This window comes from Neomonachus schauinslandi, chromosome X (genome assembly GCF_002201575.2).
Source record: "Neomonachus schauinslandi chromosome X, ASM220157v2, whole genome shotgun sequence".
In the NCBI taxonomy this organism is placed as follows: Eukaryota; Metazoa; Chordata; class Mammalia; order Carnivora; family Phocidae; genus Neomonachus; species Neomonachus schauinslandi.
Window position 1 is genome coordinate 115270119 of NC_058419.1, and position 126361 is coordinate 115396479.

Below are 126361 nucleotides of genomic sequence, written 5' to 3' on the forward strand. Positions count from 1 at the left end.
CATGATCCCAGGGTCCTGGGATCGAGTCCCACATCAGGCTCCCTGCTCTGCGGGAAGCCTGCTTCTCCCTCTCCCACTCCCCCTGCTTGTGTTCCTGCTCTCGCTCTCTCTCTGTCAAATAAATAAATAAAATCTTTAAAAAAAATAAAAAAATAAATGTGAACTCTAAGGTCTTTTCTTGAGCATCTCAATAAGATGAAAAAAGAATGACAGAAGTATGTGTTTTTATAACAACACTGTCCAACGGTGCTGTTATATATAATATGTATGTTAGTATATATTAATACACATATATAATTTAAAATTTTTTACCAGTCACATCAATTTCACCTATTTTTTATTTTTTTAATTTTAAGAATATATTTAACTTGGGGTGCCTGGGCGGCTCAGTCAGTTAAGCGTCCAACTCTTGGTTTCAGCTCAGGTCATGATCTCGCAGCTGTGAGATCGAGCGCCACATCGGGCTCTGTGCTCAGTGCGGACTCTGCTTCAGGTTCTTTCTCCCTCTCACTTACTCTGTCTCAAATAAATAAAATCTTTTTAAAAAAATTTTTATTTATTTGAGAGAGAGCACAAACAGGGGGCATGGCAGAGGGAGAGGGAGAAGCAGGCTCCCCGCTGAGCAGGGAGCCTTACTCGGGGCTTGATCCCAAGACCCTGGGATCATGACCTGAGCCAAAGGCAGATGCTTAACCAACTGAGCCACCTAGGCACCCCAATAAATAAAATCTTTAAAAAAAAAAAAACCAATGTATTTAACCCAATATAGCCAAAAATTATCTCAACTCATAATCAAAACAAATTATTGTAAACAAATTATTAATGAGACCTTTTGCTTTTTTCTGGAATAAGTCTTAGAAATCCTTTGTGTATTTTACATTTATAGCGCACCTCAATTGGACTCCTCACATTTCAGGTACTCAAGAGCCACATGTGATAAGTGCCTACCAAATTAGAAAATATAATTTTAGACATGAACAGTCTTATTCCCCACCCCTGTTCTTTCTATGTTTGCTGACTGAATATTTCTGTACAGTTTCTACCTGGTACAAATGTAGGACTACTCCTTTCAAACAATACAGGCAGCATTTAGAAAACTTGGCTTCTGCTTACAGGGGGATGAAACGAGTCTATCCTAGACAAATGTGCTCATAGCACAGTGTGCTGTCATAAATATTTACATTGGACTGACAGTGATGGGCCCAGAGCCTTGGAGCTATGATGTCCTCCCCACTATGCTTTGATTTTTGATCTTATTTTCCCACAAGGAAAGTTATTAAATTTGCATGAGTTTGCATGGTGTTCAAAATTCACGAGGGCTTTGTTTATAGATGGAGCTGTGCAGCAGTGAAGGTGGGACAAGGTAAATTTTACGTGTTATCATTTAAACTGTCTAAGGAACAAAGCTTGAGTAGGACTGATTTCCATTCCACAAATGAAAGCACACCAGTTGAAATAAATGTACCCTTAGCCGTATGGCATGGACTAGAACAGAGTTTCTCATCCTCATCACTGTTGACATTTTGGATTGGACCATTCTTTGTCATGGGGGGCAGTCCTGCACACTGTAAGATGTTTGGCATCATCTCTGGTCTCTAGTGTCCACCTATTTCACAGGTGTGACAACCCCAGATGTCCCCAGACATTGCCAAATGTCCCCTGGGGGTCAAAATCATTCCCACTTGAATCACTGGGTTAGAATGAAATAAATTTGATTCGTATGGTTTTTTTTCCTTTTTTTTTTTTTTTGGCCTAATTTGAAGATTTATATGACTAATTGCATTCAGATGGTTAAAAGATAAACTGAGGCATATTAAAAATTTTAAGGTTTTTTTTTAGGAAAAAGCGATTTCAACCAGGCAGAATCCAGTTTGGCAGCTGGAAAGGAGCTCTGCGGAGCTGTACAAAATGAAAGACTTTTATAGGCAGGAGGGATCAGGAACAAGAACATTACACTGGCAAAAAAGCAGGTTAGTTATTGCAAGGTTACTTTCCCTTAGGGGATGGCAGGGGTCAATCAGGCATATTACCTAACGCATGCTGACCAGATGATTCCTGATTGATTTGTTACAGAATGATCTATCATAGCTGTGAACTCAGGAAACAAAGGGGCGAGCCCCAGCACTGCCTTAGCCAACTGCTCTGCCATGCGGAATTCTGAGAGGGCTGGTCAGATAGAAAGCACAGCTCGTGTCTGGGTTTGCCAACGCTGTTCCCGAACAAACTCAGATAAACTCGTCTCAAGAGAAGCCCATAACTCAAGAGACAAGGGTTTGGAAAAGAGAAAGGGAGAGATTTATTTCGGGTTCTGGCAGTCGGGGGAGATGGCAGGCTCAAGCCTTAACAGCCGACCTCTCCTGGCAAGATGGGCACCTAGAGTTTTATAGAGAGAGGTTCACGGGGTAATGTGCAAGAGAGCAGGCAGGGAGCATGTGATCATGGCTGGGGGTATGTATGTGCTCAGCATGTGATCTTGGGCAGGGAAGGGAACGGAATGTGGTCTTCTAGGCATTCTGTTGCTTGCAGGGCTTTTCTGGCCTGGTGGTTAGAATGGTCTAGTCATTGTAAAATATCTTGGTCAATGCCTCAAGAAAGTGCAGTAACAAATAAGAACATTTGGGTTTTAGAGCATGAATTAAGTGGTCTTGTCTTTTTCTGGTTTTAACCATTGGGATCTATAGTTGAGCAAGAGGGCTCGCTGACAGATTGACTAGTTTAAGATTCTGTTTCTGGGAGAGCTGAATCTTTTTAATTAAGTCTCAGTTTGGTGATGTAGGGCTTAGCGTAAGTTACTCCTTTTTGGGCCTGTTGTCTTGTTTTTTCAACACTTTGATATTATGAAATATTCTACTTCAGTTTGTTTTCTTCTTTGGAGGAGAAAATTATATTTGTAAAAGTGCATGTGATGGTAGGGGGAGGACATCTCTTTTAATCATTGAGAAAATGGCACTCTCACTTTCAGGTCATGGTACTGTGAACTCCTTGAGACACAGAAATAGGAAAGATTCCCATCTAATCTTTGATAGTAGATTTACCATCGAAATAGACTTCTGTTCTCTGCTTGATGAATTCCTGTTCCGCCTGTGAGGCCAGCTCAAATGCCTCCTTGCTTGTGAAGACTTTGCTAATGCAGAAGAGGAAAAAATTTCTCTTTCCCTTCTAGGTTCTTTGGCTGGTCTAATCATTGACAGAAGGCTGATTAACAGGAGAAAAACAAATTTTATATCTAGGAGAGCCCCATTAGAAATAGGAGACCCAAAGGCAGTCAGGTAATTGAAGCTTATATAACATCCTGAGCTAAAGAAAAGGGTAGTGGTCTGGGGATGCAAAGGGGGAGAAGGGCCATTCCCAGGAACAGAGAGATGTTTGGAAAATAAAGGCTGCCCTGTAATGCAAGTGTGCTTCTTAGGTAAAAAATTATCTTTTATAATAGCTCTCTTCCTGGTACAGGCCCCCCCTTTTTTTTTTTTAAAGATTTTATTTATTTATTTATTTGAGAGCGAGCAAGAGAGAAACAGCATGAGAGAGGAGAGGGTCAGAGGGAGAAGCAGGCTCCCCGCCGAGCAGGGAGCCCAATGCGGGACTCGATCCCGGGACTCCAGGATCATGACCTGAGCCGAAGGCAGTCGCTTAACCGACTGAGCCACCCAGGCGCCCCAGGCCCCCTTTCTGATAAAAATTTTAGCGGTTGAGAGGAAGGTGTAAAGAGCTTTTCCTGACTCTGTTGGGTTTGGATTGCCTTTAGCTCCAAATGATCCTTATGCCAAAGAAACATATTTTGGAGTGGCAAAATCTGTTCCTTTCACTAATGTCCCAAGGCAGAAAAATGACACCTTTATCAGTGGTGGTCTTGGTTTTTGCCAGAGTTCTGCTAAAAGCATCTATTCATGATTACAGTCATCTCTGCATCGTGAGTGAATGAATGAATGGTTACAGGTGACATTACAGGTAGAAGCCTCAGGTGGAGGCAGAGCCAACTCTGGTTAAACCAAGAAGCATGTTTCATGTGCACACAGACAGTAGACAAACCAAAAGTAACTAGTAAGTAGTTGCCTGCTTGGAACATTGCTAAGAAGCTCAACAAAAAAATTGTAAATATTAACAGAGGATTAACAGTATCATAAAGGGAACTCCAAAGACCAAAGTAGTTAGGAAAACAGTCATCAGTGCTGCTCATACCCTTACATAAACTGGGGAATCAATATCGTAAACTCCTATGATCAGTGACTTTCAAGATGTATAAATTGACATTGACAGTGAGTGTCCTTTACAGTCAAGAATCTTTGAATAAAAAGTTACTGTGCTGATGCTGAAATACTCATTCACACAAAACATGACAATACTGTCACCGCATTGAAATTTTATAGTTTTACTTGATCCCACTGCACACCCCGGAGAAGTCTAAATTCTCCAAGTGGGTCTGCTTGGCTAAATTGAAATCTTTGGAAGAACCATATATCAGTTCACTTCTACCTGTGATAAAGAACAGGATCCCAAACAGGCCAAATTTTGCTTTACTAAGTACCAAAGACAAATTCAATTTACCTTTAAGAAGAAATACTCAATTCAGTGGATCTCCAACTTTAAGGCACTTAAGAATTTCAGACACTAACAAGTGTCCTGATTTCCTGAAGGATTTGGATCTGGGGGCTTGAGTGGGGCTTAATAATCTGCTTTTTAAATAAGCCCTATAGATACTATGACAATTAATAGCTCAGAAAATTGCAGATGCTACATTTCAAACACCAAGCTCTTTGCAAAGGAAATGCACAAACCAAAGTGCATTGTTGCTTCAGATCTGGAGGAGCCTGCTTTATTTTAAAGATTACTTCCTTAGCATGCATGCCTTTCCGTATCTTCTTTGCTTGCTTCAGTGAACTGATTTGCATCAAGAAAAAAACCCCACAAAACACAAGTGAATGAATGAATGAATGAATGAATAAGCCTTGTAGATGTTTCTGATCTGGGTTGGCCTATAATCATTGTTGGAGAGATAATGATGAACTCTAACCCAGTGTTTTTCTTTTTTTTTTAAGATTTTATTTATTTACTTGAGAGAGAGAGAGAGAGTGAGAGCGAGAGTGAGAACACAAGCAGGGGGAGCTAGAGAGGGAGAAACAGATCCCCACTGAGCAGGGAGCCCGACGTGGGGCTCAATCCCAGGACTCTGGGATCATGACCTGAGTGAGCCAAAGGCAGATGCTTAACTGACTAAGCCACCCAGGTGCCCTAACCCAGTGGTTTTCAACTGGGGGTGATTTTTAACCCCAGAGACATTGGCACTGTCAGGAGACAGTTTTGGTTGTGACATCTTTGGGAGGGGGTATCACTGGCTTCTAGTGAATAGGGGCCAGATGCGCTAAGCATCCTACAATGCAAAGAATAGCCTCCCACAATGAAGAATGATACAGCCCAAAATGTCAATGTTGCCATGGTTGAGGAACCTTGGCTGTGTAGTGGAATTACCTGGGAAGCTTTAAAAAAAATCTTCTCCCTATGTCTCACCCCCAGAAAGTCTAATTATTCTGGCCTATAGCTTGAACTTTTGGACTTTTACAACTCCTAAGGTGATTTTTATTTATTTTTTTATTATGTTAAGTTAGCCACCATATAGTACATCATTAGTTTTTGATGAAGTGTTCATGATTCATTAGTTGCATATAACACCCAGAATCATGAATATGGGGCAGTGGTTCTCAAACATGACCATGTATCAGAATCACCAGGAGGATTTTTAGAAACACAGATTGCAGGACTCCACCTTTAGAATGTCTGACTCAGCAGGTCTGGGGTGGGATAGGAGAATCTGCATTTCTACAAGTTCCTAGGTGCTGCGGCTACTGGTTTAGAGACCACCATTTGAGGATATCTTGTGAGTCACGGAAAAGTCACTCTTACTCTTTGGTCTCATTCTGACCTGCCGTTTTACAGATTCTGCAAATGGCAGATTTTGTCTTATAGTCTGCCTTGAACTTCAGCTCCCACTATCCCTGCCAAGGACAAACAGGCAATTAGTAATAATTAGAGAGACCATAGTTCAGATGTGTGGCTGGCTCAAGGGATGTCCTCAGGGGCTTCCCAGGGAGAGAATGCATGGGTTTGCAGTTACTGGTTTCAGACCAAACTTAGAAATCACAAAGGGTAGAATATGGGGTGAGTGGAGAAGAAAAAATATGTAGATGACCAGCTTCCAGTGTGGGGCAAATCTACAAATACCAACTGACCACTTAATCTGTGGGAGAAACAAGGATAGGTAAGATGCATTGTCTAAAAGATATGCAACTTCATTACCTTAGTTTCCATGTGGTGCTTCTCATGAAAACCCTGAGAGCACACAAAGGATGGCTTTTGATTTCCTACTCCACTTGAATTTCTTGTTTACATGAATTTTAACTTGTAAGAGAGGAAGGATGGGTAGGATCACAGCTTCTGGATCCAGTGTGCTTGAGTTTGAATCTTAGCCCTGCTACTTACTACTTTTATAACCTTGACCAAGTTCCATCACCTCTATGTGCCTACATTTCCTCATGTGTAAAGAGGCAACAATGATAATGCCTATAGTGTAGGTTCATCATCATGATTAAATGATATTAATATATCATTGTATTATTAAAGTGCTTAGAACAGTACCTGGCACATAGTAAACACTCAAAGTGTTAGCTCTTATATCAATCAGAACTTTAATTGTAGAATATAAGCTTTATAACCAGCATTTTAGTAAAGCACCAAAATAAAACAATCATCTCCTTTATAAAAAATAATACCAGGCAACAGCAGAAGGAAGATTATTTTTAAGATGGCTTCAATAAAGATAGCAAAGACCTCTTTTATATAAAAGGACATCAGGAAATATGTTGAGTTCAATTTAATTATTCACATACAGTTATTAGCCTAGTTGCCAATGACCATGTTTATCTATAAATAGCCAGTTGATGCTGCCAAAATGAAAAAGGATCAAGTCATTGAATGAGAACTGAAATTAAATGATTTCTAGTAGCAATGCAAATAAGCATAAATAATAGCAGATACACTGCTTCACATTTTTTTTCAACAAAACTTGTGAGAGCCTGTTTCCACGTGTTTGAAAAGTTATTTTCCAAAAAGCTTGAACAGCAACTTCAAGTCCAACAAGAAGAGTTTTAATTTAATCCTATAAGAGATGGTGGCCAGAAGGGTCAGCAGAGAAGTTTTTGTAATGTGAACATCTCAGCATTGCTTTCGAATTAGTACTAACACACATTCTGAATGCAAGACTGAGAGACCAAAGAGCTAACTGTCAGAAAACCTGATGATAGGGGAAAAGAGGCATGAGACCCTCTTGCAGCAGAATAATTCTATTGTGCTTCTCTTTTTGTTCTGCCATTAAGGAATCAAGGGTGTCAGGAGGAAGAGGGAAGCATCTTTGACCCTAAGAAGGGCAGAAAGTTCTTATCAAATCTAACTATGTTAGCATGTGAGCACATGACTTTTCTGTTTGTGATTCTGGTAGGAAGAAGCAACTCATCAGCTGAGAAGAGACAAAAGAAAAAAAAATCTTTGGCCATAAACTGGTTTCGGATTCTGAGTTTAGATCTTTAGATCAGCATTTCTCAGCCTCAGCACTATTGCCATTTGGGGCCAGATCATTCTTTGTTGTGGGGGTTGTCCTATGCATTGTGCAATGTTGAGTAGCATCCCTGGTCTCTACCCACTGGATGCCAGGAGAACCTGTCCCAACTCTTTGCAGTTGTGAGGATCAAAACTGTCTCTAGATATTGACAAATATCCCCTGGGAGGCAACATTACTCCCAGTTGAGAACCACTGCTTTAGATGGTCTGACCCAGATTCGAAGATTTGGAGCAGGGCTTCTTGAATTATCTGTAGGGAAAAGCAGTGTTGAAAAATATTTCTAATCTATTGTGAACCGATACATTTTTGAAGCATGATAAAAAGGAATTCTTTTTAAAAAGTAAAGTAACAAAAGGGCATAAAATACAAACAACTGTTTTTTTGGTTAGAGTCAAATGAAATAAAACCGTTCTGTAAAGTTAGCAAAAAGGTTTCCAAATGCTTAGTCTCCATTTCTGTACTTCTCTCATGTGGACCGGTAATGAACAGTAAATGGGCCCAGTCCTGAGTAACACTAATTTGGAGGACATTAGACTTAGAGAAAGAGAAAATGCATTAAATCAAGTAATCCTTGCAGCATAGTAAGAAATAGTCCTTGAGTTTTTCTATTTCTTATGTTCAACTCTTGTTAGTTTTAAATTACATGATTTAGATTTAGTGATTTTTCTTGGCGACTTCTATTTAATTTTTAAAAGGAGTAAATACCTCTGGAAAAGCATGATAATTTATAGCTCTTATCCATGGGAAAGCTGGCTATGAAGGCTCCAGCTAAGATAGAGCATTTGGCTTGTAAATATTTTATCATTTCTTTGATTCATTCATCGATTCATTTAACATGTGTTTCTTCAACAAACCACTGTGTCCCAGGCCCTGGGGATCCAAAGATGAGTGAGGGAGAAATTCCACCTAGGAGGGAGGGTAGTGGCATCCAGAAAATCTTCCTGGAGGAAGTGATACCCAGTGGGACCCAAGGCATGAATAACAGCCTCTGGGGTGAAGCAGGGGAGGCTGAGAGCATGTTTCAGACAGAGGGTACTTCATGGGAGACTGTCAGCAGCTAGTCATGACCCTTCCAGGGAACCGGAAGTAAAACATGGCTGGAGCTGAGTGGAGAGGAAGAGGCAAAAGATGATGCTGTAAAAATAACACAGGGGTCAAATCATGACGCCCTTGTCAATTCTTGCCAGGCCAGGTATGGTGCCAAGGACCGGTAGCAATAGCATCACCTGGGAGCTTTCTGGAAATGCAGGCTCTCAGGCCTACCCCAGATCTGTTAAATCAGAGTCTGCACTTCAGCACGAACCTCAGGGGATCCATAAGCTCAGTAGAGCCTGAGAAGCACTGCTCTGAGACCTATGAAGGTTACGTTTTTTATGGGCACCTTTATCCTGAAAGATATGGTTAATTATTACATATTAAAAGGTTTTTAGGCACTGAAGGTTGGCTAAACCAATATCCCCTGGCACTCTTGCTGCCTTTGCTATAGGTACCAGATAGATGAGCATGTAGCTCAACATTGGCTTTATTAGACTCCCTTGCAGCTGGAGAAAGGGCAGGGCACCTCAGTGACAATCTACTATGGTGATTTTTGAGAAAGCTACTGCTTTCCTGATTAAAATAATAGGCATGGCCAGCAGATCCTTTTGCCAGTTCTTTCTGCCTTTAATGGGGATGTGATTCCAGGAGCTGTGGCAGCCGTCTTGATTACAGGAGAAAGGCCAGTGCTAGCCCTGACTTGTTGGACTGCAGAACCTAAGCCAGGAGACCGTTCCTCTAGATATTATTATTATTATTATTATTTTGTTACTTGCAACTGAAAGCACTCCTATGACTAGCCCAGAATGACAAATCGTTAATATATCTGTTAGCATTATGTTTGGACATATACAAAATTCAAAACAATATTTGCTTAAACAATATACATGTTTACTGCTGTCTCCCCTATAGAAAAATTCAGCAATTTGCAGCCTAGACTATCTATAATGGCAGTTACCACAAAACACCAGGAACTCTGTTTGCTATCTTTGCCATTCTTTTTTTTTTTAAGATTTTAGTTACTTATTTTAGAGAGCACAGGCAGGGTAAGGAGCAGAGGGAGAGGGAGCTGAGCACAGAGCCTGATGTGGGGCTCGATCCCATGACCCTGAGATCATGACCTGAGCCGAAATCAAGAACTGGATGCTTAACCGACTGCATCACCTAGGCGCGCCTACCTTTGTCATTCCTACTGCAGGACTTCCATCCTCATGATAGTTGCTGAAATTCCACCCAGCACATCTGTGCTCCAGGTCAATAGGCCACTTCCTCCTAATTGTTAAGAAACCTTCCTTGAAGTTCCACACCACATTTCTACGTATAGCTCATTGGCCAGGACTTGTTACATGTTTACACATTGCTGCAAAGGAGGCTGTAGTTTTGTTTTGTTTTCTGGTTTGCCACATACTGAGTTAAAAATCAGGACTCTATGACAAAGTAAGTGGGAGAGAATCCATATTTGATATCCATATTTTTCTGGAAGATGCCACCACAATCAGGTTTGCACTGCAGGAAGATCTTTCGGATAGTAGCGTGGAGAGCAGGTTGTAGGGAAAGAAGACTGGAGGTAGGCAGACTAACGATGAGGCAGAAGAATACTGTAGGAGTTGGCAAACTACAGACCCTAAGCTGGTCTGACCAAATATGGCCCGCTAATTATTTTTGTAAATAAAGTTATATTACGACATAGGAAGACCATAAACTTAAATATTGTTTATATCTGTGTAGAGACGGAAAATCATCTTCCCTTTATCCTCTGAGTTCTTGGCTGAGAACCCTATAATCAAACACAAACTAATAGGAGAAAAACAGTACTTTAGTAGCATGTACACTTTCTGTACACGTGGGAGAGACCCAGGAAAACTGAGTAAAACTCCCTGAAATGGCCCAAGCCACTACTTTATTTTTTTAAAAGATTTATTTATTTATTTGAGAGAGAGCGAGAGCGTGCATGCGCAAGCACACACACATGTGAACATGAGGAGGGGCAGAGGCAGAGGGAGAGAGAGAATCTCAAGCAGACTCTGCGCTAAGTGTGGAGCCTGCCTTGGAGCTTGAGCTCATGACCCATGAGATCACGACCCATGAGATCATGACCTGAGTGGAAACCAAGAGTCAGACGCTTAACCTACTGGGCCACCCAGGTGCCCCCCAAGGCACTACTTTAAATACCAACTTCAGCTAAAGACGAAAGATTGGAGTTTGGGAAGGAAGCCAGTCATGGAAGGTTAGCAGGAAAAGCACAGTAAACAATGGTCAGATTTGTTACACAGCTCTAAGTCAGTGCCTTCTCCATTGATAAGAGTCTCTGGAGATTTAGAGTTACTCCATCTCTTCCTAGTACAGGGAGGGAGAACTTACAAATGGTAATTTCCTTTATAAATGTAAATGTCCCTTAGAAAAATGTGAACATCTGTGTTTCCAGAGATTCTCCTGTGTCTACTGTTGCTAAAAATAGCAATATTTGTTCTTCTAATCCATGAGCATGGAATGCTTTTCATCTCTTTGTATCTTCTTCAATTTCTTTCATCAGTGTTCTATAGTTTTCAGTGTACAGATCTTTTACCTCTTTGGTTAGGTTTATTCCTAGGCATCTTATTGTTTTTGGTACAACTATAAATGGGATCGATTCCTTGATTTCTCTTTCTGTTGCTTCATTATTGTTGTATAGAAATGCAAGATTTCTGTACATGAATTTTGTATTCTGTGACTTTACTGAATTCATGCATCCGTTCTAGCAATTTTTTTGGTGAAGTATTTGGATTTTCTATATAGAGTATCATGTCATCTGCAAAAAGTGAAAGTTTGACTTCTTCCTTGCCAGTTTGGATGCCTTTTATTTCTTTTTGTTGTCTGATTCCTGAGGTTAGGACTTCCAGTACTATATTAAATAACAATGGTGAGAGTAGACATCCCTGTCTTGTTCCTGACCACAGAGGAAAAGCTCTCAGTTCTTCCACATTGAGGGTGATATTAGCTGTGGGTCTTTTGTATGTGGCCTTTATGATGTTTAGGTATGTTCCCTCTATGCCTACTTCGTTGAGGGTTTTTTATCAAGAATGGATCCTGTACTTTGTCAAATGCTTTTTCTGCATCTATTGAGAGGATCATGTGGTTCTTATCCTTTCTTTTATTAACCTGGTGTGTCACGTTGATTGATTTGCAAATCTTGAACCACCCCTGCAGCCCAGGAATAAATCCCACTTGATCATGGTGAATAATTCTTTTAATGTAGTGTTGGATTTGATTTGCTAGTATCTTGTTGAGAAGTTTTGCATCCAAGTTTATCAGGGATATTGGCCTGTAATTCTCCTTTGTAGTGGGGTCTTTGGTTTTGGAATCAAGGTTATACTGGCCTTGTAGAATGAGTTTGGAAGTTTTCCTTCCATGTCTATTTTTTTGAATAGTTGGAGATGAATAGGTATTAACTCTTTAAGTGTTTGATAGAATTCCCCTGGGAATCCATCTGGCCCTAGATTTTTGTTGGGAAATTTTTGATTACTGATTACCACTGATTACCACAAATTTTGATTTTGATTACCACTGGTCTGTTCAAATTTTCTATTTCTTCCTATTTCAGTTTTGGTAGGTTATATGTTTCTAGGAATTAATCCATTTCTTCCAGGTTGTCCAATTTGTGGGCATATAATTTTTCATAATACTCTCTTATAATTGTATTTCTGTGGTGTCGGTTGTTATTTCTTCTCTCTCATTTGTGATTTTGTTTATTTGGGTCTTCTCTCTCTCTCTCATGACTCTGGCTTGAGGTTTATCAGTTTTGTTGATCTTTTTAAAGAACCAGCTTCTGGTTTCATTGATCTGTTCTATTGTTTTTTTAGTTTATATCATTTATTTCTGCTCTAATCTTTACTATTTTCTTCCTTCTGCTGGTTTTGGGTTTTGTTTGTTCTTCTTCTAGCTCTTCTGGTGTAAGGTTAGGTTGTGTATTTGAGATTTTTCTTGCTTCTTGATGTAGGCTTGTATTGCTATAAACTTCCCTCTTAGAACTGTCAAAAGACTTCATTTAGAATTCAAATCTTGGGAAGTTTGTTAAAAACCTCAGAAGGTTTTAAAGGGCATGCCTAAATAGGATTACAGGGTATCATAAATTTTATATTTAATCAAGATGGCAATAAGAGATATCACAGAAGTTTAGCAAAACCGCTCCTTTGATATTAAGAAGTTTCAGTGCTCTAAGTAATCAAAGATCTGATAAAGATAAAGTATAGAACCTTTGGCTTTCCGGGCAGATCATGAATAGGAAAAAGAAAAACTTTCTTTACAATTTCTCATCAAGAGCACACCAGTAATACAAGAAAAGTTTGTTTTTTTAATAGAGAGAAGAGCCAAATTTCAATCTTATAGCAGTGTACTTTTAAGATCCATTCACTTCAGTCTTAGTCCTGACCACACATAAAATTCTTTTCTAAAGTTTTTTGTTCACAAACCTACAACTTTCTTTTTAGATTCAGATTTTGTCCTAAGCCTCCTTTGTCTAAGTAATCAGTTTCATTGTAGGACAAAATTATGTTCTTTTCCCTCAACAAAAATGTATTCCCATTCCTTATATCTTATCAAAAACACATCTTACTTCTCTTACATACAGAGTTATTTCCCTTATTTCTAGCAGTCTCAAGTACATTTATCGGAATATTTACTTTTAGAAACCTTAGTCTCAAGTGAAAACTAAGTAGTAACCAATTGTGAACTGCCTGTTGCTGCAGAATTCTTTAGACTGACAAATTTATGAATCTATTTTACAATTTCTGGAAACCTGTTTTTTTTCATAGTGCAACGTTCAATAAAACATAAAATATGTTCACTAAGAGAATCAAGTATCCTCAGTTTCCCTGCAATAAGAAGCCAAAAGCAGACAAACCTACATTCAGTAATCAATGCTATCTTATTTTGAAAAGACTTAAGTATCCAATGAAATCAAACCAATATATCATTTTACTTAGCAAAACTTCAAAGTTTCAGATTACCAAAGATTTTGAAAGCTCTTTAGAAGTTTACCTATAAACCTTTTTATCTATTCAGCCTACTTGCTCTTAACAATTACCCATGAAAACTTCACAAGACAGACAGAAGCAACCATCCTTTTGAGTCACTTTTGCTGACAAATTGCAATAGATACAATATGAATGTAACTAATAAATCCAGGTAGAATAAAAGTTTACTAGTACATTTGATGTTGATAACTCCAAAAGACATGTCTCTTTTAATTTACCAAAGATTATCCCAGATAATGTGAACTTGAAAAACATTTGGGTTCATTTTTATCTTTCTCCATTTTAGAATGACCAATTTTTATAAGCCCTTGTCTTTTAAGCAATTAAGTAGAACTCTTGTCTGTGCCCAGTGCATGCTTCCAGCGACCCAAATTGCTGCTGCCTCCTTTGTCCAGGGTTGTAAGGGACGGAGGAGGTGCACAAGGGCTAAGCAGCCAGGGTGGAGATTTAAACAGGGAACAACAACAAACAGACCAAACAACCAGGTGGGACGGAGATTTCTTTCAATCTCCCACACCCTAGACTAGTCTCTGTTAGCTCACACCCGTTTTGCCAGGTTGGAGCATCCAAGCCTCTGAATAGCTGGATCCTGTGATCTTTCATCACCCGGGGATGTCTAGATTTGACTCCAATTGATTGTTCTGTCCCCCAGAGTGTTTACCAGAGACCCTGTCAATTCTCCAGAGTATTCTGCCTGTTAACGCCTGCTTGCCTAGACTTTATGAGACAACTCTAGTTTTCCCTCTTAAAGCTGTGCCACGGACCTGGTGTAACTTATCCCAACAGAAATCCTTCTGAGTAAAAGTAATCAGAGTGGCCATTGGATTTCAGGTGAGGACAGAATGCCAGGCTGGCAGTCAGAAGTACCAAGAAGGGAGAGTTCCCTCCAAAGAATCTACCCCCAGCCCCATTAGCTTGAATGGGTTAGCCTGGCTGAGCTGCCACTGCCCATTGCTCCAGCCATTGAAAACCAGGGGGCAGAACCTCAGAATGACAACAGTCTCATCTGGGTCACTGAATTTGTTACTGAACCAACACAAGTGGGTTCCATGGTGAGTCACAGATATACCAGAGTTGTGGCACAAAGTAAATTGTATTTGCAACAAAGAAGGAAATCACTGGCAATAACTTCCAAAGCAGTGACTCCTTGAGCAGCAATGGATGGGTTCCTTTTATTTAGGGTCAGGATGAATGTTTAAATGGGGTTTCTTGTCATCATATATAGAGGCAGGCATAAGGTTGCACATTCCTGATTGCCTGGTTTAAGATTCCATTTCTGGGAGAACCACAGTTGTAATTAAGTCTTGGTTTGGTTATGTAGGGCTTAGCATAAGCATCTCCATTTTGGTTCTGTTGTCTTATTTTTAACAGTTCAAAACCATTCTGAGTATTTTGGGGAGGTGCCTGGATTTGCAGGCATGTGTGAATTTCAAAGGTCCCATATTTCCTCATCTGAACAGATGAATTTCTGACATAATATTCTGAACATCCCACTGTTGACTCAAAGGGCTTTTTGAGCCAAGAGGCCTTTCCAGTACAACCCAGCACTTTTGTCATTTGAGAAGAGGGAATCTAATCTTTGTGTTGGCAGCAGAGCCTGAGAGTTGCTGCTTTTGTTCAGTGACTATTTGTAGAACCTATCTGTAGATGCAAACTTGCCCTTTTATTCTCACTCTACGAGTGGCAGGCAAAGTTGTTATACTAAACTAAACAACTCTTCTTCCCCTATCTGCTTTCCAGTGACATTTCTTTGGGCCTAATCACAATCTATAAGCCCTGCCCTTTCTCCCATCCTGAGTACATCTTACTCCTCTTTGTAACACAGTGCCCAGCACAGTATATAGCATCTAGAGAACACTCAATACATGTTTAATTCATGTTAAAGAATACACAAATGGCCACAAACCAGTTATCTAGCAAAATTCACAAAAGATCATACAGCTCCTAATCACAGCTGTTGGAGCCAAGGGGATGATGAATAGTCAAAAAAAATGGGGAGGCCCTTAGGAAAAAGGACTTGAGAATAAAAGATAGGAGTCCTTTAGATCAGTGCTTTTCAAACTTTAATGTGTATATGAACCACCTGGGGACCTGGGATCTTGTCTACATGCAACTTCTGATGCAGCAAATCTAGGATGGGACTTGAGATGGTCTTTTCTAACATTTCTAAAGCCTTGTTAGCCAAAGTATGGTCTGGGCATTGCAGGATCAGCATGACCTAGGCTGTTTGAAATGCAGAATCTTCAGCCCTGCCCCAGCCTTTCCTAACCAAATTTTGGCTCCTTTTTCATCAGATTCCTGATTCCTTCGAACATACTCTTTGAAAAGGTCCAAGGACTCCTTATTGATTTCTCCCTAAGGTTGCCAGAAGTGGTTTTTTTTTTTTTTGGTGCCTCTATGTCTCCATCATAATCAATTGGCTTTTCTAAGCTCATTGCTAAGGGGCAACTGAGCAGATTTCTATCCCTTGTACCTTTCTGAAACCATCAAACTTTGAACTTTCAATCGATTTGATTCAAGCCATGTTTGTTTAGGGACTGCCTGATAAATAGTCTAATACTATTATGCATGCTGTTTACTGGAGGGTGGGAAAATACAATACTGAATAACGAATCCTGTGGACAAGAAAAGGAATGTGGAAATTTCGCCTATAATGAAGTCAAAATATTAGATTCAGTAGGTATAGAAAGATGTGCCGGGGCTAAATAAAATGCATTTACATATAGGTAACTCACAGAGTCACCTCTTTTTCTCTCCTCTGAGAATCTTTAACAAAAATGTGTATTGATTTTAAGCCATGAAATGGAAGGGTTAATAGGTACAGGTAGCCAAAGACCAGTACCAGCACCACTGAAATTCAAAGATGTAAGTGAAGAAGAAAACATTACTGGCATGAAGTGAGGTACTCAGCAGAATTTCTGTCTTCAGAGAAACATCAAGATGGAAAAGAAGACTCAAAAAGGCAACGCATTAACACAGACAAAGAAACAGGCTGAGATGAAAAGGATTATATGCAGTTATATCCAAGTCTGCCAGCACTTGGGAAATGCCATTAATTTTAAACATACTTACATTTAATGTCTATAATAGTCTTCCCTAAATTAGGATTCTTGTAATGCTCTTGAGGTCTTCTTCGATTTACCCTTAGTGAGGGGAAGCCAACAAAGGCAGATGTGTTTCCTGGAGGTGGTAGGTGCCGATGGGTCATGAGCTAGGCTCAAAGCTGTCTGTGGGTTGGCTAAAATCCTACTGAGCAGAGAGCTGGCAGGCTCTCATGAGCTTCCATCTGAGTGAGTTGCAAACACGTTTCACATCTTTAACTGATCTACAGAAAGGTAACAGGCAAATATTGGTGCAGATAGGGATAAGAAGGAAGGGAGAGTCAGGCATATGCAATCTGGCCATGAGTAAAATATAAACTAGCTGTAAGGAGTAAAATGGAATGTGGAAATATAAATCCACAGAAAGGTCTCTGAGATTGAAGGCAGCTTTTAGTTAAAATGCACACTCTGCCATATTTAATTAACTTTACAAATGGAAGTTAGAAAGTGAGAATATGAGGAGCTATACTGGAGCTTTATCAATAAATATCCCCTCCTTTATTTACAAGTGTCATGGCATTTTAACTTTGAAACATTACCTTTGGCTCCAACTTAAATTTCAGTTGCAGGCTGCACTTACAAGCATACAGGATCCCTTCAATGTCCGTAAAAACTCCCAACACAGCCAAAGTGTGTTCTTAGGATACTCAGTCTCAATATATATTGCTTGAAAAGAGGATTCCATGGTTTAAAAAAGTGTGGAAATACACACAATTGTGGAAATACTCTTCATGTCTAAAACAAAAGGTGTGTTTCAGACCCCAGCTTCAAGTCATTTCATCATTATTGTATTTTCAGAGCAATTAATATAGGTCTGAGCAATTGCTTAATATAGCTAATGAAGTCATGCAACTCTTAAGTGACAGAGCTGGGGTACTTGAGTTAAAATTCTGTCTCCATCACCATATGGACTTCCTACTATTAATTCATTGTGCCCAATCACCTTCGTCAGCTGCTGGGTCTCCTGGCACCACAGTCCTTCAGCCAGTAAGCTGGAACTTCCACTGATTCCTGATCATTCGTGATCAAGCACATATTAACTTCTCTAGAGCTTATTCCAGAAGTGGGCATAGCAATAATAATGTCAAACAGTAGCAGTTGTTGGGAAGATGATGCATGAGTCATTGGGCTAATGGTCAGAATACTTTTCAAAATTTAACAGGCTATCCACATATTTGGGTAAAAGATTTTGTGAAGTTGGGTATGTTGGGGGCATCTGAAACACATGGATACAAAATGGAATATTATTTAGTCATAAAAAAGAAGACAACCCTGACATGTGTGGCAACATGGTTGGACCTTACCTTGAGGACATGATGCTAAGTCAGAGAATGGCAAATACTGTATGAACTCATTTATTGGTGGAATCTAAAAATAAATAAGTAAATAAATAACTCATAGATACAGAGAACAGATGGGTGGTTTGCCAGGTGGGGGTGGGGAAAGGGCAAAATGGGTGAAAATGCTCCAAAGGTACAAACTTCCAGTTATAAGATAAATAAATCCTAAAAAATAAAATAAATATATAGAATAACAAAAGCCATAAATATCAGTGAAGTCTCCAGAGGAGAAAATTTAGAGTGGAAATACAAATATAGAGGAAAAAATAAAGAAGCAAGGAAGTCACCTGCAGTTAGGCAGTAGGAAAACCTACAGCATATATTGTCATAGACTCCAATGGTAGCAAAGTCCCAAGAGACTGTGAAAAGTCAATGTTGCTAAATGGCCCAGAAAGTTCAATGAAACTAAAGTAACTGAAAGTGACTAGAAGGAGACCATTGGTCATCTTGATGAGAGAATTATTGGGGAAGTTATTGTCAAGGACCTCACACTGCATGAGTCAAGGTTGGCTTGAGCCTATGGTGTGTGTGATCCAAAGCTTGAGGCAGAGAACACACTATCTGCTTTAGGATCTGGGCAGTAAAAGGAAGAAAGAGCAGTAGCTAAGGGGAGTAGCAGTTTTCTTTATAGCTGATGAGATCTGTGCAGAAAGAGTGGAGATGTGATAGAGCACAGTTCCCAGATGCTGAGTGTGAATGGGATCAGGTGTGTTTCAGACCCCAGCTTCAAGTCATTTCATCATTATTGTATTTTCAGAGCAATTAATATAGGTCAGAGCAATTGCTTAATATAGCCAATGGAGCATGGCTACAGGGATGAGACATTCACCTTGACCCAGAGACATGTGAAGATGCAGAATGGGATGGATGGAGTTACAGGGATGGTTTCTCTTGTTAGATGAAACTTCAAGTCAGATTTTTCCATTGTGTGCATATTTCAGGAGTAAGCTGTATTCCAGAGATCTCAAACCCAAATACCTATCAGGGCCAGGAAAGTAATAGCATATGCAATTATTCAAGATATGCCATTATATAAAATCTTGGACTTCCACAAAGCAGGAAGCATGATTCTTAAAGCATGAGATGCTCTTAGTGCATCCCTCACTTTCTCAATTTTGATAGAGACATGGTCAGAAAGAAGAGCTTCCCATTAGCGAGAAAAGCAACACTCCATGCGTGCTAACCAATGCAGTTGATGGCTTGGTCTCTGGATCAAGGAGACAATATGGAGTGGTAAAGTCTGAGTGGACCTAGAGAGTATGTGGTAAAGGGACCAGTCACTGCTCAGTTCCTACTCACTGCTGTCATGTGTCCAGGGGTGGGGGGTGTAGTCAGGAACTGTCATATCTCCCGACATTTTAGGAAAAGCCAGAACACTAGATGTTTATGTGAAATATCCTGATTATTGTATCTTGGCCTGGTTGGAAAACAAAACAAGACTGAGTAGGCCATCTGGGCACCAGACCTGCCCACTCATCAATCTGCATCCTCTGTTGTACACATTCAGTTCAACCTGTCACAAACCTGGGAGACAGCTTTTGATACCCAAGAGTCAAAGTTACTTGTGGTTTCCTGTCGTTGCACTGATTAAAGGGAAGGGAAAACGAAATCCTTCAAAGCCAAGTGAGCGATCGGGATTAACGGTTTACCAGGACAATTGATAATGAGAAAACAGAGCAAGAGGCTTAGAGTAAATAGGTTCTACAGCAGTTGAACAGTTGTTGGTCTGATTTGATAGCAGGAGGCGTTCTTAAGTCACGTCGAGCTAGGGTTCACTTTACTTACCATCATGAATCTACACGTATTAGTAATCCAACAAGGGGGTATGAATTCCAGTGAAATGCTATACAGACATTAGAGACATTAAGGATTTAGAAAAATACTTATTTATTTTGGGAACTTCTCACTTTGTATTGGTGATGGTTCCAAACAATATTATCAGATTTTCAACCTTTAAAACACATTAAAAGTATTATATGCCACACGATTCCATGGCTTCATAAATGATTTTTATTACATATTTTTCATTTTCTAAACAGAAGCTCTTTTACATAAAGCTGTGTTGTAAAAAAAAAATTGTGGAAATACATAATATTCTCAGAGATTTGTTATGCACATTATTAGCACACTAAAGATTCTGAGAAATTCTATGGCGGAAAACTTTGATTTTGTTTAATGCAGTGTGTCTCAAAATTATAAGATGATGGAGACCTTTTGGCCCAGAGTAAATGATGGAATGAGCAGTCTAAGGGATCTCCTTGGGAAAATGCAGGCCTGTAGACCTAGAGAACAGCACCTGAGAACCACTGTGGTATGGTATTAATGGAACTGTAGCCCTCTCGGCTGTGTTCTAAGTCAGGTAAGTAAAGCTGGGGGAAGCTCCCCGCATAGTCAACATTTGAGTGAGCCCAAACATTATCCTGCTCCAGTGAGTCCATGACAAATGACAGAAGGAATGTCTTTGCGAGGCTTGAAGAAAAAATGGCCCTTCTGACATCCAGTTCCCACCAGGGCTGCAGACCAGGTATTCTGGGTTCTTTGCAAACCGTCACTGTCTCTTTCACTTGATATTTTCCCAATAGCATCAGGTTATTTGCTTTGCCTAAACTGTGTTTGGTAAATGTTAATTCATTGATGTATATGGGGGGGGGGGGGAAATTCTAGAAACGAGGGAGGGGAAGACTAGCCTAGAACTTGAGAATATTTTTTTTAATATTTTAAAGATTTTATTTATTGAGAAAGAGCAAGCAAGCAAGTGGCGGGGGCCGGGGACAGGCAGAGGGAGAGAGAGAATCTCAAACAGACTGCATGCTGCACGTGGAGCCTGATGAGAGTCTTGAACCCACAACCCTGAGATCATGACCTGAGCCGAAATCAAGAGTCAGACGTGTAACCGACTGAGCCACCCAGGCGCCCCCAGAATAGTCTGTTTTTTAAACCCCAGGAAGGAATTTCCTTCTCATGAGGTAGGCTCCAGCCATGTGGCAGGTATGTGCTAGGTGCTGGAAAAGCAATGGTGAATACCATCCCTTCGCTTGTGAAGTTTATAGTCCAATGGGGAGAAAGGCATTAATAAGAATCACACAAGTATCTGAATATAAGCTGTAATAAGTGCTATGAAGAAAATGTGCTGGTGTCATGGGAATATCTAATGGAACCTGACCACATCCTTCAAATGAAAGATACCTTTTCTTTTTTATTGAGGTATAATTGACATAAAACATTAGTTTCAGGTGTACAACATAGTGATTTCATATTTGTGTATATAGCAAAATGATCACCACAGTAAGTCTGGTTAACATTCATTATCACACAGTTATAATTTTTTTTCTTGTGATAAGTACTTTTAAGATTTACTCTTAGAGGGCACCTGGGTGGCTCAGTTGGTTGAGCGACTGCCTTCAGCTCAGGTCATGATCCCGGAGTCCCGGGATCGAGTCCCGCATCGGGCTCCCTGCTCAGCAGGGAGTCTGCTTCTCCCTCTGACCCTCCTCCCTCTCCTGCTCTCTGTCTCTCATTCTCTCTCTCTCAAATAAATAAATAAAATCTTTAAAAAAAAAAGATTTACTCTTAGTAACTTTCAAATCTGCAGTATAGTGTTATCAACTATAGTCACTATGCTATATTATATCCCCATGATGTTTGTTTTATAACTGGAAATCTGTACCTTTTAACCCCCTTCACTCATTTTGCCTACCCCCATCCCATCCGCCTCTGGCAACCACCAGTTTGTGCTCTGTATCTATGAGGTCAGTTTTTCTTTGTTGTTTTTTCCTTCTGTGTTGTTTTTAGATTCCACATGTAAGTGAGATCATACGGTATTTGTCTTTGTCTGACTTACTTCACTTAGCATAAGGCTCTCAAGGTCCATCCATGTTGTCACAAATGGCAAGATTTCATTTTTGGTTTTTTTTACAGATGAATAATATTCCATTATGTACACACCACATCTTCTTGATCCATTCATCTGTTGATGGACATTTAGGTTGTTTCCATGCCTTGGCTATTGTAAATAGTGCTGCAATGAACATAGGGGTGCAGATATCTTTCCAAATTAGTGTTTTTGTTTTCTTCAGATAAATACTTAGAGGTGGAATTGCTGGATCAAACAGTAGTTCTATTTTTGATTTTTTGAGGAATCTCCCTAGTGTTTTCCACAGTGGCTGCGCCACTTTACATTTCTACCAAGAGTGCACAAGGGTTCCCTTATTTCTACATCCTCACCAGTGCTTGTTATCTCTTGTCTTTTTGATACTAGCTATTCTGACAGGTATCAGATGATATCTCATTATGGTTTTGATTTGCATTTCCCTGATGACAAGTGTTGTTGAACATCTTTTCATGTACCTGTTGGGCATCTGTATATCTTTTTTGAAAAAAAAAGTCTATTCGGATCATCTGTTCATTTTTTAAATCTGATGGTTCAGGGGTTTTGTGTGTGTGTGTGTGTGTGTGTGTGTGTGTGTGTGTGTGTTTGGGTTTTTTTTTTTTGCTATTGAGTTGTATGAGTTCTTCATATATTTTGGATATTTGCCCCTTATCTGATACACGATTTGCAAATATTTTCTCCCTTTCTGTAGGTTGCCTTTTCATTTTGTTGGTGGTTTCTTTTGCTGTGCAGAAGCTTCTAAGTTTGATGTAGTCCCACTTATGTATTTTTACCTTTGGTGTCAAATCCAAAAGAAAAATCATTGTCAAGACCAATGTCCAGAAACTTACTGCCTTTGTTTTCTTCTAGGAGTTTTATGGTTTCAAGTCTTATATTCCAGTCATTAATCCATGTTTAGTTAATTTTTATATATGGTATAAGATAGTTATCCAGTTTCATTCTTTTGTATGTGGCTGCCCAGTATTCCCAGCACCATTTATCGAAGAGACTGTTCTTTCCTCATTTTTTATTCTTGGCTCCTTTGTTGTAAATTAATTGATGATCTATGTGTGTGTTTATTTCTGGGCTATCTATTCTGTGTCATTGATTTATGTGTCTTGTTTTTATACCAATACCATACAGATTTGATTGCTATAGCTTTGTAATATAGTTGGAAATCAAGAAGCCTGGTGCCTCCAGCTTTGTTCTTCTTTCTCTGGATTGGTTTGGCTATTCAGGGTCTTTTGTGGTTCCGCACAAATTTTAGGATTGTTTGTTCTATGAAAAATGCCATTGGGATTTTGATAGGAATGGCATTGAATCTGTAGATTGCTTTGGATAGTATCAGCATCTAAACAAAATTAATTCTTCCAAATGATGAGTACAACATACTTTCCATTTACTTGCGTCTTTGACTTTTTTCATTAATGTCTTACAGTTATTAGTGTGTGGGGTTTTTCTCTTCCTTAGTTATGTTTATTCCTAGGTATTTTTTTGATGCAGTTGTAAGTGTAATTGTTCTCATTTCTCTTTCTGATAGTTCATTATTAGTGTATAAAAACTCAACAGAGTTTGGTATATTGATTTTGTATCCTGCAACTTCATTAAATGTGTTGATTAGTTCTAGCAGTTTTTTGGTGAAGTCTTTCAGGCTTTCTGTATATAATGTCATATCATGATATGCAGACATAATGTCATGTCTACAAATAGTAACAGTTTTACTTCTTCCTTTCCAATTTGGATACCCTTTACTTTTTTCCTTGCTTTTATTTCTTTCTTGCTCTGGCTAGGACTTAAAATGCTATGTTGAATGAAAGTGACAAGAATGGGCAGAGAGATACTTTTTGTTTTTTTTTTAAAGAGAGAGAGTGTGTGTGTGTGCGTGTGTGGGCAGGTGGGGAGGGTAGAGGGAGAGAGAGAGAATCTTAAGCAGCCTCCATGCCCAGCACCAGCCAATCTCAAGACCCTGAGACCATGACCTGAGCAAAATCAAGAGTCAGATGCTTAACTGACTGAGCTACCCAGGCACCCCTGAGAGATAACTTTTTGGAGCAAATGATGAGCTGAGAGTCACTGTGAGGAGGTGAGGTGGGAAGGTTGGGATAGAGAATTCCAGGCAGAGATGGGACCTGTTCCATGAAAGGGAGGTATATGCAAAATGACCTCCAAAGGCTGAAGGAGCAATAAGACTGAAGAAAAAGGCCGACAAGTCTAGCTTGACAAGAAATGATTTACTAAGGGGATTTATAGATAGAAGCATGTCTTGGGTGGCAGCAAGACAAGTAGATCTCCAAGGCCTCACCTCCCATAAGACCTGCTTTTATAGCCCTAGAGGCTGTGGAGTAGGGGCTAGGAGACCACACAGGAGGAGAGTGTTTGAGAATATGTGAATTTCATAGTCATATCTCTAAGGCAGATCAAGGACATTATGCCCCCAGGGTATACTTGAGGATGTGGATAAATAAGGGGAAGAATGTGGGAGTGGGGCTGTGCTCTAGAAGGCTTGGGTCAGAGTGGTCATCATGGAGGATTTGATCAAGATGGCATTAGTCTGGTTCATACAGGACCAAACCACAAAGAGGGAGAATGAGGGGGAGGGGAACTGAGGTTGTGAAGTTAGGCAAGAGCCAGATCTTCCAGGAGCTGGTAGGCCAAATTAGGAAGTGTAATCATGGGCTGAGCCATGGAAGCCATTTGAGGGTTTTAATCTGGGGAGTGGTATGATAGGATATGCATTTTCAGTGAGTCCTGAATATCCCCAAATGCCATATGGAGAAAGGACTATAGAGAGTCAAAGCAGATGTCCAGATATTGCCTGAGATTGTTGCAGAAGTCAAGGGAGCGATGCTATGGATTAAAGAAGAGGGGTGGGAGTGGAGAGGGAGAGAAGTGGAGAATGGAGGGGCCCTGCGGGGTCAAGGGTGAAGGTCAGGTTTCTAGCTGGTATAAATGAATGGAGGGTGGTGCCATTCATTGAGAAGGGGACTGGAAGACCAGGTCTGGGGGAAGATCAGGAGTTGTTTTTGACATTTTGTGATGGACATCTGGAACTGCTAAGTTGACGGTTGATACATGTCTAGCCTTAGATCAGGAGGTCTAGTTAGAATGTCCAAGGGTTAATGGCTTACCAGTGCTAATTGCAGCCCTGGGTATTGAGTAGATCACCTATGAGGAGAAAAGAAAAGGAGCCCAGTTCTAGTATTAACATCTTAAAGACTTGGTGGAGGAAGATAAGCCAGTAAAGGACACTAAAGAGTGTTAGTGTGAGAAGAAAAAGCAGAGACCTGGTAGTTGGTATAGCCAAATGCTGCTGTAAGAACTCACTTCCAATTCCAACTGAAGCAGGTCCATTGGATGAAGTGATAAGGACGTCACCGTTGGACCTTAGCAAGTACTGTTTTTCTGGAGTGATGGGAATAGGCACTAAAACGGAGTCATCACAGGGAAAAAGATGAAAGTGGAGATGTGGTGAGGACCCTTCCTAAAGAGGTTTGTCGAAGAGGGAGACCAGATTTCAGTTCTGATTTTGGCCTTACCTGTGTGATCAACCTCACTTATATCTGGCCCTCAACTTGTAGAATCCAGAGGGTCTATTCCACTCAATGTAGAATGGTAGATGTGAATGTTTTTTTCCCCCTCGTTCATTCTCATTTCTCTTGTGCCTCTTAAGAGAATCTTGCTGATGGTGATTCTAGTTTTGAAGACACAATATGTATATTTATTATACTATATCCCCTTCCCAAATAAAGCCAATTAAATACTTTATCTGGTATTAGAATGTTTGGACTCACCAAGGTAAGGGTTACTATGTCCATCTCTCTTGTGGCAACTTCCTAATGAATTCTCAGGGGACATACTGAGTATACTCAATTTTACTCTAAGCTTACTGACTTTAGATATGACTCCTCTATAAGATGTATCTCCACCTTTAATGACTAAGCTCTTAATTAGTTTAAGTGATCCCAGAGTAGTAAATACTGAATTTGAAAGGAAGCTTTGCTTTTTATATCCATTTCTTTTACCTTACCTTTTTAGCAACTTATTAGTTCAGCCACATTAAAAAACAGTTAAAGTTTGCTCAACTGTCATACTATTGTTATTGCTCCCAATAATAACCTCATCCCTCTTCACACCCTTAAAAGGCAGTAGCTTGAAGGAGGGGGAAAGATGGTGGAGGAGTAGGGGACCCTATTTCAACTGGTTCCCGGAATTGAGCTGGATATCTCCCAGACCAGTCTGAGCACCCACGAAACCAGCCTGAGATGTAAGAAGATCTGGATCTCTACAAACAGAATATCGTAGGCGGTTGGTTTTGAGGTACGAAGCGGGGAGCCGTGATTCCACGGGCAGATATCAGAGGATAAACGACAGTGGGAGGGAGCCTGGCCGTGGGGATCCTACACCGCCGGTGAGCGACAGCCTCGTGCGCTCCGGACAGGCACAGACTCGCAGACCGGTAGCGGCGGGGAAAGGACTCTAGGGCAGCCCCCCGACCCCCGGGCGGAAACCCGGAGTGGCGGGGTTGCGCCTGCAAACAGCAGCCCCCCGGACGGAAACCCGGAGCGGCGGGGTCATGCCGGCTAACTGCAGCCTCCCTGACGGAAACCCAGAGCGGCGGGGTTGTGCGCGCGAACTGGGAGCGGCTGGCGGTTTTAGAAGCACAAAGGGCAGAGACGAGCCCCGACCTGGAGGCAGGACTGGGAGCGCTGCGGAGGGGCGCACAACCCAGGCCGCTGCAGTTTATAGCAGCACGGACAGAAACGGAGACAGTGTGGCCTGGAGAGCTCACTGAAGAACAGACTAAGGTGTCTCTGCTCTGAGGCAGAGGGTTGGAAACGGTCTCTTCTGCTCTGACTCGCGGAACAGACGCGGAAAGCCGCCAGAGAAAGGCGCCAGAGAACAAAAGCCCCCAAAACTGATTCCCACTGAGCCCATCCCCCCACCACAGGGGCGCAGGGCAACTCTGCCCAAACAGGGTTGCCTGAGTAACAGCGTGGCAGGCCCCTCCCCCAGAAGACAGGCTGGGAAAACAAGAGGCCGGCAACCCTAAGGTCCCAAGAAAACAGGTGCATCTTGCTTGGGTTCTGGTCAATAATTTGGACTCTGTACATTCCCTCAAACACCCATCAACAGAATGACTAGGAGGAGGAGCCCCCCAAATAGAAAAGACTCAGAGATTATGACTTATGCTGCAGATTTACAAATGGATGCAGATATAACCAAGATGTCGGAGATGGAATTCGGGCTACAATTGTGAAGACAATGGCTAGAATGGAGAAATCAATTAATGGCAACATAGAGTCTCTAAGGGCAGAAATAAAAGGTGAATTGGCAGAACTTAAAAATGCTATCAATGAGATCCAATCCAATCTAGATAATCTAACAGCTAGGGTAACTGAGGCAGAAGAGAGAATAAGTGACCTGGAAGACAATATAATAGATAAAAAGGGAAAAGAGGAGGCCAGGGAAAAACAACTCAGAATCCATGAAAATAGAATCAGAGAAATAAGTGACACCATGAGGCGTTCCAATGTCAGAATAATAGGAATCCCGGAGGGAGTGGAGAGAGAGAGAGGGCTAGAAGATGTATTTGAGCAAATCGTAGCTGAGAACTTCCCTAATCCGGGGAATGAAACAAACATTCGAGTCCTAGAGGCAGAGAGGACCCCTCCTAAGATCAAGGAAAACAGGCCAACACCCCGGCATGTAATAGTAAAACTTGCAAATCTTAGAACCAAGGAAACCATCTTAAGGGCAGTTAGGGGGAAGAGATTCCTTACGTTCAGAGGGAGGAACATCAGAATAACGTCAGACCTATCCACAGAGACCTGGCAAGCCAGAAAGGCCTGGCAAGACATATTCAGGGTACTAAATGAGAAGAACATGCAGCCAAGAATACTTTATCCGGCAAGGCTTTCATTTAGAATGGATGGAGAGATGCAGAGCTTCCACGACCGGCAGAAACTGAAAGAATATGTGACCACTAAGCCGGCCCTGCAAGAAATATTAAGGGGGGTTCTATAAAAGGAGAAAGACCCCAAGAGTGATCTACAACAGAAATTTACAGGGACAATCTATAAAAACAACGTCTTCACAGGCAACATGATGACAATTAATTCATATCTTTCAATAATCACTCTCAACGTGAATGGCCTAAACGCTCCCATAAAACGGCACAGGGTTGCAGATTGGATAAAAAGACAGGACCCATCCATATGCTGTCTACAAGAGACTCATTTTGAACCTAAAGATACATCCAGACTGAAAGTGAAGGGATGGAGATCCATCTTCCATGCCAGTGGACCTCAAAAGAAAGCTGGGGTAGCAATTCTTATATCAGACAAATTAGATTTTAAACTAAAGTCTGTAATAAGAGACACAGAAGGACACTATATCATTCTTAACAGGTCTATCCAACAAGAAGATCTAACAATTGTAAATATCTACACCCCCAACATGGGAGCAGCCATCTACATAAGCCAACTGTTAACCAAAATAAAGAGTCATATTGATAACAATACGTTAATTGTAGGAGACCTCAATACTCCACTCTCAGCAATGGACAGATCATCTAAGCAGAAAATCAACAAGGAAACAAGAGCTTTGAATGACACATTGAACCAGATGGACCTCATAGATATTTACAGAACATTCCACCCTAAAACAACAGAATACTCATTCTTCTCGAGCGCACATGGAACTTTCTGCAGAATAGACCATATACTGGGTCACAAATCAGGTCTCAACCGATACCAAAAGATTGAGATTATTCCCTGCATATTCTCAGACCACAATGCTCTAAAACTGGAACTCAATCACAAGAAAAAAATTGGCAGAAATTCAAACACTTGGAAGCTAAAGACCACTCTGCTCAAGAATGTTTGGGTCAACCAAGAAATCAAAGAAGTTAAACAATTCATGGAAATCAATGAGAACGAAAACACATCAGTCCAAAACCTATGGGATACTGCAAAGGCGGTCCTAAGGGGGAAATACATAGCCATCCAAGCCTCACTCAAAAAAATAGAAAAAATCCCGAATTCACCAACTAACTCTGCACCTTAAAGAACTAGAGAAAAAGCAACAAACGACGCCTAGGCCATGCATTAGAAGAGAAATAATTAAAATTAGAGCAGAAATCAATGAATTAGAAACCAGAAACACAGTAGATCAGATCAACGAAACTAGAAGTTGGTTCTTTGAAAGAATTAATAAGATTGATAAACCACTGGCCAGACTTATCCAAAAGAAAAGAGAAAGGACCCAAATTAATAAAATTATGAATGAAAGGGGAGAGATCACGACTAACACCAAGGAAATAGAAACAATTATTAGAAATTATTATCAACAACTATATGCCAATAAACTGAGCAATCTGGGTGAAATGGAGGCCTTTCTGGAAACCTATAAGCTGCCAAGACTGAAACAGGAAGAAATTGACAACCTGAATAGGCCAATAACCAGTAACGAGATTGAAGCAGTGATCCAAAACCTCCCAAAAAACAAGAGTCCAGGGCCTGATGGATTCCCTGGGGAATTCTACCAAACATTCAAAGAAGAAATAATACCTATTCTACTGAAGCTGTTTCAAAAAATAGAAACAGAAGGAAAACTTCCAAACTCATTCTATGAGGCCAGCATTACCTTAGTCCCCAAACCAGGCAAAGACCCCATCAAAAAGGAGAATTTCAGACCGATATCCCTGATGAATATGGATTCCAAAATCCTCAACAAAATCCTAGCTAATAGGATCCAACAATACATTAAAAGGATCATCCACCACGACCAAGTGGGATTTATCCCCGGGATGCAAGAAGGGTGGTTCAACATTCACAAATCAATCAATGTGATAGAACACATTAATAAGAGGAGAGAGAAGAACCATATGGTCCTCTCAATTGATGCAGAAAAAGCATTTGACAAAATACAACATCCTTTCCTGATTAAAACTCTCCAGAGTATAGGGATAGAAGGAACATTCCTCAAGTTCATAAAATCCATCTATGAAAAACCCACAGCGAATATCATCCTCAATGGGGAAAAGCTGAGAGCCTTTCCCTTAAGATCAGGAACACGTCAAGGATGCCCACTCTTGCCACTATTGTTCAACATAGTACTAGAAGTCCTAGAAACAGCAATCAGACAACAAAAAGAAATAAAAGGTATTCAAATTGGCAAAGAAGTCAAACTCTCTCTTTTCGCAGACGACATGATACTTTATGTGGAGAACCCAAAAGACTCCACCCCCAAATTACTAGAACTCATCCAGCAATTCAGTAATGTGGCAGGATACAAAATCAATGCGCAGAAATCAGTTGCTTTCTTATATACTAACAACGCAACTGTAGAAAGAGAAATTAGAGAAATGATTCCATTTACAATAGCACCAAAAACCATAAGATAGCTCGGAATAAACCTAACCAAAGAGGTAAAGGATCTATACTCTGGGAACTACAAAACACTCATGAAAGAAATTGAAGAAGACACAAAAAGATGGAAAAATATTCCATGCTCATGGATCAGAAGAATAAACATTGTTAAAATGTCTATGCTACCCAGAGCAATCTATACCTTCAATGGCATCCTGATCAAAATTCCAATGACATTTTTCAAAGTGCTGGAACAAACAATCCTAAAAGTTGTATGGAATCAGAAAAGACCCCGAATCGCCAAGGAAATGTTGAAAAACAAAGCTGGGGACATCACGTTGCCTGATTTCAAGCTATGTTACAAAGCTGTGATCACCAAGACAGCATGGTACTGGCACAAAAACAGACATACAGACCAATGGAACAGAATAGAGAACCCAGATATGGACCGTCAACTCTATGGTCAAATAATCTTTGAGAAAGCAGGAAAAAACATGCAATGGAAAAAAGACAGTCTCTTCAATAAATGGTGCTGGGAAAATTGGACAGCCACATGCAGAAGAATGAAACTCGACCATTCTCTAACACCATTCACAAAGATAAACCCAAAGTGGATGAAAGACCTCAATGTGAGACAGGAATCCATCAAAATCCTAGAGGAGAACATAGGCAGTAACCTCTTGGACATCGGCCACAGCAACTTCTTTTAAGATACTTCTCCAAAAGCTAGTGAAACAAAAGCAAAAATGAACTTTCGGGACTTCATCAAGATAAAAAGCTTCTGCACAGCAAAGGAAACAGTCAACAAAACAAAGAGGCAACCCACAGAATGGGAGAAGATATTTGCAAATGACACTACAGATAAAGGGCTGGTATCCAAGATCTATAAAGAACTTCTCAAACTCAACACCCAAAAAACAAATGATCAAGTCAAAAAGTGGGCAGAAGATATGAAAAGACACTTCTCTGAAGAAGACATACAAATGGCTAACAGACACATGAAAAAATGTTCATCATCGTTAGCCATCAGGGAAATCCAAATCAAAACCACACTGAGATACCACCTTACACCAGTTCGAATGGCAAAAATGGACAGGGCAAGAAACAACAAATGTTGGAGAGGTTGTGGAGAAAGGGGAACCCTCTTACACTGTTGGTGGGAATGCAAGTTGGTACAGCCACTTTGGAAAACAAGTGTGGAGGTGCCTCAAAAATTTAAAAATAGAGCTACCCTATGACCCAGCAACTGCACTACTGGGTATTTACCCCAAAGACACAGATGTAGTGAAAAGAAGGGCCATATGCACCCCAATGTTCATAGCAGCAATGTCCGCAATAGCCAAACTGTGGAAAGAGCAGAGATGCCCTTCAACAGATGAATGGATCAAGAAGATGTGGTCCATATATACAATGGAATATTACTCAGCCATCAGAAAAGATGAATACCCAACTTTTACATCAACATGGATGGGACTGGAGGAGATTATGCTAAGTGAAATAAGTCAAGCAGAGAAAGTCAATTATCATATGGTTTCACTTATTTGTGGAACATAAGGAATAACATGGAGGACATTAGGAGAAGGAAGGGAAAAACGGGGAGGGGGATTGGAGGGAGAGATGAACCATGAGAGACTATGGACCTGAGAAACAACCAGGGTTTTAGAGGGGAGGGGGGAGGGGGGATTGGTTAGCCCGGTGATGGGTATTAAGGAGGGCACGTACTACATGGAGCACTGGGTGTTATACGAAAACAATGGATCGTGGATCACCACATCAAAAACCAATCATGTATGGTGACTAACATAACATAATAAAGTAAAAAAAAAAAGGCAGTAGCTTGAGTCATAGAGTTAGAATATTGGAAAAGTGCCCAAAACACATTTTTGACATTTATTTTATGGCAGAGAACAGTGATTTGGTATTTGACTCAAGTTGCTCAAGCACATTTGCCTATTAGCGGGCAAAAGCAATTCAGGGCAAATCTAACTGCAAATAGTAATTGTACTGAATGAATCTGTATGCTAGTATTAGAGCGAGGGCTTGGTGCAGAAAAGGTAGAGGAGTACTGGAGTGGGAAAGACAAATGATTCACTTCTTTATTATTGTCCCAGATCCAGCAACAGGGGACAGGCATAATATTAGGAGTTTGGAGGTTTCTTGCAGTCAGAAACAAGAAGACCTACATAGAGAGAAGGGGAAATCAAGTCTGAATTTGTGAGGCAATAGCAAATCCATGCAGGGCAGTTTTAGAGGACTTCCAAAAACTAGTGAGATTTTTCAAAACACACACACACACACACACACACACACACACACACACACACGAACCCACAGAGCTCTAGTATTACCTGAAAATTTGCAGGGAACTTTCTAGAATAATAGAATTCAGTGTGCTGGAATTTGATCCAAAGTAAATTGGACAGTACAAATGCTGGGAATCATGATGTGAGTTTCTGTAAGAAAAGGATTTTCCCCCTTTCTTAGAGTTTTTAACCTTCCCATGTAGCTAGATTCACAGAGCATATTTATGTCCAAGAAAACTAATTTAATTAAACTAATTGAAGTGAATGGGTTATTCTGAAAGAGAAGAGAAAGTTGAAAAACTGTCTTCCACTAGAGCTTTGTTTACAAAAGCACATAATTACTGGAAGTCCCCTTTGCCCTAGCACAGTTAATCCATTGTAAGAATGTATCTGGGGTGTATAATGAACAAATGTTGAAAATACTGGCCACACACTTTCCCTTAAGTTTATTTATAAAAGTCTGAATACATGTGTGCACTGAAGCTATGAGACTGGAGAAAGCCAACTGGGATAGAGACCTACTGTCCCCATGCCTGTCATTTAGTGCCTAACATAATTCTAGGCTATTTTCTTGTGCAGGACATCTGTGAATTCAAAGCAGTTAGACTGGGTAAGGTTGGTTTAGCTTTCTGACCCTCTATTTCCCGATCTGCAAAATGGGGGGACTAGATTGGATGAGCTTGCAGATTCCCACCCAACACACCCTGTGTAACCCTCTCCCCTTGAGTGGGGGCCAGAGCTAGTGGATGTGATGGGATAGCACTTTCATAATCCAAGTTAGCTTATACAGAAGAAGGGATTTTGCAGATATAATTAAGGTTCTTCATCAGTTACCTCTGAGTTCATCAGTAGGGAGATTGTCCTGGGTGCGCCTGACCTAATCAGGTGATCCCTTAACGGGGCCCTCCCTGAAAGAAGAGATTTGAAGTGAGAACAGCCATGTTGTGTACTGCCTATCCAGGAGGCCATTTAGCAAAGGCCTGGGAGTGGCCTCTAGGAGTTGAAGAGCAGTCCCCGGCTGATAGCCAGCAAGAACTTGAAGACCTTAGTCCTACAGCCCCAAGAAAAAGGATTCTGCCAACAACCTGAAGGCACTTGGAAGTGGATCTTGATCCCGTTGAGCCTCCAGGGAGGATGCAGTTGGCTGACAGCATAGCTGTAGTGTTGTAAGACCTTGAGCCAAGAACCCAGCTCCGTTGTGCCAGGCTCGACACATGCAAACTGTGAGATAATTTGTGTGGTTTTCAGATGGTAGATTTGTGGTCATTTGTTACATGGAAACAGAAAACTTAAATGTTCTAATTTTATTGAACACAAGACTCCTTGAGGTCACTAGACTGTGGCTGAGACAACTTTGAGCCACACAGCTAGTAGATGCCCTTCTCTGGAGTGCTGGATAAACCTCTGACAAGGCTGAGGATGCAAGCCAAAACCCTCCATCCAAGTAAATAGTACATTAACCCATAGGTTTCACATCTTTGTCAAAGTACGGTCTGTAGCTTAGAAAACCAAGAAACTTACTTTTCCAGCCAAGGGTCTTGAGCGGCAATTGTGTCTTGTCACCTCTGCTTCTCTTTAAGTAGTTGATCTTCTCTTTTCCTCTCCTGCTATTTGGTGACGGTAAAGTTCTCAGACCTGTCCTTTGAACATTTTAAACTATCACTCAGATTGGCTCTGGGTGGTTGTAAGACAGATAAGCATTAGACTTGGGAGACTAGTTCAACTCTTGGCTCTGAAAGCAACTAGCCACATGACCTTGGGACGAGAATTATTTCTCTGGCCTTGGGTTTCCTTCTGGGTAAAACACAAGACCTTATTATGTATTCCCAGACGGTTGAGGACAAAGGAGCATGGGCCAACTGGTAGAGTTTCAAGAACCACTCAAATTCCCCCTTTAGAAAGACTTGGAAGTGTGCACCTATTTTGCCCCTCTGGGTCAAGGAGATGTTCCTCTATATTCTTGCCCATTGAACCAGTTGTCTCAAATACTTTAACATGTGTAGATTAGTTTTATTTTGCATGGCAGGGGACAGCAGTGGGTAGGATAGGAAGAGAATCTTTAGACAATTCAGGGAGTTAATTTTATTCCATGGAAGGACAAAATTACAAGATGTAAAAGAGCCTATGTGATATTTTTATTGAATTGTTACAAATTTAAGGGAAACTTATGGGTGGAATATTGCGAGATCAATCCCGTGTGTTTGTTCTGAAGGGGTGTGGGTGCAATGGTAGAAGGAAACATCTGACCAAAGTGTTTTTTTGGAAGGGATATTCCTTCAGAGGATTCAAGGCAGCCAGTCATCAGTACCCTTCTAAAGTATATCCCTTGACCTGAGCACTAGACTTAAGAGTGGGGTAGCAGGAAGGCAAGGGTGGGAGTACAAAGCAGGGAAAAGTTTGGAGAACTGATGATTGGCTTTGAATGAGGTGGTATATTCAGTAAGATCAACCCAAATGTGGAAAGTTCTAGGAAGCTGGGATGGAAGGTGGTGGGGGCAACAGCAGCAAAGCAAGGCCAGCCTCTTCAGGGCTGCTTCAAGTGCCTTCTTTCCCCTCACTGTCACACTCGTCCTGCGCAGCAGCACTACGATTATCAGCCTCAGAGATGGGGAAACTGAGGCCCAAGGAGGTCAATTAACATTGCCGTCACACAGGCAGCGGGTGGTGCGGAGGGCAGCTGCATGCACCCAGCTAGCCTGACTACAGAGCCCTCACTCCTAACCGCCTTTGTCTCCAATGGAACAGACGGGACAACTTCCATTCTGTCTTCCTGGGGCAGGGAGAGAAGGGGAGCCCTGTGCTTCTGGGGGCTGATGTTGTTCGGACATCAGGGAACTTCAAGTTGTTGAAAACTTTGGGGAGAAAGCAGAAGATGGGTGTAAAGGAACCAATCCTTCCCTAGCTGGAACTTTCCCCCCAGGAGCTTTTGTTTCCTAGAAAATTATATCTTTTAGGAAGAGAGGGCACGGCCTCACAGCCCTGGGCAGATGTGCTGCTTCTTGGAAGGTTACCATTTTGTCTTTGTAGCTCTGTTCTGAATTTCTCTTATCGTTTTGTATTTCCACCTCTTTTTCAGTTTAGAAGATGGATCTGTTATTCTATTTTTATGGAGCGGTAGCTATCACGTGGGGGTTATCTTCCAGTGGTGAGGGGACCACACCAATCATTCTCAGGCCCCTCCCAACCACACCCACACCCTGTGGATGCCTCAGCACAGGGACTGCCTTCCAGGGACCCAGGAGCCAGGTGGGGCTGTCTCTCCACAGCCTGCTTCCTGTCAGGTGGGAAGGTGTACTAGGATTGAGGGGACGTTGGGCAGTTCTGGCTCATGTGGGGCAGCTCTACAGAAGATTCCATGATGGAGCCCCCAGTCATGACAGTGAGTCCAGTGTTAAGTTTGGGGATAATGGAGAGCTCCACTGAAGAGTAACCAGACCCTGACCCGGGTTGAGGAGAAACGGGACACACAAAGGACAGGTTCACCTGATAACACAATTGTAACTCTGGAAGCTTACAGCACTGTCCTTATAAAAATGCAAAGCAGGTCCAAAAGAAATTAATGGGATCTTTGAAAGGTCAGAGTATGCCTGAGCATTGATTTTAAGATGCTTTATCAATTAGAGACCAGAGGTTTTTCCTGATGATATTTATTTCATAAATGTAATTTTTCTAAAACATATTAAAATAGAAAACATGTTCTTTTGATCAATTATACAAAGAAAATACCAATATAGTAATAAAAATACTGAAAATATATGAAAAGCACCAGAATATTAGAGAAATTACACTGGCAACAATTCTAGGAATATATATATTTTTTTGCAATTGTACAATAAAGTGCTATTAAATCCAGTCAAAATTAGTGGCAAGATATAAAAACAGTTATGGTATTACTATGAAATTTGAGGCTAGGTTTAACCGCAATTGCATTTTTAGGCTAGTTTCAGATCAAGCTAATGATAGTTTATTTTCATGGAAAAGTCTATTAATTTCCATTCTCAGGTGAAAACAATCTAAATCTCAATGTTGATCCCTGGTAATCTGGTCATGAACAGCTAATGACAAGCTAAAAAATAAAATTATTATCAGAGTCCTCAGAGTAATAATCATACAAAGTATGATGAAATAAAATCAAAAGAAGACAGAAGAAAATCAAATGTAAATAGGTGATTAGTTAAGACGAGAACAAAAGTTCAGATGCCTTTGATTTTATAGTTAATTTTCAGTAATCTTGCATAGTCACATTGAATAGACACACAAACATTAACAAGATAGGTTATTCAATGAACTGGCCAGACATTAGGGAAGAACAACTCAGCGAGTCAATGTCATTTTCATCAGAAACATTAAAGGGACACTGTTAGTTAGGACAGCACGCTTCCAATTCTGACCAATGATTTCCTCATTTCTCTGCTGAGGAACAAAAAACATACACAAATACTTTGGGGTTAGAGGATAGTCAAGCCGGGGATGTGACACACACACAGGGAGATACTACGGCCAGTACTTAGGGTGTACTGAAGTCACTTTCACGTCTGGAGTTGGCAAACTGCAACAGAAAAACCCAAATTAAGACAAAGTTACCAGACCAGTGTCCTTTTAAGGTTTTATTTCTAGGCCAATTTTGAAGGGACTCTATTATATCATTCTTCACAACTCAGTGTTGGAATCATCAGCTTCTCCAGATGAAAGCCGCCAACACCACACTTCAGAAGAAAACATTCTCCAAGCATGGCTCAATCAAAACTCAACATTTATTTAACAGGCAGACTCTTTTTCTTTCATATCAAGTAGATTTACACGTGACCCAACACGGACTGAAACTGGCTGTATAAATGAGAAAACAAACTCTTTTCATCCACCTCTGCCCCTGCGAGTCGTATCACCTTAGGCACTCAGGAACCACCCTTGGGATTACTGTGACAAGGACAGAGGATCCAGCAAGTCCATCAGCCCCAGTCTGAAGGTGGTACAAGTGGATCATGAGTTCTACTTTTCACTCAGAAATGGACACTTGAGTTTTGATTTTTTTTTTTTTTCATGCTTCTAGATCCTCTAGTCTTTTTGTCAAGTTTCCTTCTGGTGGCTGATTTTAACAAGGACCTGAAATGTAAATGAATTCTACGACTATGCCTCTCAAAAACTAACTTTTCAAAGAAATTTTAACTCGTTTAGAAAAGAGGGTGAAGATGGTACAACATTGGAGTAGGCCTTTCTAATACTGAAGCATATGGGTCAGTGTCCAGCCACTGTGAGCAATGTGACACCGCATAAAAAAGACTGGAAAGTGGGACCGAAAGGATTTTTCTTCTCCGTGCCACTGACAGAATTCAAGGAAAACCCAACCAAACTTAGTTCCCCCAGTTCTACCTAAATGTGAGTATTCATTAAAAAGTCCAAGATTAATAAAAGGCAGACTTTAAGGAAGACAGATAAGAAACAAAGGCTAAAGGTGGTTTGGCATTAAATAGTTTTACATACTCAAAGAATATTGACTAGCATCTGGAAGTAATTCTCAAAATTACAAAGTCATGTTTAAAGAAATTACTCTGTATAAGTATGGTTTTTTCAATATACATGTTCTATATACATAGTATAGAAAAGCTAGTAAGTTGGCTCAGCTATAATGATTTTGTCATTAAAAAAGCAGATGACATTTTTGGCTGCAACAAAGCTTGTTACTTACACTTTTCAGTTCAGCTAATGTATATATATAATACAACTTAAACTTCAGAAGTCTTCAAATCGAAAGGAAAAAATAAATTATATCTAAAGTATTAATTTACACACGGCTATGCCTTGACTTGGCTAACTACAGCTATAGTCTCTTATAATCAATTTCTCCAGTGTTTCCTTATTCTAACAGACTTTATTTTCAAGACATGTTCCCCTCTAAGTGTGGCAAATTTCCTTTCAGGAAGCACAGATGTGCGGCACTTTTAGTAGCATGAAGTTCTGGGTCTTTTTCCAACTAATGAACGAAAGAGCCTTGTTTCCTACCGAGTGCCACTTCTTTAACTGTACAACAAATAGAAGAAAGAGATGACAAAAGCAAGCAAGAGCATTGTTAAGGAAAGCAGTAGCTGCTGGAACCAGATACAATGCTGAACTTGGTCTTCAAGCTTCCTATTGCTTTCTAGTAAACGATTGAGCTAAAGAGGGAAAAAAGGATGAAAGATTTATATCAGTAAAACAGTACATGAATCATGTAAACGACAAATAGGAATATTAGAAACCCAACCATTTACAGGATGGGGTCTATCCACTCTGAGCAGCTAGGAGCTGGCAATGCCATGAGGGATTACATTTGTTTGGTGAATAGCCGTGCACCCTCTTACTTCTGTTTTGGAAAGGTCTAATTTTCTAGTGGAGAAGGAGCAAAGCAAGTACCTTCCTGGAGGTACCTAAACCAGCTACTCAGAAAGAGAGCCCCTCCATCTTTTTCAAGTTGAAATGGTACTCCTCTCATGAGATCAGATTCTTTGGTACTCCCCCAGGCACCATACAACTTGTCCAAATTAAAATGGCCAGAGCTTTTCAAAAGTTAATAGATCTCCAAAAGTAACTCACCGCTTACGATTTCAGATTTGGCTTCCCTTCACAAAGAAAAGAGCATTTCTGTCATGTCTATGCCAAAGGTCTTCCTTACATCAGTGGGGAAAAAGTGGATTTCTAATATTAGTTAGCATTAACACCTCTGTTTTAGTTAGGGAGAAAGAACACTTACTTGCAGATAAAGATCTTCACTGGTTTTATCAGACATGTTAAAAGCACTGTCTTTTAATGTCAGAGTGGTTGGTTTACTGCTCTCAACAATATGGCATCTTAACCTATGAAAGTCCAAAGGAAACATAACTTCTTAAAATTTTTAATGAAATTTTTTTTATAAAAGTATAATGTGAGAAAAGTCAAACACAGAAGTTCATGTAACCGGGATGAAAGTCCTCCTCCTCCCCAGATACACGTGTACGGTGGCAGCTCACTGTGGATCTATCTTGGAAGGGGAGCACAACTGGCCACCCCCAAATGCGCCTCTCTGGCATAAGGATTATCTGGAGCTGGTTATTTTTTAAGAAACAGCAGACCTAAGAAAAGCTTTGAAAACCTTTTGTCAGGGACACGGACATCAATAAGGGAAGGAAAGGTCCATCTATAAGGGTGTCTTCCTCTCCCTGCCAGGACGAGGGGATGACAGAAATCTCTAAGAACTCTTTTTTTAATTTTTTATTTTTAGTACAAGTGAGTTGTTAAAGGGCAGATTTTTTTTTAAATTAACATTTAATGGAAAAGGGACCAATCGACATCTGCTGAACCACTTTACCCTTGTTCACTGTGATTTTCCTGACAGCCCCCCATAATGGACTCCCTTACCCCCCAACATCTTGTCTTGAGCTGGAGATGGTATTTAAGGTGGTGTCTTGGGCCACTTTGGGGAGTTTAACTGTTTTCCTGGGTATCTCCCATATATACAGGAGGTATACATGGTATTAAACTTTTGCTTTTCTCCTATTAATTAGTCTTTTATTTCAGGGGGTGGGGGTCTCAGCCAAGAACCTAGCATGGTAGATGATAAATAATTTTTCCTCTCCTACATTTTGGCAACCTACGCTGGGGCCTGCTGAGACACCGTACTCGCCTGGGAGCCTACAGATGGGAGTGTGGAAAACCGGCAAAAGCCGGCAAAGGTAAGAATTCTTACCAAAGCCCGCTTTCCTGGATCTCACTCTGGTGCCAGGTCGAGAGAGAAAGGTCAAAATTTGACCTTGTCCCTTCCTTTCCAAATTTAGATTAGCAGAAGAAAATAGGTCAAATGAGGTCTTCGTTTCATCTTGTTCTAGGTCTCGAGAGCTTGGTGTTGTGACCAGCAAGAATATTCTTTTTGGTCCCTGTCAGCTGGAGGATGCATGTGTCCACAGGTGTCTGGCAGCTAGTGGAATAGGCTGGGGATCTGAGGCACAAAGTGACAGGCAGCATCCTCTGTCCAGCTGTGCCAGCTCTCAGGGCAGTTTGTCATTAGGGGCCCCAATCCATGAGGGGCCTTTGTCCTCTCAGCTTTTGTGGTCATTAGTGCTGGAAAAGTCCAATCCAGTAAACCCTTTCCTGATGTCACAGATTAGAGGGTCTTAGACTGGAGGCCTCTCACATTCTTGTGGGAAAGGAGAGATAGCACCTTCACTACACCATTCTTACCACTTGGGGCAATGGAAGTCTTTGCTTTCTTATGCTAACTCTCGGGATCCTGTGAGGACTGCATTTTTTTGCACGTCTCTGGGGATGCCTCTTTATGTCCATGGTTAAACCAAAAGAAGGCCTATTGGCTTGAGTCGAGTCGCTATTGAGATTAATATAAGATCCTACTTTTCAATGCCAGATGATGGATCTTTTGAATTGGAAAAGCTTCTATGTTTAAAAAACTTTGAGAGAGCTCTCATCCTAAGCAATTGTCTTACTCGTACCTCTGGAAAGACCAAACTGAAAGGAGAATATGAAGGAGAATGGCCACCAGCCTGAGAGACTTCCTAAGCAAGATGAAATTATGAAGTTCTTCTTACCTCCACGTTCAGAAGATACGTGCCAAATATAGAGAAGAGGTAAAAGATTAGTGGCCACTCATTCACCACTCACAGGGACTGTGACTGGCTAAGGGTTGTTCTTCCCACCCACGATTATACTGTAGTTATCAGACAAGCCACCTGGCTCCCCCATAGAAAACTCTCCTCACTAGAAACATGACCAGAATTTCTCCCAGGCCCTCCCACAAATGTTCAGGAAATGGGTCAGCTGAAGGCTGATGTTTGGGGGCTGCTAGAAGCAATAGTACAGGGTTTTTTTTTCCCCTTTAAGGCCTTTGTGGAATACTTTATATAAACTTTTTAAAGGCATAGTGCATTAAACCCTGAAGCTCCAAAACATAGAAATCACTTCCTTTCCATCTTAGTTGGAAATTTCTCCCAGATATAGAGCAAATTGAAGAAAATGTAGTTGCATGGGTGGTATCAGTCCCTTGATTATTTGAGTAATTAAAAGCAACTGTCTTTGACTTGCAAATCTTTACAAAACCAGAAATGCAATACTGGAAGCAATTCGAAGTCCACCTAACCTTACCAATCCTAAAACCTCCCCTAGTCATCTCAAAATACATGTAGGTACTGTAAAAGATCAGGATGTTGGAAAACAGAACTGTCCTGTGCTTTTTTTTTTTTTTTTGGGTCCTGTGCTTAAGAAAAAGAACACAGAAATAGAAATTACTTTAGACATCAGATAATAGGCAAATATATCCCAAAACTCCTTGATACTTTCTCTGTGCCTTTGAGGTACAGATTTTCTGCCCGATCTTCTCTAGGACCTGACAGCTACCTCTTTGAAATACAAACTTTAGGGAAGTGATTCTCATCAGAAGGAAAAAGGGGTTATTTGGGATTTTGGCAAATGAAAAAAAAAAAAAACAGTAAAAAGCTTTTAGCCATCTGAGCAGGCAAATTGATTCCAACTGTCAGAAACACAATTTGAACGTAAATGTTCTTTTATATAAACTAGTGAGTTTTGTGTTACTGTACCTGATCCATGGCTAAAATTTTAGAGCTATAGCTAAAAGGTCTCTCTGTCTGTATGTTTATGTGTGTCTCTACGTTTATGTGTGTCTCTATATATATGTTACAGATGTGTAATACTTTTCCACCTCAGGATGGTATTGTGAAAATTAATTTGTAAAAGCTCTCTTTGATTGGTTTAAAGAAAAATAAGTACTTACCAAGTTAAGTATTCCTAAACCTCTTAGAAATACAGAAACTAACCCGTGTCTTTCAAGTTCATGTGATATATATTAATTCTAGGTAAAATAAAAGCTAAATTTGCTGGTTTAAAGTTGTCAATATTAGATACAATGCAGACATGCAACTTTTTTTTCTTCTGGAGTTTACTATTCAGATAGGTTCATGTTATCTTGGGTACATAATTTGTCAGCACGAAAAATAGCTTGGGATGATGGTTGACTCTGATGTTTCATGAAGCTGTCATGAGTAGTCAAGCATAATTGTTGGAAGCAAGTGATTTAGAAGTAAGTTGGATAAGAGTTTTTAGGTGAAGTCTACTTAAAAACAGGTTTTCAAATCTCTGACAACTTGAAACTTTAGTTTTGCTAAGTTAGACGGGAAATTCACTGTAAGATAAAATACTGAAACATTAATTACTAAACATCGGTTTAAATATCTACTTTTGGCTTCTTACTACAGAGGGACTAAAAATATTTAGTCTGTTAGTAAACATATCTATCTTGTGCCACACTGAAAAACTGTACTATGAGAAAGCATATGCTTCTAGAAATGATGTACTCATAAATTTGCCAATCTACAGAATGCTGGTGTTAACACAGTTGCTTACCACTTAGTTTTCACTAGAAATCATGGTTTCTAAGGGTTAAGAATTCTAATTCATATATGTAATTGCTAGAAATAACAGAAGCAACTAACTCCATGTGCAAGGAAAATAGGATGTGTTTTGGCTGAGAAAATGTATGAAGTATGGACATGTATTTTTGTTAAGGGGAATGAAAGTAATTTTCTCTTATAATAAAGCTGGTTATTTCAGAATAGGGAAGATAATAAAGGACAAACTAAATGGATATAGACCGTTGGAAAGAGAAAATTTCACTTTGTGTAGTCAAGCTGGCTAAAATTGAATGTATTAGTTATAAGGGCTATATACAAATAAGCTTCAACATCAACAGTGTACTTATGTAAAACTAAAAATTTCATCTGCTAAAAGGACAACCTTTTCTTGGACTATCAGTCAGCTACTGAGAAGAGACTGCAAAAGGCTTTTCTTTAGCTTTTAAGTAATCTGCCTAGAAAGCAAAGATGGTGCGTTTTATCAAAATAATTTCCTGTGCTCCATGTTATCTTTATCAACAGCTCTTTGATTGTTTAGCTCTTTTAATCTTTCGAAGACTATTTTCCTAAGTTTTACTCACAACTATGTAACTGTATGTGCCTTTGATATTTTATTGTCACTATGGTTAAATGGATAATTATTATTTCATGATGACTTATGATCCCATTTAGTCTAAAGTGTCTAAAACCTTCTGACGTTTTTGACAGACCCCAACTCAAATTCTAAATGAAGTCTTTTTGATCTTGAACATCTCTGAAATTTTTCAGAGGGCCCTGGGATCGAGCCCCGCATCGGGCTCCCTGCTCGGCAGGAGGCCTGCTTCTCCCTTTCCTACTCCCCCTGCCTGTGTTCCCTCTCTAGCTGTCTCTGTCAAATAAATAAATAAAATCTTAAAAAAAGATGTAAAACTAATTAGGCTTATTTGCTATGTTAAATTACATGGGAAGCATTGTCAAATAAGTAATACTAAACCTTCTTTAGATTTATATTAATAACATACCTATACAAATATAAAGTGTTCCAGAAATTGTATAAAATTCCTAGAATGTCGTGGTATAATGTTATGGTTTGTAATTCTAGTTATTATCTTACAATGCTGTATATGTCACAGAAATAACCAAATTTCCTTGTCAGAAGCTGTATTACCATAAACGCTCATCAGATTTGTAACCATGGCCATTTTTAAGTCTTTTTGTCACTTAAAGAAGCTATTGTTTTACTCTGATCCTTTTGCAAATGGGCTTCATCTTCAGAGATTCATGGAAAGGACTCTGACAAGTACTCCCAAAAACAGGTTTCTAATAACTTTCAGATCATAAGACTGAACTGGGTAAGAACTTCCAGAACTAAAAAAACAGGATTCAAGCAGACCAAGAATTAATAACATGGGATTGAATGAACTGATGACTATACTTTTTATTGCTGGTTCTTTAATGTTTGGTTTTCCCAGATTTAAGGTAATCTTTTACTCTTTTCTCATAAGCTATCTATGATTGGCAGTAAATTGGTAAACTACCTTTGTGATCAGGACTGAAACAATTTTTCTCCCTACCTGATTCCTCCAGAATTCAGAAACTCTTAGTATTCTTTCATGGTAATAGTTTTTTTTTTTCCGCATAATAATCTGTTCTCCTTGTAATTAATAGGACACAACTGGAAGCATGGTTATATTACCAAGGCTTTGACTGGAATGTCGTATTTGAAAATAATATGCATAAAATCAGGTATGACCAGACAACTTTAAGGAACTAAGATTGACTTTATGGAACCAATAAAGCCCCTTGGAAAAAATGGACCTGTAACCTTGCTTACAGAATTCTGGACAGCCTCACCAGGTGAGTAAGGAAGGTCCCTTACCTTGGCAGGCTCAGGGGCTTCAAGGAGAGGAATTAATCTAAATCTGTAAAATAACCTTACCCTTGTTGACTGTGCTTTTCCTGATAACCTCTCATTAACTGGCTCCCCGCTCCCCACTTTTCTTTTGTCTTTCGCTGGAGATGGTATTTAAGGTGGGTAGAGGCAATGTATAATAACACAAGCAATCACACATACCGCTCAAGAACCTAGGAAAAGTTTTTTTTATATGGTGTTCAGTAGAATTCACCCCATCTTACTACTTGAAGGAAACCACCCTTTCTAGATAGGGGTCGTTGCTTTACCTGGGACTTCAGTATCAAACCACCAAGTCTCCCTCTTTCTGTGAGGTAAGTGAGCCTCTCTTGACTTACAGAAAACCAAACCATAAGGAACTGATTTAAAAAGAAAAAAATAACCTGCTTTTGAGGGACTGTTTGATAAGAACTTCAGATTAATCTCCATCTTTTATACCAGTGTTACTTAATCTTTCAGTTTGTTTTCATAGCCATGCCTTTGACAAAAGTAAGCTCTTGATGAGGAGAAAGTAGACCCTGTTACAATATGGAAATTTAAATATGTAACTACTCCATCTAAAAACAAGTCAAGCCCACCATGAGCCTTAATGTGTATCTGCGTTCCTTCCTTCTTCCTGACTAAAGCTGACCCATACCTTGGCTTTAGTGCAATTCCTGAGAAAGCTGAAGGGACAGGACCTATCAATCAATGATTTACCTTCTAGAGTCGGCTTCTCCCACTGAAAAACCCACACCAAACAAGCCCTTTGTCAACACCACATTCTTCCTTCCTCCAACAAACCAAACCTGTAGAACAGTGCTATTACCTTCATTTCTTTAGAACCTGGTTCCTGCCCACTGAAAATGCTCTCTATGAGGTCAGTGATGGCCTCTGTGATGTCACCAATAGCCACCGCTCACACTTCATCCTTCCTGATTGGCATGGCAGCACTTAGTAGCACTGGTCCCTTCCTCTTTTGTCAAACACACTTTCCTAGACTTGGATGACAGAGCTCACCTACTGGTTTCCCTCCTGAGTCCCTGATGGACGGTTGTCCTCCGGCCACTAAATCCTCCTCTAGGCTGGGACAACTGAAATAAAGCTTATCTTCCCAGGCCCACTCCTGTCCTCCTCCCTTCTGTGAACAAGCCTGCAGTGATCTTGTCAAAGGTGACTCAGGTCAGGTTGACGCTCTCCCATGGGTCTCACCAGGGTGACCAAGCTCCTCCTCTGGGCCCTGTCCGCCCCTCCAGCTTTCTTCTTACCCTGGATCCTTTCACCTCTGTGTTCCAGCCACATCTGTATTCTTTCAATTCCTTTTGAAGATTTAACCCAGCCATGGCAGTTAAGAGGTTTCCCAGCTTCTCATTTATCAAGGGGGACAAAGAATTACCTACCTCCTAGGGTCATTTTAATGACGAAGTGAATAAATCAGAGTAAAGCACTTAGAATGGTGCAGGCTTGCAGCACACGCTATTTGTGTTAACTCAGTATCACTTTCACCTGTGTCTGCCTAGAGTTTGTTTTCCACATAGCCCCCAGAATAAGCCTTAAAAAAAAAATTAATTAAAAAAGGCCAAATCACTTCCTGGCTCTGCTTAGCACCAGACTAATAGTTTTTCTTCTCAAAATCAGAAGTCCTCACTATGGTAATCATCTGCCTTCCTACTACCTCTTTGACCTCATCTTCCACATTGTCTCCCCCACCCTCCTGAACTGAGTTCAAGCTACATTTCCCTCCTTGCTGTTCCTTACACAGGCCAAGCACACTTTTTCAGTTGTGGTTCCTTCCACCTAGAAAGCACTTTTTCCAGTTATCTAAGTGGCTTACTCTCTTTTCCTTCAGGTCCTACATTTTTGTCATCAGAGTGGCCCTCCTTAACTACCCACCATGGAGAATCCTCAATCTAGGCACTACTGACATTTTGAGCCAGATCATTCTGTCTTGAGGCGGGGGGGGGGCTCTGTTCTTTGCATTGTGGGATGTTTAGCAGCATCCCTGGTCTCAAAGTACTGGATGCCACAGTACCCCAAAGCCCAGTTGTGATAATGGACAGCGTTCTCCAACACTGACAAGTGTCCCCTGGGAGACAGAACTGGCACACTCCAAAATAAAATCATTACACAGGTTTCTCCTCTTTTCTCCTTTTCTATAGATCTTTACATGCACATACATGCTTGTATATGCCAATGTAGGCAAAGGATTTTCCTCCTAATATATCATAGGTATTTTTCCATATCAGAACATAAAGATTTACCACACTGTTTCAAATAGTTGCAGAATACTCCCGCACATACTCAAGTGCATTTGACTATTGCTATACTGAGGATCATTTAGGTTCTTTCTTTCCCATTTTTTCATTAGCACAAACAATGTTGAAAGACACACATTCTAGTACACAGGGTGAGTGTTCCTACAAAGGGAACTGCTGGTACAGAGAGATCTACGTTTGTAATTTTGACACCTCCAGATTCTTGCACTGACCTGTAAACAAGTCTGCTATTAGCAACCTCCTTGAGAAACTGCAGATCGCCTTCACCTGGGCACCCCAGGGCCCTGGAGAGCTTGAGGTCACACTAGAAGCCTAAATGTCTGCCAAATGCAAGAAGGAAGAGACCCCTGCCTAGTCCATGCAGGCACTTCTCTCCTTCTGCTTCTTACCATCACATTTGAGAGTCCTTGAGTAAAAAAGCATACCTATGCTCCATCACTTTGTTTCTGGGAACTTCTTTCCAGAACTGAGTCAATTCTGCTGGGCCCGTGCCAGATGACTGTTCCATTTCTGCAGCCATTATCAGGAAACGGTCTTGGGCAGAGACTGTTAAACCTGCATTCCAAAAGGGTAACTTACTATATAAACAAGAACCTTTACAAAGGGCTGGACACGTGGTTTAAGGCATTACTGTAGAAAACAATGGAAAAAGAATAATACGGAAGTACCTTAAAGAAAAAATTTTCTAAAAAGGATTTTTTAAAAAATCCCATTTCAACTGGCATCCGTTTAAACAATTTTATGTGCTAAAAAACCATTTTAGGGGCGCCTGGGTGGCTCAGTCAGTTAAGCGTCTGCCTTAGGCTCAGGTCATGTTCCTGGGCTCATGCCCCACGCTGGGCTCTCTGCTCAGCGGGGAGCCTGCTTCTCCCTCTCTCTGCCTGCCACTCCCCTTGCTTATGCTTGCTCTCTCTCTCAGATAAATAAAATCTTAAAAAAAAAACACATTGTAATGAGAAACATTGACCCATCTCATTTTACACATGAGAAAAGAGATGCCTACAGTGCAGTGAGGTGACTTGTTGACACTGAGCTAGTTTCTAGATTCTAGTCTGGCTCTATGGACTCCTCACCCGGCCCCAGGTACCCCAGCACACCCTCTGAGGCCATCAGGCCACAACTCACCCCCGTGGGGAGACACAACTATATCAACTGATGCACCAGGGTCACAACTGCTGTTGCTTGGCTTGACTCTGTATTTTTCTGGAGCAGTTGTTCTCACCTGTTTATAAATACAGTGGTCATATAATAACTAATAACATAAGAAAAATGTTTCTTTTGGGGTAAATGGCTTAAAAATGAGTTTTAAAAAATTAACAGTTAATAATAAAGTCTACAAAACAACCATGGTGGTTAGGCATAGAATGTATTTTTCCCCATCAACAGGAAAACGGTATCTTAATCTATTTTAAAAAATATTCACTCATAAGTCCAATTGTCACTTAGCCTTAAGAAAAAAAATCTGAAATATCCTGTCTGGTAATTTCCTAAATTTAATAATACAAATTAAAAAAAAACCTGTGTATTAGGACACGTTATAATAGCGTTCACAAATTAAAACACACTATATTCAAAGAACATCCAGAACATCTTAATACTTACAATATGGGGTAGTGGTAAACTCAGTCATTAGGTCAGTATCCAGTATAAACTACATTCCAAACTATATCACACTCGGGGGGAAATGCACTTTTGATTTTATAGTTTTATTTTCACTGTCATTATGAATTATTTATATAATGAAGAGTGATTTTCCTTGGGTTTTTATTTACCACAAACATTGAAGCCTGGGATTAATTTGGACGTTAGCCTATTATGGCTCATTAAAGATTGAGATACAGATCCTGGGGAAAATTGTAGATAAGCTATGCCACGTGGTTAAAACTAGAAGGCAGTATTACATGCCTAAAAATATCAAATAAAAACACCGTGCAAGTTAAAAATTCTCAATCTTTCAATTAAAATATGTCTGAAATCACTTCCCCTATCAGATTTCCACATAGAATTTATTATATCTTTCTGATATTTACCTTAAATGCTACGATGTTTTTTGTTACATTTGTCAACACTATTAAAGTTTTCTTCTCTCCAGATTCTGTACTTCCAAAATACAGTTCTTCTGCTGGGCTAGGTGGTGACAAAAATATAAGGCATTTGTATTATTCGGAATAAATGACAATCTAATCATTAGCTGGAAGAAAAGTATTTGTTTAATATTTTCTGCTCATTTGTATAAAGAGATTTCATCAAAAAAGAAAAGCTTATAAGGCAACTACCTAATATAGTTTGTGTTTTAATCTTACTAATTCATTGCATGCTATTTAAAAGTCCTATGGTTTTCCCCAAGAATCAAAAGCAAAATAGGAAAAGGACAGGGCGCCTGGGTGGCTCAGTTGGTTAAGCGACTGCCTTCGGCTCAGGTCATGATCCTGGAGTCCCAGGATCGAGTCCCGCATCGGGCTCCTTGCTCAGCAGGGAGTCTGCTTCTCCCTCTGACCCTCCCCCCTCTCATGCTCTCTCTCTCGCTATCTCATTCTCTCTCAAATAAATAAATAAAATCTTTAAAAAAAAAATAGGAAAAGGACAGGAGAGAGAGTTAGGAAGATTCTGAATTAGCCTATAATCAGCACCATCTTAAGGTGCATTTAAACTCTTTGGAAGGTTATAGATAATCAAGACAAAGAAGAAACTGCTGCTTCAACTTTAATTACAAAGAGATTAGAATGGGACATAATTCTATACACCAACAGAGAAAAGCATAACTTAAAATGAAAGATCATTAGAGATGTACTTAAGTCACAGAATAATTCCTTAGGTAATTCCTTAATAATAAAGGCTTTTTCTGAGTAATATGGAATACAAAAAACAAAAATAAAATTTGGGGTGGGAAATATTGGTTAAACAGTAAAATCAGTGAACCTCAAAGTGCAAATTTTACTATTGCTGGCCTCTGTAGTACTCATGACCTAAAATCAAAACTAAAAGACTGAAGCAAAGTTTGTGTAGTTTAATTACATTAGTCAAATTGTATCAGGTGCCTCCAAACAATGGGCAGAACAGTGTTTTTATTTTAGATAAAAAGGTGAGGGGCGCCTGGGTGGCTCAGTCGTTAAGCGTCTGCCTTCGGCTCAGGTCATGATCCCAGGGTCCTGGGATCGAGCCCTGCGTCGGGGCTCCCTGCTCCGCAGGGAGCCTGCTTCTCCCTCCTCCACTCCCCCTGCTTGTGTTCCCTCTCTCGCTGTCTCTCTCTCTCTGTCAAATAAATAAATAAAATCTTTAAAAAAAAAAAAGGTGAATTATTCAGGCTGTCCTTCACTTTGAGCTATATATGTAAGTAGATTCATTTTATATCAGGAATGCCTACATATCAGAGACAATCATTTGGAGGACACACTTTTTTTTTTTTTTTTAAAGATTTTATTTATTTATTTGAGACAGAGAGAATGAGAGAGAGAGAGCACATGAGCACTCCCTGCCGAGCAGGGAGCCCGATGCGGGACTCGATCCAGGGACTCCAGGATCATGACCTGAGCCGAAAGCAGTCGCTTAACCAACTGAGCCACCCAGGCGCCCTGGAGGACACACATTTTTTAAGGACGTGCTTTCCGAGGAGGGCTTTGCCCAACTCTGGACAAGACAAATTAGCATGGTTGCTGGCTTCCTTTTAGAACCCAATCTGAAATCGACCACAGAGAAGAGAAGGGTCATGAATCTCAGAACCGCTCACAGTAACCAGCACAAAACCCGTGAGACATTGTGGGGAGACAGACGCTGGTGGGTCCCCATGCCTGGGCAGGAGCAGTGCTGTGACCTACCCAGGGGCAGAGGCAGGGAGCCGAAGAGCCCAAACTGCAGCCCTAGATGCTGCCTTGTTCTCCTCCGGCTTTCTCCCCAGGCAGCTCTTCCAGCCAACTCCCGACATTTCTAAGTCAAGACCTATGGTTTTGACAGGCTTCCAATGAAAACACAGTGTGTAACTTCTAAACCAGTGAAGGGAAAAATGGAAAACAAACTCCACAGGGGGGGAAATGGCAAAGAAAAACCACGACGAACAGAATATGCATGTGTTGTCCCCCACCTCTGTCCCCCCATAAACACACACAGATGGTAGATAAATCCAGATATAACAGTAATCAAAAATATGCAAACAAACTAGTCTTATCAATTCAAATATCAGATTTTTAAAAAGTCTGGCTGTATTGTTCGTAAGAGTCATACCTAAAACAGTTACACAGAAAGATTTAAAGTATGGGAGGGGAAATGATACATTAGGTCATCACTAAGTAAAGTCGGTACAGCAACATTAACATAAGGCCATATAGATTTACCAACGAAAAGCATCATTAGTGAGAAAGAGATCTTTACATAATGATAATTACAAACAACCCTAAATCTTAAGATTGAGTAACCCAGAAACAAAAATAGAGATGTACTGAATTCTGGCTTTGGTAAAAAAAACAACCACCCTATTTTTCCAGTTCAGCTTTAGCTTTTAGAAAGTCAAACTGATAAATGCTTGGTTCAATGTCATTTCTGCCATCCTTGAACTTATGCAAGCCAAACAGTACCAGTAAAATGAGAAAAAATGTATGTCATTCAGATTAACTGTGAATATATGAATATTCACTTTTATTTACTGATATGAAATGAGGGCCCTTTAAACACATTTAATGGAATAAATAACAAAAAGGTAGCTAAAATATCTACTATGACTGGAAACCAAGGTGAGTCTTTGGATAACCTTTAATTTTATATTTCCACAGTTTGAAAAATAATACAGGAGTTTTCTTAATTTTGCAATTCCTTCAAGATAATCAAGACAGGTTATAAAAGCATAGCTAAAAAATCAACTATGATTACCTGATGTGTAATAAGGGCCCTTTAAACACACTCAGTGGTTTTTTGAAAGCTTTCATTTTGGAATCAACCTTTTCAGTTTCTTCTGCTTTGGAAGTATGTTCGGTTAGGTTAATCTAAAGACAAAAAAAAAATATGAAGAAAGAAAAGATAAAGAAATTTAGTTTCATGCTGATAGCTGGGCAGTTCATCAGGTCAAAAAGTAAACATAGTGATTCAATCCAAATTACAATCTTTAACCTAAGTTTAGCACACCTAAATTATGTATTTAACATATATTAACATGACCATGAACATATATTTGAGAGCATACTTCAATAAGTCGCTACAGAAAATATAACATGGTCTTTCCCTTAGAGTCTTTAAATTTGTTCTAAGTTATAACATATTTATCCCTCTATCAAGCCCCTGATGACTCATAAAAAGATAACTGAGTGCTCTTTCAAAACTGAAATAGAGGAAGTAGAAGGTTGTAAACTAACTACTTTTCTCTCAGGTAAATCAAAAATATTTTCAATAAAACAATTCCTTCAAAATGCATTTTGCCAATTTTTATACAAATGCATGAAATCAGCCTTTTTAAACACCACAGTGATACTACTGGTTAGCTAGTACCATCCTTCCTCTTATTTACAGACAAAGATGGGGAAGGGCGGCAAGTTAAGTGAACTACAATCACATACATAGCTAGTTGCAGAATGGTGGACAGGCCACAGGTTTTGACGCCATTTTGTTGTTAAAATTACCTTTTTTAGAAGAGTTGTTTGTTCTTCACTAGAAACTGTTTCCAGGGTTTCTTTGCCATCACTTTCTATATCTTCTTTACTTGAAGCTTCATCCTCACTGGCAATAGGCCCATTTTCACACAATGGTGTCTGGAAGTCATCATCTACTAGTGGTGGATAGCTATACTTGAAAGGATCCTAAAAGAAAGGAATTTTATAACAGCCTGCTAAGAGGTGGGTAGAGAAATAATTCTCTAAGTAAAATTAAAATCCACTCTCCTGGCCAAAAAAAAAAGGAAAAAAACCAGACTTAATTAGTGAAATTTTTAAAAAAGGAAGCATTTCAAAACACAAAGGGAAAGAGCAGAAAGTGGTGTGGACAACTGGCTAGCCATCTGTGAAAGCACCGAGTTGGATCTTTAGCTCATTCTTTGCACCAAAAAGAATTTCAGATGGATAAAAACTTTGAAGTATGTATTTTTTTTAAAAGTTTATTTATTTTTTTAGTAATCTCTACCCTCAATGTGGGGCTCAAGCCCACGACCTCGAGATCAAGAGTTAGCACACTCTTCCGATGGAATCAGCCAGGCACTCCAAAAGTGTGTATTTTTTTAAAACCCATGTAAGCTTAAAAAAAAAAAAAAAAAGCTCCAGAACAACACACAGGATTAAAAAACAGAAAACACAAAACCTAAGTATCAAAGACCTTTCTAATCATAGCACAAAACCTAGCAGGCATAAAAATATTGATAAAAATGGAGCACGCTAAAATGAAACATCTCTGAATTGCAAAAAAACAAAACCCAACAATCAACCAACCAACCACACGCCCCCGCCAAGAAAACCCCCTAAAAAACCAAGTTTTTTTTTTCTTTAAAGCCACAACTGGGAAAATTATGTACCACATGTATCAGAAACAAGATAGCTTTTGTTAATATATACAAATCAACAAGAAAAGAGTAATAACAGAACAAAAGATAAAGGAATGATACAGAGTTCATACAAAAAGAAGACTACCTTTTAAATAATAAAAAATGCTCATCATCACTTACAATAACAGAAATGCAAAACCACAATATTTTTCACCCAAGACTGGCAATGATTACAAAAATGAGAGATGTGGTTCAAGCATGCCACACATAATTGGGAAATGAGCACAATCTCTTTAGAGGGAAACTGGCAACAGGTAACAAAATTTAAACTACAAATACCCATTGACCTGATGATTTTACCTCTAGGAGTTCATCTTCTACTTACACTGCTGTACCCATGTACCAAGAGTTATTTACAAGGATATTCACTGCAGCACTATTAATAATGGCAAGATTAGGAAACAACTACTAGTCCTTCAAAAGAGAACTGATTAAATACATTATGTTACATCTATACAATGGAATATTCTGAAATGGTTTAAAAAATCAGGTAGACCTCTAAGAATCAATATGGCATAACCTAACAAGAAATGATGTGGAAAAACTAGTACAACATACATGAAAAAATAAAATGGACAGAATATCTCTAGGAGAGAAAACTTGGAAACAGTGACTGACTGCCTGTGGAGAGCGGCAGTGGGCAGTAATGTGGGGAGGGAGACATACTTTTCACTAAGCTGTTGTACTTTTCAGTCTTCTGGTACTGTTTGCTTTAAAAAAGAAAGGTCTATGTATTACTTTTGGGGAAAATTATGTTAAAGAATAGTAGTCCTACTACAATTCTGAGTACAGTCCTGAAAAAAATACATCATTAATGACAGAGAAGGGAGACACTCTTTTCTACCCCTAAAAACAATTTTTGCTAGATACCATTAATTTTAAGATATAACGGGCGCCTGGGTGGCTCAGATGGTTAAGCGTCTGCCTTCGGCTCAGGTCATGATCCCAGGGTCCTGGGATCGAGTCCCGCATCGGGCTCTCTGCTCCTTGGGAGCCTGCTTCTCCCTCTGCCTCTCATGAATAAATAAATAAAATCTTTAAAAAAAAAAAAAAATTTTAAGATATAACAATTCTATGGGCAAATTATTAAAAAGAAATCAAATAGCTCGTTTAACTAAAGGCAGAACCTGAAATGAACCGTACTGTGTTCTTGTTAAAATGTAAAATATAAAGCCTTAAAATAGGAAAGTTGCAAATTTCAAATTAAAAATACTGTATGGTGACTAACATAACATAATGAAATAAAATTAAAAAAAATAAAAATATTGGTTCAAGTTTTTTCTTATTAAAGAAAACAAAAGGACATACCAAAACTTTTTATCTTGCTAGTCACTTGATTCTGGTTGAATACAATTTTGCCAGGTAGACAGTATATGAAATAGATTATAAAAATCAAACAACTGAAATATTATCAATCAAGTTAACCCAAAGCATACCAAATCCATAGGTTTTCATAGTTTAGAGGAAAAATCATTATCACAGTATGTTTCACTGTTATGTAGTATTAAAAATTTAACACGTACCTACTTATTCCTGGTCTCTTATTTGTAAGTAGTATAACCATTTCAAAAAAACTTGATTATCTTTTAAATTAAAAAGACTGTTCAACAGTAAACAAATGGAAGCAAACTAAGGCACATGAAAAAAATTCAATAACTCATGGCTACTAATTAAATAATTTATGGTTCATCTCTAGATACAGGAATACTATGTCACCATAAACAAGAGTAAAACAGTTTGTCATATTGATTTGGAATGATCTCTAAGACACGTTGTAAAGAAAAAAGGACGCATAATGGTGTAAAAACACACTACTTGTTTAAAAGAGATGGGAGGGAGAAAGAATTACATATTTGCTTATATGTATTACAAATATACTGTACTGCTTACATAGGCAATACAGATTCGTGGAAATAAATATAAGAAATGGAACTGGGGAGAGGAAGAGAGTGACTAGGATAGCAGTAGAAAGACTTTTTACTGAATACTGTTTCTGAATATTTGTACTGAATACTGAATACTTTTCAGTTTAGAATCATGTGATTCTAAAAATTCTCAAAATGAAAATTTAACACCTTGAAAACTTATATAAAAAATGTCTGTTAATGGTGTTATTTTGGAGTATCTATGATCTTTCTCTGGATATTAAGAAATTGCTTTTTCTTCTTCCTTAAAGAAATACAGCCTAATGTGCCATGATGCAGTCTTATTTTAGAAACACATTCCGAGGACGATACTTACAGTCCCACCCATGTGGGGAGGCAGATACTCGACACTGACATAGTCCTGGACTTCATTTTTGCTGGTAAACTTCAACAAACTCACTGCTTCCGGACCAAGCCAGGATTTCACAATTTTGAAAGCAGCTGAAGAAGAAACAGTCACTTCATTAAATTCATTCTCTTTCTCAATTAATTTACTGTATGTGGTAATGTAGGTTTTCTGAAATTTGTTTGGGCAAAACTCTGTTAATATGTATCTTTCTGTGGTATGATAATTAACATTCACTAATTCCTGTAGGCATTTACACTGTGACGATCTGTTAATGGGTTTCAAATGTTCCATGAAGATTCAGGAAGATGAAATTACCCTGATGTGCGTCAATAAACTTATCAAGGTTCTGGCCTCTGTACAAATCTGTCAATGATCCCCACTACTAAGATTCCCAGACACGGAACCAAATAGCACTGTAGTTTGAGGAATAACTGCACAATAGTATGGAAAGAGTCATTTTTCCTTACACTCCTGATCAATCCCCAACCTGAAAAACCTTCTCAAATGGGAAGTCAACAAGAGAAGGAAGTAGCTCTCCTCATGGGTTTGAGCTAGACTCAGACTTCATCCTAACCCTAAACTTTTGCCTTTCTTGCAAGCCCTGCAGCTTATATAATTGTGAGGACCTTATTTATGGAACCTACAAGAATACATTGTTATCAAACACAGCTCTTTAGTAATTACAATCTTGTTCTTTCATGCTATTCTAATTTATACTTAATTTTTTTAAACCTTGTTTCCATTCTGACATTCTAAACACATTTTAAAGAAATTAAAAGAGGAATCCTGCATTAAATTTGTAAAAGCATCAATGAAAAAAAATCAGGAAATAAAACAGTATGATAAAAATTAAATAGTGGTTCAGAAAACTGCATTTTTACTCTGGCTAATTATGCTTAAATTTTACATGAGGTTTACATTTTCATTAATTTCAATTTAAAAAGTCTGTGAGTTGACATGTTTGAAGCTATGCTACTTGAATTAACCAAAGTGCTAAATCTAATTTTTTATAACAGCTTTGTTGAAATATAATATGTACATATCATAAAATTCACCCTTTAAAGTATGCACATCAAAGGTTTTAAGTGTATTCAGACAACTGTATAACCATCACCACTATTTAATTTTAGAACATGTTCATAACACCAAAAAGAAACCCCTGCCCATAAGCAATTCTCCTTAACCTCCCTACCTTATTCCCTGGCAACCACTAATCTACTTTCTGGATTTGCCTATTTTGGATATTAATATAAATGCCATCATACAACATGGGGTTTTCTTTTTTTTATTGGCTTTGTTCACTCAGGATGCTTTCACAGGTCATCTATGATGTAAGCATGTATCGGTATTTAATTCCTTTTCATGGCCGAATAATTTTCCATTTTATGGATCTACAACATTTGTTTATCCATTCGCCAACTGATAAACATTTGAGTAGTTTCCACTTTTTATTATTATGAATAATACTGCTATGAACATCTGTGTACAAGTTTTTATGTAGACATATGCTTTCAATTCTCTTGGGAATATACTTAGGAATGGAATTGAATTATACGGTAATTCGATGTTCAACTTTTTGAGGAACTGCCAAACTGCTTTCCAGAGTGGCTGCACCATTTTACATTCTCACCAGTAATGTATGAGGATTCTAATTTCTCCATATCCTCAACACTTGTTACTGTCTTTTTGACTATAGCCATCCTAGTTGGTGTGAAGTAGTATCTCATTTGGTTTTGACTTGTAGCTCTCTAATGACTAATGATGTTGTGCATCTTTTTATATGTTTATTGCCCATTTGCATAACTTCTTTGGAAAAATGTCTATTCAAATCTTTCGCCCTTTTTAATTGGGCCATTTGTCTTTTTATTGTGTGCTGTAAAAGCCACTTATATATTCTAGATCTAAGTCCCTTATCAGATGTATGATTTGTAAATATTTTATTCCATTCTGAGAGTTGTCTTTTCACCTTCTGGATGGTGTCCTTCGAAGTACAAAATTTTGAATTTTAATGAAGTCCAATGTATCTGTTTTTTTGTTGCTTGTGCTTTTCTGGTGTCATATCAAGAAACCACTGCCTAATCCATGGTCACAAAGATTTACTCCCATGGTTTTTTCTTTTATAGTTCTAACCCTTACAATCAGGTCTCTGATCCACTTTGAGCTTATTTTTGTATATGGAGGGAGGTAGAGGTCCAACTTCACTGTTCAATTATTCCAGTATCATTTATTAAAGAGACTATTCTTTCTCAAGAGAGATCTTGGAAGACAGTGGCAGAGTAGAAGGACCCTAAGGCATGCCTCGTCCCACAAATACAACTAGATAACTATCAAATCATCCTAAATGCCCCAGAAATTCATCTGAAGATTGGCAGAACAAAGTCACGAGGTAGAGACAAGGCCACATCAAAGAAGGTAGGAAGTACAGAGACCTGGCTTAGGAGAGAAATGGATTATGGCTGCTGCAATGGGGAGGGAGCCTTGGTCACGGAGAAGGGCAAGAGACAGACTAGCACACAGGGGAGCACGTGGGGAAAACAAATCCCCACAGCAACTGGCTTGGAAAGCGAGAGGGCCTGAATTTCGTGAGCTCTTGCAATCAGTAGGGCTTAAAGCGGAGTTTTAAACTTCAGCGTGCTTGGCTTTGGAAGAGCTCAGAGGACACTGGGGCTGCTCCTGGGGAGAAAGCAGGACAAACAGCCCATGGATATACAGTGTGGAAACAGAGATCTGAAGAGCACCCGGGGCACACAGTACGGAGGTTATCTGCTCATCTTGGAGCATGTCCCAGACAGGCAGCATTCATGGAGAGACCCCTTGGGGAACAAAGAAACTGGCAGGTACCATTTCACTCCCCCCCACTCCAGCATAAGCACAGGGCCACCTGCAGGAACCAGCACAGTACTGACACTTGCTACCTAACTTGCTTACACCCAAGCTCTTCCACAGCCCCACGCTCTAGAGGAAACGCCCTTCCCAGTCACGCTTCCCTCAGCTCCAGGTCTGCAGGCCCCCTCCCCCAGGAGACCGGCCCAAACCCTTGCCAATACTGCATCTCCTGACCCAGGAGTTTTGTGAGGCCCCGACAGGTCTCACTTCACAAACAGACCAGAGCACACCTAGTTAAAATGTGCCACATTCAGGCCAGGGACCAAACTCTGCCCACAACAGGCAAAGAGAGCCTCTGCAGATGCCTGGCCTGAAGGATAAAGTGGTCAGGACACAAGAGCAGAGCACACACAGCACACACTGGAGACACTCCCAGAAGCGCCAGGCCCTGGGGAACAGGGGACACCACATGGCAGGGCACTATAGCACTTCTTCCTCATAAGGCAGTTACCCTTAAGAACAGGAGACGTAGCTGACTTGCCTAACATACAGAAACAGGCACAGAGACTTGGACAAAATAAGAAGACAGAGGAATTTGCCCCAAATGAAAGAACACGACAAGGCCCCGACCAGAGATCTAAGTGAAACAGATACAAGTAGCATGCCTGGTGGAGAATTTTTTAAAAAGATTCATTTATTTTAGAGAGACAGTGTGAGCAGGGGTAGGGGCAGAGGGAGAGAGAGAGAGAGAGAGAATTCCAAGCAGATTCCACACCGAGCATGGAGCCCAACGAGGGACTTGATCCCATGACCTCGAGGCCACAACCCAAGCAGAAACCAAGAGTCAGATGCTCAACTGACTGAGCCATCCAGGCGCCCCCTGATGGAGAATTTAAAGCAATGACCACAAGGATACTCAATGGACTTGAGAAAAGAGTGGAAGGCATCAGTGAGACCATGAACACAGAGATAAGGGATAACAAAGCAGAGATAAAGGTCTCAATAAACAAAATGAGAAACACACTTGATGGAACGAAAAGCAGGGTGAAATAAGCAGAGAAATGAATTAGTGACCTAGAAGAGTAATGGAAAATAAGATGAACAAAAGAGAGAAAAAAGAATTATGCAAAATGAGAACAGACTAGGGAACTCAGTTGACTCCATCAAACATAATAACATTCATATTATAGGAGTCCCAGAAGAAGAATAAAGAGAAAAGGGGGCAGAGAATTTCTTTGAAGAAATAGTGGCTGAAAACTTCCCTAATCTGGGGAAGGAAACAGATATCTAGATCCAGGTGGCACAGAGAACCCCTAACAAAATTATCAAAAGCAGATCCACATCAAGACATATTTTAGGGGCGCCTGGGTGGCTCAGTCAGTTAAGCATCCGACTCTTGGTTTTGGCTCACGTCATGATCTCAGGGTCATAAGATCGAGCCCCACATCAGGCTCTGCACTCTGCAGAGTCTGCTTGTCCTCCTCCCTCCCCCTCAAATAAATAAATAAAATATTAAAAAAAAGACATATTGTAATTAAGATGGCAAAATATGGTGATAAAGAAAAAAATACTAAAAGCAGCAAGACAAAAGAAGACAGTTACATACAAAGGGAACCCCATAAGGCTATCAATGGATTTTTCAGCAGAAACTTTATAAGCCAGAAAGGAATGGTATGATATATTCAAAATGCTGAATGGGAAAAACCTGCAGCCAAGATTATTCTATCCAGCAAGGCTATCAGTCAGAATAGAAGGAGAAATAATGAGGTTCCCAAACAAAAACAAAGGAGTTCATGACTACTACTAACCCAGCCCTGTGAGAAATATTAAAGGGGACTTGAAGTGGAAAGGAGAGACCAAAAGTGACAGTATAAAGGTAGGAAACACTGAAGCAGTAAAAATGAATATTTCTGTAAGAAATCAGTCAAGGAACTCACAAAATAAAAGGATGTAAAATATGACACCCTACACTTAAAATGTGGGGAGAGAGGAACAAAGAATGGGTTCAAAGTTAGAAGACCATCAACTTAATATAGACTGCTATATGCAGAAGAGGTTATTTATATACAAACATAATGGTAACCACAAATCAAAAACCACTAACAAGTATGCAAAGAATAAAGAGAAAGAAATCCAAGTATACCACTAAAGAAAATCAGCAAACCATGAAAGACAAAAAAGGGATTAGAGAAAATCTTCAGAAACAACCACAAAACAAGTAATAAAATGGCAATAAATACATATGTGTTAATAATTACTCTGAATGTAAATGGACTAAATGCTCCAATCAAAAGACACAGGGTTACAGAATGGATAAAAAAAACAAGACCCATCTATATGCTACCTACAAGAGACTCATTTTAGACCTACGATACTGTAGATTGAAAGTGAGCAGATAGAAACATTTATCATGCAAATGGCTGGCAAAAGAAAGCCAGAGAAGCAATACTTATATCGGACAAACTGGACTTTAAAACAAAGACTAACAAGAGACAAAGAAGGACACTATATAATCATAAAGGGGATAACCCAAAAAGAAGAAAAACAATTGTAAATATTTATGCACCCAGCATGGGAACACCCAAATACACAAAACAGTAAGAAACATAAATGAACTAATCAATAATACAATAGTAGAAGACTTTAACATCCCACTTACATCAGTGGACAGATCATCTAAACAGAAAATAGACAAGGAAACAATGGCTTTGAGTGACACACTAGACCAGATGGACTTAACAGATATATTCAGAATATTCCATCCAAAGACAGCAGAATACACATTTTTTTTTAAACTGTGCATGGAACATTCTCCAGAACAGATCACATATTAGGCCACAAAACATGCCTCAACAAATTCAAAAAGATCAAAGTCATACCATGCATCTTTTCTGACCACAATGCTATGGAACTAGAAGTCAACCACAAGAAAAAATCTGGAAAGAGCACAAATACATGGAGGTCAAATAACATGTTACTAAACAATGAATGGGTCAACCAGGAAGTCAAAGAAATAAAAAAGGACATGGAAACAAATGAAAATGAAAACACAATGATTCAATACCTTTGGGACGCAGCAGAAGCAGTTCTAAGAGGGAAGTTTATAGCAATACAGGCCGACCTCAAGAAGCAAGAAAAATCACAAATAACCTGACCTTATACCTAAGGACCTGGAAAAACCTAAAGCCAACAGAAGGAAATAAAACCTAAAGCCAACAGAAGGAAAGAAATAATAAAGATCAGAGCAGAAACAAATGATATAAAAACTAAAGAAACAACAGAACAGATGGATGGAACCAGAAGCTGATTCTTTGAAAAAACCAATATAAAAAGAGAAAGAACCCCAAAAAATAAAATCACAAATAAAAGAGGAGAAATAACAATAAACACTACAGAAATACAATTATAAGAGAATATTATGAAAAACTATGCCAACAAATTGGACAACCTAGAAGAACATTCCTAGAAACATATAAATGACCAAACCTGAAACAGCTTGAAGAAATAGAAAATGTGAACAGACCAATTATCAGCAAAGAAACTGAATCATAATAAAAAAAAAAAAATCCCAATAAACAAAAGTCCAGGACCAGATGGCTGCACAGGCAAATCCTACCACACATTTAAAGAAGAGTTAATACGTATTCTTCTCAACCTATTCCAAAAAAAAAACAGAAGAAGGAAAACTTCCAAATTCATCCTACGAAGCCAGTATTACCCCGATACCAAAACCAGATAAAGATACCACAAAAAAAGAGAACTACAGTCCAATATCTTTGATGAACACAGATGCAAAAATCCTCAAAAAAACACTAGCAAACCAAATTCAACAATACATTAAAAAAATCCTTCACCACAATCAAGTGGGATTTATTCTTGGGTTGCAAGGGTGGTTCTATATTTGCAAATCAATCAATGTGATACATCACATCAATAAAAGAAAAGATAAGAACCATGTGATCATTTCAATAGATGCAAGAAAAGTATCTGACAAGATACAACATCCATTCATGATAAAAATCCTCAACAAAGTAGGTTTACAAAGAACACCTCAACATAATAAAGGCCATATATGAAAACCCACAGCTAACATCATCCTCAGTGGGGAAGAGCCTTTCCCCTAAGGTCGGGAACAAGACAAGGATGTCCACTCTCACCACTTTTATTGAACATGGTACCGGAAGCCCTAGCCACACGCAGTCAGACAACAAAAAGAAATAAAAGGCATCCAAACTGGCAAGGAAGAAGTAAAACTTTCACTATTTGCAGATGACACGATACTATATGTAGAAAACCTGAAAGACTCCACCAAAAAACTGCTAGGACTGATAAATGAATTCAGTAAAGTCGCAGGATACAAAATCAACATAGAGAAATCTGTTGCATTTCTATACACCAATAATGAAGCAGCAGAGAAAGAAAATAATCCCATCAAAAATAGTAAGATAACTAGGAATAAACTTAACCAAAGAGGTGAAAGACCTGTACCTGAAAACTATAAAAACATTGATGAAAGAAATTCAAGACAACACAAAGAAATGGAAAGACATTCCATGCTCATGGATTGGAAGAACAAATATTGTTAAAATGTCTATACTACCCAAAACAATCTACACAATTAATGCAATCCCTAATCAAAGTACCAACAGCATTTTTCACAGAACTAGAACAAATAATACTACATTTGTATGGAACCATAAAAGACCCCGAATAGCCAAAACAATCTCGAAAAAGAAAAGCCAAAGGTGGAGGCATCATAATTGCAGGCTTCAAGTTATATTACAAAGATGTACTGGACCACTTTCTAACACCATACACAAAAATAAATTCAAAATGGATTAAAGATTTAAATGTGAGACCTGAAACCATATGAATCCTAGAATAGAGTACAGGCAGTAACTTCTCTGACATCATCTGTAGCAACTTTTTTCTAGATAGGTCCCTCAGAGGCAAGGGAAAAAGAAGCAAAAATAAACTATTGGGACTACACCCCCCCCCAAAAAAATCTTTATCAGAGTGATGGAAACAATCAATAAAACTGAAAGACAAACTACTGAATGGGAGAAGATATTTGAGAAGATTTATTTGCGGCGGGGGGAGAATGTGTGAGAGGGCCCGTGGAGGGGAGGGGCAGAGGGAGAGAGAGAATCTCATGCAGACTACCCGCTGAGCATGGAGCTCAACTCAAGGCTTGATATCACGACCCTGAGATCATGACCTGAGCTGAAATCAAGAGCTGAACACTTAACCGACTGAGCCACCCAAGCGCCCTGCAAATGATGTATCTGATAAAGGGTTAGTATCCAAAATATATAAAGAACTTATAAAACTCAACACCCAAAAAAACAAATAATCCAACTAAAGATGGACAGAAGACATGAATAGACATATCTCCAAAGAAGACATCCAGATGGCCAACAGACTCATGAAAAAATGCTCATCAACACTTATAATCAGGGAAATGCAAATCAAAACTACAATGAGATATCACTTCACACCTGTCAGAATTGCTAAAATAAAAAACACAAGAAACAGGTGTTGGCGAGGATGTGGAAAAAAGGAATCCTCATGCACTGTTGGTGAGAATGCAAACAGGTGAAGCCACTGTAAAAAAACAGTATGGAGGTTCCTCAAAAGGTTAAAAATAGAACTACACTATGATCCACCAATTGCATTACTAGGTATTTACCCAAAGAATACAAAAAAAAAAAAAAAAACCCCAAAGAACAAACAAAAAAAATAAATTCAAAGGGATACATGCACCCTTATGTTTATAGCAGCATTATTTACAACAGCCAAGATATGAAGCAGCCCAAGTGTCCATTAATTAGTGAATAGAGGAGATGTGGTATAATATATATATATATGTATATATATATATATATATATATATATATATACATATACACACACAATGGACTATTACTCAGCCATAAGAAATAATGAAATCTTGCCATTTGCAATGACATGGATGGAGCTAGAGTATTATGCTAAGTGAAATAAGTGAGTCAGAGAAAGACAAATACCATATGATTTCACTCATATGTGGAATTTAAGAAACAAACAAAGGGGAAAAAAAGAGACAAATCAAGAAACAGATTCTTAATTATAGACAACAAACTGATGGTTACCAGAGGGGAGGGAGTGGGTTAAATAGGTGACGGGGATTAAGGTATGTACTTGTCATGATGAGCACTGTGTGATTAAAATAAAAATTTAAGACTATTCTATCTCCACTGAAATGTCTTGGTATTACTGTAAAAAAAAAAGTGATTATTCATAAATATTAGGGTTTACTTCTTGACTCTCAACACTATTTTACTGATCTATATGTTTATCCTTATGTCTGTATCACGACATCTTAATTACTGTAGCTTTGTATTGAGTTTTGAAACTAAGGAATGTCAGTCCTTTAATTTCATTGTTCTTTTGCAAGATTATTTTTACTACTCTTGGTCTCCTGCACTTCCATGTGCACTTAAGAACAAGCCTGTCAATTTCTGTAAAAAAAGGCAGCTGGGATTTTGACAGGAACTGCACTGAACTGGTAGATGAATTCAGGAAGTACTGCCATTGTAACAATATTAGGTCTTCCAACCCATGAACCAGAGATGTCTATTGACCTAGGTCTTGAATTTCCTTCAATGGTGTTTTGTAGTTTTCAGTGTATGAGTCTTGAACCTCTTTTATTAATTTTTACTTCTAAGTGTTTTATTCTTTGTGATGCTCTTCAAAATGGAATTTTTTTCTTAATTTCATTTTTGGATTATTCATTGCTAATGTGTAGAAATACAGTTGAGTCTGTATATTGATTTGTATCATGCCATCTTACCGAACTCGTTTATTAGTTCTAATAGGGTTGTTTTTTTTCTTTTTGGTGTGTGTATTCCTTAAAATTGTCCATATAGAGGACTATGTCACCTGCAAATATAAATAGTATTACTTCTTTTCCAATATGGATGCCTTTTATTTCATTTTCTTGCCTAAGTGCCCTGGCAAGATAAGTGGTGAAGGCAGACTACTCTGTCTTGTTCCTGATCTTAGGGGGAAAGCATTCCTTCTTTCACTGCTACGTATGATGTTAGTTCTGAGTTTTCATAGATGCAAGTTTTATATAAATGCCCTTTAGCAGGCTGAGAAAGTTCTCTTCTGTATATTCAAGAATTAACTTTACCCAAAGAGAGGTCTGGCCTTTGCCCTCAGCTTCTGGAAGGTAACCTTCATGCCCACCTTGTAAGGTAAGGAGTGTCCTTGTTTGCCTGAGGGCCTTGGGTCACACTGTAACAATATGATTTAGGGTGGGGGCTTTGGTCACACAGTATGAGTAGATGTCTGGAGAATGGAGACTGAGATCAAGCACGTGATTAATCAGTCAGGCCTATGTAATGGGGCCCTAATACAAACTGAACAGTGGAGTTTAGGTGAGCTTCCCTGGTTGGCAATACTCCAGGAAGTACTGCCACATATCAATGCTGGGAAACTAATGTGTTCCACATTTGGTAATTAACTGGATTCCACCGTATGTTTCTCTTCCCTTGGCTGATTTAAATCTGAACCCTTTTCCTGTAGTAAACCATAACTGTGAGTATAACAGCTTCCAGTGAGGTCTATGAGTAATTCTAGCAGACCTGAGGGTGGTTTGGGGCACCCCCCGAACTTACAGGTGGTCTCAGAAGTGAGGGTAGTCTTACGTGGACTACTGTGGTCTCCCTAACTCTGCAGGTGTTACAACTCTTTGCACCTTTTATTCCTAGTTTCTTGAGTGCCTTTATCATGAGAATGTACTAGGTTTTGTCAAATGCTTTTTCTGTGTCTGAGATGATCATGTGCTTTTTTCCTCTAGTCTATTAATACATTGAATACATGGATTGATTTTCATATGTTGAACCAACTTTGCATTCCTGAGATAAATCCCACTTGGTCATGGTGTATAATCCTTTTTATATGCTGCTAGGTTCAGTCAGTACTTTATTGTGGGTTGGTCCATCCATATTCATAAGGGATACTGGTCTCTAGTTTTCTTTTCCAATGATGTTATTAGAATATACTTGCCTCATAAGATGAGTTGGGGAGTGTTCCCTCTTCTCTTTTGGAAGAGTTTGCAAAGGTTTGGTGTTGATTCTTCTTCATATGTTTGGTAGAATTTACCAGTGAAGTCATTTAGGCCTCGACTTTTCTTTGTGGGAAGTTTTTTGATTACTAATTCAAGGTCTTCTGTTATACTTCTATTCAGATTCTTCTTGAATTATTTCTGTATTTTGTCTTTCTAGGAACGTGTCCATTTCATCTATATCATCTAATTTCTTGGCATACAAGCATTCACAGTATTCCCTTATAATCCTTTTAATTTCTGTAAGGTCAGCAGTGATGTCCCTTATTTCATTCCTGATTTTAATCACTGGAGTCTTTTTTTTTTCTTTATCGGTTTAGCTAAAGTTTTGTCAATTTTATTTAACTTTTCAAAGAACCAAGGTTTAGTTTCATTGGTTTTCTCTACTGGTTTCTATATAACAATGGACTCTGGCAAACACAAATGAAAATGTACATTCTGAAAACAACATTAAATTTGCATCATGTTGAAGTTGGTAAAGAGTGTTTTTCAGTGCTTTTTAAAATAATTTTTTACCAAAAAATGTATCATGACTGTCTTATAGAAGGGTAATGTGCCTACAGAGATTTGGAGTAAATTTAGATTCATCCCACCTTCTTCCTCAACACCCAAAGCCCATGAGAAAATCCAGCCAATGCCTGTGTTCTGTGACATGCCCATCTGTGGGTGACAAACTGAGGCATCTGTCTCTAGGTTTACCTGATTGGTTGAACATCTTGACGCTGTTTTTAGAGAAGACTAATGCATGTCCTATCCAGAGCCTGGGGGTAGAACGTTAACCCGGTTTGCTTAGGAAGAGCCTTTGAATGTTCTAGCTCCAGCCTCTTAAGAGTACACACCAAGCACAACATAAACATTATTTTAAACCACCACAGAAATATGGCTAAATTGGAAAAAAGGAAATCAGACATTTTGTTTTAGCAAAGTATAATATACTCACCGTTCATTATCCAAGGCATATCAAAGATCACCATTTTTGCTGAAAGACAAAAAAATTCATTGAATGTGATTTAGTACCACTATAGTACTATCACTTATACCTGGTCTAGAAAAAGCTGGCGATCTAAACCTAACTAAAAACTGAGCTAGCTGACTCTGTTCTAATTCAGTGAAGTGTGAGTGGTGCTTGAACCAAATTAACTTCTCACACTGACGAGGGGCCCACCTCCCAGGGCAGCTTTTTGGAAATGACCACTGCATTATCACGGTCCTTTGGCAAATAGCCTGTTCTTTTGTTCATTTATTGCTTTTGCTGTTTGCAGAAAGGTACAAAAGAAAATAGTTAAATGGGTAAGTGGAATCTTTGGATGTGGCATGTCATATTAGTGTTGAAGTCCAGTGAACTTTAAAATGATTTCAATGTCTATATGTTAATTAATTGAATTTAAATAAAAAATGATTTCAATGTCTAATTTATTGGTTTTGCTAAGTTTCTAGAGATTATATTGTTAAACCACTCGCACATTTTCCCTTCACCCTAACTTTAATACACCATTACGTTTTAAGAAACAGAATTTATATTTTCTTCATATTATAAGCCCCAGCAAGCCAGTATACAGAAATATTATTTGCATACTTAGATGAAGACTTGAATAGCCCTATTAACAATTATGAGAAAGAACCAGAAATCACAAAGGGAAGTTTTGATATCCAATTCATTGTTCTATTACATATGAATCAAAATATAATTTCATTCTTCTCTGAGCAGAGAACATCCTAGAATGATTATATTAATGTAGGACAAGTAAAGTTCATGTGAGAAACAAGGTATCTCACAGAGGTAGCCTGGTGCTTAATACCTCAATTTTCATCTGTGATATGCCTAAAAAGATGTGGACTTAAGGTTTTACGAAATAATGGTTGTGTTTCATGACAAATTTTGAAGCATAATCAGATTTTACAAAATTTAATGTCTGCAAAACTACATTATGTAGGCAGAATATATACACATTACCTCTAGTTAATTGGAATGAATAGTATTCCAATTCACAGTTTATCTAGAACCATGAATTTATTAAGAGTTCTCTCAAAAGATTCTTAGATATGTTTTATAAGGTAATAATGATATTTATACTATTTATAAATGGCTCTTCACAAACTTTTAGATATTTCAATAAACAAGTGGATATTTTATTTTCATTTTATACATAAGAGGAACGACCTAATCATATGGGGTCGAGATTCCCTACTGACCATTTGATTGGTATTATAAAACTTAATGAATCAGGGTACATGGTGGATCCAGGAAGAATTCAGAAGGAATAGCAGATCCTCCAGGTTTCCCAACCAGACATTCTCTTTACCTAAAAAGTTTCATGAATACTCCCTCTGAAGACATGAGAGCATGGGCTAGCAGTGGCACTGATCCTTGAGATTGATCATGCTTGCTGTCTGTTCCTTACTTCACATGAATAATAACATGAAAGCATGCCAAAGTTAAGAAGATTTAGGGATTTTAAGCTTTAATATCACCTAAGTCAGAAGTCTCAAAAGACCCTAATTGTGGTATTTGCCAGGCTGTGCCCAGGCAGATCTGTGAGTTTCCATTTTCTGATATCCCTGTTGTCTCTCTTCTGCTTTTTTCACTTTTAGTCCACTGGAGCTAAAAATATATGGCTGTTTATGTGGGACAACATCTTGATTTCTCCAGAGTTTGGAAAACGTCATATAAATCTAATAAATCAAAAATGAATACATAAGATTTAGGAGTTCTTCATTCTGGTAATTAATGCAAGAATCACAATTAAAAATAAACTCTAAATGCCAGATTTAAATGCAGTGTACGCTAGTCTAATTTTTTTTTAAAGATTTTATTTATTTGAAAGAGAGCGAGCGAGCGTGCGCAAGAGCACACAAGCAGGGGGTAGGGACAGAGGGAGAGGGAGAAGCAGACTCCCCGCTGAGCAGGGAGCCTGATGTGGGGCTCGATCCCAGGACCCTGGGATCATGACCTGAGCCGAAGGCAGACGCTTAACTGACTGAGCCACCCAGGTGCCCAAGGCTAATGTTTTATAATGACAATTTTAAAATGAACGATTAGTAACACAGTACATTTTATGTATGAGTACTGCTTATCACACAGTATACTTTATCAATACTGCTTATGTGTTTCTTATATGTAAGAAGTTCCATATAATAAACATTATTTTAAATGAGCTTTTTATTGAAAGATGACTAAAAATGGGATAATCTTCAAAATAAAGGTATTTTTTTTTTTTTTAAGATTTTATTTATTTATTCATGAGAGACAGAGAGAGAAAGAGAGAAGCAGACGGGGAAGCAGGCTCCCAAGGAGCAGGGAGCCCGATGCGGGACTCGATCCCAGGACCCTGGGATCATGACCTGAGCCGAAGGCAGACGCTTAACCGTCTGAGCCACCCAGGCGCCCTAAAGGTATGTTTTTATGTACCTATATATGTATGTGTGTTATAGGATGCCATCTATACAGTTTAGAACTTAAATTCTTAAAACTATAAAGGACGATTATGAAAATTTTCCCTTATATCTACTAGGATATGCACTTAAACTTCTATGCACACATTTAAGCTCCTCATCAGAAAATAACACTTCAGGTATTAAAGTCTATGGTAATTTAAAGCAATCTGAGCCATTGTTTATAGTTTCTATATTTTGTATTTTTATAAAAGAGTAAGTTACTTACAGAGGTATTTAGGATAATAAACCTTAAAGCAGTTGATGATAAAGCGTACAAAGTCCATGTCCTAAAACAAAGATTACACATTTAAATCTTTAAGACTATCCACGTTAGAGAATTTTAAATTGCACATTTCTAAAGGTGATACAACTATTAAATAACATAAAATAATAATTAAAGAAATCTTACTGAACTGGTACCCCTTGGAATAGGGGAATAACAATTAAAATATGGTTCTTGGGAAAAAAATACAAATGAGACAATTCTTTAAAAAATAAGCTCATATATAAATATGTATCTATATTTCCAGGGATTAAGGTTTTAAGTCATTAAGCTACTTATAATAATCAGTCCTAAAATCAAGTAATCAGATGCTTAAACATCATTCCTGTTACCTCAAACTAGTGAGATACTTCAGGCTGCTAAAGTAACATGGCATTATAAAGTGGATCTAAAAGCAATGCCTATAGAGAAATTCTAAAAATCTGTTGAACAATTAAGGAGTTATTTAAAACAAGTGTACAGTTTACAATCTCACTACTTGGAATGATATTACATATATCTATTCTGGTATATTTGCTTTTTAAACCTAATTTTTATACCTTGTAATAGTTTCAATAAAATACGTTTTATCAATCTTTTACACAACAGCTAATCCGAACATATTGGTGTTCTGTATCTACTTCGCCTCTAGCTTCTTTCCTCTTATTTACGGACCTCGAATTAGAATTAGAATTTTTTAGTTTATATTCGAGTGTTGTTCATTGACTCCAATTCCTGGGAAACTTTATGAACATAACTGTCTGTTGGTTCTACTGCACTGAACACAGCAACATGAAATTAGGTTATGAGGGTCACTATTCACATGGATCATTTCATTCCATGTTATTCCATGGCCGTAGGCCAACTTACTAATCCTGATCAGCCATCTTATAAGGACTGTAGGATGAAAGATAATCAGGCAAACTTAAATCCATCAATTACTGAAAGGTGAGTTGTCCAGAGATGAATCTATAAAGTCATTTCTAGGATGTGAGTTGCAGCATCCTTAATTTCAGTAAACTGAAAGCAAGCATCCTTAAGTGTGTTAAGTATTTTTTATGGAATAAATCCTAGTATATAATAGTACCTTTATAACTAATCATTATATCCACTGTGTACCGAGTTTAATAATTTGTATTTAAGAGTCAAAGAAATATCTCAAAATAACTAGTTCTATAAAAATTTGGTTACCTATATGATTTGTGGCCCCCAGAGACTTTGCCCAAAAAGTCTTCATCCAATATTCTTGTTTTCGTCTTTTAACTGGATAGCCTTGCTTATAAAATCCCAAGTTACTGCTAATTCAAGTGGATCTGATAGGATACCACTGGTGTTAAGTATATTAGTGGGTACTACATTAAAAAGTTCCATGAAACCTATTGCTCTGCCTTCTGTGAGGATGTCTTCAAGGACTATTTATTACCTTGTAAAATGTCCTCCCTTTGGGGACCCATGAAATACTTTTCTCTCTAGTTCAAGTATCAGTAATGAATATACTTCTCCTAAGACACTGGTTTTAAAGTACGGCCACTGAAATAATTTTAAGTGATTCCATTTCTTTCAGACAGGCAGATGAAAGACTGGACTCCAATCAGTGGCCCAACTCTAACAAATAGCTTTTAATTTTTTTTGCCTTGCAATTCTGCATACTGTTCATAAGCCAACTTAAATCCTTTGTGAATCACAAGGGAGTCATATATAAAAGTAACTCAATTAGGATTCAGTATTTTAAAACATTAATACTGATTTAAATACTTAGTAATGCAAATAAACCTTATTTAAAGAGACAGCATATAAGTAGTTTGAAAAAAAATCAGTTCAAGTCAATTCCTTGCCCCTGTGTTTGGCAATAAAAAACATTAGCACTTGTTTATGATTCTGGGTTAATAATTAGAAACTGTCATATACAAAGGATGACAGAATCATGATTTATTTTTATGGAATACCTATTTATCTAGGTATTTTGATTTAGACTTTGGGTATAAAACAATTTACTCTGTAATCTACAACTCACTGAAATGGAAACTAGATTGAAAAAATCCAGGGCAATGGACTCTTAAAATATGCATAGAGATAAAGATGAAAATAAAAATGTGTGATCCCACCACCCAAAAAGTCCCCTTGTTCTCTCTAGGCTGTTTTTTGTTTGTTTTTTTTGATGTCTAAGAGTTCCTTTTTTGGAGGCTAGGTATCACTAGGACATAATCCTGTAGCCTTTTTTATCATTCATTTTTAAAAAAGGTATTTTCCACTATTACTACACTTATTTATAAACACCATTTTATATAGCTACATACACTCTATCAATTAATACACCAGAATTTACCATTTGCCCATGCTGACATTTACATTTTTTTCTGTTTTCACTATTTTATTTTTTAAAAATTTTTTCTAAGTTTTCACTGTTTTAAATGACACTCTGAAAAAAAAAAAACACTTGGCACACAATGCTTTTTTCTGTACTCGGGATTATTTCTTTAAAATACATTTCCAGAACTTAGTTACCAGGCAAAGAATACGAATACGAACACCTTAAGATTCTTAACATACTTTGCCGAGCGGACTTGCAAAAACGTTTCACTACTGCCCCAGGCAGGTGTGTGAAGGCTGCTTCACTGCGACCAGAAGTAGCTAAGGCTCGACTGTGAGAGACAAGAGCTATAATCAGTGTGCCAAAGGATCCCCATCGCTGCTGAAGGGTCTGTAGTTACTAAGGTCACAAGGGCCCAAGTTAAAGACTGGTGGGTTTTACTTATTTTTTCAGCTTGACAAAAATCACCTGAAGAAAGCTGGTTTCCAAAGCTGACCAAATCAAGCAAACAAAACCCCCCAACAGAATGACAAAGTGCCATATGTGCAAAAGTCAGGTGAACATCTCACAACTGCCAAGCATGGTATGAACCTAACAGTACCGCAGAGAGCGTGCATTACTTTCCCCAGCACTTCCTGAGTGCATTTCTCCGTGCCAGGCCCGGGGCTAGGTGCTGCGGGATATTAGTACTGACAGAAGACTTCCGTATCACCACAGCTACTCGTTACCCTGCCAGCTTCCACGTCTCACCCTGACACCTTGTGTATCACATGAGGAGCATTTCTAGGAAACTCACAGTTTCCGTGCCAAATACTGAAGCAAATTTCTTTCTTCGCAAAACTTACTTCATGTCTGACTTGACTCACAATACACAAGGAAAACAAATAAATCCCAAACAGAACTTGGTCAGCTCAAACATACAGCAGTATTTGGCTGGGAGGAGTGGCGGGGAGGACAGGACAATAAATAATGCTTGCGAATTAAAGAAATGCTTACTATGCTATTTATTCCAGTTTCTGACAGGTCAAACATCACTGTAACGGGTTTCCCATTTTCTCTTTTAGCGTAACGTTCCAACCAGAATGCGATAAGCTTCTTTTTGTCCAACATGGTTTTATGGTCTTTTACGTGATACTTCACCCTGATCCAGACTTTTAACAGAACAGAGGATAAAAATAAGAAAAGTACCTGTCATCAGAATGTTATTTTACACACAGATCATTCCTTTCCCTTAACATTTTCTTCACTTCCATTTCATTTTCCTTCTCAGATTAAAAACATCTCTTTCTTCTTTTAAATAAGAAACAGTGTGCATTTGGGAACTTCGAGAGGAGCAGAAAGGGGAACTCTTTTCCCCCTTGGAAAATAAACTTCTCTAGTAAGAGGGAAAAGAAAATACAGGTGAACAAACAATATCTGCTAATAACCTAAAAGTACTCTTCACTGTGCTTGACAAGAAAGCAAGCCAGTGGTGGTGGGAAGCACTAGAACAAACATCGCGTGCGGAGAAGCAGCCTGGACAGAGGCACGAGGGCGGCCCGAGTCGGGGCGGGAGCGCGCGCGTGGACAGAGCGCCACGAACCGCTCGGAGCAGGGCAGCTAGGGCAAAATGTGGCCAGTGGGGAGAAGAGACGCTCAAGAGACAAGGGCTGGACTGGAAGGGCTCCAAGTCAAATGCTAAGGTGTGCTTTTCCTACTTAAGACATCCCGTGGAGGCAGCAGCGCGGAGGGGAGAATGGAAGAGGCAGAGAAGGAAACCCAACAGGCTGTGCCCTGGGAAGGCAGTTAGGGTCGGGACTGAGGAAGTGACGACGGAAACGGGGAAGGGGCTCCGCTGAAGCTGTGGCGGGGAGTGGGGGGGCGGACAGAGGCTGTGGGCCCGAGCTGCGTGGTGCTGGGTGGTGCGGAAGGAGGGCAGGCAGTGGGATGCGATCCAGTAGCGCTTTTGTGTTGAAGCTGGCCGGCAATCAGTCCAGTGGCACCAATCAAGTGGGCAGCTGGGTAGACATGTGCACGTCCCCTGGGGACCATGTGGATCATCACTGTTGGTGGGGAGGCAAGGTCCTTGAGATCACCCAAGGGGACTGCATCAGCTGGAAAGTAAAAGCAGCAAAGAAAGGAATGAAGCCTGGGAAGCGCATGTAAGGAACCGGGAATGAGAGCAAAGAGAACAAAGAGAAACGAAGACTGGGAAAGAGAGCCGGCACAGGAGGGAAATGCTAGGAGAACAGTGTTAAAACAGGAATGGACCACATGCTGCAGAGGGAGCGGGCAAGCAAGCGCTTGGGATGGGGCTCTGACACTCCTGCCCAGTCACAGCTTTGGTACAAACCAAGCTGGATTTTGGACAAAGGGGCGAGAGGAATAATAAGGGAGGCATCAGGATGGTAGGGATGGTTGTTACTGGTCCTCCTGCTATCACAGATTTCACAAGAAGCTAAGGGGAGAAGACTGGTGGGGGGTGGGGGGACACGGGCATGACAGGGACAGACGTCAAACTTGAAAAGTCCATTTAGCAGCCCTTAGCGACTGTCGAAAAGATTTTCCATGAAAATACTGGGTTGAATTTTAGTATCAGTAAATTAGAAAGAAGATAATGACTCTGCATTACATTATTTTGGCTGTGTTACAGGATGTGGCATTTGCCTTTACCACCTACTTTATCATAATGCAAACAGTACATACAACTAAGTGTTTGACACTGTCAAGATGGCCCTAACGGTCCTCATTGTAGGAAACTTGATGTGTGGTACATATGGAGAAGGTTCTGCCTATTATTAATTCAGTTGAGATAAACGCATCTCAAAATCTTGAAAAGCCAGTACATCAATTAAAATATACTTACACAACTTGTTGCCTTCTTTGTCATAACCGTGGAGATAAATACTACCAATTTCCAATAACCATCTGGGAATGGAGGATTCAGTCAGGTCTAAAAAAGGATAAACCTGATGAGTAATTGTAACTTAGGGGCCTTTTAAAAAGAAAACTTACAATGTAAATGCTAATGTTATATAGTAGATCTGATATAAAAAAAGATAAGCTTATTCAAGTATCTGGAAAGAACCTCTGGCAATAAAAAAATGGTGTTTCTTACTAAGTAAACAAGCTACATAAAGACATGGATGAGAGAAATGGGGAAAAAAATCCATTTCCCTTGACACACTGGCCATTATTATGTGGACACATTTCCATTTTTGGTTGTGCTTCACATAATAATTTTCAACAAATACTATCACAATTGGACAATTTCAAGATAACATGCTAGTAAATATCCACATTACAGCCTCAGGACTGATTTAAAAATCACTTATTGTTTCTCTAGTAAAATATTTTTCTACAAAGATTCATATCTAGTAGAGTCTAACACATTTTATAATCTTGCGGCAAATGGAAAATACTTGGAAAAAAAAAAAGCTAGATCCGTTAGCAGGAGGAACAAAACAAGGTCTGTCCAGTCTCTAGTGAGAACACAGCAAGGCAGTAAATGCCAAGGCTTTTGTTTCATTCACTAGTAGTTCCCTGAGAACTTTCAAAGATTCTTTACCTTTCTGCACTACCCTTTTACCATATCTCCGCCATGTGTCACTGGAAACTAGCCATTCCATATAAGAAAATACTACTGTTTAGCTTAAAAGTTCATTCTGTACTTAAATGATTTACACTTCTTTGCTTGATTAATAAATGCTTCACTGTTTGTTGACATGATCTATGGTTTTTACATTTCCAATCAAATTATTTCTTAAATACTCCCCTTCTCATGGATTTTTTTCTACAAGTATGAAGACTGGGGAGAGTCTTACCGTTGACACACATTTCTTTCCTCCACTGAAAACTTTCATCAAGCATCTTCAGTGTTTCATCAACAATACTATGTCTCCAAAGTAAGTAACTTTCAACCCAGTTATCATCCTGTTGTAGCCTTTCAACATCACGTGGATCATATTTATCTGGCTTATCTGGGGGAAAACAGTAATAAATAGCCAAGTCAGATACATTGTGCAGTGAGTAATAACACTAATGCCAGGAGAAAAAAGATAGGCAAGACAAAGCTAAGCTACAGAAGATAGCCACTTGAAGGATGCAGTTCAGATGAAAATGCAATGTAAAGGATTGATGGAATTTCTGAGAGGAGAATAACGTTATCGAAAGATGGCAAGCTTACTTTAAAGATTTATTTATTTGTGTGTGTGTGTGTGTGTGAGAGAGAGAGAGAGAGAGAGAGAGAGAGAGAGCGCACACAAGCAGGGGGAGCGGCAGGCAGGCAGAGGGAAAGGGAGAGGGAGAAGCAGGCTTCCCACTGAGCAGGGAGCCCAATGCGGGGCTTGATCCCAGGACTCCAGGATCATGACCTGAGCCGAAGGCAGACGCTTAACGACTGAGCCACCCAGGCGTCCCGGCAAGCTTATTTTAAATAAGCCATAGTAGAATTAAAAAATAAGACCACAGTAAAATGTTTTTTTAAAAGATTGTTATTTATTCATTTGAGAGAGAGAGACAGAGACAGAAAGAGCAGGAGCAGGGGGAGGAGCAAAGGGAGAGAGAGAAGCAGACCCCCTGCTGAGCGAGGAGTCCTACCACGTGGGGCTTGATCCCAGGACCTGGAGAGATCATGACCTGAGCCAAAGGCAGACGTTTAACCATCTGAGCCACCCGGCTGTCCCAAGACCACAGTAAGATATTTTGTATGACCCTCTCTAAAACTACAAACCAGTATCTAGGAAGATTATGTTGCCTGAACTTGAAATCCTTACCCTGGTCAATGAAAAAAAATGAAGTTTTATACGTAAAGAATGAAGTTGTACTTAAGACGACATCTGTTTGGCAATATCATTTCTTTTAAAGATTCATTTATTTTAGCGGGGAGAGGCAGAGAGAGTCTTAAGCAGACTCTGCGCTGAGTGCAGAGCCCGACGCGGGGCTTGATCTCACGACCCTGAGATCACGACATGAGCTAAAACCAAGAGGCGGATGCTCAACTGACTGCGCCACCTAGGTGCCCCTGGCGATGTCATTTTAAAAAATGAAATACAAAATGGAAAACTGACCATGTGTGTAGCAGTCAACATTTCCCATAATTTACTGGAATAACCGTTTCCAATAATTTCTTACTATCTGCTTACGCACAAGCTATGGTACTTGATATTCCTCCTTCCACATCTTGCTTTATTTTTCTGTAACTGAACTTGGTCTCCTCACAACCACCTCTGCACATCCAGATTCTACCATTCTGCAAGACTCCTTTCAAATGTTTCCTCTTCCACAAATTTCCCTGAGCCCAGAAGGAATTCCTTTCCTCCTGTGAACAGGTACAGGACTTAAACCAAGCCTTTCTTAAGGCACTTAGCATGTTTTCCCTTTAATCAGTTATGGCACGTAACTTGCCATATAGAGACTGTGTGTGAGAGCAGAGCCTATATATTTTAGGACTCCTTCAAAGCAAGTTATACTAGTGCCAACGAAAAGGCCTTCAGGAGACCTCAATCTATTCCTTCTCTATTTTTATTTTCTCAGTTAATGGTACCCTCCCAGGGGTCCAAGTGGGAACTTCAGAAAATTCCCTGGCTCCTTCATCTCCATTTTTTTTTTTTTTTTTTGCATCTAGTTAGATGCCAAGTTTTACAGATTCTATCTCCTATTTACTCTGCCTTATTTCAAGCCATCAGAAATAATAGCCAAAAGGGATGGAAAATATAAAGTACAAAGATTCTTCATTGAGTCTCAATTTCCTTATCTTTAAACTGCTTTAGATAATGACAGGGTTGTGTGAAGATCAGATGAAAACGTATATATGAAAGTACTTGGAAGTTTAAAGTGCTATAAAATATAAGATTAGTCCATGAATCATGCATTTGTACAGGGTTACCTTGGATATCTGGGCTCTATTTTGCTAATCTATATGATGACTGATTCTACAGTAAGTAAACCCTGGAAAATGTTTTTTGGCTCTGTTACTCAAAAATTCATCAGTATTCAAAGTCCAACTTTAATTTATAAACATGAGTCGGATATAAAAAAGTTGACACTGTTGCGTATCAGGAGGGCCCCTGTGAACACCTCTCCCCTGAAGAAGCACCCTCCAGTCTGGCCACTGCACAGCCCCCACCACTCCACCAGTAATACACTGTTGTCCTTGAAATTACAGGCTGGCTTCTTCATTTTCAAGAACATTTCTGCCAAATGCTCAAGTCTGAATAACCACAGTTGCCTCGCCACGAAAAATGTGACTAATCCAGCTGGCAACTGAAACATGCAGAAGTGTTTCGTGTGTACTGCCCAATTCAGTCACACAGAACATTAAAAGGACATGTAATAAAGGGTCAAGGTTTAATAAAATGTACTGCTTCATCAGGGGTTTTCTAAAATAAAATTGGCTTCTTATGCTTTTTTTTTTTTTTTAACTGAGAGTGCCCACAAGGAAGACTACAATGACCACTACCCTTGATCTGGGCTGACGAGCCAGCAGTTTTGCCCATGGCTTCTGTGTAATCAGCTCAAATAGCAATATGATAAAAAAGGCATATGGCTTCTTAGCATTATTATGAAAATAGTTTTGACCTCACAGTCTCCTGCAGAGTCTTGGGCATCCCCCAGGGTCCAAAGACTAAACTCAGCACCACTTACCTGGAACAATATATGGCAAGTGGTAAAAACTCAATAAACATTAGCCATAGGAGAAGAAGAAACCATGACTGTTGTTACTATCATTGTAACCACTGCTGGTATTCCCACTAGGTATACCATAAAAGAGACAGCACCTGTTACTATGAAATGTAAAGCAAACTGCTTTTGGATAGATTTAGGGATGGAGGTCTTTGAAATTAAAATCTCCATTTATAATAAAATGACTAATTACTGTTATTGTCAGGATGTGTGCTTATATATGAAATGCCTGTTGAACATTTACCCCTATACAGCTAGGGAAAGAGAGAGCAGGAAAAGACAGAGGAGAGGATTGGGAGGAGGTCCTATATGGTGGTGGGGAGGGAGGGAGGCAGGAAGAAAGTCGGGGCAGAAGAGGACAGAGAGGAGGGCTGAGGGGAGGAGAAGGAGGAGGAGAAACACACACACACACACACACAGAGAGAGAGAAAGAGTCAACTGAACATTCAAGGTAAGGAAAGCTTGGCCAAGTGCAACAAGGGTGCTTATGACAACACAATTTGCTGCTTTCAAGCACTGGCCCCAGACAACTGAACCCTCAAGTGTGAGGTGGTTTTCAGAAAACCGGTCCTCTGGTAAATCCAGATGTTATACAGGAATAAACTAAAGAGGTATACTCAAAAGGTAACTAAAGCTACCAAACACACATTTGTGCACATACACCTCTGCCCCTCCCACCTACTCACGACATCATTTTGAAAGACTTTACCTCTCAATAATTAAAGTATAAAAACGAGAAAGAGATTAGTTGTATACACAGACATGTATGTATATGTCTATATTCTCGTAATACCTTATCCTTACTACTTTCATCTTGCTGCAAACCAGTGAAAACTTCATAGCAAACCAACATTAATCTCAAGTTATGGGTTTTTAAGCCTCAACTTTGCAGTTCTTCCAAACAGCTCAAAGCTCGTTTTGGCCACTCCTTTGTAAGAAACCTTAATGGTTCACCCATGGTCTACTGTATTTTTCCACTATTTATTTCTTCTTATACAAATTTTGCTGTGTCGATTGGTCCTGTACTTATACAGTGTTTCATCATCAGACACATACTCAAGTTCAGAATTTGGCAGAGAAAGAACTAAAGATAAATGGCAAGGGAGATTGAGCTCTCACACAGTACTAAATGTTTCAGAGTAAAGATGACTTCTTTCTCTCAGCTTTTCATCTCTTTCTCTTCTGTGTGTACGTACACACACACACACACACAGACACACAGACACACACACACACACCCCCTCACTCACACTTCATACTGTCTCTCACGTATACATTCCAAAAAAATTTTTAAGTTTTGCAGGATACAGTTTTTACTTGTAAAATGGTGAATTTCATTATTAACTTTTCTTTTTCTCCCTTGTACTCGTTGGCTGGTGAAATTACCAACAGGTCAGAACCGTATTTTAAAGGTAACGAATATGAAAAAAAGGTCTAGCCAGATTCAGGATATGGGACAGAGTGATGGAATCAGAAGACCCATGCTACTATGTATAGGGACTGAGCAAGTCACTGATTTTCTTCTCTGTAAAATGGAGATAAGGTCTGCCTACCCACAGTCTTATGAAGATCAAGAACACCCTGAAAATTTTAAATACTATATAAATGAATTTTCATTAACCTAGGTAGAATGCTATCCATGAATATAAGATTAAATTCTAACTGGCCCATTAATCAGTTGAGAAAATCTTAGAAGTAAACTGTAGTTATTACAAATGTGCCTAAAATTCAGATAAAGGTTGGAAAAAATACAAAAGTATTCTGATAATGAAAACTAGAGAAAAATTCTTAACTAGACAACATAATGACGTTCAAAAGCGGCAAATATACAACTGTCAAACATTATAGTAATTTAAAACCTCCTAAACCCTCTTATTTCTCCAGGACTTTGAGCACTGATCCACTTAAAGTCCTGGCAGGGCCCCGGAAGAGCATCTGTACTGTCCGGACCATTTCTATTGGCTGGAATGTGTTACTGTCAACAGTGGGAGTGATCAGGGTAAAATAACAAAATATTCCCTTAAGGACATCCTTAAGGGAATTTTAGTAGGTTACAACCTACCCTAAATCTCCCCTTTCCTGTGACGTCATCTGGTGAAAGACTGAGAGGCAGGTGCTCTTTTAAGATGGGATTAAGCCACACACACAAAAAAAGATGGGATTAAGCCACTAGCCTATAGTGGTGATTCTCAAACTTCAGGACCTGTCAGAACCACCAGGAGGGCTTGTTTAAAAGGGGGATTACTGGACCCCACTCCCAGAGTACTTAATTCATGGACGGGAACCAAGAATCTGCATTTGTAACAAGTTCCTACAGGATGCTGGACTGCTGTTGGTCCAGGGAACACACTTTGAGAACCACGGTCTATTACAGGTGTTGGAAAACTTTCTGTAAAGGGCCAGATGGTAAATATCTAAATATCTTAGACTGTGAAGGCCAAGATGGCTGCTGCTGCTGATTCTTCTTCTTTTTTTTAAGTAATCCTTTAAAAATACAAAAACCACTCTTAGTGCGAGGGCTGTACAAAAAGAAAACTTTGCTGACCTATGATTTGTTGTAGAGAGGGGAGGTGCTTTCTATCTTAGATGATATATATCTCCATTTATTTATTCAGGTCTTCTTTCAATGTTCTTTAGTAACACAATTTTCTTTCTTTTTTTTTTTTTTTTTAAAGATTTTATTTATTTATTTATTTGAGAGAGAGAGAGAGAGAGCACATGAGACGGGGGGGAGGGTCAGAGGGAGAAGCAGACTCCCCGCCGAGCAGGGAGCCCGATGCGGGACTCGATCCCGGGACTCCAGGATCATGACCTGAGCCGAAGGCAGTCGCTTAACCAACTGAGCCACCCAGGCGCCCTAGTAACACAATTTTCTTGATAAAAGAAAAAATGTTGCAAATTTCTTCTATTAGATCATGACGTATTTTAGAGATTTTTGTGTTGCTATATGAGCCAATAAAGAGTGGCAAACCCTATACCTCTTATTTTCCTTGCCATATTGGTAACTAGGTTATTTTATATACCACAGAATTTTAGAAATAATAGTGTCGATCACTGTCTTTCCCTTGACTTTATGGGAGTTATTTTGAAGTTTCACAATTAAACATAACATTTGTTGTAGGTTTTTAGGAGATACACTTAGAACAAAGAAAGTTTTCCTTGTTTGCACGAAGTTTTGTTTGCTTTACACAAAGTTGAATTATACCCAGTGTGGTTTCTGTCTTTGTTGAAATAAAAGCTTTTCCTCATTTAATTTTGTTAATGCATATATATATTTCTATTTGCTCAAGTAATTATAGAAAAAAGAAAGAGAAAACAAATATGGTTAGCTAAAGAGAAAAGAGAAGGCACAGAAGAGGCATATGAGATGAAAGACCTCTCAATGTTTACCTTTTTATGTGGTTTTGATTGTTGAACCTGACCTATTCAGAAATGTCATTGAGAAGCATGTTGTTAATGTGGTAAGTTCCTCTGCTGCATTTTCTGATTACCATCTTTGTGTTCCTGGGACTAGCCAACTGCTTGGGCCTTATCTGTGGGCACGTCTCTCTGCAAAGGGGACAGTGGTAGGGACCTATGGCTGCCGACTCAGTCTCTTTAATGGTCATTGATCCAGTTAGGCTTTTTACTTCTCATTGAGACAAAGTGAGAGGATTTTTCTCCTCTCCATAAAGTTTTCCATTTAATCTAAGTTTTATAACTTACTGTGATTAAGCTGGTGATTGTATTCTCCTATGATTTTTAAAATCTCTACCACATCTTTAATTATGTCTGCTTTTTGCTCCTCGTGTCTTTGCATTTTCCCTTTGCTCTTAGTCATCCTAGGCTTGTCTGTTTCACTAGTCCTTTCAAAAAATCAGCTTATGTTTATTACACCGACTATCTTCTTCCCTATATCATGAATATCTGCTCCTATCTGTTTCCTTCTACTTTCTCTGTATTTACTCATGTTTATTTTGTAGCTCCTTGAACTGAATTATAGCTGATTTTAATTTGGGCCTTGTTTTCTAATCAATGAACATAAGACCCTAGATATTCTGTTGCTCAGCTTTAACTATTTAGTAATTTCCACTGTGATATCCTCTTTAACCCATGGGTTATTTAGCAGAGCTAAGAATTACACACAATACAGGGAAGTTGTTAACCCGTGGGTTATTTAGAGGTGTGTTATTTTAGTTTCCTAACATTTGATTTGTTTTTAAGTACCTGTTTGACTTGTTTTCATTTTTGTTTTTTGGTGCCAAAACCTGGGATTGTGACTTCTAATACAGTTGCTTAATGGTGTGAAAACATGGGTCTGTATGATGTAGCTGCTTTGGAATTTCTGAGACTTCCTATATGACTTAATATGTGGTGAATGTTTACAAAAGCTCCGAGGGCACAAATATATTGTCTAAAGTATACATATTCCCTATTTGTTGAGAAGAGACTATACATTCATATATACACATACATATATATCTTTGATCAACTCTGTTCATTGTGTTAGAATCTAAAATCTTGGGGCGCCTGACAGGCTCAGTCGGTGAAGCATGAGACTCTTGATCTCAGGGTCCTGAGTTTGAGCCCCATGTTGGGGGTAGAGTTTACTTAACAAAACACAATTTTAAGGATCTCCTGCCTGCATGCTCTGCGTATTTCTGAAAGAGGTTTGTTAAAATCTCTCAACATGTTTGTGTATTTCTTGAATTTCTCTCATAATTCTGGGAGCTTTTGCTTTATATATGTGAAGGCTATACTGTGAGATACTTATGTTATTAATTCTAAATGTTAAACCTTTTCAGGGTTCCATTAATCAACAGTAGAATCCCTTTTTAAGTGTATTAATGTTTTTCACCCTAAATATTTTGTCTAACAAAAATGCAGCCAACACAGTGTCACTTTTGGTTAGTACACTTTGTTTTGTACACCTTTTTCCATCTCCTTATCTTTAACCTTTCTACATTAATATTCCATTGTGTGTATTCAAATAACAATTGACTAAATACAAGTTGATATCCTAGAAGTGACAGTGTACTAGCAACAGACTCTTTGAAGTTGCATATCTCACTTAACATTCAGGATGAACATATATGAAGAATAGGTATCGGGGCGCCTGGGTGGCTCAGTTGGTTAAGCGACTGCCTTCGGCTCAGGGCATGATCCCAGAGTCCCGGGATCGAGTCCCGCATCGGGCTCCCTGCTCGGCGGGGAGCCTGCTTCTCCCTCTGACCCTCCCCCCTCTCATGTGCTCTCTCTCTCTCACTCTCTCTCTCAAATAAATAAATAAAATCTTTAAAAAAAAAAAAAAAAAGAATAGGTATCAACAATTTAAAGAGATAAGTCAAAAAAATATTTGCCAGGCACTGATAAAAGTCATTACTGAGAATAAGGATTCAAAAATAAGCAGGTCTACCAATTCTCTATCCCATCACCAATTTACCCCTCGAGTCTCCATGTGAAGTTACAATCTTACATGAATGGATAAAGATGATGTGGTATACATACACAATGGAATACTAATCAGCCATCAAAAAATAAAATCTTACCATTTGCAACGTTGTGGATGGAACTAGAGGATATTATGCTAAGTGAAATAAGTCAATCAGAGAAAGAGAATGATCATACGATCTCACTCATATTTGGAATTTAAGAAACAAAACAAAGGATCACAGGGGAAGGGAGGGAAAATAAAACAAGACAAAATCAGAGCAGGAGACAAACCACAGCAGACTCTTAATCATAGGAAACAAATGGAAGGTTGCTGAAGGGGGGGGGTAGGGGTATGGGGTACCTGGGTGATGCAATGAGCACTGCATATTATGTAAGATTGACGAATCACTGAACTCTACCTCTGAAACTAATAACATACTACATGTTAATTAATTGAATTCAAATAAAAAAATAAAATAAAATACAACATAAAAGAAGTTACAATCTTATATTCTCTATGACAGAGGCTTGGTATTTTTAGATATGTAAAATAAGAACAAAAATCGATAAACTCTTAAAATCTTTTCCCCTTGCTCTGATCATGACAACTTTAAAAGGTTAACTGTGAGAATGTTAAGGATGGAACAAAATTTAAGAAAATGCAAGTGTCTGTCTACCTATCTTGTAAAGGCTTCCACTATTGAAGGATAATACATAACTCATTAACTTTGAGGACTAATTTATGAACTCTCACTATATGCTAGCTCAAAATGGAGCTAGGTATTGCAGATGCAAAGATGAATAAAGCCTGAGTGGATCCCTTGGGTGGTTCATAATCTAGAGGGCTTATGCAAAACATTCAATAGTGTAGTTACACTTTAAATGTCATTTTCCTTCTACTCTTCCTCTCCAGAGAGGGCAGCTGATAAGGACAATCCCTGTTTTATGTACCCTTTACCTAGAGAGGTTCCTTCCAGTCACTGCTAATCATCCTGTCCTTGAAATTCTCTCAGAGATCATCCTGGTTCTTGTACTTCTCTAATCACTTTGTCTCCTTCAGCCTAATAAAATGAAGGCACTCTTCAAGATTAATTGCTTAATGGAAAAAAAAAGACAAAGACATTAAAGAATGATCTAAAAGTTATACTTAAGATGAAACAATAATGATCCCAGATGCAAGATCTAAAAAGAAGGGATGGTAAATAAAGATATTAGTAAATATATGGTAAGTAGACAAAAACTAACATATAAAACAATAATAAATGGAGGGAGGGGTGAATACGGAGAAGAGGTTAGAACTACACAATGACTATATTTTTCAGGGAGTAGAAAAGAGGAAACACTCCTAACTCATTTTATGAAGCCTGCATGATCTTGATGTCAAAATTGCACAAGAAAAGTATAAGAAAGGAAAATTACAGGCTAATTTATGAATATAGATGTAAAACTCCAGCTAACTGAATAATGTATTTTAAAAACCTGATTAATAGAGTCTACCATATTAACAGATTAAAAAGGAAAAAAAAACAAGTAAACATCTCATCAGATACAGTAAATGTGTTCAATAGATGAAGAAAATGCATTTAGTAAAATTCAACCATCATCGTGATGAGAACAAAGCAACAAACAAAAACCAAAACAAACCAGAAGTAGAAGGAAACTTCTTCATTTTCATAAAGGATATCTACAGAGATCATACTTGATGGTGACATGTTTGGGGCTATCTTTCTAAGATCAGGAACAAGACAAGTAGGCTTTTCTCACTGCTTCAATTCAACAGTGTTCTAAAGTCCAGCCAGTGTAAAGTAAAAGCATTTAAAGTTGTAAGAACAGGGAAGTTAGAAAGAAAACTGTCATTATTTCAAGGTGATATTATTGTCTACATAGAAATTCCGAACTAATCTAGAGATAAATTATCAAAATTAATAAGAGCTGGTAAGGTTTTTGAATTCAATATTAATGTAAAAAAGTCAAATGTACTTTCTGTTAACCACAAACAATCAGTTAGAAAATAAATTCTTAAGAGATATCATTTAAACAACCACAAAAATAAAACATGTAAGTACCCGGGAATGAATTTAACCAAAGTGAGTTAACCTTTATGGAGAAAATTATAAATCTTTCAATAAGGAAGAGTTTAGCAAAGATATACCAGGCTCTTGTTTAGGAAAACACCACCCTGATGATGTCAAGCCTCTCAGAATTGGTCTTCCGATTTAACACAATTCCATTCAAAATCCCAACAACAGTTGGTTTTTTTTGCAGAAACATGATAAGCTGATTCTAGAACTTATACAGAGGAACAGCGGGCCAAGAGCCTGAAGAAGTGATTTTCTCGGAAGCAGAAACCAAATGGTCCATAAAGATATGAAGAAATGCTCAATCTCACAGGTACTCAAAGCAATGCAAATGAAAACCACAATGAGATATCCCTACACCTTAATCAGATGGGCAAAAATTAAACAAAACAAAACAATAACACAAAACACCACCACCACCAAATTTTAGAATGTGGAAACTGCTGGTTAAAATGAAAACTGGTATAGTCACTTCAGGAGCTAGTTCGGCATTACTTAGTAAAGCTGAACATGTGCCTCATCGATGACCCACACATTTCACTGTCGGGTGCAAACCCTAGAGCAGCAGTCCTCAAACTTCTTGGTCTCAGGACCCCTTTTACACTCTTAAAAATAACTGAGGACTCCAAAGAGCTTTTTTGTTTATATGGGTTATAGTAACCAGTAGTTATTCTATTAGGTATTAGAACTGAGGAAAGTTTTAAACATGAGAACACACAAGCACATATTCTATCAGCTGTCAGAGCAATGACATCACAATGTGCCATGTGACCTCTGGAAAATGCCAATGTATGCTTGTGAGAGAGTGACAGTGAAAAAGGAAAATGATGTTTTGGTGTTATTATAAAAGTTGTTTCCACCTCTCCAGCTCCTGGAAATGGTCTCAAGGAACTACGGTTCCTGGACCAACTTTGAGAACCACTGCGCTAGAGAGAGTCTAGGCACCAGATATGTTTAAAAATGTTTGCAGCAGCCTTGCGCAGAATAGCAAAGCCTAGAAACCACCCCAAATCCATCAACTGACATTTTCATTCCATGCACTACTACACAGCTATCAAAAGCAATCAATTACACTTATGTTTGACAATATGAATGACTCTTGAGTAATAGAAGCGAGTCATAGGGGCACCTGGGTGGCTCAGATGGTTAAGCGTCTGCCTTCGGCTCAGGTCATGATCCCAGGGTCCTGGGATCGAGCCCCGCATCGGGCTCCCTGCTCAGCGGGGGGCCTGCTTCTCCCCCTGCTCATATTCTATCTCGAATGAATTAAAAAAAAAAAAAAGAAGCAAGTCATGGAAAAATACATTCAGCTTTTATTTTAAAGTTCAAAAACAGTTAAACTTAATAAAGTACTGGTGGAAGAATACATCATAGGTGGTAAAGCTAATGAAAAGCAAGAGAATGAGTAACACCAAATGCAGGACACACCACTGCCCCTGAATGGCGGTGTTAAGTGTATGGGTGTTCACTTTATTCATGTTTCATACAATTTTTACTTAAAAGAGATTTCAAATTGTAAAAAATAATAAACCAAGACAAAGCAAAAATTAAAGGACTAGGAAATTATCAGACGAGAGAAAATTATTTAACTTAACGGCAATGAAAGAAACCACAAAGGAATGGGTAATTTTGAATACATTAAAAACATGAAAAAAGTGAAAGTGACATAAACAAGAAAAAGCCCAACCATTTTTTTTTTAAGATTTTATTTATTTATTTGAGAGAGAGACTGAGATAGAGAGAGCATAAGAGGGGGGAGGGTCAGAGGGAGAAGCAGATCCCCCGCTGAGCAGGGAGCCTGATGCGGGACTCGATCCCGGGACTCCAGGATCATGACCTGAGCCGAAGGCAGTCGCTTAACCAACTGAGCCACCCAGGTGCCCAAAGCCCAACCATTTTTAAAAGCCATAGTAATGAAAAACAATTTAAACTAAAAATCGATGTAAATATCCGAAAAGAAATTTACTCTCACTAGCAACCAGATGCAAACTAAAAGAACCATCAGGTAAGGAGTGAGGACTTGACACGTGGGTAAGGCTGTGGTGAGACTAACACTCTAACACAGCTGGTGGGAATGAAGCTTGGTGCAACTTCTGGGGAGGAAACGGCAGCACATATATGAAGTGTCTTAAATATATTCATATTCTTGAAACTAATAATTCTCTTTCTAGACATGAGTCTTAAGGAAACAATCTGAACTACTGCACAAAAAACTGTACTAACAAAAAAAACTGGAAAGAATATAAATATCCAAATAGGAAGTATTAAGATAAAAGATAAGAAAATGATCTTTTATTGAGCTGAGTATTAAATAGTAATGTAAAACACTGTTTACTTCATCAATCTAGGGAAATAAATTTGATCATGTCAATAAAAAAATGCAAGCCCTAAAATTACATACACAAGTCTTTTAACTTCTTTTTTTTTAATGTATAGAAAAAAAAGAGTGAGGGCGCCTGAGGGGCTCAGTTGGTTAAGTGTCCCGACTCGATCTCAGCTCAGGTCTCAATCCCAGGATCCTGAGTTCAAGCCCAGCCGGGCGTGAAGGCTATTAAGAAAAAACCTAAAAACTAAACGGAAAAAATGCATCCATTGTTAGCAGAGCTATCTCGGGATGGTTAGCTTATGGGGGACTCTTTGGGCTTTTCTGGTATCATCCAAATTCATTTATATGAATTCATATACTTGTAAAATCAAGAAACAAACCTAAAATAAGAAAACACACCAATCCCTCAACTGCTCTCCAAACTCACTAAAGTACAAACACATTGACTCTCTACACTACATTCCCACTGTTGTTAGCGGGTGTGCTTAAAGCCCGTCAAAGCGGGCTTTCCGGGGCTTCCCTAACATGCCCTGTACCCTCTCACTACAGTGCCTTAGCTCAGACTATTTGATCCATCTGGACCACATTCTCTACCTGGCCAAGTTCTGCCATTTTCCAAAGTTCCACCTTTCCAAAGTTTCCACCTTTTCTAAGTTTTTTCTCACTTGGTGCTAACCCAATCACCCCAACCACGTGTGACTTTTTTCCCTGTCTTTGATTTCTACAGAAATGATGTTAGCACTCTCATTCTTCTTGATACAATTTGCCTGAATTCTAATAGTCAGCTCTGTCTTAATGCCTCTACTAGATTGTAGTAGTTCAAGACGGAGCTCTATCCTTCTTCAGTTCTTTCTCTAGTAAGGACATACTGCTTCTCAGAATTAAGCACATAATGAGTATTTGAGGAACCAAACAAATTACTGTCACAAGGGAGTAGTCTCTTGCCTTGGCCACCAGGAGGAAGAGAGAACGGGAAATGTTTCTCATTTGAGACTCAGCATGGACTTTCTCACAGAAACAATGAGAAAAAAAGAACTACTTGTAATGCATAAAACAATTATGAACCTTTACTCTTTCTGACAGCTACAAATCTATCCATATTGGTAACTTAATTTCTATGGAAACAAAAATGTGCTTGGAATTCCCAAGAACCTACCTCCAAAAGAGTTTTTGGAGTACAGCCAGTGCTTAAAGTGACATTTGCAAATATTTTCTCTTAGGAAAACCATCACGTTTGTTTGCTTAAGTTAGCCTTAAGCGTCTTCTGAAACAAAACATTGTTTGTGACAATAGAAAGGGTGAAATGAAAGAGGAATTAGGAAAGGGCACGTTCTCTAAGCACTTGAGTTAATTTCTAAAAAGTAAACTTGAAAAGGTGAACACAGGCAGATCAAAAACCCCTTTTTACCACTTTCCTACTTTACCTTTACCTGACGCAGTATCTCAGGAAACAACTCAAACTTTAAAGGCAGAAAGTCTTTGCAGGTTTTTATTTTCCTTTCCCGTGCAAGTCTGAATTAAGTTAGTATTTACAGCAGCTGTGCAGATAACCCCGCTCACACGAATTCACACGAACCCAACCCTCCCTATACTTATTGCCATAGAGTGTTTTACTTTGAAATAATGCTCATCTTTATGAAACATATTGTGAGGGTTGCTCTTTGCCAGATTTTGGGAGGGGGGTGGGATGGGGAGCCAATTAGGACAACTCATAACTCAGACTCGGATTAATCTCCCTATGTATATATTTAAGCATCGCTATATTGAGTATATATTGAAAACTGTGCTAGGTATACAGAGGTGAGTCAGTCCCTGCCCTCAATGCCCACAGGTTGCCCCAGACCCATATACATTCTACTGGAGGAAATGAACAATAAGCAAGTAAACAAATGAACACGATAATTACAGGTTACGGTAAGAGCTGTAAAGGAGACAAAATAAACAGGGAGGCTATTTAGTCATCAGCAAAGGCCTCTCAGATACATTTAAACCAGGATGGAAAAGAAAAAAAGGACCTAGCCGTGCACACTATCTGGGCAAGAGCCTCCCAAACAAAGAGAAGTGGAAAGGTCCCAAGATAAAAACAGATTCAGTCTGTTTGAAGAACATAAAAGAAGCAGTGTGGCTGGTCATGTTTTTCAAACCCTGGGTCATGTAGGATGTGATGTCAATTTTGTGGGTCACCGCAACAGGAAGTCATAGGTTTTCAGAATAAGTATTCCTTAAGGAACTTTTGCTCGTTATGTGTGCATGTGTGAGCGTGTACTAGATTGCAATGTGTGATATGATTCTTACTGTGGGCAGTGGTGAAATCTGTACTAAGCGAAGAGAGTAATTATAAATTAGGATGGACGGTTGGGCAAGAGCAACAGCATACATGGCCTTGCATTGTAGGCCACCATAAAGAATTGAGATTTTTATTATAAACACAGTGGGAATGTATTGAAGAGTTTCAAGTTAGGGAGTGACATGATCTAATTCGACGTGATGGTGTTGCCAAAAGATTTTCACTATAGTGAAATTCAGAAAACTAGCCCAGGCCTAGCCGCTAACACCAAGGATTTGGAGCGAATCACTTAATCTCTCTAGATCTTACTTTCTTCATTTTAAATATGAGAAGTCTGGACCAAGATAACTTTTAAGATCTTATCTATTGCTAAACTTGTATGACTATACACACACACACACATATGTATACATATATCCTGCTTCCTCCATTGGGCATAAATACCTGACTATTGGGGAGACACTAGCCCATTAGGTCAAGTTCTGGGATACTTCTTAAAATACTACAAACCGTGTAAATATAAGAATTACATTTCTATAGAAAGCAATTTTAGAATTATCTTTTTACTGGAACAAGCTATATTATTTAAATGAGATCTCTGGGCTAAGTGAATCAAGTGCTTTTACAACTCTCTAGTGCAAAGTTTGGAATGTGAAGAAAATTGACAGGGAGGATGAAAAGATTTACTGACCAGGTTATTTGGAACACATTTCCTTATTTGTTCTAGGTCATCACTGACATTTAATCTAGGGCAGTCTAAAGTTGCAGAAAACCTCTGCTGAGCACTAAAGTCAAGATGCAGAAGTTTAACCCCTTCCACAGCAACCAAATGAACCAACTTGAGACAAAATATTCATTGAGAGCCTACAATAGGTTAACCCCATGCTAGACAGTTTGATCTGTTTTTTCAGTTAATCCTCCTAATTATTCATATTTCACAGATAAGGAAACAGGGGCTTAGAAAAGACAACCAAACTAATAAGTGGCAGGGTCAGGATTCACTATTTCATATTTATAATAAATTATCCTGCAGGTTTTAAAAAATTACTGTACAAGGATTAAATCATCAGTTTCAAGTATCTGGGACATCCGTTCAACCATATGAACACATAATGTTCAACCAATAAATCAATTCTGGACTCACAGGTACTCTGGCTAGGTACAGTGTGGGATGAAAGAAAACTTGTTCCAGCCCTGGAAGGCCTACTCCGTGGGTAGCATACTGGGTTGTATGAAGTGGAATTAGGCAAAAATATCCAAGGAATTTGTATCCCCAATTAAGTACACGTGAAAAGCATTATGGCGGTTTCCAGATTCTTTTTCTCCATTGTTGCCGGTGAAAGGTCAGCAGAGAAACCGTGTACTGGACAGTGTCACCTGTGCCGTGGGCCTTGAAAGTGTCCTGCAAGTTTCACAAACTCGAGATGCTAGAAAGTAACTAATTTCCAACTTACATTAACCCTTTAGGAAGCAATGGGCGTATCACCTGCCCAGTTGGAGCAGCGTGCATGGCGTGTTACGGAGAAGAAAACCTTGGAAACGTGCAGGGCATCATCACTGTGAGGGTCGAAATGGTCCCTAAAGCTTCCCACAGACACCTGCAAACACCTTTGGAAAGTTGGGGACGCTCATTGCACACCTGCCTCAACATCGAGAACGCGGTACCCACCTGTCACATATTCGGCTTCGAATCTCCGTCGGGTCTCAGAGATGAGCTTGGCTTTATTCTGGGCATGATACTGAAAGGGAGACACGAAGGGACGCTTAGACACCACGCGCACCACCCCGCTTCCCTTCAGCCCAGCCCACCTGCACCTGGGCGCACAGCCCCCTGGCTTCAGAGGAAGCTTCCGGGTCTGGGGGGAGGGCCGGCAGCGGTGTGGTCGCCTCCTCACCTCGGCCATGGTCGCGGTCGTGGACGTGATTTCGATCGCGGTGGCCACCTTCCGACCCGTCCGAATATCTCATCACTGGCCAGGCGGGCCAGGAGGTAGAGAAGGGCGGGAGGTGGAGACGGTCGCGTGACACCGGGAGGCGGGCGGAAGTGTCGCCGCGTTGTCCAATCCAATGTGGCCGCCTGGGTCTGGAGGCGGAACCAGGTCCCAGCGTGGCTTTCCATTAGCTTCTCGTTTGGGCTCCGCTCCCCCGACGTCCCCTGCACTGCGGACCCGCCTCCGCCTACCGCCGGATCACGGGAGCTTCCCGCGCCGAGCTCCGCCCGAGCAAGCTCCGCCTGCCCTTCGCTTTCACATTCCCTGGAGGCCCCGCCCCCTCAGCCTCCCTTGGTAACCGTCTCCTAGCAGGCTCGGCAGGCTCGGCAGGCTCGGCAGGCTCCGCCTCCTCTGCTTTCGACGCAGCCTCCGGCCCAGATCTCCCAGGATGCAGCGCGCGGGCGGGAGGTTTGGAGCGCAGGGACGTTGCGCCCGCGTACGGAGTCGGGAACCTGGCGGCTGTAGGACGCAGGGCCTCGCGCGGTGAGTTAGGGCCGGCCAGTCGTCCCTTACCCTTACCTGGTCTTCGCGGGGCTGGGCGGCAGAGCTGGGTTGGCTCCCTTCTTTGCGGAATAAGGGGATGGAAGCGAGTCTGCCGCGGCCTATGTTCATCATTCTTTGGAATGATGACTAGATTTTAAGTGCTTTGCTGTATAGGATTATTTCGCTTGGAACTTTCTTCACCCCCGCCTCATCTTTCCCACTTGGAGTGTGAGAAACAATAATCAATAATCAAGGATTATATATTTGAAATCCTTAAACTAAAGCAGTTATATAAAGTTGAAAGATGTAAAACATCTTATAGTTTATTAATTAGGGTAGTTCTCAACCTGGGGCAATTTTGTCTCGCAGCGGACATCTGAGTGTCTGGAGATGTTTTTGGTTGTTTTTGGTTGTCACAACCGGGTTGGGGCCTACTACTGGCATCTAGTGGGTATTGCTAAATAGCCTGCAACGCACAGGGAGGCCCCTATGACAGTTATCCAGTGCAAAATGACATTAAGTGCCAAACTTCAGAAAGAGTTAGGTTTATAAGGCACTGGAACAATTTTATGGTTGTTGGCTAAAATACTGAAAGGAAATCGTTTTGCATTAAATAATACTGGTTTTAAAAACTGAAAGATACTGAAAACTACAAAGAAATTGCAGGAAGTCCCCATTATTTCCACCATCCACAGTCAACTATGATCGACACTTTAGCATCTTTGGCGGAGACTTTTTTTTAATATGCTACAAATTTTTATGGGGAAAAATGGACATATTGTTTAAAAATAATTGAATGCATTGTTAAAAAATAACATTGCAGCTATAGCTAACGTCTTCCTGTGGCTCCACTCCCCTACCTGATATCTATCTCCTTCTCCAGAATAAACAGTCGTTGGAATTTGGCATGAATCTTTACAGAATCTTTGCTCTTTAAATTTTGGACAAGGCTGCCTGGATTTGAATCCTGGCTCTGTCACTTCCTAATTTTAGGCCTTTCAGAAGATTCTTAACCTCCATGCCTCAGTTTCCCCATCTGTAGAATGGGATAATATTGCCTATAGCATAAGAATGTAGTGAGGAATAAATGAGTCCAAAGTGCTTAGAATAGTACCTGGCACAGAGAAGCACTCAGGGAATGTAGCCTTTGTAGGTAAACAGAAAATATGTAATGTTGTTTTATGTGTTTTGATTTAGATAAATAATGTACCGCAGAATACATTTTTCTGCAGCTTAATTTTTTTCATTTGATTTTTGAAATTTAGCCATGGTGGTATACATAGATCTAATTCATTTTTTTAACTGTAGTATGATATTCCATCTGTATTTATTCATTCCTCTATTGATGGTCATTGAAGTTTTTTACTTTTTTAATATTACAAACAACAGCACAGTGAACATTCTAGAGCAATGTCTTTGTACATTATTATGTAGGATTGTTTCTCTGGGTTCATATCTAGAAATGAAATTGCTGGATATATGCATTTCAGATGACTGCCAAATTGCCTTCCAAAGTCACCTCTCCCTTTAATTAAGAACTCATAATTATCTCCTAATTGATGGCTCTGCCTCCATTCTCATCTCACCCCCATCTTCAACACTGTCACCAGGATCTTTATAATTCAGAAGTACAATCCTGTGATTTCTATTTTTGAAATCTTTCAGTGGTGTATCATTGCTTAGAGAAAGTTAGAAGTCCTTAGGGTGACATAGAAAACCTTTAACTTAGTCTTTCCTAATTCTCTTAGTGGATCACCATTCCCCCATGTTCACCTACATTTCAGATACACTAAGTGTTGTTGGAAAAGGGAAAATAGAGCTTGATTCTGGGTAGGCTCCAACAAATGATGTCCAGTTATATAGGTAGAAAAACGTTTTTAACAGCAGACCTATTCTGTAGCCAAGTTAATTTACTTAGGTAAATAATGTCCTATATGTTGTGAAAAGTACATCTATCCGTATTCTTATAAAATTATGTTTAATATTCTTAGGTGAAATTTTTAGTTGGGTATCTTAATTCTACCTTTTTTCCAAAGATACTTTCTATTGCTCACTCTTGATATAGTTTCTTAGAGACATTTTTAGATTTTATCTGCAGATAATATGGTGCTCTTCCTCAACCAGATATATGGTGATCTTCCTCTACCAGATATATGGTGATCTTCCTCAACCAGACAGGTAGTTTATTTGAAGAGTTCTGAAATTTATGACACCCAGAAGAATTTATTAACATTTAAAAGGAACATTGTTTATTTAATAGGAGGCTGGTAGGGAAGAGTGGATGAGGGTGATAATTTATTGCCAACCTACTATATTTCTGTGAGCATGTATTATTTCCCTAGTATATTCATTTTATGTACAAAATATATACATTCAACTATGATATATGGTAATACAGAACAGGAAAAACTAAAATTCGTATATAGCATTTTATAAATAATCTGGTTCCAACCCTCTCCCCACCCCATTAGCTGCAATAGGAGGTAAAACTTAACCGGTTTGAGTTACCTGTTTTTGTTTTGTTTTGTTTCTGTCGTAAGGGTGTAAGCCACTACGGTGTAAGCCACTACCATGTAAGCCACTGTTGTAAGGATAAGTAAGAAGTCAGATGACCAATAGGCTGGAATAGTAAGTCTGGTGCCCTGATAATCAGGGTTTGATTAATCAGGGCTTGTTTATATTGGTCTTAGAACCTCTAAATTGATCTTAGTTTCAGTTGTTTCCATATTTTTATCTAAAAAAAGAAAATTACCATTTATTCCATAGGCTTAAAGGTTTGTTTTATGAACGTATGCTAAGAACTCTTACTCTTAAAACAGATATTGAATCAGTATAAAATAAAATGTACACAGGTATGCAAATTCAATAAGCCTTGAGATTATAGAAAGTTTGAGGAAAAAAATTTGTCTTCATAAGTAATAATGACTTCTAATTTTTAACACCGAAGGTGATCGATTTTAAATAACCTGTATTTAAAATGTGCATGGTTTTGCAGTAGTATTTAAAAATAAAGACCTTTCATATAACAGTCTCTAAATCCATGAGAATAAGTTTGCTTTTTGCCTAGAGCTCATGCTAAAAGCATGTTGGGTTAGGATTATAACAAGGCTTTGAATGCCATGATAAACTTTATAGCAATGGTTTGCAATCTTTTGTCTCTGTGTCATTCATGTGTTCAATTCACAGTGTTTAGCATCTATCTTTCCAGGAAGTAAGTCTAGGTTCATACATCTATTGAGAAGGGGGAGAGGGTACATGCAAGGTTTTTGAGGTAGGGGACAGTTACCAGATCAAGTTTATGTTTTAGAACCATAACTGAGGTAGCATAAATAAATTGGTAAGTTGCAGGGGAGAGAGCCTAGAGTAAGGAAGATCAATTTAAGAAACTTTTTCATCAACCTAAGTGAGAGTTGAGAGCCTGAACTACTGTAGTGGCAGTTGGAACAGAGTTGGAAGATAGTGGTTTCTAAGTTAAGGAAGTTGCTGGTAGCATTAAAAGAAGAGAATGTAAGGGGTCTGATTTTCTTAAGTCATAACTTTATCAAGGTGCAATAATACATAGAGTTTAGTAAAGGGGGGTATTCTGCTGACCTTTCAGCAATCAGATTCTCCTTCTGTCATATTCAGATATTGGTGAACCAGAGCATTGCGTTGATTAAACATTAGTTGTGACATTTAATACTAAAATAACAAATGTTATTACGTTTGATGGAGTCACTGAGTTCCCCAAGTCTGTTCTCGTTTTGCAGAATTCTTTTTTCTTTCTTTTGTTCAGCTTGATTACTTTCCTTTACTCTTCCTTCTAGGTCACTAATTTGTTCCTCTGCTTCTTCCAGCCTGCTGTTCATTCTGTCAAGTGTATTTCTCATTTCGTTTATTGAGCCCTTTATCTCTGCTATGTTATTATCTCTGTATTAAGGGTCTCACTCATTTCTTCCAAAATCCTTTTCTGTATAGAAGTTACTTTTGGTTGTTTCTAGTACTTAAGAAATCTGAAAAAACTTTTCATGTAAATAGGTAGTAAAAGACACGTTCTTATATCTTTACCTCAGATTCTATCATTTTTTTAAAGATTTTTATTTATTAGCGACAGAAAGCATGAGCAGGGGGAGGGGCAGAGGGAGAAGCAGGCTGCCCGCTGAGCAGGGAGCCCAATGCTATGCAGGGCTCAATCCCAGGACTTCTGGGATCGTGACCTGAGCTGAAGGCAGACGCTTAACTGACTGAGCCACCCAGGTGCCCCAGATTATATAATTTTAATGCTAAAAGAACAATGTATCATTTAATGCTGAAAAAGGAAACTTCTTTTAGAAATCTAAGAGATCGGACATATCTGTGGGAAACTTTAAATAAATTATTATTCATACATTTTGTTGTAATACAATATTTATTTCCTTTAAACTAAAAGATAGTTTCATAAGTAAAAGCCACACCTTTGATTTACCTGCTTATCTTCTTTACTAATAAAGCTGAAACTACTTTATGATACTTACTGTCCCAGATCTTTGCATTAATTGCCTAACAACAAACCAATAAGCCAGTGACTTCTGCTAGTTTGTATTATGATACAGTTTCTCCAGTTACTTCAAGTAATAGGTTTCATGAACTTCTCAAAAACAGTATCATCAACTTAAACAAATTACCAGAGAGGAATGTATTTATCTGTTACTGTATAACAAATTATTCCCAAATTTAGCAGCTTAAAACAACAAACATTATCTCAAAATTAGTGAGGATCAAGAATTTGGGAGCAGTTGAGCTTGGTTCTTCTGACTCAGGATCTCTCCAGGGGGCTGACTGGAGCTGGAAGATCTGATCCCAAGAAGGCCTACTCACATGGCTGTTGGTAAAAGGCCCCAATCTCTTGCTGACCATTGGCAGGAAGCCATAGTTCCTTGCTGAATGCACATCTCCATGGGGCTGCCTGAGTGTCTTAATAATATGGCAGGTGGCTTTCCTCATTGCAGGTGATCCACGGAGCAGGTCAACAAGGAAGCCGCAATGTTCTATGACCCAGTCTCGGAAGTCTCACATTGTCCCTTCTGCCATATTCTATTGGCTAGAAGTGAATCATAATGACCAGCCCTCACCCAAGGAGAGGAGAATTAAGTGCCACTTCTTGATGGAAGGAATTTCAAAGAATTTGTGAACATCGTTTAAAACTATAACAAATGATGTATTTGGAAATTAGACAATAAGCCACGGTATCTCCAATTTGAAAGTAGATGCTGACTAATCAAGTCTGCATTTTAATAGAATTGCCTCTAAATTAAAGTCATTTCTACAAAATGCTACATTAAGTTACATTTGTAGATGGTTCAGTGATCCTTTTTTCTAATTGGACTCTTGGTAGATTTTTATAATAAAAGAACAAAACCTAAGCCTTTGCAGTTTGTTTCTCATTCAGCAGAGGAAAACATTATTACTTAATTGCAAATGACCTAGTTTTCTGAAATAGTTGAATTTTCTGGTGTAAATGATCCACAAGTATGAGAAAAGAAAGAGTATGAGTTAGAGTTATTTATAGTGGAGAGGGACCTTTCAGCATTCACAATGTTAAGTATACAACTGTTCTGATGTTTCAAAAGTTAGGTACTATATAAACCAGAGTGGCCATGGTGATGATGATAATGACAATGGTAGCAGCTAAGCTTTATCAAGCACTTTCTATGTGTCAGGTTCTATTTTAAGTGGGTTATATTTGTTAATTTCAATACCTTATGGGGTAGTACTTCACCCCATTATATGTGGATATGTGGCATAGAGGGATTAAGTAATTTGCCCAAAGTCATACCTCTAGTAAGAGGCAGACCAGGCCCACCATTCACACAGTTCTTTAGGCTCTCCAGCCATGTGCAGTTCATAGCATATGCTGAGCTTTCTACAACTGTTAAAGGAATGACTCTGCATATATAGCCACTGAGTAGAGATCAACATCTTTCTCTTATATGTGTGTTCACTGTAAGGGGTGTTCCCTTGTAATTTCGTTTTTTTGCTGTTAGATTTGGCCTGTGTTCTTTTTTAAACTTTATTTTTACCATTGAAGTATAATTGACATGTATGTTTCAGGTGTACAGCATATTGATTCAATAACTCTATACATTATTCAGTGCTCACCATAAGCATAGTCACCATATAATGTTATTATAAATTATTGACTACATTCCTTAGGCTGTACTTTTCATGTCCATGACTTATTTATAAGTGGAAATATGTACCTCTTAATCCCCCTCATCTGTTTTGCCCGTTTCCCCACTGAGCTCTACTCTGGCAGTTTGTGCTATGTATTTAAGTGTCTGTTTTTTTGTTTGTTTATTTTGTTTTTTAGATTCCATGTGTTAGTTGGATCCTATAACATTTATCTTTCTCTGTCTGACTTATTTCACTTCATAAAATATCCTGTAGGTCCCAGGTGTCCATCAGTAGATGAATGGATAAAGAAGATGTGTGTGTGTGTGTGTGTGTGTGTGTGTGTGTGTGTGTGAGAAATGGAATATTACTCAGCCATACAAAAGAACGAAATCTTGCCATTTGTGATGCCATGGGTGTTCCTTTGTTCTTCATTCTACTTTACTAATTCTCTCAGGTTGCCTTGCTTATAACCAGTGTTCAGAGTAAGGGGATGCATGCCAGGACAGTGTGGTAGTTAAAAGTGTAGGCTTAGAAGTCAGAGGGCCCCTCTTCCAAATCTAGTGCCACTGCTGATTATTGTTGTAACCTTGGAAAATTTTCTGACCTCAGTTAAAATAATAATAAGTTTTCTCAGTTGAAAGATGTGATAATAAGAATACTTACTTTAAAAGAATAGTTGTAAGCATTAAATGAAATTATGTATTGTACCTGGCATATAAGCCTGAATAATTGATAGCTATTATTTAATTCTTGTGTTCATTATAATATTACTAATCTTCTAGTTTTTTCTACTTGGAATAGGAATAGTGACTTTCTTAAGGTCCTAAAGCTGCACTGTTTTTGCAAAGTAAGATTTAATATTATATTTCTATTACTTCTGTGGAGATAATTTTTAAACCATGACATAGAATCTCCTGTTTTTCTTTCTGGGCTTTTATTTTGGCCATAGAGTCTGTATGAGCTCCTGTTTCAGGAAAGCAGGACCCCAAGTGCCTGGGTTGTTGTAGCACTCAATATGAGTCACTGACTACTTAATTGTCATTGTTGAGGGTGTAAGGCTGAGAGGAAAAAACCAGGTTTGAGTCAACAGGGTAGAAAATGGGGGAGGGGGAAGAAAATAGGAAAACCAGATTAGGTTGGTAGGTTTGAAAGAGAGACATAAGTGGAACCCTTAAGAAATCCCCTGAACCAGAAAGAACATCTTCAGGCACTTTCAATGGACCACCCACAGCTTTTAATAGATGCTGTTAACACATTTAGTTATCTTTTGTGATGTGGTTATTTGCATTGTTTGCAAACTATTTTTTAACTGTACAGAAATGATACTTGGGATGTGGTTTTTTGATAAGTGTAACATTGTTAAGATAGCATAAAAAGCTTAAAAATGTTCATAAAACTTATAGTTATCTATGTGATAATTCTCTGGCAGAAATGTGTTTTCTTTTCAACTGCCTACTTGATGGTAGTTTTCCTCATTACATTTTTAGGTTTAAAAGCATCAGCTGGAATCAATTTGCATTCGAAAATTGGACTGACACAAAGACTTGATATTGTGGAATGACTAGCAAACAAGCAATGTCATCTAATGAACAAGAAATGCTCTTGTGTTATAATGGGGAAGTCCTTATTTTTCGATTGTCTAAGGGAGATTTTGCAGGTAAAGGGCCTGCAAAAATACCCGTGTTACATGTCAGAAGAATGGTATTTGACAGAAGAACAAGAGCATTTGTTCAGAAGTCCACTGGATTCTTTATGCTAAAGGAAGAAAACGCTCATTTAAAAATTATGTGTTGCATCTGTGTGTCAGATTTCAGAACTGGAATTAATCTCCCTTGTATTATGATACAGTGCAATAAAAAGAATAACATCTTCAGATATTTTCTTCTATTTCTTCACAGTACCAATAAATTTGAAAAGCGTTTGAGCTTTAGACTAAGCCATGAGTTGAAGGATGGTATAAGGGTCTTGAATGGCCCTTCGGTTTTATGGAGACATGTCAAAACATTCTACTGTATCTCTTCTCAAACTGGCAAAGTTGTTACTGTGTCTTTTAATTTTTCCTCTGTTGAGTGGGCAGGAGAGATTGAAAATCTAGGTATGGTTTTATTAGGACCAAAGACATCTTTTTTATATGAAGAAGGATGCACTCAAAAACTTTCAAAATCAGATTATGCAATTTGGGATACCAAATTTTGTGTATACTCCCTTGAAAACGAAGAACTAATAAGTGAGGCTTACATTATCCCTCCTGCTTATAGCAGTGTAGTAACTTATGTGCATGTCTGTGCAATGAAGATTGTCAACGATCAGTTAAGAATGTCTCTGATTGCCCTTACTCGAAAGAATCAGCTGATTTCATTTCAAAATGGGACTCCTAAAAGTGTGTGCCAGCTTCCATTTGGAGATCCTTGTGCAGTTCAACTTATGGATTCAGGCAGAGGAGACCTTTTCGTCATATCCTTTAGGTCCAGTGATGCTTGTGCCGTTTGGAAAAAAAACTTTCAGGTACAGTACTTATTCTTATAATCATTCAATTGGTGTAGCCTTAGACCTTTTAAGCATTTATGTTTCAGAGAGTGTGTCCTGGAGTCTTTTTTTTTTAAAAAGATTTATTTATTTGGGGGAGAGAGAGAGCAAGAGAAAGCACAAGTGGGGTGGGGGTGTGGGGAGGGAGAAGCAGAATCCCTGCTGAGCAGAGACGTGGGATTGAGCCCTGGGTTGGGCTCCACACTGGGCATGGAGCCTGCTTAAAAGATTCTCTCTCCTCCCACTGCTGCTCCCCCTGCGTGTACTTGCTCTCTCTAAAAAAAATAAATTTAAATTTTTGGAAGAAAATAATTTGAAAGTACCCTATTTTATTTTGAAAGCAGTCTTTAAAAAGCATATTGTACTTTTATTTGAAGGTTATTTGGAAGGTAACATTTTCTGTCTTTCTCTACTCTCTTTGCCTTTCCAGAAATGGTAGCAGGGAAACATCTAGTATAAACTATAATCCTTACTGGGGTCAGGATAATGGGAAGAGCACCTGGGTTTGAATCCCAGCTGAGCCACTTACTAGTCTTACCTTAAGGAATGTGTTTAATTTTTGTGAACTCGTTTTCTATCTTTATGAAATTGGGATCATCCTGCCTCTGAGAAGAGAGAATTAAAGAAAATGACATTGTAAAGTGTCTTGCACAGTGCTTGGCACACAGGAGAAGCTCAGTAAGTAGCTATTATGTTATACAAGGGCTAGGACTGTCATCACTGACTTGCACCTACCTGAGGTCCCTTATTCACCTGGATAAGGAAAAACAGTCCCCTTGTGCGTCATTAATTCAGTGTAATATAGTCCTCACACACTTTAAATGGGTCCCCTGCTTGGATGCTGTAGAGCTCTGCCACTAACATGTTACCCAAAGAGGGATACCATGCCACTCTCTGTAAGTGAGCCTGTAAACAGTTGGTTGGCTTTCCTGCCTTGAAATTGTGTTCTAGATTTCTTTCTCTACAATGGACCGTCATCCTTTGCACAAGTTACTGACCTAAGTCCCTACTGACACATCTCTTAAGCTACTTCTTTAGGGATTCTGTACGTCTAAGCTGTTTTCAAATGCCCTGTATCGAAAGCTCTGGAATTACACCCTGATATCCACAAATTCAGTGCTCATTAATTGCTTTGGTAACCTTGCTACTCTGAGAATTTTGCAGCTCTTGGCTTTACCTTGGTGTTACATTTATATTCACCTACTTAAAAATATATATATATCTTAGGGTAAAATATGCAATGACTTTAAAAACAGGAATAAAGGCTAAGAATCTACAAATAAAGGGGGAGGAGAGATAACCATGTCAGAAAACCTGGGTTAAGGGAAGTGATTGCATTTGAGGAATTATACTTAGTTTAGTAGTTAGGACAAAAAAAGCAAATATAGCAGGTTTTACAACTGAATGGAACATACTATCAAGGGGAAATTTTTTTTTCCTGACATTGAGTTCTGAGAGGAATTTACTGTTTGTGGTATTATGTAAGAGGTTTTGAATAATAAAGTGAATATATTATTGAATAATAAAATGGTGTCTTTGATAGCAGTTTTGCTCCAAATTGGGAAAAAAACAATAGACACAATCTTCCTTTGGGTTGGCTATGGATTCATCCAACATCCTTTTACTACCTCATTCTATAAAGGAATTAAGGCAGCTTAAAAGACAAGTAAAGTACAAACAAGCATAAATTAGAATAAATACTGAAAATCAAGGTTAGCATGTTCTCAGATCAGTCCTTCATAAAAGCCCCAGGTATAATGTTTAATCCAGTGATAGAACTTGAAACAGAGCTGAGTCTAGACAAATGCCTGATTAACTTTTCTCTTAGGCTTTCTCTCTCGAGTAGAAATTGTCTCTGTACGTTTTGACAAGAGTCTGTGTAGCAGGTAAAACTGAATCATTGTCAAGTATACCTAAAACAGATATTGGTATGTTGTAGATAGAGGTTAGTATGTTCTAGAGGTGTGCTCTCTAATATGGTAGCCTCTGGCCACATGTAATTATTCAACATTTGGAATGTGGCTTGTTTGAATTGGAATGTGCTATAAATGTCACATACACACCAGATTTTAAAGGCTTAGTAAAAATGATAGGAAAATATCTAGTTAATAATTTTATTGATAATATTGAATTGAAATGATACTATTTTGGATATAGCAGATCAAATTAAATATAAGATTAAATACATATGCCTTGCATTGTTGCTCTCCTATATTTGGACAGCACTATTCTAGAGCTGTAGATTGTAAATGTGTGTGTGCATACATGAATGCATAGCTCTATTGTGTTTGCATGTCGAACACATTCTTTTTTTAAAAATATTTATTAGAGAGAGTGCACACGTGAGTGGGGGGAGGGGTAGAGGGAAAGAAATCTCAAGCAGACTCCCCACTGAGCACGGAGCTGATGCCAGTCTCCATCTCATGACGCTGAAATCATGACGTGAGCCGAAATTAAGAGTTGGATGCTCAACCAACTGAGCCACCCAGGTGCCCCTGTTGAGCACATTCGTACTATTAATGTCTTCACATAGTTCATTGTACTCCATGATACTCATGGTGGGGGTGTGGTGGGAGGAAGGGAGGATATGGGTACACAAATAAGCTTTCTCCCTGCATAAGTGAAAAATCCTGGCTTTGGAAATTAACCTTATATGGGAAAGATTGATATTTGGTTATATAGATTGAAGTCTTACTTACAGTCTTGCTCTAATACATGCTACCCTCTATCATCTAGATGATGTATCTCTGCTAGTGCTAGGATTCTGAGCAGGAGTTTTATCTTTTCTGTCTGAGGGAGAAGGGATAGCTATCCCCATGGTATTAGTTTTCCAGGGGACCAGGCTGGAGGCTTTCAGCTTCATGGACCTTTACGAAGTTGTCTTCTATTTTAAACTTGGGATCCCGTGTTCTGGTATAAACTGATCAGATCATTCCAGTGGGCTAGGACGGTTCTAGGTACATCACTAGTAGGATCCCTCCCCACTCTGTGTCCCTAATAATGGCTATGTTCTCTTTCACCAAAGTTTAGTGTATTAAGTTCATCTTGACTCTTAAAAGTTACTCTGCTTCGAGAACTTTTGAGTGTTTACCACTACTTTCTAGTTACCTAGAGTTTCCAAAATAATCATGAGAAGTTTAGAATTTATAAATCATAATAAGATTTTAATATAGAAATCAGGAATGTGACAGACACTGGACAAACATTTGATAAAATATTAAATTTAAGTATCTTGCTATTTGTAAAATTGTTGTAACTCCTTATGTTGTCTGATCCCCCAATATCTTTAGTTTTTAGTGTTTACCATTTTCGTTACTTGTTTATAAGATTGAAGAGGACACATTACACCTACATGCAACAAAAGGATTTAGTTTATTTCACATCTGATTTTTTTTTTCTTTTCCATTCTCTTTCTTTCAGGTTGCTGCCAAGTGGGAAAAAATTAGCTCACTACTGATAGATGACTTTATAGGAACTGGAAGTGAACAAGTACTGCTAGTTTTTCAGGAGTCCTTGAATTCAGATTGCCTGAGTTCATTTACAATAACAGATCTTGGCTACATAAACTATTCAGTAAGTTCTGTATACTTTTTATATATTTAAGAACCATTTTAGAAAGGTGAAGCGCTTTAAAGCTTTTGACCCACTGTTTCAATGTTTGTAATTTCATACTTACAGTAAACGTTTGAACTTTAAAAATACGTAGAATGCATTTTTGAAATTATACATTGACTCTCCTTTCAATAAATGTTATACAAATGGACTGTGCTTTTGATATAAATTTGGAATATAGTGATAGTAACACTGTAAATTAACTTTATTGTTGCTTCTGAAAGTCACATTTTATACCAGTAAACATGATAACATTGGATTAATTAAGGAGTAAAATAAAATGAACCTGCTTTATTAAAAGAAGTAACAGTTCATAATATGTTAAGAGCTTGGGCAGAAGGGAAATAATACCCCTGAAGTTTCAGATCTGTATAAAATATCTGAGTCTGTGTTTTTCCTTAATAAAATGAAGATAATTCTTATTTTCCCTAGTTGTGGGATTTTATAAAAATCTAGTAAGCTGATATTTTTGAAGCAGTATAGAAATGTTAGGTCGGTGGTGATAGTAATAGTAATTTTTTCTGGTTACAAGAAGTGATGGGGAAATACATATTTTTTGTCTCTTATCTAATAGTGTGTAACATGGAAAACTGCCCTTTGGATAAACTTTAATTGTATTTTGTTAATCTTATAAATTTTCAATTTATTTCAAAATTTCAGTTTTAGTGTATTTTTTTTTTTTATTTCTTAGAGTGAAACATTGGATTGCAGTGAAGATGACTTATTTGAAGACAAAGAACAGAATCGTTATTTGATGGTTCCACCCCTGGAAAGAGGATTGAAAGTTAGTGGCTATGTTTGCTATTTGTTTTGCTTTTTTGGGTTAGTGCTGTTCTAAATGATGGAAAGAACATTGAAAGAAAGGATCTTAATGCGTAAACAACTCAGTGGGGAAAAAAATGGTATTTCAAAGGATCTTTGCCTTTTTAATACTTCTATAAAAACTATTATGACATTACTTATAAATGTATTATCTAAAAATGATACTTTTTTGTGGTACGACTGTAAATTTAATAAGACTTGCAAGATAAAATACATGAAGCTCACTTTTGAGAACACATTTTTTTCTGGTCTTAAGGATCAGTATATCGCAGTATCTCTTTTAAAGGAGCATCAAATATGATGACTCATAACATGTTCCAAACATGAACAGTTTGCCTTCAAATTTTCCATACAAAGCTCTCTGAAAAAGAATTTTTGGTTTTTTCCAAGTGTATGAAGGTAATGCATATTCCCTGTAAAATACTCAGACTGTACAAAGAAATATTAAAAAGAAACTAATAATTACCTATGAGTCCACTACTGAGCTATAACCCATTTTAACACTTTGGCATATATATTCCTGTAGATTTTTTTAATGAATATATTGCAAATTTATGTAGAAATGTGATTATAAGATGTATGTTCTTTTGTAACCTGCCTTTTTTCATTCATAAAAATTTTTAAGTATTCCAAAAAGTTCATAGAACAGCACTGTAGTTTTCTCTAGTCCTCACGAGGATTCAACTGTTTGTACTTTTTAGAAAAATTCTATCTTCCTCATCTGTGCTTGTGTGTGCATATGCATGTGTGTATGTACATTTTTGCGGAACCATTTGAAAGTTCCAAATATTATAACTTCACTCCTATATATTTTAGCAGGGATTGCCTAAAAAATAAGGACATTCTCCTATGTAAACACACCATACTATTATTACAGTTGGGAAATTATTAATAATCTTTTTTTATTATGTTATGTTCTGATAGTCACCATAGAGTACATCATTAGTTTTTGATGTAGTGTTCCTTGATTCATTGTTTGCGTATAACACCCAGTGCTCCATGCAGTACGTGCCCTCCTTAATACCCATCACCAGGCTAACTCATCCCACCCCATCCCCTCTAAAACCCTCAGTTTGTTTCTTCAGAGTCCATAGTCTTTCATGGTTCATCTCCCCCTCCGATTTCCCCCCCTTCATTTTTCCCTTCCTTCTCCTAATGTCCTCCCTGCTATTCCTTATGTTCCACAAATAAGTGACACCATATGATAATTGACTTTCTCTGCTTGACTTATTTCACTCAGCATAATCTCCTCTAGTCCCATCCATATTGATGCGAAAGTTGGGTATTCATCCTTTCTGATGGCTGAGTAATATTCCATTGTATATATGGGCTGCATCTTCTTTATCCATTCGTCTATTGAAGGGCATCTCGGCTCTTTCCACCATTTGGCTATTGCGGACATTGCTGCTATGAACATTGGGGTGCATATGGCCCTTCTTTTCACTACATCTGTATTTCTGGGGTAAATATCCAGGAGTGCAGTTGCTGGGTCATAGGGTAGCTCTGTTTTTAATTTTTTGAGGAACCTCCACACTGTTTTCCAAAGTGGCTGTACTAACTTGCATTCCCACCAACAGTGTAAAAGGGTTCCCCTTTCTCCACACCGTCTCCATCATTTGTTGTTTCTTGCCTTGTCAATTTTTGCCCTTGTAACTGGTGTAAAGTGGTATCTCAATGTGGTTTTGATTTGAATTTCCCTGATGACTAATGATGGTGAACATTTTTTCATGTGTCTGTTAGCCATTTGTATGTCTTCTTTTGAGAAGTGTCTGTTCATATCTTCTGCCCATTTTTTGACTTGATTATTTGAGTTTGAGAAGTTCTTCATAGATCTTGGATATTAGCCCTTTGTAGTGTCATTTGCAAATACCTTCTCCCATTCCGTGGGCTGCCTCTTTGTTTTGTTGACTGTTTCCTTTGCTGTGCAGAAGTTTTTTATCTTGATGAAGTCCCAATAGTTCATTTTTGCTTTGTTTCCCTTGCCTTTGGAGACGTGTCTTGAAAGAAGTTGCTGTGGCCGATGTCAAAGAGGTTACTGCTTTTGTTCTCTGGGATTTTGATGGATTCCTGTCTCGCATTGAAGTCTTTCATCCAATCCATTTTGAGTTTATCTTTGTGTATGTTGTAAGAGAATGGTCGAGTTTCATTCTTCTGTATATAGCTGTCCAATTTTCCCAGCACCATTTATTGAAGAGACTTTTTTCCATTGCACATTTTTTCCTACTTTGTTGAAGATTATTTGACCATAGAGTTGAGGGTCCATATCTGGGCTCTCTATTCTGTTCCATTGGTCTATATGTCTGTTTTTGTGCCAGTACCATGCTGTCTTGGTGATCACAGCTTTGTAATAGAGCTTGAAATCAGGCAACGTGATGCCCCCAGCTTTGTTTTTCTTTTTCAACATTTCCTTGGTGATTCAGGGTCTTTCCTGATTCCATACAAATTTTAGGATTGTTTGTTCCAGCACTTTGAAAAATGCTCTTGGTATTTTGATTGGGATGGCGTTGAAAGTATAGATTACTCTGGGCAGCATAGACATTTTAACAGTGTTTATTCTTCCGATCCATGAGCGTGGAATGTTTTTCCATCTTTTTGTGTCTTCTTCAATTTCTTTTATGAGTATTCTGTAGTTCCTAGAGTATAGGTCCTTTACCTCTTTGGTTAGGTTTATTCCAAGGTATCTTATGGTTTTGGGTGGTATTGTAAATGGAATTGATTCTCTAATTTCTCTTTCTATAGTTACATTGTTAGTGTATAAGAAAGCAACTGATTTCTGTGCATTGATTTTGTATCCTGCCACATTACTAAATTGCTGGATGAGTTCTAGTAATTTGGGGGTGGAGTCTTTTGGGTTTTCCACATAAAGTATCATGTCATCTGTGAAGAGAGAGAGTTTGACTATTCTTTGCCAATTTGAATACCTTTTATTTCTTTTTGTTGTCTGATTGCTGTTGCTAGGACTTCTAGTACTATATCGAACAATAGTGGTGAGAGTGGGCATCCTTGTCATGTTCCTGATCTTAAGGGAAAGGCTCTCAGCTTTTCCCCATTGAGGATGATATTCGCTGTGGGTTTGTCATAGATGGATTTTATGAACTTGAGGAATGTTCCCTCTATCCCTATACTCTGAAGAGCTTTAATCAGGAACGATGCTGTATTTTGTCAAATGCTTTTTCTGCATCAATTGAGAGGACCATATGGTTCTTCTCCCTCCTCTTATTAATGTGTTCTATCACAATGATTGATTTGCGAATGTTGAAACACCCTTGCATCCCAGTGATAAATCCCACTTGGTCGTGGTGGATGATCCTTTTAATGTACTGTTGGATCCAGTTAGCTAGGATCTTGAGAATTTTGGCATCCATAGTCATCAGGGATATCGCCTGAAATTCTCCTTTATGATGGAGTCTTTGCCTGGTTTGGGGATTAAGGTAATGCTGGCCTCATATAAGGGAGTCTGGAAGCTTTCCTTCTGTTTCTGATTTTTGAAACAGCTTCAGGAGAATAGGTATTATTTCTTCTTTGAATGTTTCGTAGAATTCCCCAGGGAATCCATCAGGCCCTGGACTCTTGTTTTTTGGGAGTTTTTTTTTGTTTTTACTTTTTTATTGTTATGTTAATCACCATACATTAGATCATTAGTTTTTGATGTAGTGTTCCATGATTCATTGTTTGTGCATAACACCCAGTGCTCCATGCTGAACATGCCCTCTTTAATACCCATCACCAGGCTAACCCATCCTCCCACCCCCCTCCCCTCTAGAACCCTCAGTTTGTTTTTCAGAGTCCATCATCTCTCATGGTTCGTCTCACCCTCCGATTTCCCCCCTTCATTCTTCCCCTCCTGCTATCTTCTTCTTTTTTTTTTTTTTCATAACATATATTGCATTATTTGTTTCAGAGGTACAGATCTGAGATTCAACAGTCTTGCACAATTCACAGCACTCACCATATTACATACCCTCCAATCTCTGCTTCAATCTCATTACTGGTTAGTGGTCTATTCAGGTTATCAACTTCTTCCTGTTTCAGTCTTGGTAGTTTATAGGTTTCCAGGAATGCATCCATTTCTTCCAAGTTGCTTAATTTATTAGCATATAGTTGTTGATAATAATTTCTGATAATTGTTTCTATTTCCTTGATGGTAGTTGTGATCTCTCCTCTTTCATTCATAAATTTATTAATTTGGGTCCTTTCTCTTTTCTTTTGGATAAGTCTGGCCAGTGGTTTATTGATCTTATTAACTCTTTCAAAGAACCAGCTTCTATTTTCGTTGATGTGTTCTATTGTATTTGTGGTTTCTAATTCATTGATCTCTGCTCTAATCTTAATTATTTCCCTTCTCGTGTGTGGGTTAGGCTTAATTTGTTGTTGATTTTCCAGTTCTTTAAAGTGTAAAGATAGTTTGTGTATTCAGGGTTTTTCTATTTTTTTTGAGTGAGGCTTGGATGGCTATGTATTTCCCTCTTAGGACCACCTTTGCCGTTTCCCATAGGTTTTGGACTGATGTGTTTTCGTTCTCATTGGATTCCATGAATTGTTTAAGTTCTTTGATTTCCTGGTTGACCCAGACGTCCTTGAGCAGGATGGTCTTTAGCTTCCAAGTGTTTGAATTTCTTCCAAACTTTTTCTTGTGATTGAGTTCCAGTTTCAAAGCATTGTGGTCTGAGAATATTCAGGGAATAATCTCAATCTTTTGGTATCAGTTGAGACCTGATTTGTGACCCAGTATGTGGTCTATTCTGGAGAAAGTTCCATGTGTGCTTGAGAAGAATGAGTATTCTGTTGTTTCAGGGTGGAATGTTCTGTATATATCTATGAGATCCATCTGGTGTGTCATTCAAAGCTCTTGTTTCTTTGTTGATTTTCTGCTTAGATGATCTGTCTGTTGCTGAGAGTGGAGTGTTAAGGTCGCCTACTATTAACGTATTATTATCAATATGTCTATTTTGGTTAACAGTTGGCTTATGTAGTTGGCTGCTCCCATGCTGGGGTCATAGATATTTACAACTGTTAGATCTTCTTGTTGGATAGACCCGTTAAGAATGATATAGTGTCCTTCTGTATCTCTAACTACAGTCTTTAGCTTAAAATCTAATTTGTCTGATATGAGAATTGCTACCCCAGCTTTCTTTTGGGGTCCGTTGGCATGAAAGATGGTTCTCCATCCCTTCACTTTCAGTCTGGATGTATCTTTAGGTTCAAATTGAGTCTCTTGTAGACAGTATATGGATGGGTTCTGTCTTTTTACCCAATCTGCAATCCTGTGCCATTTTATGGGAGCATTTAGGCTGTTCATGTTGAGAGTGATTATTGAAAGATTATTGTCATCATGTTGCCTGTGAAGTCCTTGTTTCTATAGATTGTCTCTGTAAATTTCTGTTCTATATCACTCTCGGGGTCTTTCTCCTTTTATGGAACCCCTCTTAATATTTCTTGCAGGGCTGGCTTAGTGGTCATATATTCTTTCAGTTTCTCCCAGTCCTGGAAGCTCTGTATCTCTCCATCCATTCTAAATGACAGCCTTGCCAGATAGAGTATTCTTGGCTGCATGTTCTTCTCATTTAGTACCCTGAATATGTCTTGCCAGGCCTTTCTGGCTTGCCAGGTCTCTGTGGATAGGTCTGACGTTATTCTGATGTTCCTCCCTCTTTACGTAAGGAATCTCTTCCCCCTAACTGCCCTTAAGATGATTTCCCATAAAGGAAAAGATCAATTACATTAAAAACTTTTGTTCTCTGAACAAAGTAAAATATATAAAAAGACAAGTTATGTAAATAGAAATTGTAACAAGTGACAAAGGATGAATTTCCTTAATGTGAATATGCATTCTGAAACAGTATTCTTGAGAATGTAAAGTGGCTCAACCTCCTCAGAAGGAAACTTGTTATTGCTAATGTGAATTGGACATATCTTTTTACTCTCGCAGTTTTACTTCTGGAAATCTATTCTAAGGATATACTTGTACAGTAAAGATGATTTTATAGGGCTCTTTATGTAGTATTTAAGGACAACAAAATTCAGTCATTTTAAATATCCATCATTAGGAGTTTGGTAGATCAGTTATAATATCCTTGAACTATGGAATAGTATGCAGCTGTCAAAAAAATAAGGTAGATCTTTATACTGATTTAGAAATGTTGCCAAAATAATTTATGAAAGCATGACTTTTAGAAATTCCACCTCTACTAATGTGTTACCTAATTTATTTGGACCAACTCTTCTGATAAAAACAAGTTAAAATCATAGTTGAAATATGTTTTTAAAATCTCCCTAAAAGCTTCAGAATGCTGAAAATGTAAGAATAAGTTATCAGGCCAAACTGTAAAGGCTGGAACCCAGAGAGAACCCAGAGAACACTGTTGGTACTTTTGCCTGGGAGCGTTTGTGTTTAAACTAAAGCAGTAGTACTCTAGACAACTGGCAGAAACAAACATCCCATCCTCTCTCAAAATATACATTTTATCCTAGGCCTCTTATAAATCTCACAAGTAGTTTTTCAAAGAAAATGAACCACTCACAGAATAAGCACATAAAGAAATAAGGCATCATGAGCAATTATTCACAGGAAATAACCAAATAGCGTATCTATGAGTGAAAAATACATTGAAATAAAAAAGTCTCATCAGGTGAATTTAAGAGTTGACTCAAAGAGATGCAGAGCAAAGAAGCAAGCCAAACTGTGTTACAAAAATTAGGAGGGCATGTGCTATGATGAGTACTGGGTGTTATATGCAACTAATGAATCACTGAACACTATATCAAAAACTAATGATGTACTATACAATGGCTAACTGAACATAATAAAAAAAATAAAGATAAAATCCTAAAAAAACTTGCTCAGAAGGTAGCACAGATTCATAGAAGGAAAATAAGAAAGAAACACAGAGAGAAGGCAGGAGCATATGGAAGTGGTGAATAAGAGTTGCATGTCCTTTTTGTTTCAAGTATCCACATGTTATCACTAGCTCCTAAGTTGGATAAAAATATTTCCAAGCATTGGAAGGCCTTTTATTTTATTTTTATTTTATTTTTTAAGATTTTATTTATTTATTTGAGAGAAAGAGAGAGGGAGTATGAGCAGGGTAGGGGGGAGAGGGAGAGGGAGAAGCACACTCCCCACTGAGCAAGGAGCCCGACATGGGGCTCAATTCCGGGACCCTGGGATCATGACGCTTAACCAACTGAGCCACCCACCATCCCCTGGAAGGTCTTTTGGAGATTAACAAGTCTACCCCTCCTCCCCCATTTTACATGTGAGGAAACAAATAACCAGAAAGGTTAAGGACAGGCAGAGCTAGAACCAGTGTCTGTCTCACCGTTCTTTCCCCTATGGAATTTGTTTTCCACCTGGTTGGAAGGGAACCAGTTGGAGGGGAAATGGGGAGACCAGGACCTTGGAGAAACTTGTGCACATGTACAGGAATGTTCACAACAGCACTGTTTGTAATAGTCCATGCATGCCTGGACATAACCCAGATGTCCATCAGCAGGAGAATGGAGAAGCGAGCTGGTATGGTCATATGATGGAATACTACAGAGCAGTGAAAGTCACAGACTACAGCTCCTGGCGACAAATGGGATGACTCTAAAAACCTAACACAAACAGAATGGCTCCATTCATAAAAGGTTCAAAAGCAAAACACAAAAAACTAAAAATATTCTTTAGGAGATACAGTGATGGTAAAATTATGAAGACAAACAAGGAAGTTACCTTAAAAGGCCAGGGTAGTGTTGCCTCTATTGGAAAAAGAGAAGTTCGTGACTGGGCAGTGCCCATGGGCAGCTGACTGCACATGGTTCCTTGGGTGTTGACTTCATTATTAGTTTGTAAACTGTTTTTTGTATTATGCACTTTTCTGCGTGTATGAGAGAGATCACAATAAAAAGACCAAAAAGCAAGGTTTGGTGTTCTGCAGTACAGTATGCTCCTGTATTTGGTTTGGGTTATGTTTTATTTGCTTGTTTGTAGTGAGGAGAAAGAAAGCATTCCTTAACATACACATAGAAAAGTTCTGGAAAGGTAAACAATCTGTTGGCTATGCAAATGGAATTGAAGGTCTAGAAATAGAAGTTGAGAAGTATTTTTATGCCGTTTGAATGTTTTATCATATGGTTATTTTTATAGCTTTATAACAAAACTTCACAACATAGAATATTTAAGTAGTCTAGTGATTCACCATTTAGTCCTGGAGTGGGGCGGGGGGTGTTTTGAAGAGAGTAGGGAAGAGAGAACACACATAATTTTTGAGAGTGCCTTCATTGTCAGTCTGCTCACATATTCCTCTCTTCTACTCCTTACCCCTCAGCATTCTCCGATTTGGCTCCCCCACTCTGATGTGTACAGCTCCCTTTCCCTAAGTCACAAATTACTCAGCGAATGAGTGTGAATAATGTGGAGCCCACAGAAATAGGTCAACAGATGAAGTTTTAAAATATTAGCTAGACACTTTACATATTTTGTGCAGTGAGGTAAGATATAATTGTCTTCACTTTCCAGCTTTTGTTCACCAATAAGAAGTTAAAGGAATTTACCTGACTTAAACTGTAATTTGAAAGAAAGGGATTAAAAAACAGGATGCATTTTATGTTTTCAATCTAGAAAAACAAGTTAGATTAAAAGCTGGATTAATACTTAAACAGTCTCAGATATCCATCTGAAATGAAACCACTTCTATCAGTTCAGTGATACGACTTTATATTTTCAGTAGCAAAATACATTTCATGAATGTTTCATCCTTGGTAGTGAAATCTGTTTATCTGCTATAATAAAAGGAATGGATTGCTGCCTACCCAGCTCAGAGCCAAATTTTGTTTGTTTCCTGTAGTTAAGAGCCCACCTTAACAATGAGTTTATTAGCACAAAAATAAACTTGTGGCAGTTTGGGGGCTATGTGTTATCTTTAAAATTTGCTATAGATGTTGTATGAACAGGATTTCAAATAGTATCAAATTAAAAGTGACCATTTCTACTCATAATGATGTCTTTGCTTTTTGAAGCAGAAATTATTTCAACAAGAAAAATAGTTTACCTGTGGGGGTAGGAGTGTTGGTAGCCCTTGATTTTTATTCATATTGATTAGACATCCATATTGGTATCGATTGATTGCTTAATTCAGTGGGGAAATGCATGCTAATACATTGGCATTCTTGTAATGGGGTACATAAACTCTATTGCAGTTACTTGCTGTGTTTGTTTCCTTTATAATGACTTAAAATTTGTGAAGAAAATAGTTTTGCTCTGAGAAGTATTCTCTGCCTTTCTACAGAAAAATGAATTAATAAGCAAATTTGGAGAAAGTACTTTCTGAATTAACGGTATCATCAGATTTCATTTGAAATGTCTCTGGCAGTGGTTTTTCTTTCTATTTTATAGGTTGGTTTGGCTTCTATTCAGGAATTGCAGCAGCATCTCTTGCTTAAGGAAAAAATTATTTCAAAATCTTACAAAACTTTAATAAACCTGGTTCAAGGGAAAGATGATAGTACGTCAAGTGCAGAGAAGGTAAAATTAATCATGTGACCATTTTATCATTTTATGAATTGAAAATCTACAAGCTATTGAAGCATTACTTAAATTGGAATATTTGGATATTTTAGAAAATGCCACTTAATGGATCCAAGAAGCAAAGTGGCAGGGATTATAATGCTGGACTTTCATGACTTGAAAATATTTGATTCAGGAGCCAATATTTTACCAATTTGCAAATTATTCTGTAGGATATTAAAATCTCAGTAATCAGGAACCTTGGGGAACAAGTCCTCTTGTTCAAAAGATTTAACTATTAAACTTTTTTTATTTGTATGATTTGCATAGAAATTACCCCTAAGTGAATTATGTACTTTCTGACTCCTTAAACAGAATATGCAGCATATTATTCAACCTTTCATTGATGAATATGTAATTTCATCAGTATTATAATTGTTCTTTTTGTCTGTTGCAATGTTCATTTCTAAGGGTATTTATTCCTCTGGTTAATGCCTCTAAATTGCTATGCTTTTTTAGTGTTTGTATCTGCCTTTTATAATTTTACTCTCATTTTTCTTGTGGTTGACCAGCATAAGAACCTCTTTAGGTACCTTGCAGTTGCTTATGTCAGTACAGTAATGTAGAAAGTTAGCAAAAGCTCCCTGACTTCATAAAAAATAGTATTTATGCACATTAATTCCATACAAAGACAACATAGCAAAGTTACAAATAAATCAAGAAAAGCTAGCATAGAGAAATTTAATCCAGTAAGTTTTTTCCCTCAAGTCACCTTAGTGCCTAGCTCTGATTTTCTTCTAGATTGACCATTCTCATAGCAGTCTATGCCTTGTGTCTGTATTTCAGTCTTAGCAATATGAGGACTTGGGTCCAAAATAGGATTCCGTTAATGTGAGAATCATAACAAAAGCACATCATGTTGCATTTCCGTATTACAATACCAATCTCTTGGGAAAGCTCATGAAGGTCATTTTTAAAAGTCTCCCCATTTCCCTTCGCCACCTCACCCCAACTGTTTTGCCAGTATTATTATTATTATTATTTTAGAGCAGGAGAGAGAGAGGAAGGGCAGAGGTAGTGGGAGAGAGAGAATCTTAAGCAGGCTCCATGACCAGCACAGAGCCCAGCGCGGGGCTTGATCTCACATCCCTGAGATCATGACCTAAGCCAAAATCATGAGTTGGATGCTGAACCGACTAAGCCACCCAGACACCCTGATTTTGCCAATATTAGAAAAGGGGAAGAAATGTTTAAAGGTGACTGCACTGAAACTACTGTGTGCAAGGCACCATTTGGGGCTGTTTATGTGATTAATTTTAAAAACAATTCTGGCAGGTAGCAAAAATTTCCCCAGGTTTCGAATGAATGGCCTGCCTCAGAGCTCACAGCTACTGGCAGAAGCATCAGATTCCTAGGAAGTTATTTAGTCCACTAGAATGTAAATGCCCATATCTTTTTTCAGTAATTACTGCCCACATAGAAGGGCAGGATAGAGTAGTTGTTAAGATAGAGCATGGGCTCTGGAACCAGTTGGCTTTGGTTCAAATCCCAGCTCTGCCATTTGCTAGCTGGATGACTTTGGGCAAGGTACTTAGCTTCCTTGTGTCTTGTTCTCCTTATCTGGAAAGTGTAGATAATACTACCGACCTAGGGTACTAGGGGTTTTTTTGTGTGAAGGTTAAGCAAATTGAATCACGAGCGACATTAAGAACAGTGCCTGACACATAGTAAGCATTCAGTAAGTGTTGTGAATTATTATGGTTATTACTCCTCCTCCTCCCACCATTTCTATTGTTATTATAAATCCATATGTGCATGGAAATGAATGAGTATGGCCTGGACTTTAAGAATACAATTTTAGCCATAATTGATCAGCAGTCCAAAGATAATCAGTTTTATTTGGACAAAATTTTACAGTTATAGGTTTAGTACAAGTCACTTTAATAATGATTGGATTGTTTTCAGCATGCCTGGGACACATACTGTCAGAATTTTTTCAAAATGGATTCCAAGTTTATGTCTTTGCTGGCTCTGTTTTGGATACCTCATCTTGTTTCCAATCAAGCCACGCTTCTTGATCTGAATAGATAGTTAATTACATATAAGTTCTATAAATTTTGTTTTAGTGATTTATATATAATCTGTAACATACAATATTATAGGTGACAATTTAAGATATGTAAGCTATAAGGCCTGACGAAAAGCTGACTTACATTATTTTTGTAGTTTCGCCACATTTGGTAGGTTTTTTCTGGTAATCAGTTATTTAACATGTTTTTCTATAAGGCACATCTTTTTACTCTTTGTGGTAAAGAAGAAAATCCTGTCTGTACCTTTGATGAAAGGATACCAGACAATTTTCAAGATTCAGAACAGCTAGTAAAGAAGATATGGTATCATGTAATAGATGACAGCTTGGTTGTTGGAGTGAAAACCACATCTTCTCTGAAGCTGTAAGTATCATGATAACATTATCTTGATGGTCTAGAATAGCACTGTCCCACAGAAATATAATGTAAGCCACATAAGCAATTTTAAATGTTTTAATTAGCCATATTAAAAAATGTAAATAGAAACAGGTGAAATTAATTTTCACAATATCATATCCCAGACAGTATCATTGCTGAGGGATAAACAATGTTCTGTATTAAAAAGCAGATTTTATTCAAGTTATTTAGGGGAGTATAAAATAGAGTTTTTACTTTAGAGTTATTTGCATTCTAAACTATTGCCAAAATAAACTCTTTAAAAAATGAGTATTGTTTTTCTTGTTTAAAAAGAAGGGGGAGAACCTACCTCAAAAGTAAAATCCAGCATTATTTTACCATTCCTTTCTCTCAAGGAAGTTATTTTCCTGCAGTTCAACATACTTACAATGTTTTTGCTTTCCTGTTTCAAGAAAAGTGCTATTACAGGATCTTTAAAAATGTGTTTGGTTTATATACTTGATTTTCTGATATACTTTATGTTTGAAATGATGTTTCCTAGGAAAAGAGAAATTTTTTATTGTTTGTGTAGCATTTAATCATCTCTTTTATTTTAAAGAATGAGCTTTAAGACTCAACTCTGGATTTTTTACAGGTCCCTGAATCATGTGACTTTATCACTGTTAATGGATCAAGCTCATAGCTCCAGCCGTCGGCTTATTAAGTGTCAAAATAGGGTTATCAAGTTGACTAGGGATTTTTTCCCAGCACCATGCTCAGTGCCATGTGAAATAGGATCAGAGGCAAAAAGGATCAAATTGGCTGTTGACAGTGAGGAAGAGGGAGAGGAAGAGGAAAAGGAAGAAGAAAGCTTTGTTTGTGAACAGTCATCTGAGAAAGAGTGTGTACAGGTCATTACTGCCGTAACATCTCTTTCACCACTTTTAGCATTCAGTAATTTTTGTTGCACTGTGCTGCTACAAATTAGGGAGAGGGAAAATGGTAACTCAGAAGATCATTATATTCAGTGTGGCAGCCTTTTTTTAAGTCTAGAAGAACTTTCAAGTAGGCAATACCTGCTGGTATTTCCAAAGAAGAAACCTATAGGTAATTTTTGTTGGTACTTTTTAATCATATACCTAATTGAATTAGAAAATTTCAAGAACTCTTTTTACTTGATAATGGACAGTTTAATGACAGAGCTTGTGACATGTTTTTCTTGTAGAACACATGGAGGATCTGTTTGCACTTCTCACAGTGTTTAACAAAACTTGTTTTCAAATCACATCACCCAGCTATTCTCTGACTTCAATGAAGACATGGCTCCTAGAACACATGAAGTGTGAAGAAATCAAAGAATTTCCAGAAATTTGCTTTTGCAGAATGCCAGGAAGTTTCTATGGGACACTCTTCAAGTGGAAACAAAAAACACCATTTGAAGGGATTTTAATAGTCTATTCCAGGTAATGCATATCAAATTGGAATATGTCCAGAGAAGTTAGTGCATATGTGTGTGGTCCAAGAGCCATCTCCACAGTAGAGATCTGTGTCATTGTGGGACATGTCCAGGTCATTGCCTGGTATAGCCTCAGTGGACAGGTGGCCTCATGTGGAAACTAGAGCTGTTTTAACTTGATGTTTGTTTTGGGCTTTTTTTTTTTTGGTTGATTAGGGCCTAATACTTATTTTAAGATTTCTACTTACCTTTCTCCTGCAATGACATTTTAAAAAATATAATATTAATCTTATTACTCAGAGAGAAAATTAATCATGAAGCAAGTGCTGAACATTAACTGACTTGGTATAGAATATGTATATTTGATTGCTACAGTCTGAATTATATCAAAGATCACATGCATGCATTATTGGTTCTATTCATCATGAGAGGATTTATAAATGAGTATTAATTACTATAGTAAGTTGTATACAACTGCTTTGTGCTGTCCCAAGTTTTATAATGTTATGTTTGGTTTTTTATTCCAGGAATCAAACAGTTTTGTTCCAGTGCCTTCATAATCTCATCAGAGCTCTCCCTATAAACTGTTTCTTCAAAAATCTAAAATTCAGAAGTGTCGATTCCCTAATTAATCATTTGGCGTTAACTTTGGAGAAGGAACTGGTTATCCTTGGTTCTCTTTCTTCTGCCTTAGTTAAGGTTGAAAACAACTTGGTGCAAAGTTGTGAAGCAAGCAAAGAAAAGAGTAGTGGTGTGGCGGCTTTATCAGACAGAGAGGAAAACATCCATTCCTACAGAAAAGAACTTCAGAGAGAAAAGAAGCAAATATTGGGGATGGACCTAAAAGTGAGTGGTGCTCTTTATAGAGAAATGACTTTGAAATTAGCTGAGGTTCAGCTGAGATCAGACCTTGCTGCCCAGAAACTGGCTGGTTTATAATTATAATCTTAATTTGATTTATTTTAACATATGTTTTCTCTGCCAGGACATTTTGGTTCCAGATTTGTTTTCATTTTACATTATATGCTTCCTTTGCAAAAATAAAGATTGAGGCTTGTAGAATTGTAGGTATTGATGCACGAAATAGCATGCCTTAGCGCAGCAGTTCTCAACCCGGGGCCATTTTGCTTCCTTCTGCCCCCACCCCCCACCCAGGGGCATTTGGCGGTGTCTGGAGACATTTTTTGGGGGGTTGTGAGAAGTAATTGGGGTTGGGGAGGGTGAGGTTGGGGTGCTATTTGCATCTCCGTGGGAAGCCTGCTTCTCCCTCTCCCACTCCCCCTGCTTGTGTTCCCTCTCTCGCTGTGTCTCTCTCTATCAAATAAATAAAATCTTAAAAAAAAAAAAAAAGTGATTTTTTTTAAGGGGTCCAACGAGACATTTCAAAAGGGTAAAAATTTAACCTATTCTTTTTGGAAAAATAAGAATGCTGGAGTAATAAGAGAATGTCAGGAGAGGGGAAGACACAAAAGGATATGGGCCAAAAGGAATGTTTCTGATTCTTTTTGCTCTAAAATCCTTAAGTGAGTTGGAAGTTTTGATCTGAGTTGAAAGAAACAGATGATTATAAAAAGTGGCAATTCATGCTTACAGCTCTGAAGTGCAAATTCCCGCCATGCCTTCAAAATGCTCGTGCTTAATGATCTGGTGTTGCAGATGGGGTTTAGAAAATACAGGTTATTATTTTCTTTTTATGATTGTCCATATAATATGCTACCTCTTGTTTTTGTAATCCATTACAAATGGAGATAGAACCTTACAGCTCTATTTCTTTGAAATGTCGATAGAAAAGATTTCAGACTTTCTGGAAATGGAAATGGTATAATTTCAGGATTAATTATGGAGATCTGGAAGCAGTATGTGTCAGTAGGTACATTGAAACTGCCCGTGACATGTTCTGAAACAACAACCATGTATAAAATGTGGGAACTAAGTTGAAAAATGGAGGCTGTCAAAAAGTAAACAGAATTTAATTATAATAGTTTATCTGTAGGAAAGTTAGGATAATACAAAAAAAGCATGTTGCTTCTTTTTTATCTATAAAAGCAACCAAAATGTATTCATCCATATACATCAAATAACCTCTTTGCAAGTGAGTTTTGTATTCCAGTATATTTTTCCTACCTACTACAAGTAAGAACAGCCGAAGTTTGAGGGAATGATGCCCTTGTCACTCTCTCATGATTCAGTAGTGTTTGCGTGTACCCGTAAGCACATTCCTCTGACCACTGTCCTGGTCATGAATCTGAAGTTCCCCTCAAAAACATGCTTCTCCCAAATCCACACTGAAGTGAAAATGAGTCTTGTTTTAGAACAGAGCACACCACAGTTTTCAGACATAAAACTTTTTGTTGTCCTCCTGATCCCTTAACTAAGGAATGCATGCAAGCCAGCTTAAGATGATGTTATTCAGTTTGGTGACGAGGTTGAGGGAGGGGGAAGAAATGTAATATTTATTGATGGCCAACTATATGCCAAACAGTAAGCTTGAAAAACACATACAAGCAAATATCCATATCCATACATATGTGTGATTACATCCTTACAGCAACCCATAAAGTGTAATTATTAGTATTGTCCCCAGTATGAACAAAATGTTAGACCAAATTAAGGGAGTGCACCTAAGCAAGTTAATGCTATACACCCTTGTTACAAAGATTTTCAAAATGAGCAGATCCTTTTAGAATTCTAATATATAAGTGGATCTTTTATTGTCCTGATAACATCTCTTTATACCATATAAAATTGAATGCTCAGTTTTTTCCCAGTCTTAGAAAAGATCTAATTAACTTACTTCTCTGCCTGCTCTTCCCAATAAAGGCAAAAACATCAACTCTCCAAGCTAGAAACCTGTGTAATGCTTTCTCTCTCTTGCCTAGAACTTGGGACAGTACCAGATATTGAGAGGTGTCCTTTTTCTTCCTTATATTCAAACTTGTGGAAACATTATTTTCCATTCTAAGAATTTGAGAGTGAAAACTATTCCTTAGGTAACCCCATCTGGAGAAAGGCTTCTAATGCCAAAGCCAGTATGGTGTAATGGAAAGAATGCTGACCCATAAACTGTGTACTTAATTGAATCCTCTGGTTCGTTCTGTTTTCCCTTTTTGAGTTGCCTGGATCTGTTACTTGAATTGCTTTCTGCCTCAGCAAAATCGCCCTCTCCTATAAAAATCCTACTGTTCAGTATCTTCACTGTGCCGTTGGTCTGGCCCCTTTCTGGGATCTTATTTCAATAATCCTGTCTTGCCTTTTTATTCAGTAGGATAGCAGGCACTGTCAGATAGTGAGTGGTTGGTCATAAGGGCAGAAAGTCAGAAACCTCTGCCCTCACTGTTCCCCTTTTCTCTGTGCATAACTGAGGCCAACCTAATGGTTCTGAGTTCAGCTAGGAAAATTATTTAGTATCTTTAAACTTTATCTTTAATTACCCATGTCCTCACAGCAGCAGTCACTTACCCCAAAAGTACAAGCAGTGTTATGGGCCAGTAAAGCATGCCATCAGCTAAAACATTTATCACTAGATATCCAGTCAATCAGGAGTCGGAAAAGAGTGTGATGCACTCTGTTGATTGCCTTTTCCACATTGATTTCTTCCTTTTCTTGTACCAGAACTCTCATTTTGGTCAGGAAGCTTCTTTCTACAGCTCATGTGATTGGGAAGGTAGACCCTATCCCCAGTTCCAGAGCTTAGTCCTGAATAGTCTAAGCCAGTTAATGTAAGACATTTGCCTGGAAGCTGCTGCGGGCCTGGGATGAGCACAAGACCTAAATTGGGCCTAATTGGACTGAGGGCCTAAAACAACGGGGTTTTGGTGAGGACGAGGCTCTTCTGTCCTGCTGGAAGTGGGTGGCCCTAATTTAAAAATCACGGGAAATTAGGTGTTAGAATGAATCTGACATTACAGCCTGCAAAATTGTTTTATTGTGCCGCTGAATCAAACCTAAATCCCACCCTTTCCTGGGACTACTTTATTACTTCAGAAAAAAAAAATTGCTTCTAACCGAAATCAAGATTTTGGTTAATTGTGCCTGAAAACATTCCTCACTGCTAGACATGTGAGGGGGAAAAAGAATTCCAGAGAACAGAACTGACTGTTGGACATGTGGACTCCCAGGACAGGAACAGTTTACTGCAGAAACAGGATGCTTGTGCTTGCTGAAAGAAGAGTGGGAAAGAGCTACCTACTCCTTGCCCCACATGCACCTTTCCTTTCTGGGCAGTGGCTCCCTGGCTTTTCTGGGTTTTGTTTTTGATTTTTTTTTTTTTTTTTAGTTTAAAATCAGTTTAGTTTGTACCTGATAGTAGTTTATATCTGAGATAAGCTTTAATTTTTAAAAAAATTCTTTATCTTTTCTCTGTTCCTTAGCTCAGCTTCCCTCTGGTATTACACCAGGCCACTTGCTCAATGATGCCTTCCTCAGTGGGTTAGAGATTTGTGTCAGATTATTTAACCTTTCTCATGTTTCCTGTTTTATTTTTTAATCAAATTTTGCTTTTTATTTTTAAGTTGTAAAAAACTTTTAATTGAATTAGAGTTGACACGAAGGTAAGATTATACATGTAAGGACTATATCTATTGTGTTTATAACCCTAGCTGTATCCTTTCCAGTAGGAAGAGAAAGAAGCCTTTATCAATTTTGACTTTCTAAGAGTCTTTGTGCTAGGAAAAACAGATTTGATATTATGGGACTGTTTTGGAAATAGAGTAGTACTGCTATATCAAAAGAGATGCACAGCATTATTAATTTAGAGCTTGTAGCTTTTTCAAAGGTAACAAATAAATGTACTAGAACATGAATGGTTACCTTTTAACATATACTAAGGAACAAAAGATAACCTTTTCTAACTTCATTCATTCTAACCTCATTTAAAAAAAAATATATGATGGGAATTTTTAGTGTAGTTTTTGTAAGCCTGATGAGATGCTTTAAGGTTTAGAATTACTAAGTAATTTGGTTATGTCAAGTGCAATAATAAAATCCTCTTATAAGTTATTCAAACAGGAAACAAATATGCTCTCACACTCAAAAGATTCCGGTAAATGTAGTAAAAACATTGGGAGTGAGGCCAGGCAGTAGCATCTGAAAGGAGCCAGGACCAAATAAATGTATTCTTGATAATCTGCAAAATTGTCAGAGAAAGTGAACATGTAGTACATGTGCTGGGCCAGAGAAGGGGAGGTGGGATTTGGTGTGCAGATGGTCTGGTGTTTCCTGTAGCTGGTGGCCACCTGGAAGGGGAAAGAATTAGCCTGGAACTATAAATAGTAGGAAAAATAATTATAAAGCCTTTTGGCTTATAAAGTCAGTTTGTAATAAAACAGTGCCATGTCCTCTGACAGTTTTATGTTAACAAAATGCACCTATTGTTAAAAAAAAAGATTAGAAGATCACATTGAAATTATCTCTGAGGAAAAAAAAGATGTACAATTCAACAAAAATATAAATTCATATAATTGAAATATCAGGGAAAATGCAGTCCATGTTATCTTCAGTCCTGTGGTGGACAAGTTCTTAGAGTTAATTGATGGCCCCTGCTGAGTTTTATCTTTTTTTTTTTTAATTTTTTTATTGTTATATTAATCCCCATACATTACATCATTAGTTTTAGATGTAGTGTTCCATGATTCATTGTTTGTGCATAACACCCAGTGCTCCATGCAGAACGTGCCCTCTTTAATACCCATCACCAGGCTAACCCATCCTCCCACCCCCCTCCCCTCTAGAACCCTCAGTTTGTTTTTCAGAGTCCAT

The 126361-nt window shown here is 38.6% G+C and overlaps 2 protein-coding genes across 3 annotated transcripts; one reads left to right on the forward strand and one right to left on the reverse strand.

Moving 5' to 3' along the window:
- Nucleotides 1–36279: 36279 nt before the first annotated feature.
- On the reverse strand, nucleotides 36280–93653 carry MOSPD2 (motile sperm domain containing 2). Of its 2 annotated transcripts, none has more exons than XM_044911521.1 (15): nucleotides 93565–93653; nucleotides 93339–93408; nucleotides 76707–76862; nucleotides 75749–75835; nucleotides 73900–74054; nucleotides 70557–70617; nucleotides 67836–67874; nucleotides 55927–56051; nucleotides 52775–52951; nucleotides 52032–52144; nucleotides 49202–49298; nucleotides 48297–48393; nucleotides 47597–47726; nucleotides 39365–39467; nucleotides 36280–37186 (listed from the first exon to the last, which is right to left on the reverse strand). In XM_044911521.1, exons 1-15 carry the CDS (start codon nucleotides 93571–93573, stop codon nucleotides 37145–37147), a joined length of 1461 nt encoding a protein of 486 aa, XP_044767456.1. In that variant the 5' UTR covers nucleotides 93574–93653; the 3' UTR covers nucleotides 36280–37144. The 2 variants fall into 2 exon arrangements, with proteins under 2 accessions (XP_044767456.1, XP_044767455.1); XM_044911520.1 differs by having other exon boundaries at nucleotides 36280–38789.
- A 419-nt stretch (nucleotides 93654–94072) lies between these two features.
- FANCB (FA complementation group B) lies at nucleotides 94073–121599 on the forward strand. The gene is made up of 9 exons (XM_021682437.1): nucleotides 94073–94143; nucleotides 101763–102780; nucleotides 106222–106374; nucleotides 107105–107197; nucleotides 116612–116740; nucleotides 119009–119175; nucleotides 119804–120255; nucleotides 120374–120611; nucleotides 121132–121599. The coding sequence occupies exons 2-9, from the start codon at nucleotides 101833–101835 to the stop codon at nucleotides 121541–121543; spliced, it is 2592 nt and encodes an 863-aa protein (XP_021538112.1). The 5' UTR covers nucleotides 94073–94143; nucleotides 101763–101832; the 3' UTR covers nucleotides 121544–121599.
- Nucleotides 121600–126361: the final 4762 nt, after the last annotated feature.

Excerpts from the sequence above, each read along its gene's own strand:
- MOSPD2 (XM_044911520.1), bottom strand. Across the intron at positions 76,863-93,338 it reads CGAAGCCGAATATGTGACAG|ATAAGCCAGATAAATATGAT; the intron begins GTGGGTACCGCG and ends GTTTTCCCCCAG. Across the intron at positions 39,468-47,596 it reads AACAAAGTGATGGAGCATAG|GTTAAGATGCCATATTGTTG; the intron begins GTATGCTTTTTT and ends GGACTTTCATAG.
- FANCB (XM_021682437.1), top strand. The coding sequence starts at position 101,833 with ATGACTAGCAAACAAGCAATGTCATCTAATGAACAAGAAATGCTCTTG. Across the intron at positions 107,198-116,611 it reads CCCTGGAAAGAGGATTGAAA|GTTGGTTTGGCTTCTATTCA; the intron begins GTTAGTGGCTAT and ends TCTATTTTATAG. Across the intron at positions 120,612-121,131 it reads ATTTTAATAGTCTATTCCAG|GAATCAAACAGTTTTGTTCC; the intron begins GTAATGCATATC and ends TTTTTATTCCAG.